The 116,591-nt window shown below is 39.7% G+C and overlaps 1 protein-coding gene across 1 annotated transcript; it reads right to left on the reverse strand.

Moving 5' to 3' along the window:
* Positions 1-357: 357 nt before the first annotated feature.
* Positions 358-112,013, reverse strand: GNAI2 (G protein subunit alpha i2). The gene is made up of 9 exons (XM_032210373.1): positions 111,628-112,013; positions 58,156-58,198; positions 55,012-55,153; positions 45,474-45,634; positions 28,920-29,048; positions 15,504-15,633; positions 8,977-9,130; positions 1,840-2,065; positions 358-936 (listed from the first exon to the last, which is right to left on the reverse strand). The coding sequence occupies exons 1-8, from the start codon at positions 111,743-111,745 to the stop codon at positions 1,875-1,877; spliced, it is 1,068 nt and encodes a 355-aa protein (XP_032066264.1). The 5' UTR covers positions 111,746-112,013; the 3' UTR covers positions 358-936; positions 1,840-1,874.
* Between the last annotated feature and the right edge of the window lie 4,578 nt (positions 112,014-116,591).

A 116,591-nucleotide genomic window follows, 5' to 3' on the forward strand; every position in this document is an offset into this window, starting at 1 on the left:
CCCTTAGGAGCCTAATTCTGTGGCCAGGAAGAAACACGTTTTAATGCACGGGCACTGCCCCCTCATAAAAAGCTTGCCCTGGTCCACAGCAAAAAAGGGAGAGAAGGGCTGGAAAACAGGGGAAAGAACCCACTGTTATTCTATTCTAAGCACAATGCACGTTGAAGCAAACTAAGGAACAGATGTAAACATACAGACACCCTCAAGGCACAAATTTACTAGAGAAGATGAGCTCATACTGGGCAACTCGACCATTTACTACTGGACATTTTAAATACGATTTTTTTTAAAAAGCGTTTCTTATAAAACAATAGACCAGCTTTTCCTGCACAAATTGATTCTTAAGGAATGTGTTTGGTTTTTGTTTTTTTGCTGGTCTGTGCAAATTACAGAGGTAGGAGCTAAAAAACTTGCTCCATGGCAAGAGCTCCACTTGATGGAAGGTTGAAAAAAAACCAAATGGACTGTAGAATGCTTTTTTGGCAGGGCCAGACAGAAAGTTGCTTGGACAAAAATAAAGCAAAAAGGGGGGGAAACGCCCCGAAAACCCACCTTGTCTCTTAAAAAAGAAGGTAAAGATCATGGCAAACATATCCAAAGCCCTCTCACTTGCTACCATCTGGTTTTCATTTAAAGAAAGAGAAGAAAGGGGCATATATGGAAATGTTACAACTATGGCAAGTAAACCAATCATTGGTACTTTAGTAAGGCTTTGTGGGCATAGGGAGAAGACAAACAGCCTGCAGGAGGCACCTAGACAGCACAGAGCAGGGGAAACAATGGGTCCTGTCCTTTGGACAGGAAGAATTGCCAAAGTCTCATCATTAGGAATATTTAAAGGAATGGAACAAAACTTAAGAAGCAAAAGTTGTTAAATGATGCAGTCCTCCCTTCATCAACACCAGCCTCTTCCTCATATGGAGCAGTTCAAGTATCCTGCAGTGGGAAGAGCAAAAGGAAGTTCATATACACTTACAGAAGACCCTGGAGTTACAAAACTCTGTATTTGGAGACAAGAGTGCATTCTGGGGATTCCAGAAAGTTCCATTTTGATTTGGATTAAGCCAATCCAGTTGTTCCATGACAGGCTCAACATTGTCCTGAAAACAAGCTTTCCAGAAAGGGAAGTATTTCAACTACACTTGGAAACTTCTAAAAAAAATTCCTGGAATAGCTTAGATCACTTTGGTTTCGAGGACTTCTTTTCTCCTGGAATTCTTGGTTCCTAAAATATAAGATTTGGATATTCCTAAGAGCATTCAAAGGAAGGCTCAGGCCTGAAGTGGTCTGCTATATACTACTTGTCTAAGCAAGAGAACAGGATATCTCTAAGGTACACACAAAAACACATCACATCCAGTATGGCATTCACTCTGCCCTGCATATATACTTATTTAGTCTCTGAAGTCTCTAATTTTTAGTCTCTAAAAATAGTTGCTAATGTAAGCTGGAATCTTGAATCATTAACCCCCGAATCATGGGTATTTTAGTAAGGCTTTGTGGTTCATAGTGGTTTAGACAAATCCAAATTAACATAACCACTACACAAATACGATCTACATTTTGACGATGGACTTTGTCAGATACGAAAACCCATCTTATATCCAGAAAGCCATGATCTCCACTGCATATTTTTATACTCAGTGAATATCAATGATGACATGGAAAGTATTAGTCCCCTGCATCCAATTAGACTTGTATATTCCCTGAGACACTTCAGATAAGTGCATCCAGTCTTGCTTTCCGGAAACTGGCACAGATATCTGTTTTAAAGTTTCCAAGTGTGATTATTCATCACAAGTAGCCTTAAACTGTCTCATTATTCTAACAATGCCTCACCTTTCTATCTTCCTCAGTAGATGCCATCTGAAGAGCTAAAAGAGCCCACAGTCCTTCAGGTTGTTTTTGATGATGACATCGGTGACAGCATCAAAGACAAACTGCACATTCTTGGTATCAGTGGCACAAGTGAAGTGGGGGTAGATCTCCTTGGTGTCCCTTCTCTTGTTCAACTCCTCAAACTTGCTCTGAATATAGCCTGCAGCTTCATCATATTTGTTGGCCCCTGAGGAGGAGAGAGAGAGAGAGAAAGAACAATGATTAGAAAGATTATTATACCATAACTAGGCGCATTGACTCCGTTTTCAGCTTGGATCCTTAAAGAAGCAGTGTGTTAGCTTAAAAAGTCAAAAACCATCCTCAATTGACATAAACAGTATCAGTGTTTATTTATTGAATTTAGATTGTCGCCTATTCGCCTGTGGCGACTCAACCAGGCTTACAGAATATAAAATCACATTTAAAACAGTAAAACTAATAAAAAGAATCAAATAAATTAAAATCACCCCACCCACCCACCCCCCACCCCAGCAACAGCTATGAAAAGCTTAGCAAGACACTCCAGCCACGAAAAAGCTCTGTTTTCCTCCTCTGCCAGATATTGATTTAGTGTGATAAGTATGGAACAAAATTAATTTGTGGAAGGGATGGAGGAAGGGAAGATGGCATTTTGCTGGCTCCTTTCCATGGAACCCTGAGTAACAAGGCTTAGTCACATCAAGGAAACTGATCCTTGATGTTTAAAATGACCCAATCGATCAGATCTGTAGTTAATACACAATCTGTCTGCACAGAAGGAAGTGGCTTCAAAAGAGAGATAATTTGCTACATTTTCCCTATATGGCTATTATATGGATTGAATTTTGGGAACTGGGGGGGGGGGGATCCATCCAAGACTTTTTTTTTTATGGAACTCATAATTAACTGATCACCTTGCACTAACTCCCTAACCTCCCAACCATTTGAAAAGAAGATACTCATCCACATAACATCCCAGTTTATCCTGTAAAATTTTATTCCAGTTGTAAAGGCAGAAATTAAGAGTACAGATTGGTTTGCCTTAGAAAACTGAGAATGCTAGAATGTATGCTAGAATGTATGCTAGAACATACACACTAAAACATGCAGACTACAGGCAGCCTTGAAAATTATAACAGTTCATTTAGTGATGTCCGAAGTTACAATGGTTCTGGAAAAAATGACTTATGAACATTTTCACACTTATGACCATTGCAGCATCCCCTTGGTGACGTGATTTACATTCGGATACATGACCACTAACCCACATTAATGACGGTTGAAGCATTCCAGGACCATGTGATCACCTTTTGACAAGCAAATTCAATGGAGAAGCCAGATTCCCCTAACAATTGTGCTACTTACTTAACAATTGCAATGATTCACTTAACAACTGTGGCAAGAAATGTCATAAAATAGAACAAAATTCACTTAGCAAAAGTCTTACGTAGCAACAGAAATTTGGGGATCAATTGTAGTCACAAGTCGACAGTTTCATAGTTAACCTCCAAAAACCACATTCTTCCTCTCTACCACAACTTTCCCAAGATGCAGACTTCACATAGCCATTGAAATGATATATCATAACTATAAGACAAATCTTAATACCTCATAAATTTACCCAAAAGTAAACTTGCATTATTTAAAATATTTATTGTATCAAAGGTTTACATGCTATAATCAGGAAGGTCTTACGGCAAAACTCTTTTCTCGTTTTTGGATTTACATTTGGATTTAAGAAATCTAATACAGTATGAATACAATCTCTACCTATGTCCACACAAGGTTGTCCTCCAGCAAACAGAAAGATATTTCATTGAAACTCAAAGCATATGCACAACTTGCACATGTAAATTACTATTGCTGCTGGGCCATCAGTGATAACAATCACAAGTCACAATCACTGCATAAGGAGAATGCAGTTAGAGATTTGGCAAAATAACACCTGCTATTTTACATACTTAGTATGTATAGTATCTCAAATATACTGAAAATAACAGGGAGATTCTTTTAGAAGCTCGTTTGTATTTGATTAATTCAACAGCCTCATTCTGACCTTTGTAGGTGATTTCAACAATAAATGAGAACGTTTCTCACTTCTGAAATAGTATGGAAAAGCCTTTTTTTCTATTTCTTTCTGCTTCCATGAAAAGAAGAAATGGCTATTTTAACTACTGTATTTTTCAGACTATAAAACGCACCGGTATATAAGATGCACCAAGATTTCGAAGAGGTAAGAAAAAAAGCTTTTGTCCTCCCCAGACCCCAGGAGCATCCTGCAGGCTTCAGCAGGGCTGGGCGAAGGCAAAAACATCCCCCATTTTTTTTTAAAAAAAAAAAAGGTCAGAAAACAGGTCGTTTTTTGCAAAAAGAGGCTTTTTGCCTTCCCCCAGCCCTGCTGGAGCCTGCAGGGTGCTCCTGGGGGAAGGCAAAAATGCCTGTTTTTGTGAAAAATGGCCTGTTGTTTGCAAAAATGGGATGTGAGGGTGGGGCTTCCGGACGCCAAAAATGGCTGAATTTGGTATATAAGACGCACCAACATTTCCACGCTTTTGGGGGAGGGGAGATACATCTTATACTCCAAAAATACGGTATACATGCCATAATTTGGTTTCAACTCAAGCCATGTCATTATGCATCATTTTGTTCCACTAAGTCTAGCTTTTCTAAGGAATATTCTCATTTTATGATTCAGAAGAAATGCTTTAAAAAAAATCAATATTGCTATAGTTACCTAAAGCCTAATCTAGATTTTGTACTACTTTGTTCCACTACTTTGTTCTGATGGATAATAGCTCCCCACGATGACAACTATCAATAACTCCTTTGAATTCTTGTAATCTCATCATCATGGTATCAGCAATACCATCCGGCCATCTTATCTTCTCTGGCTTTTATTTTCTACAAACTCTTTATTTTTCCATTGTGGCTCTCCAAAAGGTTTTGCTTCTGGCATTATGTGTCCCTAATATTTATATTTACCTTAATGCTTTTGTGTGTTTTCAATGAACAGTCTGTTCAGTTTTCCTTCAACCCATATTGAATGATTATTTTTCTTGTTGCTCAAGGTACTCTTAACAATGTTCTCCAGCACAAATTAAAAATGCATTTAATTTTAATTCATTCAGACTTTCTGACGGTTTCAGTTTTCACAGCCATGTGTTACAACTGGAGAGACCATGGGTTTGACGACATATACCTTTGTTGGTACTGTGATGTCTCTGTACTTTCCTTTTGGTCTATATTTGTCATATGATTTCTTCCAAGAAGCAGACATATATTTATTTCATCACTACAATCTCCAACTTTATGGATTTTTGAGTAAAAAAAAAAAGGTCTGTTTTATTACTTTCAGTATATCTTTAACTCCCTCTTTTAATTGGGTTGGTGTTAGAAGTTAACATAACCATGGTTCTTTTAATACTAACAGTATTACTACAATAGTTAGTAATACTAACATAACAGTATCATAGGTAAGTGCTGCTTTTAATTGCATTGAAATTGATTAGAGAGGATACCATTCAAAAGCCAGTTTAAGTTGGTGACATAGAAACATCTGCAATAAATAAATAAAAAGATCTGAAGAAAGATACTAATGTGGTCAGGAAAAGTTTTATGTCCACAAATGTACACACTAACAGAAAGGAAGTCGGCGTATTATGCAATTTTGTTCTGAGGCAGAAACAGTCCTTCCTGAAATTGTTCCTTGCGAAGTGTGTGAGCTATAATCTACAAGCATAATGGCTAAATGTCATGCATGGGTGGGAATTAAGGGTATTAAAGATATTGAAGTGCGCTCAATTCTGGAAGGATGATCCATATTGGACTGTTGCCACTAGTGGGGGATGAAAGTTTATTTAGAACTTGGTATTTGGGGTTTACACTTCTGTAAGCCATTCATAATCACCATGAGTTAATTTTGGCTGGCCAAACAAATTTTCTTAATAAATAAACAAAAATAAATATACAATATACAATAATATACAATATTCTTCTCAGGTATTCTAATCAAAATTTACAGTAAACAGTTCAATAACTTGAACTGTTCCCCACATTTATATATTCCTACGTATTGTAAATCTGCAGATGGCAAATGATTATTCTGCTTTCATTTGATGTCAATTTATTCATGTTTAGACTGATACATTCCTTCCATGGGTTCTTGCGTTTTAAAACATGCCATGCATCACTGCATTTCAGCTGAATGATTTTTCACCCAATACCATCTTGAAGGCAATTCAGAATTTTGCCTTAATTCACTTAAATGGTAGAACATATAATCTTCTATATATATGCAAAGTCTGCACATACTTGAAGTTCTCACACCATTGCAAAATAATTGGCCTTCTTCTGCAAAATTTCTTTTTAGAGTAATAGTTGCTGTTTTCTTTTGCAGTCGGAAATTTTGGAAATTTTGGAGGAAGTTTCATAATTATAATACCGTATATACTCGAGTATAGGCCGACCCGAATATAAGCCGAGGCACCTAATTTTACCACAAAAAACTGGAAAAGTTATTGACTCGAGTATAAGCCTAGGGTGGGAAATGCAGCAGCTACCGGTAAATTTCAAAAATAAAAATAGATACCAATAATGTTTTTGAATATTTATTTCAAAGAAAAAACAGTAAACTAGCGGTGTATTCAATGAAATACTTCACTCACCTCATGATGCTGATGTCCCGCTGTGATGATGATGTCCCGTGCAGCCGCGGGAGCGATGTCCCGCCTCCTATGACACACGGCACAGTGATTCCTATCATTGGATCACTGTACCAGAGGAGGTGGGACATCGCTATGTGGCTGCTTGCCATAACAAGGAGGAGGTGGGACATCGTTGCAGAGCGGCAGGAGGGGGAGGAAGGGGAATCGTAAGACAGCCCTGCATTACATTAGAACGTGAGGAGGGGGGATGGTGCGGTGCGTGCTGCGCGGCAAACTGACACAGAGGGAGGGGAAACTCACAGGGGCACTGGGCCATTCACGAGTGTCACCCAGCGGCATGGCCCCGCCCCTTTTTCTCCTCCATTTCGGGCAAATTTTTCACTGACTCGAGTATAAGCCGAGGTGGCTTTTTTCAGCCCAAAAAGTGGGCTGAAAAACTAGGCTTATACTCGAGTATATACAGTACCTCATGAATTGAGAGTAGATTCCACAGATAGTCTCCATACCTACCCTTTTCAAGTAATGTTTCTTTTACTACTTGCCCAGAATGAATTCATTAGTGCTGAGAAAAAAATCCCTTATATTTCTCACTATCACAATACAACATAAAGATTATTTGCAATTAAAAGTATATTTTAATAAGCATAGTTAACAATTTTTTGATTACTATTGATGAACAGTGTTGCTACTTGGCTTGGTTTGGCTTGGCTGAGGTCAATGCACTGTCATTCTAAACTGGTTTCTGGAAATATGTTTGCTCATTGTCTTCTCTCCATTAAACTCCTTTCTCCCATTCTCATCTTCCACCTCTGACACAATTTGCAGAAGATCTAGAGGAATTATCCCATGAAATTATTATTTAGCTGCATGTAGCATCTTGGCTGTCGGACCATAGGGCAAAATATCGATGAATCGTCCCTTAAATAGTTTTCCTTTTCTTTATAGAATTCTCAACATTATTGGATGCTTATCCTGTATCTGGATTGAAGCTTTTAGCAATGCATAAACTTTGCTACTGTTATGGTGGTGATATAGTAGTTAGAACAGTACTGCAGGCTATTTCTGCTAACTGCCGGCTGCCTGCAATTTGGCAGTTCAAATCTCACAAGGCTCAACATTGACTCAGCTTTCCATCCTTCCGAGGTGGGTAAAATGCGGACCCAGATTGTTGGGGGCAATATGCTGACTCTGTAAACCGCTTAGAAAGGGGTTTTAAAGCACCGTGAAGTGGTATATAAGTCTAAGTGCTATTGCTATCCTCTTTATCATTAATTGCATGAGGCTCTGGGGATTTCGGATTTGTCTGAAGTGTACTTTGAACATCTCTCTAGCCAAGATTTTTTCTGCAGTTTTAGTCTCTAAGATTACAGATGTAAATACAGCTGCCTCATAGTGTTTCAAAGGATAAAATGTACTTGAAAAGAAGTATCATGTAGGTAGAAGGCAGAGCTGTATACCAAGACACCATGTTTAAGATTCTAAAAATACATTGGAAAGCTCCATATACTGTGGTAAATACATGGTAAATTGTAATATAAAAAATTTATCCTGCTGTATTTCAAATAGTAAAAAAAAATTATTATGTTGATGGGAACATGAAAGATAAAAAAACAACTTTTTCAAAAGTCTTGAAAATCCACAAGGGAATCCAAATGAATTGAAATAGTGGAAAAGTTCAGTATTTTTGATAAATCTGGCTCATTTTCAAAATGAAATTATAGAAAGAAGGTGAAAGTTGCTGATTTACAATATGTTTGGAGAACGAAAGGAACAGCAAGGAGAGGTTCCTGTTCTGGGTTTACTCCCCCACCCCAATGGTTTATTTACTAATTGGTATTATGGATGATTGGTGAATGCAGGTAGTCCTTGTTTAACCACCATCCATTCAGCATTATTCAAAGTTATTATAGTCCTGAATCAATGGTACCTATGACCAGTCCTTGAAATTTTGGCCATGCCAGTTTCCCACAAGCAAAGTCAACAAGGAAGCCAACAGGGAAGCGTACAAGTTGCTTTGTGAGTTGCTTTCCCTACCTCCTCCACCTGGTAGCAGCTGCACCCCAGCTCCACCATATTCATGCACCTGTCTGTCAGCAGCTTGTGAGCCATCTGGGGTTTGCGTAAGAACCCACAATCCCTTGCTTAATGATGACAATGGGAAATGACAGGATTGCCATCGCTGAACAATGTGGTCACATTACATTGCACTTTATGACTGCATTGCTTAGTGCTGGAAATTCCAGTTCCATTTATCGTTATTAATTGAGGATTATCTGTATAAAGAACGTGATCCTCAGTGAACCCAAGAACAATGACAGGGTGTTGACCTAAAGAGGAATTCATTGTAATGCAGCTAAAAATAGTATTCTTAAGCTAAATTAAGCCTATCATTAATTCCATATAGGATATGGAGATAATACAGCAAACTTGAAAGGGGGAAAAAAGAAAATGTTACCTGTATACTCTGGGAAGCAGATAGTCAAAGGACTATGGATGATCTTCTCTTCAAAAAGATCCTTCTTGTTGAGGAAAAGAATGATGGAAGTATCTGTGAACCACTTATTGTTACAGATACTATCAAACAGCTTCATACTTTCATGCATCCGATTCTGTCAAGATAGAGAACATTCTTAGCCCAAAAGTGAACTTAGAGCAAGAATATTGTTTTTACAATGTTTAAATTAAATTAACAAAAATATATTTTCCTTATATTTATTGAACAATTCAGAAAATGTTCCAGACTGACTGATGTCAACTTCATTATGCTGAAAGCATACTTAGGCATATGGTAGAGGCTTCATCCACTATTATTTCATTTTGGTTTAAGATTGATGTCGGTGATTTGGGGATGATGAATATAGTTTTTAAAATGTAAAAAAAATATATTATGTAAAGAAGTATGGCTTTGAGAAGGACAGGGCAGAGTAAATAATACTAATTTTTATCATGGACCTACAATGCCACTCTGGATTTACAAGCATGGCCTGGTATAGGCATTTGCTCTTCGCTTATAAACTGGTTGTCCCTGTTGGTGAAATAGTAAGACTGAGCAATCTTACTCTGCATGTTCAAGGTACAATATAATGCTTGCATTAAAACATAACTTGTTTTCTGTATGATCCAGGTATTTTTGCCTTTTACCTTTTCTCCTTCTATTTGTTTTATCTTTTCTGCAATCTTTTTGTTAGTTTTATATATTAACAAAATGTGACAAGTATTATTTTACTTCTTTATTTATTTAAAAAAATATTTTCTTTATTTTAATTCTTGTTAGCTGCCTTGAATATTCATGTAAGTAAAAAGTCAGCATATAAACTGAACAAATCAGTAAATACTCAGAGAAAGTTAATACGTTTCCTATATTTCTTGTGCAGTACCTGAAATTTTAAAAACCCCATCTTCAACCAGTATCATGAAGATATATTACACATTGTTGTTTTATGATGTTATAATGCACAAAAGGAAATGTAATACTGCTCTACATGGTGCAGCCCTTGAAGACACATGGATATTATTACAGCTGCGGGAGTGTCCAACCCCACCCTGGGGTAATCTGGCAGAGTCATCTCTCCTGAAGACATAGTTCACCTTCTTATGACATCTTTCTGGACTCCACACCATCGTTTCTCAAACTGACCTTCAAAGGGAGCTGGAGGTGTGGCTACACTAAAGATTTAAACTCAATCCTTAGACAGCAAGCTGAAGTTAACCCATGCTTGGACACTCCCGCAGTGCCTAGAGAATGACCATTCAGGTAAGCCAACGGTCCTCCCTGACCGATAGGGCAGCCAATTCAGAGATTCTGCGAGCCAAAGTGATTGCAATTAAAATGGCAGTCTTAAATGACAAGTGGCGTAAGGTGATGGAATGAAGTGGTTCGAATAGAGCAGAGGCCAATGTCTGCAGAACAATTGCCAGATCTCAAGTCTGGTACTGGTGGACCGTCGGGGGACATAAGTTGGTAGCTTCCTTCAGGAAGCTGTGAACCCTGGGGTGTCTGCTGAGTGGTGTGGAGTCGTCTCAGGACAAGATAGTGGCCAAAGTGGCCATCTGCCTCTGAAGGGTGTTAGTGGCAAGACCTTTGTCCAATCTGTCCTGAAGGAAGTCAAGAATTTGTGGAATAGTTGCTGCAGTGGCGACAATTTGACGTGATAGGCACCAGGATGAAAAGGCAGACCAGGTCACGTCATAGATATGCACCGTGGAGGGATGTCTGGATGCCTGGATGGTGCAGATGATCTTGCCTGAGAAATTGTCTTGCCTCAGGAGGTCCTCCTCAAGTGCCAGACGGCCAACTGGAGCCATTGAGGGTCCAGGTGCTGAATGGCCCCCTGGCTGAGGGAGATCTGCTCCTGAGGAATGCGCCAGCATTTGGTCACTGACAGTTCAACAAGGTTGGCGAACCAGGATTGTCTCGGCCAATGGGGTGTAACCAGCAGCACCTCAGCACCTTCCAGTAAGATCTTCTTGATCACCTGGGGAATGAGGTTGAGGGGCGGGAAGGCATAAAAGAGATCTGGAAGCCAGCGGCATCGAAGGGCATCCGCCCCTTCTGCTCCGGGGTTCTGGAACCGCGAGAAGAACTGGGGGAGCTGAGTGTTCGATGGACTGGCGAACAGATCTATTACCGGAAGGCCGAATCTCTCGGACAGTTGGTGAAAAAGAGACAGATGAAGTCGCCATTCTGAGTTACTGATCGTCGATCTGCTCAGCCAGTCTGCAGTTATGTTCTCCTCCCACGAGATGTGATCCACCTTCAGTGACCTGAGATGGCGTTCAGCCCAATGCACAAGAGCCTAAACATCAGGGCCTTCGATTGAGTGTCGCCCTGATGGTTTATGTACGCCTTGGTGGCAATGTTGTCCATCAGTATTAGTACGTGTGAGCCCTCGACATGCTGGCAGAAGTGGCGAAGCACCAGCCTGGCAGCCTGAGCTCCAGCCAATTTATATTGTGGGCAAGCTCCTCTGGCGACCATCTGTCCTTTTCCCTGGGAGTCCGAAAATGGGTGCCCCAGCCGTACAGGCTGGCATCCATCGTTATGACCAGGCGCTCTGGATCCTTGAAGAGGGAGCCCCTCTGCAGAGCTGTTGACTGCCACCACTTGAGCGATATGATGACTCTTGGAGGGACGTTCACAATCCTCTTGGAATTGCTGTCTTGCGACATTGAATCGGAAGCAAGAACCACTGGAGCTCCTGTGCATGCATTCGAACCCAGGGAACTATCGCAATGCACGAGACTAGCTTCCCCAGAAGATGGGATAGTCACAATGGATGCTGACCTTGACGTTCTGATGCATTGTGCAAGGGAGGTTATGCTGTCCGCTCGTTGTTGCATGAGGAAGACTTTGCAAATGTTGGAGTCGATCACCGTGCCCAGATGTTGAATCCTGGAGGTTGGAGTCAGGTGACTTTTCTCCTGATTGACAGAAAAGCCCTGCTGTTTGAGGGTTCGAATGATGAGATTGAGGTCCCGATGTGCTTGTGGGACAGATGACGACAGTAGGAGTATGTCATCCAGTAGCAGACAAGTCGTACAGGTCGGGATCGGAGATTTGCTGGGACTGTGGCCAGGAGCTTTGTGAATGTCCTTGGGGCCGATGAGAGGCCAAAGGGAAGGGCCCTGTACTGGTAATGATCGTGTGAAAACTGGAACCTCAAGAACTGGAGATGCACTGGGTGAATGGGGACGTGCAGATATGTGTCCTTGAAGTTGATCGATGTCATGTGATCGCCCTGCCTGGTGCAACTCAAGATGGTGTGGAGCGATTGCATCTTGACGCACGTATACACTAGGTGGATGTTGCGCTTCTTGAGATCCAGTATTGCTCTCCCCCCCCCCCCAACGATGCTTTGGGGACCAGGAAGAGGATCAAGTAAAAACCCCTGCCTTCCTGACCCAGGGGTACCTGCTCAATGGCCGCTATCTCCACCAAATGTCTGATGTCCGCCTGTGTCAGCTGGCGTTTGAGGGACAATTTGGGAATGGGACAGCGGGTGAAGGTCTGCGGGGACATCGAAAAAAACTCTAAAGTCAGACCGTACCGAACCGTGTTCCGAACTCAAGCGTCCGTCATTGTTTCCTCCCATTGGTCAGCATACAACTGTAGACGACACCGGAGGGAGGGGACCGGTGATGGTCATTTAGTCCGTCGAAAGAAGTGGTTGGAATACCCCCCTTGGAAGGTCCTGCGGTTTCCCTGCTGCCTATTCTTGTCCCTGAATGAAAACCTGTTGTGGGAGCAGTCCTGCGACTAGGTGTAAGGCCTAGTGTATCCCCCAGAGGTAGAAGGGGCGTCTGCATTATGAAAGGGCTGCCTACGAAAAAACAGCTGCCCTTCCTGGTCCGGCTTTTTGGTAACAGCCGGCAAGACCTTGTGCTTATCCTTGGACTCAATTAAAACTAACGCCTCCCCAAAAAGCTTGCCTCCCTTGAATGGAGCGGAAGCAAGCTTCCACTTTGCCTTCATGTCCGCCTGCCAGTGACCAAGCCACAGCAGGCGATGCAAGGTCACATTGGAGGCAAGGGCACTAGCTGAGAATTTGGTGGCGTTAAGCAAAGCGTCGGCAGAGTACTCAACCGCTGCAATTATTTTGTTGACATCTTGGCGCAACCTGTTGCCAGGCGGGAGATTGGACAGCATTTTGCGCAGCCAAAATAGGGCCACCCTACCAAAGTAGTAGTAGGAGGAAGCCTTCATGGCCCAATGAGTCTTGTGACAGGCATTCTCCACCCTCTTATTTTCAGTTTTGAGTCCTTCCAGCAGGTGAGCTGGGAGGACTGAATTCGAGGTTAGGGCCACTATGGGGTCATCAACCTGGGGAACCTTCCGGAGATCCTCTATGCCAGCTTCCATAGAATAAAGCTTCTTGTCCACCCCACTGGGATTAGCCATGGAGCCCAGCTGGGCCCACTGACATTGTATAATGTCCAGGAATAACTGTGGAGCAGGGACCAACTCCTGAGGAGGGGTGGTTTCCTTGAACAGCCCTGCCCCTAGATCCTGAGACCCAGTGGTTGTCTTATTGTCCTGTTTGGCAGAATTCTTATCAGACTGTGCGGGAAGCCCCATCTGAATGGAGGAGCCTCCGACAAATCTGGGACATCCTGACTGCCTTCTCTGAGTCAGATGCTTCGCTAACGGCCGAGGAGGCAGGAGGGGAGACCCTACCCTCTTGCTGTGGGGGCTCAACAACCCTCACTTTGGCTTTGGTTCGGCCTGGGAGAGGCAAGGAAAGGCCCAATTGCTTGATGCCATCAGCAATCCCCTGAGAGACAGCCCTTGCAACCACCTCCTTCATGGCTGAGGTCAGCTCAGAAGTGGGATCTTGGTTCTGGGGCAAATCCCTGGCTACAGGCCCAGGAGGGGGAATTTCCTCTTACAACAGGGAACAAGCCTCCTCCATGTATTCCTCCTCTAGAGATGAAGCTAAGGACCTGGGAGATGCCCTAGAGGGGTTAGGGGAGAACTCAAAAACGCCCTCCTCCCGTACAGATGGAGATTCTTCTGGTGGAAGAGTCAAGGTGGGGGAATTAGCAGAAAGCTCACCATGTGGGGGAGATCCTTTTCAAGCCCCTGGTTGCTTTGAGCCTTTTGAAATTATTTTTATAGGGCTCTCTGACACCTCTCAGCCAGCCTCTCTTCTGCCTTGGACACCTTCCTTGTTTTGGGCTGTTTGCCTTTAGTGGGGCATGCTGCACTAACACCCTTGGCCGCAGGATTGGGCCTGCTGCGCTTACTGATGGTAGGCCCTGCCTGCTCTGTAACCTTTTCCACACTTTTGCTAGTCATGGTAGAACTTCCAGCCCCCAAACCTCGTTATCCAGAGAATATTGCTTGGAGAAATGGAGTCCCAAGTTGTGATGAACTCTTGAAGCAACGGCTCTAGCAGGTGAGGCAGCTACAAAATGGCACCACAAGGAAGCTCTTAGGGTTCTCGCATATCCGCGCTGGTAATATCAAGACAGGGAATGGCCAGAAAAGCCAATCAAGGTCTTCAGGGGAAGAGGAGGCCTGCCTGGAGACCCAGAGCAAGGCCACTTAACACCGCTCCAGTGGTGATCTGCTAAGTGACCAGGCTGCAGCACAGGAAAGGAGAAAAAACGGCTTGGATTTAAAGTGTGCGCTTTTTTTCTCTTCCAAAATGGCTGCCACAAGTTTGGATCGACACCGGGCTGCCGTCAGTGATCCAGAGTGTTCAGTAGAGCCTCCGGAGCTAAGAGGGGCCTTCCAATGGCTCGCAGGGGCACCTGACTTCCCTACTTGGCCCCTAAGCTCGCCAGTGGCTGCTGACGAGTCTCACGGCGCTGCCAGAACCGCGTGGAAGCGCAGTAGGCTGGAAACGCTCCAGCAGACTGGTCAGCACATGAGGAAGGCTATTTAGACAAATAGACTTCTTGCAATTAGAAAAAAAAACAAAAAACCTAGGTCTATGTAAGGCTACAACTGTGGTAGAAATTTTAAAAAAGGCTACACTAAACTAACTGGGAGAAATCCAGCTTGCTATCCAAGGACTGGAAATCTCAAATACATCCTTTTAGGGCAACTGAGTTTTTCAAACTGACCTCCAAAGGGAGCTGGAGGCATGGCTACACTAAAGATTTAAAGTCAGTCCTTGGGCAGCAAGCTGAAGTTAACCCAATGCTTGGACACTCCAAACAGCGCTTAGGAGAATGTCTCTGATTGTGTCTAGCCATCCTGTTCATTTCAACAGAGTCAGCTAAAAAATCATCTAGCAAGACCCAGGAAATTGTCCTTCTTTGTCATCACACCTGATTTTTGGAACAATACCTTTCTGGAGAGCCAAGTGATTCCTACCTTGCCCACCCCTATCTGCCTCTGAACACTAAACTAGTATAAAAAATGTGCACAATAGACTAATGAGTAACTGCAAAATCAATGTAGAAAATACTAAGCTGAAGGGAGTAGTGGTTTGATTTGTTATATGATAGCATCATTTATTATTATTGCATCCTTACCATTTCTTCATCTTCAGCCAGAACTAAGTCATAGGCACTAAGAGCGACACAGAAGATAATGGCTGTAACTCCTTCAAAGCAATGGATCCATTTTTTTCTCTCAGACCTCTGGCCCCCCACATCAAACATCCTGCAAGCAAAATTACAGAGTTACTGATCTCAAACTCTCCAGTAACTGCAGAAGCACCACATCACTGAAAAAAAAATTAAAGGCCATTTTATAAACATGGAAACAAAATGTAACTTTAAAGAAATCAATGAATTTTCATTTACTAATGACACAGCAAAAAACCTGAAAGTTAAATCTATAGCTGGTACAGTTTTCATATCTAACCCCACAAACATTTCAATAAAGATAAAGTTCTCTTTGAGTCAAGCTTGTCTCCTATTGACTTCATGGACTTGTCCATGGCTTTTCCATGGAAACCAGAATTGTCTTTTTCTGCCTGTATGACTTTTCAGTTGAAAAATCATCCTTCCAGTTTTCAGCTCAGGTATTCTCCCATCCAATTTACTAATTAGGCTTCAACTAGATTAGATTTGAGTCCAAAAAATTATAAATCAGGGGTTATTAGCTGAGGTAAATTATTTAGTAAAATTCTTGTAGAAGGTCCACTATACAGACTAATTGTTTAAACTGGGATAGAATTCTTGGATTTCTCTGTACTATGCAAGACATGAAATAAAAGGATGGAATGCCCAAAAGGACAGATGCATGAAAATATGGACAGGCAAAAAAGCTAAGCAGCATTTGAAGGGTAATCTATCTAAAAGACTATCTAATCAATTTAATACAAGGTAATATTTTTCCATATTCCAAGAAAGGGATACACTTCACCTGAAGCTGTTGTACTTGACAATATCTGCATTTTATGAAACATGCAACTCAGCCTTGAGGCATAGAAAGAAAAATAATTGACTGCTGCTTCTTGAATGCACATAATTCTAAGAAAAAAATATTTTGAAAGGTAACTGCACAAAATGGTCTTTCTTAAGATTTTTATATCAAATCAAAGGGATTGTTTAGATATTACTTAATGCACCCATTTAAAATTATATTTAAATGGCTGTCTTAACAAAATATCAAAATATAAATAAATCTAAACCAAATGTTCACAGCATGAGAAATACATATTAAATATACCCAGGTTCAGCAGAATTCGTAGAAGAAAAATAAATAATTTCTACAGAACATGAAGAACGACAAGAGCAACTAAGCTGAAACATCTGTTTAAGAGCCTCTCCTGGATCTGAAAGTCCCAAGTATAGTGGGGGCTCAGCAGCTTCCCTTGTGTGTAATTCCATTCATTCCTGGAAAGAATCTGCTTTAAAATGTCACCATCTGAAACTCGGTCATGACTGCCTATTAACACCTGCAGACATCTGTAATTAGTTGACATTTTTGTTTTAATATCAACAGTATCAATTGGAAACCTAGGCTGCTCCTCTCAAATTTCATATTCATATTTATAGAAGCTAATTTGAACACAATGTTTATTTACTCAGTAATGACAGTAAACTATTTGCCGAATCATTTCTGAATTCATGTTGCATCTTCCCACCTCAGTTTGTGGAGAAGAGGAAATTGTTCTGTGCTAAAACTGTGTGGGCTGCAACACAGTGGATACGACTATAAATCAAGGAATTATTTTCAACTTTTGTGTGGGGGGAAATCTTTAATCTCCCTAATGGATCAAGAAATCATATGATATGCCATGTTGCTTAATGAACAGTTGTCTAGTAAGAATTAAAAAAAGGTCCCTAATGGATTAGAAATTACCCTTCATAATGCTAGATGACTTCTCAATTAAGCTGTGCGTGATTATCTATCTTATCATGTTCCAAAGCTGAAATGTTTCGTCCAGAATTCCAATGACTGCAGGTAAAAAGCATGGCAACTGGCCCATTGATGTCACAAGAAAACATGTTCATTCTTTAAGATTCAAAAGAACAATAAGCTTTCAAAAATAACTCAAATAAAATATTTAAACAATGGAAATTAGCTAGATAGAAAGATAGACAGACAGATCCCCCCCCTCCCACACACACATCTTTTTCATTCATTGAACATAAATATAACCAGAACGTTTGATGTTAAGCTACTTAATGGTATAGAGAGGAAGAAAAAGAAAAGAAGCCATATGACCTAGGAAGTCATAACCAAAGACAAGAAGGAAGGAAGGAGCCAGTTTAGTCACTACTGAATAAGAGTATTGACCCAGCTATACTTGGAATCTTGCACAACTGGATGAAATTCTGATTTACTTCCCCACACTTGCAATTGCTCAAAGATCTGTAGTTGAAGGGAGTGGAACTGATTAGAACATTTTATTTAAGTACAGTAGTGTTTGTTGAAAATGGAGAGGAGAGATAGAAGAAAAGGTTCATATATGCATACTTACACAATATTTACCTCAGGATTGGCAGTCTAAGTGTCCTTAACTCTAGTATGTATTAACTTGACATAGCTAAGCAGAATATTAATCCAACTATATCTAAAGTGCCATAGGATATTTTATTCGGACTTATATGAAAATGGACTACAAGCTGTGAAAAGTAGTTTATTTATTAAAGTATCCTTGGTTTTTGGGAGAAGTTAATAGTAATAGCAATAGCACTTGGGCTTATATACTGCTTCGTAGTGCTTTACAGTCCTCTCTAAGAGGTTTACAAAGTCAGCCTTTTGCCCTCAACAATCTGGGTCCTCACTTCGGAAGGATGGAGGACTGAGTCAACCTTGATCCGGTGAGATTTGAACTGCTGAACTGCAGCTGGCACTCAGATGAAGTAGCATTCACTCTAACCACTGCGCCACCTCAGCTCTTAGTAACTATTAACTAGAACATAGTAACTATTTTTTCATGGTAATTAGTATGATTCAGTTTATATTACACTTTTCATTTTGGAAGAAACTGCAAATGAACTGGCCAAAACATCTAATACTAGAAAGGAGAAAGCAGTGTGTTAAGAAAAACTGACACCTTTAGGGTATTTGCATTAAATGCACTGAGACTTGTATGCCACTTAAGAAAGGTAAGTGTAATATGAAAGTGACATGCAACAATCTCAATACATTCAATATACAAATACCATAAAGTTCTTTTTTAATGCATTGATTTCTGCACTCTTCTAGCCGAGAAATATCAGTATCACCCATAGCTGGAGATACATTTTGTTTTCAGAAATGGGGGTGGTGAGCAGCAGAGGCCGAAAAGGGGGGGCACTGATTCTACTATGTTCTCCTTGAATGCTAGATATAATCTGACATCAACACTGCCAAATTTTAACTCAATATAAATTCAATACCCTACATCCTCCTTGAAACAGATTCTGATCTGTGATCGAATTTTTCCCTTAATTTGGAAAACAAAAAATTATATGTGAGAGGAGTGAGAGAGAACTGCAAACTGTCAGATTTCAATAAATATCTTAAAATACCTTCACCTTGGTCAAATTAAAATTATTTCTCCTCAAATCTGCAATAATTTTCAAGAAGGTCCACAATATACCAGACTTGACTGATTATGTGCCATCAAATTGTTTTTTTACTTCTCGTAACCAATAATACAATAGCAGAGTTGGAAGGGACCTTGGAGGTCTTCTAGTCCAGCCCCCTGCCTAGGCAGGACACCCTATACCGTTTCAGACAAATGGCTATCCAACATCTTCTTAAAGACTTCCAGTGTTGGATACACAGTGATATATCTTCTCCATGATGAATACTATCCACAGAATTCTCACTATAATATTTTGACTATGTGTGTGCAAAAACCACATTCACCTGACAGCCCTAACTTCCTGTAGAAAGGCTAAAGTAAAAAAAAAAATGCATAGCAAAACAACCCTGAAGCGTTATTAAACAGACTTTGTCTAGAAATTCTCAGTAATGGGGTGGGGGTGGGGGAGTGTGGAATCAGAAAGGCCCTGAGAATTGGCAAGGAAGTACTGCTGTGGGTGAGCTTCCTACCCTGCCAAAATTTTCTGTATGAATCCTCGCCACTTGAAACAGTGTTCTCAGAATAGCTTCCTGCCAGCCTTAACATGGCTGTTGAGACAGGCCACCGACACCAAGGAGCAAGCCAACCATTCAGTTGAACAATGAGAGGAAGCTGAGTGGGAATTCCATTTTTAGGCAATCAACCGACATGTAAGCAAACGCTACCCTTCCTCCTGACAAAATGACACACAGCAGGATTTCAATAAAGCCTTATCAGACTCTCTAAGGTTAAGTTTTCAACAGCTTTTCCATATGTCAGGGAGATGGGGAGGCAGAAGAATCTCTTCCACAACACTCTCTTTGTTACCATTATCACCCCAAAGTTCCTTTTGCCCACAAATATTGTTCTGAATACTCTTCAAATACTTCCTTACCAGTGGAAAAAATATACTAAAGCAACTTAACCAATCTAGAATTCTCAGGAAAAAATGTTTTCAGTGTTAATTCATTATATATGTCAATTGATTACGCTTGGCTTTTGGCTGGATAACCTTAAACTGACTCCCCTGAGAAGCATGATGTTTAAGATTCCCCTAATAGCATACTAATAACGACACTTAGTCATAATTTAATTATATTATTTCATACCCCCAAATACTTGTTGGGAACAACTCTTCTGTTTCCTGACCTGCATTCACATGATGTCCTGTTTTTCTTCCATCTACAAACTGTCTTGAATTTCTCCTGGGGTTTCTGAATTCAAAATCTTCAGGCTAACAGCTTGAAACATTAGCATAATTTATGAAGCACGCAACCTTTCTTTGAACTCTCCAAGTCTTTGTTACTCTCTCTTTAAATTACCAGCCCTTAGCTCTGCCTCAGCTACTGGGGAAAGATTTACAACATGCTAATCAAAGCTCCCAGACTTGTAAATTGCTTTACTTTCTCTTTGCACCAATTTGGGATACAACTTGGGGGGGAAACTATTCTGCTAGCTGACATGAATAGATAGCCTGGAACAAGTTAACAAGAGTACAAAAAAAGAAACTGGGCCACTAAGAGACTCAAGAATGAATAATGAACATCTGCTTTAAAAAAAAAGGTGTGTATTTCAACAATGCCTGAAGCAGAAGTTTTTTTTCATACATACCCACAGGGAAAAAATGAATACACATCTAAAGGCATTATTGATTTTATTTATAATATTTTAAACATTTATGAAGGATATAAGGATAGAAGAGGTTCTGAATATGAATATAGCCTACTTTTTTTTAATTGGAGTCAGAGTACAATTTGGAAAAAAGAAATGGGCATGAAAGAAAAGAAATCACTGTGAAAATAGTGACAGCAAGAATAGAAAGTATGAATCCTGCATGAGAAATCTTTAAAAGACCTAACAAAAATAATAAAAACTCAACATAAAGAAAAAGGATATGGAAATTTGGAACAGAATGAAAATAGAATTGCACTGCAGAATGACACTGAAGTGCTATAGTTATCGGAGCATACTAAATGTCGTTGAATGGAATAATGAAGGGAAATAGGCATGAATGAGAGTAGAAAACGTATCACAGAAACCTTCAAAAAGGAAGAGATATTTTGATATTTTATATATATATATCCGGGATGGCGAACCTATGGCATGCGTGCCACAGGTGGCATGAGAAGCCATTTGTCAGGGAGTGTGTGGCGTTGCTCTGTCAGGTGGCCAGAGTGCATGTGCGCTGGCCAGCTGATATCAGCCTTTTTAAAAGCCATTTTTTGCCCTCCCCAGACTCCAGAAGCTTTATAGGAGCCTGGGGAGGGTGAAAACAGCTTTCCCCCCCCCCCAGAGGCCTTTCAGAGACTTCAGGAGCGCAAAAAATGGCCCTATGGGCAAACCGGAAGTTCAGGAACAGATTTCTGGATTGCTCGTAGGGTCAGTGTACGCCCTCTAGAGGCTTCAGGAACCTTCAGGCTCCCCTGAAGGCTCCGGAGGAATAAAAACTGCCCTACAAGCAAACCAGAGGTCACTTGGTTGTTTGCTCATAGGGTTGTTTTTTGCTCTCCCTGAAGCCTGCATAGGGTCTCCGGCAGATGGGGGGGGCTCCCCAGCCTCCTATAAAGGAGCCTGTGGAGGGCAAAAAAGCATGCAAAAATGGGGGGAGTGCGTGTCATGCGTGCATGCACACTGGGGAGGTTGTGCATTGCATTATGAGTGCGGCACGACAAAAAAGGTTCTCCATCGCTGATATCTAGGAATAAAAAAAGATAATTGCAAATAACTTTGTCAAAGAAAGCTGGTAACAATTAAGATAAAAAGAAAGGTAGAATGATTTTTATAAGGAAGAAAAGTGGCTTTAGAAATAGGTGAAGAGAATTAAACAACTCTGCAGCAAATCAACAGAATTAAAAATAATAATAATAATGGGAATGAAGCTATAGTAAGGAAACATTGGAGACCTGTAGAGTACAGTGATGTCAGAAAAATAGAATTAAAATAAATGTTATAAGTAGTAATGTCCAAGAAGAAAACATAATTAAAGGAGATCATAAATGTTGTGAAATATTTAAAAATGATAAAGCTGCTGTTATAGATGACATAGTTCAAGAAGTCTTTAAATACAAATGAAGTTTACTTATGGAATGGCTGCATAACTCATTTACATGTGTTTGAAAACTGAATATATGAACAGTGAGTAAGCGTGACAGTATGCGGGGGGGGGGGAGAATCATAAATTAAACAACAATCAGGTTAAGACGCATGGTGAATGTCTCAGAAGGATTCATTCCTAGTTTCTTGCATTGTAAAAGTGAGGAAAAGATGTTCATTCAAAATTGTAAGATTCTGTTAATGTATTATGTAATTTAGTAACTACAATAAAACTTCTGTGTGTGCTTCTTTTATCAATTACTTGCAAACTAATAGTAAGGCTAATATGCTTCTCCTAATGCAAAATATACTGGTACCTATGCAATTTCAAAACCTAAAGAGAAATTAGCTAGTTAAGTATACTTGGGAAGGTGGCAGAAATCTAATTTATGTGATTACTGTAAGTGAAATTTCTGAAGCCTTACTCCAGATGAAAAATTTTCAGGTCAGATTTTTGCTCTTCAGCAATTTTACATGACTTTCAAATGTAATATCATAGATTAGTTGTAGCACAATTTTAAATTGTATCATTTTGCATTTCACCATAGACTTAAACCCCTAATATTTCCCATCTATGACAAATTTAAATCCACCCGCAGGGAACTGTATCTGTTCCCAGGTCTAGATAAAGGAAGAGGCTTGATTTCCTGTCGAGGGACCATAAAAACAGGCATAAACCTCGGAGAATGGGGAAAAAATGACAGACTTAAAATAATGCTAACACATTCAGACCTTTAGCAGATGTATCAGCATGGTTAGATGACTGAAGTCAGGGTGCTTGGGAAAAACATCCAAAAACATCCAATGCAAAACTATGAAGGCAAGAAAATATCTTAAATTTGCTACCAGAAATGTCTGAACTTGCCTCTAGATAATAATAGTGTATGAACCTAGTGTATGGTATAAAATTTAAATTGTGTCATTATCAGAACTGTGACTTCCTGGATCTGGAAATTTCCACATGATCATGTGCTGCTACTGCAGGCTAGGATAATGGAGAGTGTTGGCTTTGTTTGTAGACTGTACTTTTTAAAAATATCATGAGCCTCTAAACCAGTGAGGGCGAACCTTTGGCATGTGTGCCACAGATGGCACGCGGAGCCATTTGTCATGGCACGCGCGGCACTGCCCTGTCAGTTGGCCAGCGTGAATGCGCGCACTGGCCAGCTGAGTTCACCCTTTTTTAAAGCCATTTTTCGCCTCCCCAGGCTCCAGAGGCTTTATAGGATCCTGGGGAAGGTGAAAAGAGCCCCCCCCCATAGGTCCTCCGGAGGCTTCATGAGCTTACCTGAAGCCTCCGGAGCACAAAAAACTGGCCCTACGGGCAAACTGAAAGTTCGGGAACGGACTTCCGGTTTGCTCGGAGGGTCATTTTGACTGCTCCGGAAGCTTTAGGGAAGCCTCTTGAAGGTTTCTGAAGCCTTCGGAGCACTCAAAACGACCCTCCGAGAAAACCATAAGTGACTTCCGCTTTGCTCGGAGGGTTGTTTTCACTGCTCTGGAGGGCTTCCAGGGGGCGAGGGAGGCTGTTTTCACCCTCCCCAGGCTCCTATAAAATCTCTGGAGCTTGGGAAGGGCGAAAAAAGCATGATAAAAATGGGGGTCGCGCCTGTATTGCGCACATGTGCACTGGGGGGTTGCACATTGCATTATGGGTGCGGCACGCCCGCACACGACCCCCCCCCACGCTCCCTCCACTTATGGCACGTGAGCCAAAAAAGGTTCGCCATTGCTGCTCTAAATAGTCTCGAGTTGACTGCCAGTGTTGTCCCTTTCAGGAACAATAAAATCATATACAATTGCAACTTAGGCTTCTAGAGGAATAAGCAGAGATAAGACATAAGAACAATTCTATGCATAGTTACAAATTATTCTAAATTCATTACTTGAAATAAATTAATTTTATTGCCGGTGACTGGAATGCTCACACTGGCAGCAATCAAAAAGGCTGAGAATTACTGAGCAAAATTACTGGCCTATTCTGCTTATCATTTCCAGCAGCGAATGGACTAATAATTGGAAACAACTTATTTCAGAACCCACTGAAATATCAATTAAGATAGAGGTCACTCAGTGGAAAAGATACATCAGACCTTGACTGTCTTCTTAGCAACTGCTGGTTCTGAACATCGTTCATGGAAGTCTAATCAATGAGAGGCATTGATTGTAGGTCTAACTATAATCTTTTATGTACAGTACTACAACTGAAATGAACTGCTCCTAATGCAGCCACTCCCAAACTCTAGGAACAAGTGAAACTACAAGATCTTATTTCCAAACAATCGTTCCAAATAATGCTCACCAACCAATTTGCATCCCTGAATGTCTGGAACATGTAAGCAACTGAATGCTACAGTTCTCAAAAATAATTAGCAAAAGCACCAAAGAAATGTTTCTATATCGTAACAGTGAATATGAACATGGATGTCAGATGAATACCTAACATGGTAGACAAATAAAACAATGTAAATCCAAAGACATGATACAACATTGACAGCTTAATAAGGAGATCTACACCTTCCTGAAAGCAGTATGGTCTACCTACTGGGATAGCATTGCAAAAGAATTTCAAGGAACTACATGTTTCCATAAATATTGCACTGTTTAGACCAGGGGTGTCAAACACAAGGCCCGCAGGCCGGAACTGGTCCAAGGAGTGCTTATATCCAGCCCATGGGACCAGCCTGGAAATATCAAAGGATTGGCCTGCGATGCCTCTGGTGCCCAAAATGGGCCGTGGGGGGCAGCCTGTTTTCAGCCTCGCCAGTCTCCTACAGCACTCTGCAGAGGCCTCTTTGTGGGCTGTTTTTGGTCAGCAGACTGCTGCTGGAGGCCAGGGAGGCCAAAAATGAGCCACATGGGGGCCTCACAGGGCCTCCGCACGGCTTGCTTTTGCCTTGCAGGATGCTACAGGAATCATCTGTCCTGTCTCCCCACCCTGCTGGCCCTGGACGAGAACTACAATCTGATCCAGCCCTCAAAGAAATGCAAGTTTGACACCCCTGGTTTAGACTATATTAACCCCCACAGATAAATTTCAAGGCATGCATGACAACATCCAAAACACAAATGACACTTTTATATGGTTAGAATTGAATTGCTTGAGTCACTGGCATGAATACTCCCTGTTCTGGAAGAAACCACCACCACTTCTTAACTGTCCAGATGGAATCACTTAAGAATATGAGCTCAGGATTTCTGAAATAAAAGCTGTCACCTATTAATTTAAAAAGTTGGAAAACTGTTGGAGCAGATGAAATCACTATAGAATCACTAAAGATTGGTGGTGATACACTAAATTGTCCACTTATTCCTCCAAATGAACTGACATACTGAGAAAATAAAGGCAATACAAATTCACATTTTCAATAAAGAAGACAATCAGAGGTGCAACAATTACCATGAGGTTACTCTGGTATTAATTACAACTGAGCCATTTAAGAAAGTTATACAACAAAAGCTTCAGAAAAGAAATTGCCTTAGAAAAATAGTTTGGCTTCCGGTCTAGAAGAGGATTCTGTGACCAAATATTTGTATGTATCAGCAATCTGAGGAATGCATTTGGTGTGGAAAGAAATCATTCTGGGTTCATTGACTTTACAACAGCTGACAGCATGCATCAACCAGTGCCATGAAAAGAACTCATAACAGAAAGTATGCTGGCTAAAAACATCTCCTGCAGCAGATATAGGTAATCCTTAGTTAACAATGGTACAGTAATTTGAATCAAGATTTCGATTTGGTAAGTGACGTGGTCATAAACTGCAACATCATGTGACTGCATCACTTAGCGATGGCAATCCCAGCATTCCTTGTTGCCATCATTATACAAGGTCCATAGGTCATTAAGTAAGTCCCAGGCAGGTGCCATCAAACCAACAGCAAGTAAGTTGTGGGCAAGGCAAGGGTGGTGAGGCCGAGGGTGGCTGCTGTGAGTTGGGCAAGATATGTGAGTGCCCCATGAGGCACAGTATGAACACTGCTCGACAGGCTACCAGGTAGAGGTATGAGTGACTTAATGGAGCAACTAGCAATCTTCCCTGCCAGCTTCTCTAATGACTTTGCTTATGTGAGATGTAATTCCAAGATGTGATGACTATGTGGGAGAATAAATTAAACCTAAACAAATGGATTTACTGATTTCAGCAGTTGGATTTCATGATTTGGGTGACAAATATATTCTGTGCTGTCATCTTCATTAAGAAACAAACATGCATTTGCAGCCTGGGATCCTTCTGGATTTAGCAATGATGCTGGCAAAATGATTTTAATGTTGAAGGGAAGCTGTTTATCCACTTTGGCTGATAGCATAGGTATAACTCTATCTGAAGGAGAGAGATGTCATTTCATTTAATGAGGGCACTGTAGGGCATCCTTTGAAGAAACTGCAGTTAGACCAAGTAGTGAATGGTGTCTCTATGAAAAATTACATATTAATATTCAAACATTATCAGTAGTTGCTGGTTGTCTAATCTGAATGCAATTCAAAGTGCTCAAAATTTCTTCTGAATTACCTATTCCCATATAATTCATTTCTCACTCTCAGGTCTAATAAGTCTTACTATAGAAGCATTTGACTCCAATTCTATTTTTTTCATGATGAGATCTCTTTTAGGGAAGCATGCCACTGATATAGAAAGAAAACTCCTGGTTACACAATTTAGAAAGTTCCTCAATAGTTATGTGGTTGGACTTTGAATGCTAGTTTGGGTTTCATATTTTAATGTTGCTTTTACATATTTTATTATATATTTGTAAGCCACCCAAAGTCATTAATAAAATGAATCACACATAGATCTTTTAAATAATTCATAACCGTAATGTGAATTTTCAGTTTCCAAAAATGGGAATCTAACCCGAGTATCACTATTTAATGGCTCATCCCAAATTTAGTTTTTCAACTTCAAAAACAGTCATTCATCCATCTTGCTGCCAGCTGGCAATATAATTAAGAACAGGTACATTTCTTTAGATAATATGAAAATATGTATGTGAAACTATAGTTAAATGTGACTTTTAATAAATGCTATAATGATATTATAAGTATCCTGCAAAGAAGGGGAAATTCAAGCCTGTTTTCAATGGCTTGGTAATATCTATCAAAAGTAATTCCATAAAAAAGGGATATTACAGACAAGACAAAAATAAAATAGTTATTTTTGGAGTAATAAGGAATATAATAATATTCCTGAAACAAGGAACATTAATGGAGAGAAACCTGCCAAGTCTTGGTGGAAAATATAAATGTTACTTTTTAAAAGAAAATATTTCATAGCACTCTGTTCCTTATTCATTGCTTTTTATTGAAGAATTTAATTTCTATATTCCAATGATTGCAAATTTAAATGTAGCTCAGCATAAGGGCAAAAGACCAGAATAATTTCAAAACAATTTTCTTCTCTTGGCCTGTCTCACACAAAGTACCTAGTCAAATGAAGATAAGGGACATTTATTTATCTCCTTAACATCAAGAAATTTTCTTCAGTAAAATTACCTGTTTATTTCCTTCCTAGTGAGATATGGGAAAGAAGATGTTTTTGGGATAACTTTTAAAATACTTCTCCTAATAAAGGTTTAATACAGTCTCTAATGCAACTTTTACCTGTTTTTTTCTTCAGCATACTCTTTTAAAATGATGCTGCAAACACTCAACTCTTCTAAATTATTCGTGTAAAATAGTTATAAGGCAATGTTAGATAGTAAGGGCTCTGTATTTAATATGCTGACTAAAGGTTTTGTGTTGTTTTGCACTAAAATGCTAGCAACAATTCTATTTCCCTGTTCTTTAGAGAGGAAGCAAACTGAGGCAGGGTGGGGGTGGTCTTGGTGTTCTCTGAGCTTGGTTGTTTTCTTGCAGATGTTTCATTACCCAAACTAGGCAACATCATCAGTGCTAATCAAGGGTAAAGCAAAATTTTGGAACAGATTGTTTCCTTTGATATCTTTATCTGAAGAATGTTTTTCCCCTACATTGTCTTCCCCAGAGAGCTTTTAATTCTCACAAATTCAATTATTTTGCTATGGATGTTACTCATGTATACTACCTAAATCTCCATCTGAACTATCACAACTGTTCTTCCTACATGCACACACACTTTTTACAGTTCTTCCTAAAGCCTGCTCTGGTAACTTTTTTTAAAAAAAAGGTCATTTACTTTTCCTTCCTTCTTGCTGCATGGAGATAGACTGCAGCTAATTCTGTCAACCATCAAACTGGATTATGCCAGATGTACTGTTGCTAGCAAAGATGAGATCTGCCTAAAATCTGCTATTGCAGAGGAAAATACTGCACAGGCTTTGGGACGCATTTTGCTTTCATTTGCATATCAAACTAGGCTAACTGTTCCCTATCAAAAGAGCCTGAGTTCTGATCTTTTCATTACCAAGTATCATTCATAAAGGGGAAAACCTGAACAACCATCTTGTTTTTCATCCTTCCCAGAAGTCTTCATTCATTACTAAACAACTAAGATTGTCAAGGATATCTCAATTCGTAGCAGCCTGTTTAAAGCTGAAAGCAGAGGAAGAACGACATTTCCATATTCATCATTCATTGACATGCAAATATACCTAATGGTTTCAGAATAATTGTTGGGACATAAAAGTGATCTTTCCTTCTTTTGCACTCACTCTCTCACAAGCCTGCCTCCTCCTAATAGGTTTAAGTAACAATGTCCAGCAATTTAAATATTATATAGGTCTTGTAAAATACAACATTCCCTGCAAGATACATATAACATGGTACTTCTGCATTACATGCACAGAGAGCCAAAATCCAACTTTATCCTTTGGCTGTAATGAGTTCCTTTTTGTCAAAGAAAATAAAAGTACAATTTTATGAACTTACTTGAAATGCAAGTCCTTGAAGGTAAAATGAGTCTCTACAATGCCTGTAGTCTTCACTCTGGTTCTCAGCACATCTTGCTGGGTTGGAATATAATCCATTCTGCCTATCCTCTCCAAGTCATTCAGGTAGCTGCAGGAAAAAATGTTGGGGGTTAACAAACTATCTTACCTGAAGTTTCCAAGATGTACCAAATTTTATACCAGCAGTAAGCGCTATCATTCGCAGCCAGCATAGCTATTATCTCACACCCTGAGGAAGGCAGCTTTAGAAAAATGAAACCTCAGAAACCCGTTTCTATTGATCAACAAAGATAAAACATATTCAGGGGGGAGGGGAGAGAGAACAGAATAATTATCCTTATTCTGTGTGTCTTAATTTGCAGAGTACCTCATCCTAATCAGTTGTCCCAAAGGTGCTTTTTCGAAAAGGCAACTGGATTTTCTTGGGTTTTTTTTCTTTGAAAACATTTCAGGTCTCATCCAAGAAGCTTTACTTCAGTTCTAACTCCCTAATCTGTCATTTCCATATGAATGGGGACTAGCTTGTTCACTGTGTATAAAAATACCTTGAGTCAAAGATGAAAAACCTATAAGATCTATAAGATCTCATAGGTTAGGCCTCCTCCGCATTCCATCGGCCAGCCAATGTCGGCTGGCAACCACAAGGAGGAGGGCCTTCTCAGCAGCGGCCCCGACCCTTTGGAACGAGCTCCCCGTAGAGATTCGTACCCTCTCCACCGTCCAGGCCTTCCGCACAGCCTTGAAGAACTGGCTCACCCGTCAGGCCTGGGGATAAGGACCATTACCCCGCCCGAATGTTGTATGCATGTTGCTTATTATTTTATTATGTGTTGTCGTCTTAGTGCTGTATTCCCCCCTCCCCGGTTTTCTGTGAGCCGCCCTGAGTCCCCTCAGGGAAAAGGGCGGCCTACAAATAAAATCAATTCAATTCAATTCAATTCAATTCAAAAACACAAAGGGACAAATGATACAAGGAATGTTAAAGCTTACCATTACAAAGAACCCAGATTTTTTTTTAATTGGGACTAATGGATATTTAATTAGAAAATACTCATGGAAGTTTAATTTTGTATATAGTAATGGCAGATTATTACATGCACAAAGTTGGAAGAGATTTACTTTGTCCCATTCTAGTTTATGGAACTCTTCCTCCCCCCCCCCACCTCAAGCCCAGAGGTGTGAATGGTCCCAATGTTGTTTGTTAATATTCTATAAGGCAGCTGAGGCAATTAAGAGGCTCTCTGGCCCCTAACAGTTCTGAATCACAACAGTCATCTATATTTAATTTTGGAGTTTGCTATAGACTACTTAGAATCTTCCAGGATTGGACTATCAGTATTGAAAGAAGAGAGAGGAAAATAGAATCATACATTACCAGCTAAGATATATCACTCTCTCCAAAATCCTTCTAAAATGTTCCTACCTCAAACCTACACAAGAAATCAGTTCTCCGCCTCTCACTTGTAACCTCTGATAGTATTTTTAGAAAGAGACAAAAGCAAGTACAAGAGATGTAATTACTTTAATGCAAGAAAGCTATTACATGTAGTTTGACAAATGTCAACTGATATTCAGGCTACCATTTCGATACAGGTTCCATGTTGAGATAAATTTTAAAAGTTGTTTCTGAATTGTAAAATGGCTACCCTTGTCACTATCATTGCATATGTTATAGTTCAGACTTTGTACTTTATCGTAACAGTAGAGGAAGAAAAAGTCATTAAAGGGGAAGTTCAATTTTGGCAAAACTGAAGTAGTGTTACAACGAAAGATGCTGCTTTTGCACATTGTTATATTTCATTTTTCTGAGCTGTGCAACACTTGGAACTAGTAGCAGGTGCCTAATATTCTTGAGAAATATACTCAGGTCTGCAGTCCACTCACCCACCACCATCATTTTAAGTCAATTATGGCTGCATAATAACATACATTCAATAGAATTTTCTGGAAAGAGGAAAATATTCATCACTATGGCAACAAACCAGGGAAAATGTGCAAATGCAGAAACAATTTACGGCTACGTGCGTTTAAAATCAAAACACTACAGCTCTCCTTCCTAATAACAAAAGGGAAGTCTTTAGGGAGAAGAGAGGGGACAGTTAGTGGAGTGTTTCAGACAGAAAACAGCAGAGTAAGAGGGGAGGGGAGAAATAAACCTCTCTCAAAGACGGGGGGGGGGGGGAATCCAATTTGCCAGTGTCCATTGTTTCACTTGCAAAGCAGGAGGAAGAAAAACAAGGTAGTCAGCAGATCAGAATCCATATACTTGTTCCTTAAGATTTTATTTTGCTGCTTCATTTTTATATTTCACAGAAATATTGATTGTAATCAATGCATCTATGAAATGTGAAATGCAGCATGAAAATAAGATCAGGGAGCCTTGTCCAACAGGAAAAAATGATTTCTTTAACCAGTGGTGTTTCACTCAAATGGAAATAGGACCATTAAGCCATATATGAGGACCTCCGTGGGCTGCACATTGACTTGCATATCAAAACTACACTTGTTTATGTGTTTCTTTTTTAATACATCAATACATTAAGATAGGAAGCAAATAAAATACATTGTTTCCAATATATAGTTACACACACACACACACACACACACCTCTCTCTATGTATAGCAGTCCTTGACTTACAACTGTGATTGATCCTGGAATTACAGCCATAAGTTGTTGCTGAGGCATCATGTGATTGAGTTTTCTCATAGTTGTTAAGTGAACGCCATGGTTAAAGGAATCAATTTTCCCCAATTGGCATTTTTTTTACCAAAAAAATGGAAGTAAATGCCAGAAACTGGCAAAAAAACAATTATGTGACAGCAGGATGTGGCAAACAACCATAAAGATGATAATATAAACTCATTAGTCACTAATAACTACAATCAGCATTCTGTAAGAATTTAAATGCCCATTCTCCCTTCCTCTCCTTCTTTAATATTGTAATGACAGAAAAAGAAAAGAAAAAAAAAGTATTACACAAAGGCATTTAGATCACCACCTCTCCTTCATTTTGCTCTGATGATTCTATTTTAATTAATGAATGTTATGTTTGGAGGGAACCTTTTTGAAATAGGTAGAGAAATTAATTGAACCTGTTTTGGAGAAAGATGCCGCTTCATGTGCTGAAGGATCTGGAATCCAGAGCAGGTTGGCTACCAGTGCAAGGCCGCCTTGCCAAGGATTTAGGATAGTGTTAAAGGTATCATCCATTAAGCTGTCTTTTGCAATTGATTGCTGGTGATTTTGTCAATCCAAAGATGTTCAAGTGAGGCTCCAGATGTTTTGGGATTGGGATTGCATTGAAGGTGCCTAATACTATTGGTACTATCTTCGTTTTCTTTCACTACAGTCATTCTATTTTTATTTGCAGGTCTTTGTATTTTGTGATTTTTTTTTCCAGTTTTGCAACACCATTCCAGTACTGCAATGTTTACTATCAAAACTTTTTTGTCTTTCTTATCAACAATTGTTAAATCTGAGCTGTTATGCTTGTCTGTTTGAATTGTAAAGTCATGGAGCATTTTAGTGTCTTCATTTTCTTCATTTTTTATTACGTTCTCTGTTTTGTTCACCAGTTCTTGCTTGCAGTCATATACTATTTCTTGCAGATATTTCAATGCGCTATCATTGCTACTTTGCTACCAGTTAGCAATTTGAAAATTATTGGTAAGCAGGTAATTTACCTATAGTTGCCCCTTTTCTTGGCTCTTTCATTATCAGGTAGTTTTGCTATATGTTAACCAATTTTAATTTTCACCTCTTTGCAGCATGTAGTTGCAATACATGCTTGGCAAGGAATGGGTATAGACCAATCAGATGTTTCAACCAAAATCCATGCCATCTTCTCCTGGTGCTGTCCAAGTTTTGGTTTTCCTTGCTCTTTTTCCCACCATTTCTGCAGTTGTTACAAATTATTTAGATTCAGCTTTTTTATCCTAATCCACCTGCTTTATCCAAACTGTGTTCTTATTGTATTTCTTTGGATTGTTTCATACATGCACCCAGAACTGCATTTTTTTTCTTTGTCAGCTGATTCACTGCAGTCTCTCCAATGATGGAGATGTTTTTGATATTATTATCCCAATAAATTTATTTTCATTGCCTCAAAATTGAACACAAATTAAGCAACTTTAATGCTTTCTAGTTCCTATTATTGCCCAAATTATTTTAGTATATATTATCATTTTATAACAGAAGATTTCTGCTCACATGATGGATAATGTGATCCCAAGCCATTTATGATTAAAAGAAGATGGAAGAGTTGCAATAGAAAAAAATTTGACAGAAGAAAAATGAAATACTCTACCAAGTCTGTGCTCCAAATTCTTCCTCTACTAACAATGCATTTAAATGATACATTTGTAATTATTATTCTTTCTTGACTGTCCATCAGAAATTTTCAGTCTTCAGCAGAGATATATTAATGATCAACTTTTGAGACATTGATTACATTTTTGGTTATTGTTATTCTAGTTTATATAGTTATATAAAATGTGTTTATTACATTACTCTCTCCTATACTAATACTGAGAATCGTGGGAGCAGAAAGCCAGAAGTTGCAATACATCTGTATGATACCACATTGGGGAAGGTTATCATGTATAATGCAGAAGTAAGAGTTTAATAAAACATAAAACCATAATTTTTATGTTTTCAGTTTATTAATGCATTTGATTTTGGGTCAGGAATATAGATAAAATCTATTAAATGTAATAGGCATTTGAAGAGTTATAATCTTTCATAACTATTATTTATTGGGTACCATTATACCATCCATATTAAATAATCCTCTCTAATTACAGATGTTCTGTTTTCCTCAGCATGCTCTAAAAGCTTTGTATGTTTGTACACTCTGCACCATACTGTCCAAATTGGCTTTCTCTGGCAGGATCACTGTTGTACTCTGCAGCGAGTCATCTGCATACACAGCAGTACAGAAACCTAACATTCTTGGCTTGTAACCACTTTCTATTAAATGTTGGCATTCTATTTTCTTTTTGAGACCTCTTCAGTTCTAGCTTTTTTCCTCATTTTGAAAGCCTAGGCAACAATGGATTTAACAATCAAAACAAAACTCTGTATAAAGAAAACAGCACTGATCACTTACAAGAGAAATCAACAAGTCTTAGCATGAACAATGTCAATATTATTCTATTAATATATGCTGTGGCTCATTAATTGGCATATTATTAACAGTTATATTTTAAGCAGATTACAATGTGGCTATAATCCTGAAGAAACCATATCAGGGATGGCTAACCTTTTTCCTATCGCGTGCCAAAAGCGGGGGGCACGGGCGTGGCCACACCTATAATTCTATGTGCACAACACCCCCCCCCACTTTTGCCTTGTGATGGACATATTTTTCACCCTCCCCAGGCTCCAGAGCTTTCTGGGAGCCTGGGAAGGGCGAAAACATCCTCCCCTGCTACCCAGAGGTTCCCTGGAGGATGAAAAACAGCCCTTCGAGCAAACCAGAAGTCACTTCTGGTTTGCCTGTAGGGATTTTTATTTTGCCGTCCAGAGTCTTCAGGAGGCTTCCCTGAACCCTCCGGAGGGAGAAAAATGGCCCAACATGCAAACTGGAAGTCCATTCCCAAACGGCTGAAAAACGGCTGAAAATGAAGGCCAAAGTCAGCTGGCCAGCACGCACTGGAGCTGACAGGGCAACACCTCGTGTGCCCTAACAAATGGCTCTGTGTGCCACCTGTGGCACATGTGCCATAGGTTCACCATCACAGAACTATACTATCTTTCTTATATTGCTATTTAACATGGAGAGAACAAGCGAAAATGGATGAAAATTTCCACTTGCTTATCACGGTGGCTACTACAACTAAAATTATTAATATGGTCGTTCATGTTAAAAGAAAGGAGAGAAACTTCAATTAGCTCAAAGCATTTGATAGTCTCCCATCAGATTCTACTAGAAAAGCTTACAAAATGTCAATTGAACTATGCTACTACATAAATGCATTGCCGGTTGAACTATGTACCCAATGAGATGGAGGGAAATGTCAAAAAATATACCACAGATTCGGTCCTAGATCTTACATTGTACAAAGTACAAAGTACAAATACAAAGTATTTATGACTTGAATCTCAGTAAGAAAATATGAGTTTAAATTTTTTAGATTACCCACTGATAAGAGAGAGAGCAAATAGCTTAACAGACTATATCAAGAGTTCAGAAAGATCTTGACAAAATGTAATACTGAGCAAAATCCAGCAATAGCAGCTGGAGCGTCGTGGAGGCTCGCAGAGACGCTAAGACGCATGTGCGAGCTGCGCACGTGTGCACGTCTCCATGTGGAGGCTGCCGGGCCTGTTGCAACCGTACCAGTTGGAAGAGGATCCGGAACCCACCACTGATTTCGCTACATGTCATTGGAATGGAATGCAGCCACTAAACAAAAAGAGGGCATGTAGGATTTGTGGAAGGATCATATGGAGCAGCAGTGGATGCCTTGGTGGATCACAAAACATCTTACAGTTGCAAAAAAATGATAAATGTATTCATAAGCTGGAACAACAGCATATAGTGTTAAGATCAAATTACTATTCTTCTTTATTTTGCATCAGTCAGACCGACATCTAAAATACTGCATCTGATTCTGGGCATGGTATTTTAGGAAGAAAATCGGCAAACCAGAGACATCCAGAATATAGCAAGCAAAATGATAAGGGGCCAGAAGACATGAGGAACAAGGTAGGAGATTAGACTAGATGAAGACTAGACAATACTAGAAGACATGTTCCAACATTTACATTCCATTAGTTCTTCATGGCTAACAGCATACACTGAATATTTATTTGTTAAGAGTCACAAGACTGCTTGTATTAAATATTGCTTCGCATTACTTTGCAAATCATAAAATGTTTCAAACCAGCATGATAGGCAAAGATAAAAGACACTGAGTAATCTCTGAACAGCTTCTTCAAACTAGAAGCAAACAAGTCCAAAGGGGCTCGGTGGTTTTATTAGCTATATCTTTGCAGCTTACAGCCTTAGCGTAGCCCAAATGTACAAATAATTAAACTTACACAGACACATAGACACAGTTCTGCATATTTAATTACAAGTCCCATCTTCCCCACCAATGTTAATTGTGTTGGATGGGTGTGATGGAATAGTGTGGTGGAATTAAAAGTATTTGTGAGATGTAATCCAACACATCTACAGAGAATCAAAGTGGTGACTTAGACTGCAAACTTCTTAGAGCAGAAATGTTTGCAACACTCATTTCAGCACACAAGACCCCCAAAATATTAGTTAGTTTTATACTTAAGGATTGTGTTTTAAAAGATAACACCTGATCATCATCTGAGTGAAGGCAAAAAGAAAAAAAATCAAGCACACGATGTAGGCAGCAATATAGAGAGAGATGCAAATTGTAGCCATTTTCTAATGATTACAAAAAAACGTCATGCAAACAGAAATCATTTACAAGCGGGAGAATTGGAAAGCCACAACGAAAATGATCAGCATAGCATCAACCTTTTCAATAGGATTTTTTAAACCAAAGTTGTGCAGAGAATATCTCCACTTCATATTTGGGAACCCTGAAAATGTACACCCAAAAATCTCAGTGGGGCATTAAATCACATCGTATATGCTGCAGCCTGAATGTGGAAGCCAAACCATACATACTAAGAAAACTTGGATCCAATTACACAATATTGTTTGTCTTGCTTGGCCTAAAGGGGGTGAACAGTGTGATACTCTAACAGAATGCAGCAATAATAAGTGATGTATTTTCTTAAGCATTTTCATACTGTTTTTCAAAAATTAGAAAATAAACTTGAAAGACAATCAACAAGACTGAAACACTTCCTGACTTTATCCAAACATTCAAGTCATTTAATTAATGTTTTCAGAAAAAGTTTAAGAACATTTGTAGTGCTCTGATAAAGCTGCCCATGCCATTATATTCATTAAGCCATTTTTTCAAAACATACAAAACAGGAAAAGATTGTTTAGACCAATGGTGAAATCTAAAAAAAATTCCTACCAGTTCTGTAGCTTGGTGGGGGTCATGTGGGCATGGCTTGGTGGGGGTTATATGACTGGATGGGTGTGGCTATGTAGTCATGTGACTGGGGTGGGAGTCAAAAGACAGAAACTCACTTTAACAATGTCCTGCTGGAGCAGGGATTGGATGATCTCCAGGTCCCTTCCTGCCCTGGATTGCTATGCAATCAAGGTATCCTCTGAAGCTGCATCTAGTGCCAGATCTCTCCCTCTTTTGCAGCTCCTCCCACACACACACACACATACACCGCTTTTTAAGGCATTTTTCCCCTGCCTGTTCGCCCGAACCAGCAGGAAAAGAAGCTTCTGACGATCACGTAGCTCACAGCTGAGCTGAGTGACCCTCGGAAGCTTTTTTTGTTTTTTTACTACCAGTTCGCAAAACCAAGGACAATCGTCCCTACCAGTTTGGCTGAACCGGGAGGATTTCACTCCTGGTTTAGATGGAAAATTAAGACTTGTAGTGATGACACTACCACAATAAAGCTCTTCTAGAAACTGCTATAGTGTTCTGAAGCATGAAAGAAAGCTCAGATTGCATTTTTTAAAATATATGGTTTTGATCTAGTTTGAATGAATACTGTATGTCTACTGCAGCAATTTTTTAAAAAATGTTATTTTTTTTAAAACTAGATAATAAAAATGGGATTTTCTCTAATTAGTCTGTTGACCTTGAATTTCCTCCTTCGCCCCTCCCTCTCTATCTCTCTATCTATTTCTACATATACATATACACGCACATTACATACATACCTGTATACACAAATGTACAAAATGATTAAATAAAAATGCTGAATTGAAAAGGAGAATAATCCAATTATCCAAATTGAAATAGAAAAACATCTTTAAATCTTTACCTTTATTTCTTTCTCTAAAAGTGAAAAAAAAGTTAAGTAAGGGTTTTAGGGGAAGAAGAGTGGGCCTCCTGCCTCCCCTTCCCACTCCTGGAGGGCTTCAACTGGGTAGGCCCAGTGGCATGCTAGCTTCCTGCCTCCCCACTCCTGAGAAACCTGTACTTTTCTGTATCCCTCCCCAGGAGCATCCTGAACCTATGTGCCATTGGGTCTAGCCTTCTTTCTATGATTGGTGGAGGAAGGCCAGGTTTTTTGGGAATGATAGGGAGAGGCAGCTTTCCATGATTGAAGTTTTCTATGATTTGTGGGAGAAGGCCAGGCTTCTTGGAGTGATGGGGGAGGCAGGAAGATCGTGTACCATTGGACACAGCTGACCAAGGCCTTCCAGTGCACAACAGGTTTCCATTTACTGGTGGGCCTGGCCAGCTGAGATCTTTAGGAAATGAGGGGGAAGAGGCCCCTGTACTGTTGGGCCTATTTGGCTGCGCTTTCCAGCTCACGGCAGGTTTCCACATGCTGGTGGATGCTGGGCCTCCATAGCCCCTAGATGTGACCTGTGTGGTCATTTAACAATTACAATAGGAAGAGCTAAGATTATGGTTATTAAGCAAGGCAGTCATGCGAGTATCTTCTTTGTGGTTGTAAGTCAAGGACTATCAGTTTTTCTGCCTCTCTTCTTCCTAGAGCATCTTGCCAGACATTCAGTTTCCTGCAATATTACTGAAGTTTAGGGAAACAATTAAAATCTGATTATTTCAGCGGGCCTTTGTTTAAGAGGATTTTTTCTGTGTAAAAATATACATTTTATAAGTGTGTATAAAGTATCTGATTTTTCCACGCCTAATTACAATAATATCTCCTAATGACATGCAGAAGAATGCAAATACCTATTACAAAATTCATTTTTTCTCATATTCTACATACCTATCCTATTTTAATACATCAAATATTAGAGAAAATCAAAATGTTGCTTATTATTTCCTAGTAGCCTTTCCAATTGAAATAGTTACAATATATTCCCTAGAAATTCTAGCTGTACAAGTCTATCTTGATATAGGTTAACATATATAAATATAATCAGAATAAATATCAATAACTCTGGAATCATACAATATACTACTCAGAAGCCAGTTCCATTGAATTAAATGATTCTTTCTTCTAAGTAAGTACAAAAGTAAGCAGGTAGATATACGATTTAAGCATATTAACTGGTCCAAGTATCACGGGGAAAGATTTTTTATACATTATTCAATATATTACCTTTATCTTTATTGGTTTCTGATCAGGGATTCATAGTACTTAGAAGATGCTAGGGATAATCCCTACATGAAACTCATTATCTGTATGTGTTTCATCTGTATCTTTGTCTGTTTATTTTTATTCATTTGTCTTTTCTCCAGTATTGCCACTTCTGCAGCCAGAGTTGTGATATTATACAGAACCACATTATTTTTCCAAGCCTGTTTATTACTTCTGGCTTCATGTCTGACATTTCCTGTTCACACTAATTCTGCCTAATCATTGAATCCAGTTTAGCTGCATGGATACTTCAACCTAGGCAGCTTTCCCATTTTTAGACCATCTCATTAAGCAAACAGGCCTCCTGTTGCTCTGTCATTTGTCAGGTGAAATAAAAAGAGAAAAATGTGAAAGACCAGTCCAAGCACTATATAACATTTTACGAGCCATTTCTATAGAAATTGGACCTCTAAAAAAATCTGTCTCACTCTCACAATATTTATAGACGTATTTCAACAGTACAGAGGAAAGAATGATCATTAAATATATATTCGCATGTGTATGTGTGTAATCTTTGCATATTTTCTTTGTAAACATTCTATATCACATTCTTCAAATTTCACACATACAGATACACAAACACACACACACACACACACACACACACACCAGTTAAGCCTTGAAAATCCTTAAAAATCAAAGATAGCACATTATGATGTGACTTCTAGAATCAGATTGACCATTGGCTTACCTGAAGGGTCGTTTTCTGGGTGCTGCGAAGGAGAATCCAAGCATGGGTTAAATACAGACCATCTGCACAGGACCGAATTAAAATTTTAAGCCACGTCTCTGGTGCTGATTACTCCTCAGATTTTTCTCAATGAAGGTGTGGACATTGCGCACTGAGAAGTTCAGGAACAAAGCCATACAATGGTCTGCATAAGAGTCACATGTCCAGTTCAAAAGACTGCTACAAAAGGTGGAGACAGACCCCAGGGTGGGGTTGGACTCTCCTTCGCAGCACCCAGAAAATGAAACTTCAGGTAAGCCAATGGTCATTTTCCTGGGTGCAGCTTGGAGAGTCCAAGCATGGGACATACCCAAGCTAAATGTCACTAGGGCAGGAAGAAGAAGCCTCCAGGGTCTCTCCACTTGTATGGATGTCCTGAAGAACTCACCTCCCAAATGCCCCTTCAAAGCAAATTTGTCCAATTTGTAGTCCCGAACAAAAGGAGACAAGGAAGTCCAGGTCGCTGCACTGCAAATCTCCTCAATCGGTGCCTGGGTGGCCCAGGCCGCCGTGGTGGTGGCACTTCTGATGGAATGTGTGGTGATATGGTGTGGCACCAGTGTGGATTGTAGAACATGGGCAAAGGTAATACAGGCCTGCAACCAACGCCCAATGGTAGGAGAAGAGATCTTGCGGCCCTGAGAAGCAGGTTGAAAGGATGCAAAAAGCGACTCGAAACGTCAGAAAGTAGGTGTGTGTTTAATAATTTACATAATGTCCTGCGAACATCTAGCTTGTGCCATCTCTTTTCTCTAGGATGTTTGGGGTGCAGACAAAAATCTGGGAAGACGACCTCCTGGGCCTGGTGAAACCAGGAATTAATTTTAGGAATAAATGCCGGGTCCAAACGGAGAATCACCCTGTCAGGTTGGATTAGGCATAAGTCCTCTCGAATTGACAGGGCTGCCAATTCAGAAATTCATTGAGCAGATGTGATGGCGATCAAGAAGGCGGTTTTGAACGTCATATGTTTAAGACTGGCGGACCGGAGTGGTTCAAAGGGCCGCCCGTAACACTACATTGAGATCCCAGGATGGGTACCTGTGGACAACCAGGGGCCTCAAGTTGGTCATGCCCCGCAGGAAACTAGGGATGATAGGGTGACGGCCGAGGGACAAGTGTTCATCCACTGCTAGAATTGTGGACAAGGCCGCTACCTGTCGTCTGAGAGTATTAGGAGCCAGGCCTTGGTCAAGTCCATCCTATAAATAGTCCAAAATTTTTGGAACCATGGCCTCAGCAGCCTCAACGCCATGCGCTCTGCACCAGGTATTGAAGGATTTCCAAGGGGTGTCATATATTCTGGTCGTAGAATACTGCCTGGATGCCTGAATGGTATGAATAACCTTGGTGGAAAGATTACCCTGATTTAGGAGGTCCCTCTCAATTGCCATCACTGGCAATTGCAACCACTGGGGCTCTGGATGTTGAAGCACCCTCTAGCTAAGAGAGACCTCGTGTTAGGAAATCCGCCAAGGTGGGCTGACGGAGAGATTCACCAGGTCGGCGAACCAGGTTCTTCTGGTCAGGAGCCACAAGCAGGACCTCCGCTTCCTCTGACAGGATCTTCCGAATCACCCTGGGGAGAAGAGGTAATGGGGGGAACACATACAGCAGTCCTGATGGCCACGGATAGTGAAGAGTGTTGACCCCCTCGGCTTGCGGGGTGTGAAACCTTGCAAAAAGCCTGGGAAGGTGCATGTTCTCTGAGGTAGTGAACAGGTCGACTAGCGGACGGCTGAACCTCCAAGACAATTGGTGAAACGGGTCCAGATGCAGGCGCCACTCCGAGTGATCTACTGTGACCCTGCTCAGGCAATCTGCTTGAATGTTGTTGATCCTGGAGATGTGCTCCGCTTGGATCGAGCACAGGTGTCTTTCTGCCCACCTTCCCAGGCATTCGGTCTCCGCCATCAGGGACCTGGAGTGAGTGCCCCCCTGGCGGTTTATGTGCACCTTTGTAGCCATATTGTCCGTTAGGATTCTCACATGATGCCCCCTGATGCTGTTTTGGAAGTGAACGAGGACGAGACCCACTGCTCTCAACTCCAACCAGTTGATGCTGTGTGACGCTTCAGCCGTCGACCACCTCCCCTACGCAATCTGGTTGTAGAGTGAGTCCCCCAGCCGACGAGGCTGGTGTCCATCGTGATGGCAAGACGGTCCGGCTCTCTGAAAAGGGTGCCCTTTGCAAGAGCAAGGGACAGCCATCATTGAAAGGACTGGCGTACTTTCGGTGAGACCAGGACCAGCTGTTGAGAGTTGCTCTGATTGGCCCTCTGGAAGGGCAGGAGGAGCCATTGTAGGTATTGGGAATGAAGGCATCCCCAAGGCACTATCGACAGGCACGAAATCATTTTGCCCAGGAGCTGGGACAACTGTACGATCAATGCTTCCGATGACTGTTGCATCTGCAGCACCTGGTCTCTGATGCTTGCCAGCCATTCCGGAGACAGGGAGACCTGACAGCTCATGGTGTCGATGATGGCTCCAAGGTGCTGCAGCCTGGTGGTCGGTGTGAGATGACTCTTTTCTGTGTTGATGGAGAACACCCGTGTGTTGCAGGTCCTGCACCGCTTGTTGTCGTGATGACGACTGGATGAGAATGTCGTCCAGGTAACAATGTAGTCGCAATGGAATGAGATCTTAGGAAGGCCACCACTGCAGCTAGTATGTTCATGAAGGTCCGCGGAGCCGATGACAGGCTGAACGGCAGTGCCCTATACTGGTAGTGGCGGCCTGCATAAAAGAATCTCAGGAACCTGCGGTGAGCCTTGCGAATGGGAATGTGGAGGTAGGCCTCTTTGATATCTATAGATGTTAAGAGATCTCCAGGCCTGATGCAGCCCAGAATTGACTGAAGGGACTGCATCTTGAACCTCCTGTACTCTATGTGACGATTTAGCTTTTTTAGATCTAGTATCCCCCTCCACCCCCTGGAGTTCTTGGGAACAAGGAAGAGGATGGAGTAAAATTCTGTCCCTTCCTGGCCTGGTGGAACCGGTTCTATGGCCCCGATTTCCCTGCGATGAAGGATCTCCTGTTCCATGAGAGCCTTCTTGACTGGGGAAGTGAGGGTCGGGCATCAGATGAAGTGTCGAGGAGGTGTGTATAGGAACTCTAATGTCAGACCTATGTGTATGGTTTGAAGAACCCACTGGTCTGACATGATCTGCTCCCATTGGGCGTGGAACAGCTGTAGATGCCCTCCGATGGGAGCTGATAGCCACTTATATCGCCTGAAGGGTCTGGAGCCCCCCCTCCCCGCGATAGGGACGTTTAGAGATGGACTGCTGGTGGCCCCTGTCACGAAAGGGCTGCCAGTCCTGAGGCCTATTAGTACCCTGGGAAAAGGGACATTGAAAGGAACCAGAGGTAGATGGCTGTTCCGTGTTCTGAAAGGGCTCCGTGTTCCGAAAGGGTTCCGAAAGGGCTGCCTCCTGTAGGATTGGGAACTCTTGCGAGCAGACTTCTTATTAACCAAAGGCATGACCTTCTTCTTGTCCTTATTTTCAATGAGGACAGGATCAAGGGCCTCCCCAAATAGCTTGCCACACTTGAAAGGAGCAGAGGCAAGCTTCCACTTGGAGCGCATGTTTGCGTTCCAGTGTCTGAGCCATAAGAGGCATCGGATAGTGACATTAGAAGCCAGAGATCGAGGTGCAAATTTGGCAGCATTTAGGGTGGCGTCAGCAGTGTACTCTGTGGCCGCAATAATTTTGTTAACATCCTGCCTCAATTTGGTGTTCCCACCCGGAAGCTTAGCAAGAAGCTGCTTCAACCATAGTAGGGCCGCCCTGGAGAGGAAGGATGCAGAGACGGAAGTCTTGATGGCCCAAGCTGCTGCCTAATGAGTCTTGTGGCAGGCATTTTCAGCCCTCTTATCCTCCACCTTGAGCCCTTCTAATAGCTCGTGGGTGAGCACTGAGGAGGAAGTGAGTGTCGCCACTGGTGCAGGAAATAAAAGAGAGTCCAAGCAATCTGGAAGTACTGAAGAGAAACTTGAAGCGCGTCCACTGGGCTGAATTGAAAAAAATCTGAGGAATAATCAGCACCAGAGGCGTGGTTTAAAGTTTCAATTTAGTCCTGGGCAGATTGGCTGTATTTAACCCATGCTTGGACTCTCCAAGCAGCACCCAGGAAAATAATGAGTTTCACCAATTATGTGTCAGACTGCACACAGTGTGACTATTTTGAGACAACCAAGGAGCAGAATGCAATAAACAGGTTTGTCTTTCAAATAGTGGTTTATCTACAAGGAATATACGTACTAGGCAGGGAATCAATCATCAACTACAGCATGAAAACACACGGAGAGAGGGACACCCTCAATTTAAATTGTGCAACAACTGCAATCTATCTAAAAATAAGGTATTGTGTTTGTATTGATTACAACTAGACTAAAGATTAACATTAGTAGCTGCCCACTATTACCCTGTGATACAGCCAACACATTTAATAAACAAATAAAACATCTTCTTCATGTCATTCTTGAATCCCGGTGATAAAAGTTTCTTGGCAGCAATATGGAAGTGGCTTGCCATTATCTTCTTCCAGGATGGTTCTTTTTTTTACTTCCCATTCTAGCCTACAGCCCTGAAACTCCCCTTAGGTCTCCCATCCAAGTTCTAATTATGTCTGATTCTGTTTAGCATCTCAGCCCAAACTAAACTACTGAGCCACATCCAGACAAACTTCTGTAAATGCATTTTACTGGCAATGCTTTTGAAGATAATTTTAAAAACCACAGCTGTTACAAAAATAGCACTTTATTTATTTAAAACATTTCTGCCCCCCTCTATATTTGCAAGGAATCCCAGAATGACTTTGCAAAGACCAATCATATGCTCATAGGGCTTATAATCTAAAATATATGACATAATTTAATCAAATGAGGAAAGGCAACGGATGAAACAGCAAGCTCGGAAAGCTGCTCTCTCAGTTTTTATACCAAAAATAGTTCAGACAACATGACAGTATGACAGATGTTAGATCACAGTAGGGGAAGAAACAAAGATAAATTGTTGTCCTGTGTGAATCTATGGAATAGCCCAAATTCATGTCTGTCTTTTCATTCTGCATTTTATGAAGAACGTGTCTATTATAAAAATACTATAAAGTTATTTGGGCTGCATTTTTTTTACTATGAAATGATACTATTTGGTTGTATTGTTTATACATACAGTATAAACATCTCTTTAAGATGTTGTCCTAAAATGGTGGGCCAGAAATACTTGAAATAATCAACACATCCAAAATATAGTTATTGTGTTGTAGTATACTGCAAAATTAATGTAGATTTACAGGGTGAACAATTGCTACAAGAAACAGATTATTTGAGGAGGGTAGGATACTTGAAGAAAGTTCAGTAACCCAGGACAAACATACTATCTAAGTATAGACACTTTTCTTTTTTTTACTATTGGGGAAAACTGAACATGCAAAGCTCTTTAGTTTGGCGCTGATTGGTTGATACTTGAGTTACTAAAGGCTGTCAGCTTTTGATACCGTATCAGACAAATTTTCTGAATGTGTAGCCAGTTGGCATTACTCAAATATTATTTAAAGCTCAAAATATATTGCCATAAACAAAAAGTTTTCAAAGAAAAGCTACTCACTAAGCTGCAGAGTCATTCAGCTGATACTCCCGGGCACGATTAAAGCAGGCCTGGACTCCATTGTCTGACCACAGCCTCCGAATCACATTGGATAAGTCCTCTGGCATGATTCCCTGCTCCTCTGCAGTGCAAGAGAGTGCAAACAACTGACGAGCATCATCCTGCAAGGAAAGTAAAATTGAGACATTTAGGACCATGTGGAGCGGGGAGCGCAAATGTCACATTACACACACTCACAAAAAGGTCTTCCCAGAGTGAAGCATATTTTGCAAAGGAAATAAAACACCCTCTAGTTACAAAGCAGATGCCAGTTATAAATGCATATCATATTAAGTCTATGCTTAACAACTTATATGGGTAACTGCTGAATCCTGAAATTGAGCAAGGTCAGTCCTGAATAGTAATTGGGAGTATGTTACAGAAAGAATTTTAGTGACATGAAACCTGAGAAGTAGTTCAATCAGATTTAACCGTGTGAAAAATTTTATATACAGGTAGTCCTCAACTTGCAACAGTTCATTTAGTGACCTTTCAAAGTTACAACAGCATTGAAATAAGTGACCAATGGCCATTTTTCAAAGTTGCAACCTTTGTACCATCCCCATAGTCATATGATCAAAATTCAGATGCTTGGCAACTGGTTCATATTTATGACAGTTACTGTGACCTGGGGTAATGTGTTCCCCTTTTGTGACCTTCCGACAAGCAAACTCAATCGGGAAGCCAGATTCACTTAACAACTGGATTACTAACTTAACAACTGCAGTGATTCACTTAACAACTGTGGCAAGAAAGATCATAAAATGGGTCAAAACTCACTTAACAAATGTCTCACTTAACAATAGAAATTTTGGGCTCAATTGTAGTCATAAGTCAAAACTTCCAGTAGTAAGAGACTAAAGCCCAATGTAGGCATTATTGAACAGAATTGTCTTTGGAGGTTCTCAATCATCCAGGTCATGACTGTCCCTGAGCTGCTTTCCAAAAAGGCCACTGGACTTTGATTTTTCTTGAAGATGTTTCACTTCTCATCCAAGAACTTTCTTCAGTTATAAATAACTGATGAGGAATGGAAAGGATTTATTTATATATTAAGTCTTTTTCATTCCCCACCAGTTTATATTATACACAATTACTCTGAAATGTCTTTCCATAGTTGAAGTAAGGGTCATTAGATACATCTAAACTGTCTGTCTCCCCACCCCCTTTCTTAGGGAGTTCCAAAGCCTGGTAGCAACTGCAAAGTAGGCTTTCCATTTGGTATTACGTCAATATCAAATCAGCCTCTTCTGGTTCAGATAAATGTTAGACTTTTAAATTATGGTCTAGAACCGGGATGGCACGTGGAGCCACTGGCCAGCTGAGTTCAGCCTTTTTTAAAGCCATTTTTCACCCTCCCCAGGCTCCAGAGGCTTTATAGGAGCCTGGGGAGGGCAAAGAGCTCCCCCCCCCGAGGCCCTCCAGAGGCTTCAGCAGCTACCCTGAAGCCTCCAGGGTGCAAAAAAACGGCCCTATGGGCAAACCGGAAGTTCGATTTGCTTGTAGGATCGGTTTAGCCCCTCCAGAGGCTTCAGGGACCTTCAGAAGGCTTCCCTGAAGCCTCTGGAGGACTAAAAACAGCCCTAGAAGCAAACCGGAAGTCACTTCTGGTTTGCTCGTAGGGTCAGTTTAAACCCTCCAGAGGCCTCAGGGACACTCGTAGGGTCATTTTTTGCCCTCCAGAGGCTTCAGGGAAGCCTCCTGAAGGTCCCTGAAGCCTCCGGAGGGCCTCTGGGCGACGGGGGAGGCTGTTTTTGCCGTCCCCAGGCGCCTATAAAGCCTCTGGAGCCTGGGGAGGGTGAAAAAAGCATGCAAAAAATGGGGACAAAGCACCTCTTATGCGCGCATGCGCACTGGGGGGCGCACATTGCATTATGAGTGTGGCACACCCACACATGACCCCCCTGCGCTCCCCCCACTTAAGGCACGCAAGACAAAAAAGGTTCGCCATCGCTGGTCTTTTTCACTTGGACTTGCGGACAGACCTGTTAGAAGTACCGCCATGGTTGGACCTGCGGTAGTTGAATTGCTGCCTACCCCTGTCCCGAAAAGACTTCCTGTCCTGGGACCTATCTCCCGACTGACCAGTTGGTCTGTTCGAGGGAGCAGAAGAGGATCCTGCAGACTCACTAGAATGAAAGAACTGCCTCTTGAAATAAGGAGCGGATTTACAATCCTGTTTCTTGTACAAGGTGGGCAGAACTTTCCGTTTATCCTTAGATTCAATCAAGAAGGGGTCTAAGACCTCCCCAAATAATTTGGACCCCTTAAACAGACCAAAAGCCAATTTCCATTTGTTCATCTGGTCCGCCTGCCAGTGATGGAGCCAGACAAGGCAGCAGGAGGTCATGTTGGAAGCTAATGCCCTAGGCGAATTTGACCACGTTAAAGGAAGCATCAGCCCTGTACTGAGACGCTGCAATAATTTTGGTTATGTCCTGGGAAAGACGAGTGTCTCCTGCCGGCAGCTTAGTCTGAAGCTCATGCAGCCAAATGACAGAGGCTCTCTAAAAAGAAGGATGTGGATGAAGACGCCTTAATGGCCCAGGCCGCCGCCTGATGAGTCTTGTGGCAGGCCTTCTCCACTTTTTTGTCCCCCACCTTGAGGCCTTCCAACAGGTCAGCCGGGAGGACTGACTTAGAAGTGAGGGCCGCTATAGAGGGGTTCACAAATGGGAGGACCAGGATGTCTTCCAGCGCAGGGTCAACTGAGTACAGCTTCTTATCCCTGCCACTGGGCGTGGCCAGGGAGCCAGGCTTGGCCCATTGCCGTTGACTGACATTCATAAAGAAATCAGGAACTGGCACTAGCTCTTGCTGAGGTGCCTGAACGTTAAACATGCTAGCATTGGGGTTAACCCGGGCGGAATCCGAAGATCCCGAAGGTCTTAGGTTTAGTACCCACTTGGGTGGTGTTCTTAGCCTTGTGCAAGATGACTTAAATAGGCTAGGCTTAAAGAGCCCCAAGAAGGCAGGAGCGTCCAGAGAAAGGTCCTCGTCCTCCGAGAGCTCCTGTTCCTCCTGATCCGGGTCCTCCAAAACGGAAGCCTCGCTGAGCACCGAGGATTCCAGAGATGGGTGACGGACCCACCTGGCGGTGGAGGGAGCCTCTTGCCTGGGCTGGGAAGAGCTGGGAGTGATGGGTGCTTGGTCATGCCTCTACATCCCCTGGGCAATGCCCTGAGAGATGGCACGGGTGACCACTGCCTGGATGTGGATGGATAACTCAGGTTCCTGAGCTAAAGTAGTGTCTGATCCAACGGGATCCCTGGAAGGAGGAGGAAGTTGCCATGCAAGGATGGAATCAGCGAGCCCCCCAGGGTTAGGGTCCTCGGGGGTGGGCCTGACTCAGAAACACACAAAAAGGCAGGAGAGCCCGGTTCAGCTAGAGACCTATCTGGGGAAACTTCCTGGAAATCCATTCCTCATCAGTCACTGACAGGCAATCCCCTGGGAGTGGTGGAATGACTGGCCCAACTGGAGGGGTAGGCTGAGGGAACTCCCTCACAGCCTGGCATTGGGCTTTCTCGAATTGTTTATCGAGGGCCCGCTGCCGCCTCTCTGCATCCCTAGTTGCCGCCACAGAAGGTGCCTTGTAGGGATGACTATCTTGACTGGCCACCCTGCCCTTCCTTACGCCCTTGCTCCTGCCTGCAGAAGTTCCCTTGCTAGGGGCTTGAGAGGGGCCTGGTCTACCATCAGGAGAGTCAGATGGGCCAGGATGCTCCATGGCCTGTTGATACAGACTTCAGACAAGAGGCCAATACAGGTGGAGATCAGGAAATGAAGGAGACTCTGGTGGCTGATGCTGGATCAGACGACAAGCAGGTATTGTGGAAGAAGGAACAGTTCGTGGAAAAAAAAACACCAGAGGAGTAAACTGGGGCTCTGCAATGAGTCCAATGAATCCAGCCACTCGACAGGAGGTGAGAAGGTAGAAAAGGAGTCAAGGCTGCAAGACCAGGCAGATAAAGCAGGGAGAATCAGTAGATTAAAGAACAAAAAAAATTATTTAAAAATCCTACCTGTGCCAGTGTATGACCATCAGATGGCCAAGACGCTAGCGCCCTTTGGGGAAATGTTGTGAGTGGAAGTGACCCAGCCAGAGACCCGATCAAGGCCAGCTTACCATCCTACGGTTATCTGCTGAAGTGTGGCTGAACGGGAAAACCAATAGAAAAAAGGGCACAAATTCGGGTCCTCCCAATTGGCCACCGCTCCAGTGCGAGGGAGAAGAGGGAGATAAAGATGGTGGTGGCGCAACGTAAAGCAGCCACGCACCTCTCCGCATTAGGCTGCGCCCTCCGAAGGGCGAAGAAATTGGCAAAAAACAGAAGTCAACTAAAATGGGAATGCCAGCAGCCACCGGAAGCCTCACCATTCCTGCTGCGCTTTAAAGCAAATACAGCGGCTCTCCGCTGCCTCCAAAGGCGGCGCGGCAAGCAGAGCACCCCACCACCACCACGCCTACCTCCAAGTCTCTAGGAGAAGTCAAAACGACATGAAGCAAAAAAACAATTTAAACTGTGCTAGTTATGGGAAACAAATTAAGGAAAAAGAAAGGGAAAAAGCTAGAAGGAGAGTCCAAGCCTAGTTAAATTATGCTGGAGCTCACAAATACAAGTCCTGAATGGGCAGACTGAGGAAAAATTCAGGCGCCAAGTAACACCAGGAGGCGTGGCCAAGTAAAAAGATTCCCCAGTCCCAGGGCAACCAGACTGATTTAACCCGTTGCTTGGACTCTCCAAACGGTGTAAATATTCTTACAGATAACAGAATACCTGAATGTGCTTGTTTACAGATAAACAACTTCTTGGTTGTTTGAAATGGTTCAGAAGTAGTCGGTGTATTCATTTGCCTTACTAATTATGAAACAATATTAATTATGAAACAATAGACCTCACTGTTGCATCTTCATAAACTTCAAACAATTTGGGGAAGCATAATAAATTTTCTCATAATGGTTTGCTATCCTTGTGACCACAACTTTCTCAGCATCAAGGCATTCGTTTATATTGGAATGAATGAATGAATGGCCAGACTGCAAGTTGGGATACAAAAGGCATATTCCCATGAATTACTTCAATCTTTCTCTGAAGGAGAAAGGACGTTGGTCTTACCTGAACGTCTATTTTCTGATGGGAGGAGGGAATGGTCACACGTGGGTTTTATCACAACCTGATTGGTCCAAGGCTGAGAGGAAATCTATAAATACTGGTGCCTGTCCATTGCTAGCCCAGATTCTCGAACATGAACGGTACAACTGAAAAACAAGAAACAACACAACAAACCCCGGGAAACACCCCCCGGGCCCTCCCCTTGGCCCCAACAGACAGAACTCAGGGCGGGTTGTGACCATTCCCTCCTCCCATCAGAAAATAGACGTTCAGGTAAGACCAACGTCCTTTTTCCAGAATGGGAGGAGGGAATGGTCACACGTGGGACATACCCAAGCTAAAGTCCCAGGGAGGGAGAACAGGAATTCTAGGAATCAGACTGAATAGAACTCACCCAAAAGGAGAAAACAAACAGAACCTATCCAACTACTCTACAGCTTGGACCAGGCTGAGAGAATCTGGGCTAGCAATGGACAGGCACCAGTATTTATAGATTTCCTCTCAGCCTTGGACCAATCAGGTTGTGATAAAACCCACGTGTGACCATTCCCTCCTCCCATTCTGGAAAAAGAAAAGGCAGAGTCTTTTAAAATAAAGGGATTTGTTTCCCCACAGAGTCTGATTAAAATTTAAAATCTTTAAGTTGGAGAAATCCAGTGACATAAACTGGGAATCCTTATTCCAGGAAGCTTGTATTTTTATAGATTCAGGTAAAACATACAGCTGGAAATCTGCAATAAGATTTTGATTTATGGTTTCTGGTGGTGCTAAGTCTCACATTGTCATGCCTCTATGCCAGTTACAGAACGGGTTGCTTAAATGCTGCCTACATTTCTACTTCTTGCTATGTTCCAAAAGTTATACGTTCTTTCTTTAGAATTTCTTGGGGGGTCTGTAAAAGTAATATGAAATAAAAGTAAATTGAAAATATGCATTTGAAGGTTCTAACAGGAAGTACTGCCCTTGCACTTTATGTTATATTTTTTCTTGCCTACATTTTAGTATTTTTTTACATTGTAATTTTTTTAAAAAAAAATCTTCTGCAGAGGCAATGAGTGCCATCATTAAGTGATATGGTTATAAAGTGTGATATCACATGACTATATAGCCTAGTGATGGCAATCCCAACCATCCCAGTTGTTGTTGTAACTCCAGGACTATGTAGATCACTGTACTATTTAAAAAAGGAGACATATTCTGCATCAACTATAAACTCTCCAAAGTAAACATAATTACATAATTTTGATCTAAGTGGAGTAATGTTATAATAGAATGGCTCCTTCTCAGTGAAATACTTGAAAAAACCAATGTGGCGTATTTTATAGAAACAGATGCCATTTTTGCTTATAGAAATTAGTGTTTAGAAGCATTTTAGAATGTGCATAATCCTTGTTTTATCAAATTTGTCCAATATAAAAGAGATGTTTCAATCATTAAAAAAAACCAGGCAATATATTATTATTTTAAAAAAACAAACCCAAGTTAGCACAAAATGAAGTGAGCTTATAGAATTCAATGATGCATCTCTTTCCTAGGAAGCAATCCCTGTACTGTACTTGAGTTTCTGTAGTATTGTTAATTTTAAACATTTAATGAATGGAAAAGTCCCTAGCCATTTAAGATCAGATCTATTTTTAAAAAGGAAAACAGAATAACTGGAAAATGGCCATGAAAGTCTCTATCACAAGTTTATACCTTGTAAGGACAATACTCTCCAATATATTATTCCAGATTTATCCTAATGCATGGGGAAAGGCTTTTACTACGCATCTATTAGTGAAAGAAACATATACTCCCGATTTTGATCTTTCATTCTTCTCTGAATATTTTCCAGTAAGTCCTGTTTGTCTTTCAATTTCTACCTTGCATCATAATTCCACAGAACACGGGTGCTGTTGTCATATATTTTGGTTGCAAGATTATACTTGAAAAAATTTGCATCTAAGAAGAGTTGTGCTGAATTAACTCTGAGGTAATGACTTAGTTTCCCAGTTATACTGTATTTGTTAAAGAGAGAAGGTCCGTCATTCATTTTCATTCTGTCATCATATGGACTTTTTCTATGATCCTTCTAACCTTGTGATTGATAAAGTCTCTATAGATCATCAACCTTGGGAAAAGAAATGATTTCCCACTGGTGCCTAATATTTTGGGCTTTGCGCTGCAGGCACTCATTAAAGAGGAAGTAAGAGAAAAGCCAAATACATTTGCCTGCATCACAGGAAGCTAATAGATAGGAAACTTTATCCTCAGTTCAGAAATTAGCACTATATAGCTTGCAATATCCCAATTTGTACAAAATCTTGATTATAATTTAGTAAAAATGGAAACATTCTCACTGTTTTGAGATAATAATATTTGCTGCAAAAATTGTTCCTATATTGTGCTAATTTGTTACTATTGAGCAAAGGATAGGACGCACCAGGTTAGGTCGCAAATCAGACAGATGCCTATTTAAGAAAATGTTAAATTTTGAGGAAATAAATAAATATTTATATAACTACATATTAATCATATTTGTATGGTTGTCTATCTCGCAAAAAACAAGTCTAGGTGATGTACAACAACCTGATAAAGCAGGACATATATAAACAGTCATTATAAATAATAAAAGAATCAGTATTAAAAAATATATTATTAAAAGCAAAAGATAACAAACACTAGACAGAGAGAGCATAAGAAATATCCACCTCAATAGTAGAGCCATTTAGCCATTCCCAGGTTTGGTGACATAACCAGATCTTGAGAGACATCAAGAGGAATTGGGCTAATATAATTTTGGGGTAAAGAATGTTCCATAAGGTGGGACTGATCAAATGAACATTCCTAGCTGATGGTAACAAATGTATATTTTGGAATGGAAACATCAATTGCCTTGTTTCATTAGGACTGCCATTGGGTAGCAGAATGAAATAATTATAAAAATTCTTCGAGAATGGATTAAAGGTAAAGGTCAAAGATAGAGGGAAGGAAGAAAAATAAGATTCTATAAAAATAACCAGTCCTTAAACCATCCAGCTAGAAGCCAGTCATTAAATGTCTTACATTCTTTGAAGACAGAAGCTGGAAAACTCTAAAATGAGCAAATAACTAAACTATGTCAGTTTCTCTCCAGCTTCCATTTCTGAAGGCATCAAGACTGAACTACATGATAATCTGATTGCAAAGACCAGGACTGTGATCCAAGGACAGACCTGTCAAGTTTTTCTTCTCCTCTCCCCAAGGACGTATTTTAGAATGCTAAGAGAAGCCTAAAGGTTGACTCTAACAAAATTGTTTCACCCTTTTGATGGGTAGTTTCTTCCTTTCTATCCAGCTTTCAAAATGTTATCCAAATCACCATTTCACAACAGTTTGAATTTGTAATTGGTAAAATTGGAGGCACCAATATCACCTCAAATAAGTTTTCAAAAGTCCTGAATCAACTCATTCCACTGTGGCTTTAATGTTTGCAACAATGTGTTACACATGAACCTATTGCTTCTTTTAAAACCAGACATTAGATTGTAGCTTTTTACTCAAAGAGCAGCACAGAGAAACTTCCTTCCTCTATATAGTTTCATTTTGAGCACTGCGTTGGGAAAGAAAGAAAAAATTAAAAGCAGTAGTTTTCTGCATGACTAATTACTGTTATTAATCTACCTCTTAAGAGGCCACTTCCCTGCCACAAAACTTGAGCAAATACTGCACTAGATGTCCAAAAATGTTGGCTGATTTTCGTATTGTCGGTATCCATGGAATTGTTGGGTGAAAAACACTGTTTGATACAGTTGCTCTAAAGCCGCTTCACAATCACCAAGCAAACAGCAAAACTAACTTTGCACAACATGGTTTTTACTTAGTGCAACCCCAGCTGGGAAAGTACATTGAGCTACTTCCTGTAGGCTTAAAAGATTGAGCTTATATACAGAAGCATCCAAAGAAAGAAGGGTGGATGAGGGAGTAGTTGTTGCCACTTTGACACTGACTGACTAGGATTCTTGACACGTCCTTGCTATTGAATTGCTAAATAATTCCTTGCCTCCCCTCCCCAAAAAACTTAATCATATTTATGTCATCAAGCCTTAAGAAATATACCAAGCTGATTTTGTAGAAAAAGACTGGAGTCCATTGTTTTTAAACTGAAAAAGTGATCTGTGTAAAAATATATATTTAAAAGATACCAAATGTCACTAGTTTCCTCTTCTAAATTTCTGTTGTGCAAGGTAAGTTACAACTATTTAAAAAGTCTTCCGTATCCAGCAGACAATGTTTACAGAAAACAAGCACCATTTTTCAGAACTGGATGACTAAATACCTCCTCAAGATTCTAGACAAGAACAATGTGATGCCCACAGAGGAAGTTAATAAACAATAAGGTAAAAGTAAAAATGAAAACTAACTGCTCTAGAAGGATCCCCAAAGTCAATCTGCAGGTTGCCCATGGCTTTGATTATAGCCATGATGGATTGGATGGTGTTGCTGTAAACCACTGCTTTGTATTGTCGGCATTCGTCTTCTGAATATCCATCTTCATGGATAATCCTGCAAAGAAACAGAAGAGGAAAGATTTTAAAAATCAGCATATCACGTGTCTACAAAGGATTTAACATTATTTTATATAAAATACTTTGTTAAAGTCTCTTTTCTATAATATAATGTCACTAATATGAAATACGTTTGCCTTCTGCTTTCGCCCATTCCTGAGCTGACCTACAATTAGCAATAGCAATGTGCATGAGACTAGGGATAAGGAAGTATCAACAATATGCTGATGATACCCAGTTGAACATTTCTGCCAGCTGTTGAGGTGCTGTCCCAGTATGTGGAGGTTGTGAGGTGAGGATGGGGAAGAACAATCTAATAATTGGAACTCAACACTAAGCAGTTATAGGTTCTGCGTTGCGCATATCCAGAAACTGGAATGTTGTCACTGTTCTGAACAGTGTTGACACTTCCCCATTAAGACTTAGTGCAGAATCTGGGGGTTCACTTGTATTCACAGTTCTTACTCAAAGAGTACGGACAGCTGAGGTTGTTGGGGCTTTGCACAACTGTATGTTATATACCAATTGTGCCTATTCCTAGATTGGCAGGTCTTAGTCTCCTCCTCATTGGTCTGTTGCAACAAATTCTACAGATACCCCCTGACTTAGAAACACAGAATCACAAGAGTGCAGGATGATGTGACCAGTCATAAATGTGAGCTGGTTGCCAAGCACCTGAAATTCACTCACATGATCATGGGTGTATGTATTGTCACAGTTGTAAGTCTAAGTGTAGCTTATAAGTCACATTTCCATGGCCATCATAATTTCCAATGGTCATTACATGAATGGATGTAAGTTGAAGACTATCTATACATGGGGCTGCCTTTGAAAGACTATTTGGAAGTTTCAGGTTATCCAGATTGTAATAATGTGGGTATACAACATTTTACTATCATGTGACACTACTACTTAACCAGCACTGGCTCCCTATAAGTTTCTGAATGCAATACAATGTGCTTTAAAGCCCCACATGACACAATACTAGGCTACATGTGGGACCACTTCTTAAAAAGCATCTGCTTGCTCTACAGCTTCCATGGGGAGAGTATGGTCCAGATTCCCTCTTTCAAACCTTGTCATATCGTGCCACTTAGGAAGTATGTCTTTTAGGAAGCTGCCCGTTTTCTGGAATGGTCTTCCCACCCATTGCACCCAATATACAATAGGCCCCCAGGTTTGCTTGCCTTTAGAAAAGCCATTAAAATCCCTGGTATTTGGATCTCATTGAGTGGAGTCTCCTTTCTTCTCAGTCCCCTTCAGGGAAAAGGGCGGCATATAAATGTAATAAATCCAAATCCAATTGTCATGTTCAGTTGTCATGTGGTTATTTAAAGGGTCATTGTTTTATTTTACACACCTGTATTTTTTTGAATAGGGTGGCTCTATAAATTCAATCAATCAATGTCAGTATGTATGTTTCAGAAGATGGTAAATACTTGCTTCAGAACACTATTTTACTTTTGTTTCTAAATTCTAATGTATGGGTGCCAATAATCACTTTTCTCTGTAATATGATATAATAACAATATGGTGTAGTAAAAAACTGAAGTCAAACGAAGCTAACTGTGGAGAGAACTCCACTATTGTACAATAGCACAGTGAATATTCCACTTTAAAGCTGCCGTAGTTCACATCAGCCCTCAGTTATATTTTCTGCAGTCCCCAGAGGCCCTAAGGATCATGTTTGTGAAATTCAGTAACAACATCAAACATCAGCAATATAATTTCCCACTGGTTTCTGGCAGAAAACAGTACAGCGGCTTAATTTTTAAAATGTTTAGCATAGTTATAAAGCAAAAAAACCCGTAAAATCTCAAAAATGAAGGAAAAAGGATATTGATCATGGTATAACAACTGGACTACTTAATGGTTCGCAAGTGTTAAAAACAAGTTCTGATTTGTGTTTTGTTTGAATGTAAAGCCAGAGGAAAATTATTGTTTTAATTGCCTTTGATAAAGCACAATTACTCAAACTTGCAAAGAACACTAAACATTACAAGGATATTAACATTTTCCATTTAAACTTCCAAAGAACTAGAATAGCAAGGTATGTTATTAATGTGAATATTACCTAGCCCATCATGGATAACAGAAATTAAATTAATTATAACTAGCACTCCATTTTAGAGAACATTTATCTAATTTTCTAAAGTCATCCTAATTGGCAGCCATCTTCTGGCAGTGAATACCTAAGTGGAAAACTATTTCCTAGATCCCCCATCATTTAGCTTTGTTGGATCATCCTTTCTTTTACTTAAAGCACTCAAATACTGTAACCATTCCTAGCAATGTAAATGCTCTATCTCTATAAGGTAGTAACTAGCTAAATTGATAAGCAGCTGGAACACTGAGTGCAAGGTTTAAGTATGCCCAATGAATGCTACTAGGTTCAGAGAAAAAATAGAGTTGCTCCTGGAGCTCTGGTACATGGTTCAATTCAGGCTTTAGTCGCCATTGGAAATAAAAAGGTGACAATGGCCTCGAATAAGATCATGCCAATGTAGACAATCTATATGTAGGGATCTAAGAGGACCCCCTGGTTTTCAGTGGTCCTCCAGTTACGAAACAGCAAAGAAGATCTGTAAAGCACAACTGGAAGAAAATGAAGAGTGTCCCTGATCAAACAGAGGGAACAGGCTTTCTTAAGATTACCTTATGAGAAGGGAAGTAAAATATAGCTATTTTTCCATGAATGTCACCTACACAGAGAGACAACTGGTGTCCTATTTAGAGTAATCCAGTTTATATGTTAGAAGAGTTCTCATAATGCCTTCGGCACTATAAGTGAAATGATCATAAAATAATTTACTTAACTATACAAATCTGACAGCTCTCCTATTTTATCTCTATTCATTATGTGCACAATTACAATTAGTCCTCCTACAGATGAGTTTTTAATACAGTTTCATCATATATAGTTTAAGAAAAAACTTAGTAAAATATGTGTAACATGGCATAGAAGAGTACAATAATTTTTAATTTAAAAAAAAGACTTACTTCATCTGTTTTACAATTGTGCTCTTCCCAGATTCTCCTGCACCTATAAATAAAAAGATAATGTTAGAAATGGGCTTTAATACTAGTAGTTGTGCTATATAAATTAAGATGTTAAAAATATGAACAAGGGTAAGATTTAACAGTGTAATTTCCTTCATTGTAATAACCAACATCTTTCCATTGCAAAATTTTAGAAATCTAAGATTTGAATTATTTAATACCATTACCAAAAGAAAACTGAATTGGGAACATCTTGGATTATTTTCAAGGTATAAGTATATTTTGCAAATATAAATTGAGTATGTCTATAGACGTCTAGCATTCCCACATTTTTTTAAATTAAAGCTAATTCTAAAAAATATGATGATTGATCCAAACATTGATGCCATTAATGTCATTTACTTCCAGTGATTATTTTTCCCTTAACCAATATCTGTTCAATTATATCTGAAAAATCCATATTATGGCTTATCTTCATTTCTCATTATGAAATAAATGTCACTGATGATAAGACCAAAAAAAATCACAGAAAAGGACATTTCACAGGTCAGTTCAAGTGTCTAAAGAGAATTAATAGTTCTGGGTCTTGTCATATTTATTAGTAATTCTTACCAAATCAACCCTACCTAAAGGAGAAATGTGAGAAGTCATTATACAGGAATTAAATTCCTTCTGACACAAGAATTTCAGCCAACAATATTCAAGTTCTGATAGTTTTCTGAACAAACCTCTATTCCCACAAGGGGGGGGAGGAAGCTAGATAGCTTACATATGCAAAAAACTCAACTTACAACAGGTTGTTTAACAACTATTTGTGGTCATAATAGTTTCAGAACGGGTATTTTTTGGCACTTTCTGGCTTTTGTAAAACATGGCAGTGCTTTAGAACATATGACCACATTTCAGGCACTTGGAAATCTGTTTGCCAATGTCCTGGATCATGTAATTGCTACTTGTACTTTTTCTGCCAACTTCCCCAGCAAGACAATTGGGGAACCAGCAGAAGGTTGGAAGCCTTTCTCAGCCTTTCAAAAACGTGTGCTGGTGATTTTTCCCCTCTGAGGTGAGGAGAAAGCAATAGTGATCAAATGTCAGTTTTCAAAAAGCAGCAAAGATGGTGTTCGCTTGCTGATCAATGCCCTCGCCACTAGAGGGGCAGAATCACCTCCATTCACTAGCTCTTTTTTAGCTTTTTTCTGAAAAATACGTTTCTCAGAAAAAATACTTTTTCTAAGCTAGTGAAGAGAAACAACTCCATCCCTCTGGAGGGGAGGAAAAAGAGCTGGCGAGTAAAAGCCAGCAACTGAAGTAACATTCGCTTACTAGCACTTTCCCCTCCTCTCTGGAGGGCAGAATTAAAGCATTTACTAGCAATCTGAAAAGCTCAAAAAGCCTTCTAAACTTTCCAGAACACTACCAGGTACCATTGTTCTCCCAAGTGCAGTAGGGAGGGGGCCTGAGCCTCTCAGATATGGTGGGAGGTCAGTACCCGCTCCCCACTCTACCAAGCCCATGCCCTCTCCCTGGCACTTCGCTTAACAACTCCAAGTGGGATTGCAGTCATTGAATGAAAGTCACACGGTGTCTCGCTTAACAACTGCTCCCCTGAATCACCATGATTTGGGGCCCAATTCCGGTTGTAAATAGAGGATTACCTATATCTATATTTTTAACTGACTGATACTGTTAAGTGATGTAAAGTATATGAAGTATATCATTACTTTCAACAATGAGGTTCGTAATCATTGAAAAGAACATGAATGCATACCCATTCTAAAGCCCTTAATTATTATTATTTTTTTAAAATGACCCAAGTCCAAAGAAAAGGGCTCCTTTCCTGGAATTATTTATTCTGAATTAAGTGAAGTATTAGAAAATCACCAAAAGTAGATTGTGCACATTGACAACTCACAACACTGCAGAGAATTGGCCAAATTATATATATATTTTAAACAAATTAACAAGAAACTTTGGAGGATTTTCAAATACCACCATGGCACAAAGAACTTGAATGGCTTTCTATCCTCAGTTTCCTTATTGAATTGTTGAGAGTCAACTAGGCAGAGGAATTTCCTACATTGCTTCAAGATTCACGAAGGAAAAAATGATCCCAAAATAGTATAGAAATCCAAAACTTTTGAATAAAATTGTTTTTCTTATCTTTGACCAAGGAATTATGAAGAACCAGAAGCTTCATCTACAAACAAAAAAAATCCAATTTAAACTGTTCCTTTTTCTCAACCAGAAAACCTGGCTCTATTTACTAGTCTTAAAATAGACAGTTGAATAGAAGGTAGCTGGACTGATATCTCTCTATTAAGTGTATATTATTTTAAGATTTTACAAGGAGATCTATTTTTCTAGCACAGGAAATGCATGTGTATGTCTGGTGAAATTACAGCTTCCTTGGAAGAGAAGGGGCTTCATAGCAAAGATACATGGTACTAATCAGATTTTTTTTTAACTATGTGTCTTATTAACACATTCACTAACAAATTCAGATCCACAAGCTGTTATCTACAGATGACCAGCTGTTTGAAGCTTCACAACATATCACTCAGTTCCGGCCTCTCATATAGGAAAATTATCCAGCTAATCTAATCTAGTTGCTGTTAATTACTTCTGAATCTATTAGAAATGTTATATAAGGGGACTTGCAACAAATTGCCACAATTATTCCACTAGAATTAACATCTCCTATTTTGACACATGCAGTAGGGAAAAACTGACAAAAATTTACCTTCATATAAACCAGAATGACAAATTGGCAGAATTTAAATATTCTCAATTTCATTGGGAATTAATTTAATTCCAAATTCAAGTCAAGCTACTTCTTTTCAGTCAGTCATACTTGCTAATTAAAGCCCAAACACAATATAGTTGATTAAAGACAATTCGTTCCAGTACTCATTAGCACATGAAGTAACAAGGATCAGTGCACAACTATACTGTGTTCATTGTTTCTGGAAGTTAATACTGAGCCTTGAAAACAGGCTTAGAGTTGGACGTTCTTAAACCCAAGAAAAATCATTCAGGCAACTTAAGAGGCTGCAGCCTAGCTAGAAAACATAAGAGAAAACAAAAGCGGGGAGTTTATGGTTCAGATTAGCTTTGGGTTCACTGAAACAAAATGAGAGATTACACCAAAAAAAATTGCAGTGGAAGCAGATTTTAAAACCTTCTTCAAGTGAACTTTATTTTCCCAACATTAGTGTTGTTTCTGAAAAGTATAAAATAACACTCTTAGTGTGTTATGTATACATAAGAACTGTAATGAGGTAACAGAATTTTTTGAAAATATGAATATATGCAGGCTCTCTCAATAGCACCCTTGGCTCTCTTAATTTTAAACATTAAGACAAAATCTGTGCTGTGTGCCAGATCTGTGGTTTCTACAAGAGATTCAAAATAAATACTAATTATCAGGTATTGCTATCTAATTCTGAATTTGTATCTGTCATAGAGAGTAGCTATGTTAAGATGAGGCTATTCTGCCTAATGCCAGCTGGAAAGATCCCTTCCTAGTTATCCATAGCAATCATCTGATAAAGATGTTATCCATTCAAGTCGTGTCTGACTCTTGGTGATTCTAAGGGCCATCTCCCTATCCTCCGATTTTGCAATGCTTGAGCTGTTATATGCTCTGGCTGGTGTCAGCTTTGATGGTGTTCTTGTTTTCTTTGGCAGCGTGGTTTCCTTTTACCAGTAACTCTTCCCAGCATAATTGCTTTCTCCAGTGAATTCCCCTGCATGACATGGCCAAAATAAGTGAGACATAGTTTTGTAATTTTTCCTTCTAGTGACATCTGGTGTTATGCGCTCCAGTACTTGCTTGTTGGTCAACTTTGCTATCCAAGGAATACACAGGAACCTTCTCCAGCAACACAGCTCAAGTGAATCCATTTTCTTCTTGTCTTGCTTTCACAATCATAGGTAGCTATGGGGAACACAATAGAGCAGACTAACCTATATTTGGTTGCCAAGCTGATGTCCTTGCTTTTCCATATTCGGCTCATTTTCATCATTGCTGTGTGACCCATCTGGTAACATAGTTATTTTCTAAAGTAGTATTACCAGATGAACTGTGATAAGAAAATATACATATTCCATTATGTCTTCCTCAAGGACTGTTATGACTCCCACCAAATTAATATTTTACATTTGAAAATGGCTGAAACACATAGTATTCTGATCATTCTGATTATTTTATAAATGTGACATAAGGCCATCCATCTCTACCTATGACAAAAGTCTTTTATAAAGTTTGATAAGAAGAAATTGAGTTGTCTTTGTTTTTGATTTAATAATTATCCAAGAAAAATCTTAATATACTTCCATGTTGAAGAAGCTGGCAGACTATTCTTTAGACAAGCTTTTTAACAATCTGAATAACTTTGCAGTATTAGAACCTACCCTGTATTCCTGAAAATAAGACCTTGCTGGATAATAAGCCCAATCGGGCTTTTGAGCCCATGCACTAAAATAAGCTCTCCACCGAAACCAAAAATAAGCCCTCCCAAAAATATTGCAACAGAGCAGCAGTCATGATGTGAGCACACACACCGCCTCCTGCTCCTCAAAAATAATAAGACCTCCCCGAAAACAAGGCCAAGTGCTTATCTCGGGGGTCAAAAGAAAATAAGACTTCGGGGGAAAACAGTAGTTACAGGTAGTCCTCAACTTACAACTGGCTCTAAATCTTCTTAAAGAGAAAGACTCCAAGCTAGAGGCATGCTTGTATTTCCAAGCAGGCATGGAGGCAAAAGTCCCCCTCTCCTCATTCCCACAGAGCTCTCACAGAGACAGAGAGAGAAGGACCCCAAGCTCCATGCCTGTCTGAACTTCAGCAGCCAAAAGCCAAGCACAGACTGAGCCTAAAATCATTCTCTCACTGCATCCTTGTTGAACTATTCCTTGTTCTGTTTCCATCCCTGTTGTTCTTGAAAGGCTGTCCATCAAGAAGGACTCTCAAGTGTATGCAGAGCTGAGATTTCATCCTGGAAGGCAGACATTTCACTCGCCAAGGGTTGCCTGCCAGGAGGGAATCTCAGCTGAGAGATCTCAGTTCACAAAGGGCAGCCCTTTCACTCTGTCTGCTCAAGGACTGCAATTAAATTGCAATCAGTGAGTGAATCACCCACATGGGCATCTCACTTAACTAACACTTAGCTCAACGACCAAGATTTCAATCCCAGTTGTGGTCATAATTGGGATTGAAATCTTGGAAACTACCTCTAAATGGACTCATGGTTGTATGTTTTTAAACTACACCAATAACTTTCATAACATTATAATAAACAGAGGCCACAGATTATTTAAGCTAAACAAATCATGCAAAACTAGCACTATACCATTAATCTCTCCTCTGACAACCTAAAGAGCATTAACAATATGTATGCAAAATCAAAGGATATTTGCGTGAAAGCAGACAGATCATTTGCATGAAAAGTCTCAATTGTGGCAAGCCTGATCCCTGTAAGTGTAATTTTCACAACAACAATGCAAAGCTTTCTTCTGCAGTTTTTAAAACAAACCCTTCCAAGTCTAATATTGTTGATAAGTAATCTATATGCACAGAATGTGTTTATTTATTTAGCCAAACCACCCATCTCTTAACAATGATTTTTGGGTTGGCACAGCATCTGTTAAGCTCTGTATTTCAAGCCTTTAGGAAGAAAGATCTTTTTTTTTAATCATTTTGCTGAAAGGTTACCCAACTGGTCAAAGCAGGAGTTAACAGAAGTTTAATCTAAGTGGAAGAAAATCTATCATAATTTTACCCCAATCTCTTTCAAAGAAGGGTTCTCCCAGAGAAATTTTAAATTACCAATTTCTTCATTTGTGACAACTGATTATGGCACATCTTGAACATCAATAACTACTTCCTATTCCAGATGTTTTCCCTGTAAATTGCTGGACATCCTTAAAAGTTTTGCAATTGGCCAATAGAAATTTTCTCAATGTGAAGATTTTTTAAGTGCCCAAGATTTTTTGGTATAGCACTCAGTGTGCTGATAATTACTGGGACTTCAAGGGCTGGTTTATGCCATAATCTTTCAACTTCAATTTTCAGATCTTGATTTTTTGTGATCTTCTCAGTTCTTTCTTTTAGTCTTTTTGGATCAGAACCCCACTGGGGGGAGGTGAAGAAGAGACAGCGTCTCATCAGACCCAGAGGGAATGCAACAGGTCCCTCGTAGGTTGGAGATTTGCTCTCTGAATCGGAGTCAGGGCGGCAGCATGGCAACATGGCTGCACAAGAAGCTGCCTTCCAGACAAAGCTACTGAGCAGGAACAGGACAAGATGAAAGTCTGGTAAGAAGATCTAATTAATCCACAGTTATAAATCAGAACTTGGAAAAGGCAAAGAACCTTGAGAGTATAAATAATATTAATGGACAGATCTAGTTTTTGGCAAAAAGAACTAATTCTGCATTGTTGTCCTCAAAAATATATGGATGCCAAAATTCAACTCAAAGAGATTATCTTTAATGCAAAGGGTTAAGGCAGTGTTTTTCAACCACTGTGCCGCGGCACACTAGTGTGCCGTGACATAGTGTAAGGTGTGCCGTGGGAGAATTACTTTATATATAGTCAATATAGGCACAGAGTTAAAAAATTTTAACATTTTCTAATGGTGGTGTGCCTTGTGATTTTTTTCATGGAAAAAGTGTGCCTTTGCACAAAAAAGGTTGAAAAACACTGGGTTAAGGTATACAGCACCTTAACCCTTTGCATTAAACAGCATTTAATGCATCTGTGTTACTAATATGCAAAAGCCCTGTAAATGCAAATTATACAATGTTCTTTCGGACTAGTTTTATGAACTCTGGTGTGTGTGTTCATTCACAGAAAAAGTGAACTATACTGGGCTTGTTCATGCAAAAGCTAGACAGTTATCTGTCAAGGATTAGTGATTTGGATTTTTGCCCTGAGAAGGGGTTGAATATGAAACACCAAGTCCCTTCCAACTCTTTGATTCATTCTTGTCCTGTATTGGCAAAGACTTGGAAGTTGCAAGACATTCAACACTAAAAAAATAAAGAACCTTTTAACTGTACCCAACACTAGCATTCCAAGTCTCTTGACTTACACATAGTTATAAATAAAAATGTATGTCCAAATTAGAAATATACTTCTTAAATAATATTTACTGTTATTAGAACATAATGTTTTAAGAATATTCTTATTAAAATTACTACAATAAATTGAACCACATAATTTGTAATCAGAGAAAACTATTTTAGTATTTTTATGCAGAAAAATGTGCAGTGTAGAAAAATCAATTACAGTTTACATCACTGATTTAAACAGACGATTTAAGTTTCCCTATTATGGTATATGTTGCAACAGTCGTTAAATGAAATATTTTAACAACCCCCCCCCCATATCCCAGCTCTTCCCAATATAATTGTTAAGCGAACATGCAGATTGAAAGTGGAGCATGGGGTGTCTCGGGGTGGGGGAGGCTCTTGGAGGTCCACCTGTTGTCCATCACCCTGGTGCCTACTCTCTGCCCCATCCCCAAGACTCGGACTGCTCCCAAACCAGTTACGTAGTCATGCGAGAAAGCCTAAAGCAGAAGTGATTGGCACAAATAAGAAGTTACAGCCTGTAGGTCAAAGCCTACTTCACATCTGGCCCCCAAAGGACCTCCACCCGACCTTCAGAATTTCCCCAAGCCATGACCTGCTCCCAAGCCAGCTACTCAGACACGCAAGAAAGCCTAAATCCCGAGAGGCCGAGGAGGCCTTGGAAGGAACTTGGAATGGCCAGAGAGGTACAAGCTGAGGCTTGGGGGTAGAAGAAGGATAAGTGGGGGTGATAAATTGGGTGTGTGTATGTGTGTGTGCTACAGAATCCCTGCAGTCATTCATAAGGGGAAACAATGGCGAGGGCAATGCCATGACTATAACTTTGAAACCAGGTCATAAATACCTTTTGGAGATATCTGTCATAACCTATGAGTGGTTTAAGTCAAAGATGGCATTTAATTTTTTTTTATGCAAGGTGCAATGACAATAAAGTACAGTATAGTACAGCACAGTAAAAGTAAAACTAAAGACTACCTGTATAAAATTTCATGAAAAACAAACCATATTTTTCGGAGTATAAGACGTACCCTTTTCTCTCAAAAAAGAGGCTGAAAATCTGGATGCATCTTATACACTGAATACAGCATTTTTTGCCTCCCCAAACCCCGCCCCCTTCACCAAAATGGCTGTGCATAGCCCCTAGGAAGCTTTTAGAGAGCGCCTGTGGGCTGGGGAGGGCAGAAATGAGCACAAAACAACCTATTTTTTGCTCAACCCCCCCACCTCGGGTCCCCAGGAGCACTCTATAAACTTCCTAAAGGCTATCCATGCCCCCCTTTTTTACGAAAAATGGGGCAATTTTCGCGAAAAAGGGGCCGCTTTTTTGCTTGTTTTTGCCCCCCTCAAGAGCACTCTGCAAGCCCCCTAAATGCTATTGATGCCTTGGGGGGGGGGAGAATAGAGCCATTTTTGCGAAAAACAGGCCATTTTTGGGATGTTTGCAGAGTTCAAAAACTTTTTTTTTATTTGTCTCTTCAAAGGCTTGGTGCATCTTATACTCCAGTGTGTCTTACACTCCGAAAAATATGGTAGGTAACCAGTGTTTTACCTAGCATATCCCACATCCAGCGCAGGTAATTTTTTTAACATCCTCCTAATCATGTTGCACTGCATTATTGATTGGCAAACAGCAAGTGATCTTAATGCCTACTGACTCTCCCGATACAATAGTTACAGGTACATCATCATGGCCTTTGTATTATACACGTGGGGGTATCGAAAGCTTAAATGTATTTATTACTGGATTTACAACCTGGTTCTTAAAACATCTGATTACAACAAAAATCAGATAAAAATACAATATTAAAGAAAAACCTGTGCAAAATATTTATTTTACCAACAACATGAAAATCAATTACTGTCTTGACATTTTGTATTCCACAACGTCTGAGCAACATAAGAAAATTCCCTTTACTACAATAGGCAAGCTTCTGTCAATAAGGAAATATTCAGAAATATCTCTTCCATTAATCCAAGTAGCAGAGTTGAGAGATTTGTTTACTGCCGATTCCATAAATATGACTAATAGGCAACTGGCATCCAGTATAGAACTTTCAGTACAAACCCTGTGTTTCTACTGATCAGCAGCTGAAATTCCCAAATATTAGGGAATCTCTATTATCTATAATAGAGATTTCAGCTCTTTCTTTGCCAATACCTGTTCTTGTATTAATTTTAGCTTAAAATTAAATTCAGTCGTGTTCATAATCAAGGTGACACAACAATGAAGAATACCGATTCATTCCTCAAAATTTTAAGAAAAAAAAACAATAAACCTTGTATCATCTCGACATTAATGATCCCTTAGCAGTTTTTCACACGTTACCAATTAAGAGACAAGACAGAATTCCGAAGAACGCTATGTTAAAAAACAGTCTTTAACATACCGTATATACTCGAGTATAGGCCGACCCGAATATAAGCCGAGGCACCTAATTTTACCACAAAAAACTGGAAAAGTTATTGACTCGAGTATAAGCCTAGGGTGGGAAATGCAGCAGCTACCGGTAAATTTCAAAAATAAAAATAGATACCAATAATGTTTTTGAATATTTATTTCAAAGAAAAACAGTAAACTAGCGGTGTATTCAATGAAATACTTCACTCACCTCATGATGCTGATGTCCCGCTGTGATGATGATGTCCCGTGCAGCCGCGGGAGCGATGTCCCGCCTCCTATGACACACGGCACAGTGATTCCTATCATTGGATCACTGTACCAGAGGAGGTGGGACATCGCTATGTGGCTGCTTGCCATAACAAGGAGGAGGTGGGACATCGTTGCAGAGCGGCAGGAGGGGGAGGAAGGGGAATCGTAAGACAGCCCTGCATTACATTAGAACGTGAGGAGGGGGGATGGTGCGGTGCGCGCTGCGCGGCAAACTGACACAGAGGGAGGGGAAACTCACAGGGGCACTGGGCCATTCACGAGTGTCACCCAGCGGCATGGCCCCGCCCCCTTTTCTCCTCCATTTCGGGCAAATTTTTCACTGACTCGAGTATAAGCCGAGGCGGCTTTTTTCAGCCCAAAAAGTGGGCTGAAAAACTAGGCTTATACTCGAGTATATACAGTAGTCTGCAAAATAGTTCCTTCAAGACACAAATGTCCAAAGCTGCTATGAAGTACTAGAGTTCTAGTAGAGTCATACTCCCCATATCTAGTTTTTAGATAGGTGGTTTACCAAAGTAATCAAACCTGTTTTTTTTTTCATACAATGCACTGTGGTGTTGCAGTGGTGACTGCTTGCAATTTGGCTGCCTGAATTTTGGCAGTTCAAATCTCACCAAGCTCAAAGTTGACTCAGCCTTCCGTACTTCCAAGGTTGGTAAAATGGGAACCCAAATTGTTGGGGGCAATATGCTGACTCTGAAAACTGCTTAGAAAGAGCTGTAAAACACTGTGAAATGGGATATATGTAAGTCTAAGTGCTATTATATCTGAGAGTGATCCCCTTCTTAATTGCCCTTAATCTAATGAAACAGTTACAACTGGCTATGAGACTGGATTTTGGGCCATGTGGTGGACTTCTGTTGCATAATTGTTTTCTAAAGATAGTTAGAAATATGTACTCAAGAAGGAAATGTTCACAGGGCCAGGCCAGTCCGAATCTGATTTTATCCCAGAAATGTCAAAGGTCAAGTAAACAAGTAGCAGCTCATTTATTTGCATGCTCAGTAAGATTTTTAAAAATCCATAGGAATCAGACAGGCGATTTTCAAATGGTGCTTCCCAATATCAAAGATAACACTGAAGTGAATCAGATCAAACTTATTTGACAAAGAATAATGAGAAATGCTCTCTGTGACTTTTTTCAAGGCTGACTCATCCCAATATCTTGATGGAGAAAGCATAAACAACATCAGAGGCCAATTTGAGGAAGATACAATGGCAGAAAAGAATGATTTCTTCATTGCATCAATCTCAGAAAGAACTGAAAGACCCCCATTCTATATTCCAAATAATGTTCATGAAAATATCTAACCCATTGCCCATCTTCTGGTAAACTAAACAATGAGTACTGAACTCCGTTATTTGAAATGAGGCACTTAGGTGTAATAGTATCAACCGTTTCAACAATTTCCAAATTTTACGTAGATAAAATGGGACTGTTTCTAAATAAATTCAGAAGACTATCCAGTTCCATTAAGGCACCTAGGTTGGACCATTTTTATCAATCTATCATCTCAACAGAAGTATCAGAAGTTACCAGTCAAAATCTGACCAATGATTTGCTTGTGACAATGAAGTTGCAGAAAGTTCCTGCACTCTTAAGATCACAAGCACCAACCAAACTGAATACCAAATGTAAAGTTTCCTGCTTCCTGTACCAGATATCAGTTGAGACAAGTCCATGCGTAGCATCACAGGTATGCAATCCTCAGCCATTCCTGATTGTGCAACTTTGGTAGGAAACTAAGTCCCTAAGGCAAGAAGTCTGGAATAATGAAGTGCCACATTAGAAACTACCACAGCTAACTCATGGTTTTCAGTAATAACAGTTTTCCCACACAATCCTGGTCATCCAAACACATCAGCAAGAACTGGTAAATTGGCAGACTGTCAGCTGGACTGTGCAGGAAGAAAGGTGTGGTTGCTATCTGTAGTTTGGAAATGCAGCTGCAGCCAGGCAAAAATGCTCCCTACCCCCATTTCTCCAAACATAGGCTCTCCTCTCAAAAGGCAGTAAACATTTACAGCCCCAGAAACTTGAGAGGAAATGGACTCATTCACTCATTTCCCTGTCTCACAATTTATTCACCCTGGTGTTGCAGGTGTCTACCTGCCTGAACCACATTCTGGTGTTTTTAGAAAGATGTTGACCTCCACAGGTAGCCTTATCTATCCCTGGCCTTTAGCCTACAAAGGTTTGGGTATATAAAAGAGAAAGAAGACAACAAACAGAGGAAGTAGGAAGCAACATCTGGAATGTACAACTATTACAAGCAAGGGAGCTATGGGTGAACTGTCAGTAAGCAGCCTACCATGGTGTGAATCCTGCCTACAGAATTTGGCCTGGTGACAGCCAGAAGAAGAGCAGTCACGATGCAGCAGTACCTAATCCCAACTAGTGGAAACTAGTGAAAGAACCTTTGGAGAGAGGCAAAGGTTGCTTGCTTTACAAACTGTAAAAATTGTATTTGTTATAAAGACTAACCATCAAAGACTTATTTATGTGACTACATCAATTTGCAAGGCTTAGGAAGATGATGTTAACTCGGCAACAACAAAGGTGTGTGCTACAATAAAGTATTTTGTATGCTTCTTTATTACACTGTGGCAGTCCTTGGAAAATAAGAGAACCCTCAACAAGGTTCTTCAAGTCAATGTGATAAAGAGTTTTTATATACCTCAACTATGTCATTTCCTTGCCTACAAGTTCTGCCCTGCTGCAATATGGAGTGACCCTAAGACAGAACTAGTAGGCCCCACCTGTTTAAAGCAACAATATGTGCTTTACTTTTAGACTTTTATTATTAATGTAGTGTGTTGTAATATTAATTTGAGCTGGGGAGGTACTGGAAACAGATGGATGGCAAAATCTTCCTGAATACTTCCTGAAATAAAATTTAGGATACATGCAACAGAGGTTTGTGATGGTTACAAGTGATTTTGAAGAGCAACAGCTGCTCTAGTAGTATAAGTTAATCAGGCCACGGCATTTATTGTGCATTGTTTTTCTCTACTGGCATTGTATGATTTCAAGCTTGTAATTTCCCTTGAGGACCCTTCATTATTAATGAATTTTAGAGTAGAGTCTTGGAACAGGGATTTGCATTAGCATACCTTTTTTGCAGCTTACGTGGATTTTTGCTGTTTTACAGCAATAATATTGGTAAAAAGAGAAGGGCTACTGGGGCACATGCTTCAGAACGATCCATTTTAAAGGTTCTATGTTCCAGAAGGTTAGGTCTTCTATGGTTTAATAAAGCAAAATAATTGTTCAACATAATGCTGCCTATAATCCATGATGAAGAAACAATGTTACTACGATAGCCATCACACCTATAATTAAGTCTATCAATCAGCAGTAAATGCCATATCTTCCTTAGAAAACTAGGCTTCACTTAGATAGCTGCTAGTTAGCTTCAAACATCACAAATCATATTGTGATGAGTTATACTGAGGGACAAAAATAAGAGACAGATAAGCAGCACCTAGGGCTGAATTTAGTCAAACTCTGTAAGCTAATATTGATGTAACCTGATAAAAAAGAGTGTCTATAGAGTAAGCCTGTGTACAAGAATATTGCATGACTCAAACTCATTCTCTAAAAATCTTGCTGCAGAAATAAATAACTTTAAGAAAACTCCTGATCAGTCTCATAGCAGATTAAATTCCCTCACATCTTAAATTATGACTAAATCTATTGGAGCATTCTCAGGTCCTTCTTTGACCTTTGAGGGAAGCTACCATATAGTATATACAGAACACAACATTTTGTGTGTTACAGTTTGTAGAAACAGAATACCAACTCCGTTATATATCAGCTTTAACCTATTAGTTGTGGTTAAGCAGCAAGTTAACATTCAGCATTTAAAAATTATCTTGTATTGCTCTAAAATAGATTCCAAATGTTTAATAGCAGGGCTTCTTGCAATATAGCAAGAGAATTACAAAGGAGAAAAGATACACTGAAATTACACTAACAAAATACAGGCAGTTGTTTAAAATGGAAAAAAGAAAAAGTACAATGACATTTTAGAAATACTGAATATTACTTTTTAAACAACTGACTACACATATGTATTGTTTGCAATCCTATAATAATTAGTAACTAGTATGTGACACTAGCATGACAAGAGGAGAGTTTTAACCATTCTTGTAAATGTATATATTGCAAAAAGATTCACACGTGCATTATAGTTAGAAAAAGAAAAAAACATGTAATGGTATTGTACAATTATTTATTTTACATACCTATCTGCACAAACAGATTCTAGGAAGTCTGCAGCATATATTATAATAAAAATAATACAATACCATAATATAATATTTAAAATGTAAATGTTTAAAATGTAATGTTAAAATTTAATATGTCTATATCCCTTCCCTAGTTGTTTATCGAGCAAAAAATGTAGGAATCTAGGCCACAAGTCACAAAGCTAAAGTCATAGAAAACATTGTTCACAAGGTCTGTTCTGGTCCTTGAGAAACAAGGTCTATTCCTCAAGGTTTGTTCCTCAAGATCAAAAGGGACCAAAACCTACCAAATAATACCATGAAGTTAACCTGTATCATTTCAAGATATTTTGTCCACTTGACTTCAGACTATAAGCAAATAAAAGTATTCAAAATATGTTTAGCCAGGCAATCATAGCTTATATTAATTTGTTCTAGCTTTCTAAAAGGATCTGGAATACTTTAAATAGCCAACACAGGTAGTCCTCAACTAATCACCACAACTAAGCCTAGTTTCTGTTGTTAAGCAAGACAGTCATTAAGTGAGTTTCCCCCCATTTTATGACCTCGCGGCTGTTAAGTGAATCACAGTAGTTGTTAAGTTAGTAACATGGTTGTTAAGTGAATCTGGCTTCCCCACTGATTTTGCTTTTCAGAAGGTCACAAAAGGTGATCACATTCACAAACCCAGGATGCTACAACCATCATACATAAGCCAGTTGCCAGGAGTTCAAATTTTGATCGCATTAGCGTAAGGATGCTGCACTGGCTGCATGAGTGAAAAAGTGATCATGTCACATTTTCAGTGCCATTGTAATTTCGATCAGTCACTAAATGAATGATTGCAAGTAAAAACTACCTGTATCTGGGTGAAGTTCCACAGAGAGAATAAGAACGCAGAAGTGATTTTGCTTTTCTGTCCTTATTGCCACAGAGAACTCTCGATCTTGAGCTTGCATCCAAGTCCAATCATATTCACCTCTGGTTTTCCACCAATAATACTTCAGGGTTGGTAAACCTGCATCAGGGTTGTGTTTGACCTCAGGGGCCCCGGGTTGGCATGGCCAGGGTGGGCGTGGCCAGTTAGATGTAACTCGTGTCACGGTTGCCTGTGGCGGCCCCAGCACTCTGCCAGAGAAAATGGACTCTCAAGCTCCATTTTCACTCTTAGAGGCCAGGGCAGCCCCATGGGCCAGATCTAAGCACCCCACCAGTCCCGTGAGCCTTGAGTTTGACATCCCTGATCTACACAGACCTCTTTAGAATACAGAGTTCCAAAGACTAACCAGATTTTTAACAGAACTACTTTCCGTTAAAAAAAAAGTATTGTTGTGTACCCCACCAAACCCCAAACACCACCAAGAATATTCTAGATGCACCAGATGGGGCAGACCTTCTTAATCAGATCTTCATCCTTGAGGATAGTTGTCAGTGGTTCTATTTAAGCCCAACACCCTGAGAATGTGATCTGTCTATGACAAGGGACTAATGAAATATCCCCCAGAATGGTCTCTCAGCTGCTAAATCCTATTACAGTAACTGCACTTAGACTGATATACCTCAGTGCTTTACAGCCCTCTCTAGGTGGTTTATAGCCTATTGCCCCCAATAATCTGGATCCTCATTTTACCCACCTCGGAAGGATGGAAGGTTGAGTCAACCTTGAGCCAGTTGTGATAAATTCACTCATATTTTTAGTACTAGGTGATCTTAACTTCCAATCTTGGGATCAAAGCTGATTTGGGAATTTATGTTTGCCATGACAAGCGAGGTTTTTTCCCCAGGCTCACTGCTGCACTCTCACGTAGTTGACCATGAGCAGAGAAGACATGATTTGTTTCCAGGGGGAGCCTTGGCTTAAAAGGTTCCAGATAATCTGCTTCCTCCAAAGAAGAGTTTTCCTAACCATCCTCCGAAAGGGAAGACTGGATACTGACTGAGACTTCTTTTCAGGAATGGGCATGCTATCTCTTTAAGACAAGTGGTTTTAACCTTCCTCTAAAAAAGCATTACTAGTCTCCATGATTTAATCAACAGACACATATCAGGCTTCGGAAAGGAGCAGATAGTGCATACATTCAATTCCAAGTAGGAAAACATATAAGATTGGAACAAATTTCAGCAATATTATCAATTAAATGTTACCCCAATCTCCCACAATGCTCTTTTGGCAGTCCTTGTCAATTCTCACCTCTTATGTTTAAATAAAATTTCTGATAGCTACAATGCTATCTACCAGCAAAATATTTGGACTGTAAGCCATATAATTCTACAAGTAGTCCTTGACGTAAGAACATAATGATTATTATATGATAATTATGCTCCTAAATTGTGCTAGCCATTAAGCAAGACACCATATGACCATGCATGATTTCATTACCTTTTTTGCAATGGCCATTAAACAATGAAGTGGTAACTAGGTGGTAACTAAGCAAATCCATTATCGTTAAATAACTGGTTGTAGATCAAGGACATTCCATATTGAAATTCCTGACAGCAAGATCTGTACAATAGTAGAAAGTATATATAAAGCTTTTCCAGCCCTGGAGATTTTTAAGAAAAGAACTTCCCTTTTTGTGCCTTGAATATAAACTATATTTAAAATATTCTGATTTTTTTTAAAAAAACAGTAGATTTCTATAAGCATTTACTGTAACTGCCCAATACTTTTAAACTACCTACATCCTTCTTATATCCTTAAAAGCTTTAAATTTATAGAATATCAGTATATGTACCATCTAAATATAGTATTAACTGAGAAATCACATGAAAGTGCAGGATGATGAGGAACAAAGGAATTAAGATATAATAACGGTAATAATTGAAATTATTACAGCGAATGACCAGAAAATCGCAATAAAAAGGGCATTGTTTTTTATACATAAGCATTTTCATCTAATCATTAGCAAACTAAGAATTGCTCCTGCCCTGCCACAAAACTCTTGCAAACAGGAAAAGAGATTATTATTTCTTCAACCAATGATATATTACAAATTATTAGCTGATACAACTGCACAAACGGATTGGTATTTTATACAGATACACATAAAAATATTAACTTTCTGGCGAGAGAATATGTATATATGGTGTTCTCTGGCTATTTCAGATTTTTAAAAAGGGGGCCAAGCTGTTTTCTTTTAGCAGTCAGAACAGAATGCAGATTTGCTAAGAGTTTAAATTATTGGTAACTTTTCAGAATGTATTGTCATACCACCTTTAACTATTATCTCATTGATACATTAGTATGACTGAGTCTTCTTCCATACGTTGCAGAATTAATGCATTTCTTCAGATTGCAGAAATTATTCTGGATATTCCAACACCATTATATCAATGCATCTCTTACAGAACACTTTATCCTGTATACTGTCATGATAGTTAATTATATTTTATTGGATAACGGGCAAAATCAGTCTTCAGAAGACAAGGTTCTATTTTTGTCATTTATATGTGAACATAGTTTTCCAAGTGCTATAGTTTCTTTATCACCACTGTTCTACAGATTAAACTTGCTTATCTCTGTAATGAAAACACCTCATAGAGATAATATTAACAGCAAAAGGACTCTTAAGTCATGTGCTTACTTGGTGAACAAATGTCAGTACTAGAGCTTCCTTTCCACAACTCCACAAAGAGAAGGGTGGAAGAGTTCCCCAGAGAACTGAAGATTAACTGAAGATAGTTCACCTATCACAAAATAAGTTCATCAATGCAAATTTGTACATTTGTACATTTATTAAATACTTACAAATATAAAAGCCAAATGGTAGGAGCTAATCCTGGATTAGTTTTGAAACAAGAATAGAGAAGGAGGGAGATAATGGAAGAGAAGAATAGAGAAGATAGGACCCTTAATTATGCAAAGAAACTACTGTGTGTTTCCTATACCTACTTCAGATGCAAGAGCATTGGAACTAACTGACATATTGCTATGCTTCTGGAATTAAAGAAAGCCACATAGGAATTGAAAAGTACAACCAGGTGAAGTTACCAGGGAGGGAGGGAGGGAGGGAGGGAGAGAGGGAGAGAGGGAGAGAGGGAGGGAGGGAGGAAGGAAGGGAGGGAGGGAGGAAGGAAGGGAGAAAGGAAGGGAGAAAGGAAGGAAGGAAGTTCTATCCACAGTTTCCATGTTTACATCTGTTATGCTCCATCCAATCATATAAGTAACCACAACTGGGAGCAGCAACTCCATCACTAAGCACTGCAATAGCTAAGTGGCAAATCATGTGACAGTAACAGTATCATAACTTTGAACAGTCATTTAAAAAGGCAGTTGGTAAGTGACAACTATTTGTATCCAGGTTTATTTTATACAGATCACAAGTTTCTATGTTTTCATTTTTAAAGCATTTATACCGAATTGCTAATGTAAGATTTATAGTCATAAAAAGAAAGTTTGCAAAAGAAATTCAATTAAATGTTATTGCATTAAATATGTAACTAAAAAAATACTATTTAATCTAGTAGGCAGCTATAAGAAGATGGAATAGTATGTGCAAATATTCATGTCCTAGAAAAGTAATGTATGTGAAACACACTAGCCCTTCAGGCATTCATCCAATTCAATCACAGTTACTGATTGTGCTGACATATGTTCTTACATTCACAAGCTATCACAACCTCAGCTCCCCTTCATCCTTTCCATATCAATGTCTGGGAGTTGGAGGAAAGCAGGAATCGGTTATACGTGCGTGGGATTATCATCACACTTTGAGGTCCTGAAGTTAAAGGATTTCATTGGGACTGGTGGTGACTCAGGACAAGTTTATCTACTATAAGCAGTCCCTAAATTGTTTAAAAATAGTTCTTACACTTAGAGACAAATATTTAAAAGGGACCATGGAAGTATCCCTACAAAATCAAGTCAGCAACATTAAAATCATTTAACTGTAAGTATGTTATTGTTAGGCAGGGAGGGAAAGAGGGAGTTTTGGGCCAAAGTTTTCATATTTATCCTACAACATTGAGAGAGTCACAAGTAAACTGCCCAGCTGCCCTTCAAAGTGTAAAAAAATAATTTTATTTTCTACAGGGCAATGCTTATCTTTCAGTGAATTGTATTATATGCCAATGGCCTGTGTTTTACTCTAAACAGAAACATCTGGAATTCAACGATGCTGCATTTATTCATTGCTAAATCTAGCATCAGAGCAAAAATTGTTAAAACAGCCTTCCTCAATGTTGAAACACAGCTCTCTGTTCTTTATCCGTTGTTTTTCCATAAGGAGAAAGCTCCCATAGCCTGTTTCCTCTCATTTTTGGAACTAATGTACTCCACACCATGATGCAAAAACTGAGACCGTTTAACTCAAAAGCTGGAAGCTCAACATTCCAAAGCCATTAAGTCAGTCACATCCTAATCAGGGCAACGGGCCTGGGTAGGAGCCCTTGGGAGAAAAATAAAACAAAAACAAATCTGAAATGGATGAGGGAGATTTTTTTTAATCAGGTATCAGCAGATTAGAAAAACACCAGCAGAATATTCCTGTGCGTTTCATGAGGATTGAGTCTCACACAGTTGCCCTTTGTTGTGTTCAATAAGCATGGTCTATTTCTTTCCTTTGTGATAAAGCATCTATGCTAATCATCCATGAAGACTAAAATAAAACGTATCTGGTACATCTTGCTACTGAAAACAGTACAGCACATTCTTTTTTGTCAAGCAATTACAGAGGAGACTGCCTCTGTAAGACAGCACTCCTCACATGCTGCTTAACAGTCATGTGCTCAAAATTGCTGATGTTCCACAACTCAGATTTCGAAGAATTCACTCTGAATAGTTTAGCAAAAGCAATAGTCACAAATCTGTATTGTATTAGAAATTGGCGACATGAGATATCAAAAGTAGCTCTAAAGCCATTTTCAATTTCAATTTCAATTAAGAACTCAAAGACTCTGATTTGATTCCGATTCAAATTTTCCTCAGCCATTCCTCCTTTTAAAATTGTCCTGTGTGTGTTAATGGAGACAGTTATAGCCATAGCAGCATGTGTTCTTTCCTTTAGCTGACACCAAATTCTAAGACCACACATCTCCACCAATGAAACGCCATTTGAAGGCCATGGGACATAAGCAGTATCTTGCCGTTTAGTTCAACAAAGCTTTCTTGTGATTTCTAAACTCAAATGTTAACGTTTTAATTTTCTTTCTAAGCAACTGGCTGTATGGTTTCAAATGTGTACCTAAAATTGGTATCAACTGGTCCAATGGCAAATAACAGTGGTGAAGAAGAAATTCAATTGTGGACTGAATTAGGTCTATTAACATTACAAAGAAGTTTAAATATATAGTTGCCAAGCATGTTTTATCTATAACAGAAATACAGCTGCATTTAGCTATTAGAATCTTCAAACCAGCCATAAACTAAGGGAGCAATTACAAAAGGGGAGAAGGAGAAGCACAGAACTACACAAAGGGATGCTGAATGACACTGTACAAATTGGTTCACGATGCATGCAAAGGTAAATAGAAAGGCACAAACGTAACTACACAAGGTATATAAAATAACAGAATGCAGCAACTGCTTGATTTCTTAGCTACATCCAGTATTTATTGCATTTTGATTAGCCATTTAAAAATGTAAGCAAGCATAACTAATCAAGGATTCTGTTCTAAATAGCTGAGTATTATACAGTGACATTATTTATCCCTCATGCCTATATTTCATCATTTTTCAAGAAGCGTGAGACAGCATATATTTGGTGAGCTTGATTTCCTTACAGCCATCTTGCAAAGCAAGGTATTCATTTATTTTTAATTTAGACTTATAAGGGATATGTCATGGACCAGCCAAAACTGCCCAGGAATATAATGGCTAAACATATTTTTAAACCTAATTTTGCACGATTCAATTCACTATGTTGTCCCTAATACTATACTGATTCCTAGTATGTCTGCCACATTTATTTATTTATTTATTTGTCTTGTATGCTGCCCACTCCCGGAGGACTCAGGGCGGCTCACAAAAGACAAGGGAAAGGGGGGAACAAGACAAAGACAACATATTAAAAACAAAACCAACATTCACAATTTCTATGGAGGTAGATGCTTCTCAGCTCCCCCCAGCCTGCTGGAACAGCCAGGACTTGGTGGCTTTGCGGAAGGCCGAGAGGGTAGTAAGGATCCGGATCTCAACAGGGAGCTCGTTCCAGAGGGCCGGAGCTGCAACAGAGAAGGCTCTCCCCCGGGGAATCGCCAGCCGACATTGGCTGGCAGATGGAATCCGGAGGAGACCCAACCTGTGCGATCTAATTGGTCTGAGAGAGGTAATCGGCAGGAGGCGGTCTCTCAGGTACCCAGGTCCAATGCCATGTAGGGCTTTATAGGTAGCGACCAGCACCTTGAAGCGGATTCGGAGACTAATAGGTAGCCAGTGCAGCTCGCGGAGGATAGGTGTAACGTGGGTGTACCTTGGTGCACCCACAATCGCTCGCGCGGCTGCATTCTGGACTAATTGGAGTCTTCGAACACTCTTCAAGGGCAGCCCCATGTAGAGCGCATTACAATAATCCAGTCTTGAGGTCACAAAGGCGTGAGTGACTGTCTGAAGGGCCTCCCGATCCAGGTAGGGTCGCAATTGGTGCACCAGGCGAACCTGGGCAAAGGTCCCCCTGGTCATAGCCGACAGATGGTGTTCTAGAGTCAGCTGTGGGTCCAGGAGGACTCCCAAATTGCGAACCCTCTCTGAGGGGTGTATAATTTCGCCTCCCAGCCTGAGAGATGGAACAGTTGGACAATCTTTGGGAGGGAACATCAGAAGCCGCTCGGTCTTGTCTGGATTGAGTGCCAACTTGTTTGCTCCCATCCAGACTCTAACAGCCTCCAGGCACTGGCACATCACTTCTACTGCTTCGCTGAGTTGGCACGGGGCAGACAGATACAGCTGCGTATCGTCTGCATATTGGTGATACTTAATCCCGTGCCGGCGTATGATCTCACCCAGCGGCTTCATGTAGATGTTAAATAGGAGGGGGGACAGGACCAAACCCTGCGGCACCCCATACTTGAGGGGCCTTGAGGTCGATCTCTGCCCTCCGACCAACACCGACTGCGACCTGTCTGAGAGGTAGGAGGAGAACCACCGCAAAACGGTGTCTCCCACCCCCACCTCTCTCAACCGTCGCAGAAGGATACCATGGTCGATGGTATCGAAGGCCGCTGAGAGGTCAAGAAGCACAAGGATAGAGGGGTGACCCCTATCCCTGGCCCGCCAGAGATCATCGATCAGCGCAACCAAAGCAGTTTCCGTGCTGTAACCAGGCCTGAAACCCGACTGAAAAGAGTCTAGATAATCGGCTTCATCCAAGGACCTTCAGAGTTGCGAGGCCACCACTTTCTCAACAACCTTCCCTACAAAGGGAAGGTTGGAGACTGGATGATAGTTGCTCAAGGTGGCTGGGTCCAAAGACGATTTCTTCAGGAGGGGTCTCACCACCGCATCCTTTGGGAGGGGTGGGAAGATTCCCTCCCGGAGAGAGGTGTTCACAATCGTCTGGATCCAGCCCCGTGTCACCTGGCGAGACCAGCCAGGAGGGACACGGGTCCAGTATACAAGTGGAGGCACTCACCGCTCCCATGGCCTTGTCCACTTCATCAGGAGAAGCACATGACTACTGTATTCTGTTATGAATATATTGCCAATGGTTTTTTTGGATTAGATTATGGTGTTCAAATATGACTACCAATTCTAGGACAATTATTACTGAGTGTTATAACATCTGATCTGTGTTTAACATTACTAAATTGGTTCTAGCTATAGAATATAGCGACAGTCCAAAAGTTTTTTGCATTTTTTTCCAGCATTACATAGAGCAATTACAAATTCTAGCTGATCACTGTCCAAATCTCTGGAAAGTAATAAATAGTATCTATTTTTTTTTAATGTAACAATAACCTGGAAGCTAGCCATACAGCGCGGAAGGGAGAGCCCTTCCTGATTTTTTATTCTCTTGTGTAGTTTAAAATAAAGGGGAAAATCTAAAGGTTTTTAACTGCAGTTGGGAGGGCAAGATTGCATTAATTATTTCATACATACATACATACGTATACATTATATACATCAAATGCATAACATAGATAGATTGAGAAGTGGAAGATAAAGTCGCAAAAAGGAAATTATTAAATGTATTATAAAATAGGTTGCAGTATTAGGCAAGCGGGTATTCCAAGCAAATCTTGCAAGCAGCACAGGCATCTGCAGCCATTTATACCTCTACCAAATTGTTTTTATATGAAAAAAAAAACTATGTGTGTTTCTATCTAGTAGACATATAACCCAAAAAGCAGAACTTGCAAAATAAATCATTTCTGGAGAGTTAAAGGGCAATCTAATTCTGCAGAAACATTTTAACAGTATTTGAAATGCCATTATTAGGATTTCATTTCGCAATTGTGGCTACAAACAGCTTAGTAGCAGTTATCAGATTAATACTTAACTCCTACAGTACGCAACACAGAAATTTCCATTACCAGAATGTCCGAGTACAAGTATACTCTGTAACCAACATTAATTATCTAGTTAGAGCATATATTTTTTTAATTATGTGTCATCAGGTTGTTGTTTATTCTTAGCAGTCACATACAGTAGGTAGTTTTTCTCTATGACAATCCGTCCCTAACTAGGTCTTTCAGGTATTCCAATGAGGTGCTCATCACCACTGTTAATTGAGTTCATCTACCTTGCTGCTGGCCAACAATGTTCAAAATAACTTTATGCCTTAAAATTTAATCTAACACACAATTAAGCTATAAGTCTTACTGACAATTTTAAGATCATAGTTTAAAGTACAGATTAGTACCACAGTCAAAATTTAGATTTATCTATTCCCAGATTATACAGGTTTTATATTTAAATTAGAACAGATACTGATAAAATACACTGAATATAAATAATCATAACAGATTACAGATTACTTTATTTACAATTGATATTGTGCTCTTGATAGTCAATTCTAGTTAAAGTTTAATAGCAATGCTTAAGTTTTTTCAGCATATACAATATAATCAATTATTTACTATTAATGATACATTAGAAGCTATACTTCCACAATAATTTAAAGTCCTTGGGTTATACATTTATATTACTTGAATATTCTTTAATGTCTTTTAAAGTTGCTTCTTGCATTTGTTTATATATTTTAATGCGTTCAATAAAAATGAATTCTGTCAAAACATATTGATCCATCAGTTGAAATACAAGTACATTTTTCAAAGTACCAATACCATGTTTCCCTGAAAATAAGACAGGGTGCCCAAAATAAGCACTTGGCCTTATTTTCGGGGAGGTCTCATTATTTTTGAGGTGCAGGAGGCAATGGGTGCGGTCACCTCATGGCTGATGCTGTGTTTCAATATTTTGGGGGAGGTCTTATTTTTGGGAAAACAGGGTAATATAATATATAAGGATTTGCAATTTCGCTCTTCTGCATACAATACTTTTCACACTCAAAACACATGACTTGGAAAGGACCTTGAAAGTCATTCAGTCAAGCCTCTTGTTCAGTGCTTTGCTTCCAACCATATTCAACAAGCAGTATAAGCATCAGAAAACATTTTGAAAAGAGAACTGAGTGTCAGAACAGTCACTAACTGTATCAATAAAAGTTGCTTAAAATGAGGAAATGAAATGGGCATAAACAGTGTTTACAAAAAATTATAAGAGCAACCCTGCTATTGATAAGTATAGAAAAGGAAGTGGGGAAAACTGAGCCATGAAGAGTATGAGCATGTAAATAAAGGCTACATTATTTGAGCACTGAAATAACAATAAATATTTGCCTAAAAATCAAAATCAAAAAGGTTACAAGCAAAAAAAATTTTTTATAGAAAATTGGCTGAAAAAATTAAACTATATGTTAGATTACACAGCTACAAAATGTTTTCGCAGCCTGCCCTAGACTACTGTAGTCCACTAAATACATTTAGTATAGCCAATTCCTGTTATGTACTTCAATGTTGACTTGGATAACATAAATTATTGAAATAATAATAATAAAATGAGCACAACAACTATTAACTGATGTGAAAGACTATTTTTTTTGGACTGCTTTATAGACTGCAGGCATGTTTTCCCTGGCATGATACCACTCTATCAATCAAGGAGTTATCAGTGATTGCTATGATACAAAGTTGAAAAATACCTTGATCAACAATCATTTTTATAATACAATGCACAAACTCCACATTACAAATCTCACATAACTTCAAATCAGATTTTATCTCTTTCTGATTTCAATACCTCTGCCTTTCAGGCATAAATTGCTAATAAGGTTTTTATTTCAGGGTCACCAAAATACATCATTTCTTAAGTCATCTGTTTCCATTTACTGAAATGAGAAAAACAGCAGAGAACCAAAGAACTCTTTAAATCCTCTTTGGATTTAAAAGGAAGACTGGAATTTAACTAGCTAACAAGCTTTAGATATTTTCTCCAGCAGAGTTTTGCCCTTTGTACAAAATTACATGCACTTAAATAACCCAGTGTGTTTAAAAAAAACATGGGCATGGAAGAACAACATTTATTTGTTTATCAAATAACTCAGATACAGTTCTGACCAGAACAAGGGCACTCCTCTGTAGCCAGGAGTAACTTTTTTTGGTCTTGGATGAAGTTGCCCTACTCCAGAAAGAATGGGGTCTGTGGGTAACCTGGGGGTCTTCTTGGACTCATGGGTCCTGCTCAAACAGCAGGCATAGCCATGGCTAGGAGGGGCTTTAGTCAACTTCATGTTTTATACCAGTTATGCCCTTTCCTGGATAGGGAAGTTCTCCACTTGGTTATTTGTGCCCTGGCCATCTCCCATTGGATTATTGTATGTATTCTGCATGGAACTACCCTAGAATAGTATTGGAAGATTCAGCTGGTGCAGAATGCAACCACACAAGCAATGTTGGGTGGCTAAAGAAGCACAGTTGTGGGTCTGGCTGGTTCCCAAAAGTCCACCCTTTTAAGTCTTTTAATTAATTTTAACAGCATTCAATTATCTTTGCTTCCTTTTAATTTTTATATACTATTTTTTTTATTGCATTTTTAAAATATTTTAATGTTTCGTTGTACACTGCCTAGAGTCGCTCTCCAAGGGAAATTGACAGTTCAAAATGGGAAATATAAATAAATAAATAAAATAAAAGGAATGAAATTGACAGTTCAAAATGGGAAATATAAATAAATAAATAAAATAAAAGGAATGAAATTGACAGTTCAAAATAGGAAATATAAATAAATAAATAAAATAAAAGGAATGAAACCACATTCAGCTTTCCTTCTCTTTTGTCTGTCTCCTTGGAATTATTTGATGTAGTACTTATTGACTGCTTATCTTTTAATCTCTTGCTCTTATTCTTGTGGAATTCAACAAGTACATTCAAACCAGTAAAGCCTTACGTGCTTGGTGATCCCCCAACCTCTCTTTCTTTAAAAATACAGAAGTGGACAATATCAATCTACCTGTGAAAATTTGTAGGGGAAAATGAGAGACGTGATTTCATGTCTAAAAAGTCAAGTACAAAGAAGGGAAGGGGAAGAGCAATTGAGTGTGCTTTCTGAAATCTAGCTAGAAAAAACCTTGAAAATTGAAAACAAACTGCAAGCTTTCAGGTCAAAAAAGCATTTTTAATCTTATCATCTTACCATTTCTATTGTACACATAAGCCTGCAGCAACATATTATATATGTGTTATAAAATTTATATCCAGACTCTAGCTAGCTTTCAATATGTAAAATCATCTATTTAAAGTTAAAACAATTACCTTTTAAAGTAAATATTAAAAGTAACATTAAAACTATAACTAGTGTAAAAATAACAGCAATCCATCACTGTAGCATACACACAGTAAAACTGCACTTTCTTCCCTTCTTACACACAGTATTCTAAAACTGTCTCGGTGGTCACAGAAACTTTTGCAATATATACTTGAAATAGAGGGAATTTTTAAATATGTAAATGCTTGTTCGCATTTTCTTCTAATAAAAGTGTCAAACACCAATTTTATTTTTAGAGTTCAGAATAGGAAAAGTACTCAATCTCATTTGAACACTCAATAGGCCTACAAACTCTAAAGCCACTTCTAAGTATATGTGGGGCAGAACATGTAGCTTGATGTATTAATATATGAACCTGGTGGTATTCTTCTAATAAGCTTGCCTGTTTTCTTCCAGGCATTGAAGATGGTTGAAGGTTTTTTTTGCAGCAGACAGTCAAATATGATGGCATGCAAGTGTTTTGAATCAAAACAAGATATTATATTTATATTCAGCTGCATGTTAAATATTAATGAATCGTACTGCAGTGCTATAGCAATTTATAGTTAGGTGTACATGTATACCTATCTTTTAAGTTCAGACAGATATGGATACTCTATATGCTATAGTGTTTAAAGCACATTAAGCTGATACTTTCAACTTTATTTTATTTATACATACATTTACAAGTTGTCTTCTCCAAAGATTCTAGGCAGCTCCCAGTAAAAGATTAAAATATGTTGCACATTAAAACTATACTTGCATAATATGAAATGTGTTATGTGATCTCTGAATAAAAATAAGTAATGTATCTTCAGTACAGTTGCTTCCAATTATATTGCAACTATATCAATTATATCAGCTAATCAATTCAGAGTATAAAATATTACAGCAATCATCATCAAATTACTTTTATGTTGTCAGCATACTGTTACAGAGAGGAAATAATATGCAAAGTTACCTAACACTAGCAAAAAGGGTTGGCTGTTCTATTTCCACCACCACCACCCCAAAATATATATCTTTTGAACCCTAATAAATAAGGGAATCCAAAAGGATCTTAATTTTGATTCACAACACTTAACTGAACCAAAGTGTCATTGCTGTTCATTTACATGCTTCTCATTTACATGCTATATGCTTTTCATGTAATTATGGGCACCTCTAGTTTTGAGGAGGGCAATGATGGAACATACTTTGCAATATGAATAATTCTTCTACAGATTTTCATGCAGTGTCACAACATTGTACAGATACAAAAGGGTGGAGTTGGCAACCTGTTATCATGATGCATATTTTGTGATTTTGATATGAGCATGGCTAGTTACAGTTCCCTGTTTGTGTAGCTTTGGATCCTTATTTGTGTAATCCTATTTTCAACAATCTAACGAATAAAGATGAAAATATACATCTTATTCAGTTGACTTCAAATGAAATGTTGGTCCTACCTGAGATGTTGCTTCTCAGTGGGTTGCAGAGGGTCCAGGAATGAGATTATCATGTCCTGATCTGCCCAGAGACTGAGTCATAAATTGAAACCACGCCTCCTTGACTCTCTCCTTGGATCCAGTTTCGATGAGGTCGCAGCTCTGTAGAAATGACCTGGTAGAAGAAAAGCCACCCCCCTTCGGGTCCTAACTATGGACCTACTATATATAGGGTGGGTTTGGACCCTTCTGCAATCCACTGAGAAGCAACATCTCAGGTAGGACCAACGTTTCCTCTCCAGTGTTGGTTGCAGGAGGATCCAGGAATGGGACATACCAAAGCGGGTCTCCTAAGAGTGAGTAACTGACTGATCCAGAGTTCCCGATGACGTGTGCACTCTTTGGAGGACCCATCAGCTGAAGGATGCCTAGGCAGATGCGAACGCGTCCAGCCTATAGTGCCTTATGAAGGGCAATGGTGAAACCGAGGTACACTGCACTGACAATCCTGGGATAGGTACACCTCCCCTACTTTGGTGTCTATCATCGCGCCTAAGTGTAGAAGTAGAGTCGTGGGGACCAGGTGACTCTTCTCATAGTTGACTGAGAAGCCATGGTCCTGCAGCGTTTGTATTGTCAGTATCAGATCGTGTTGTGTCTGTGAGAAAGAGGTTGCGTAGATGAGGATATCATCCAGGTAGCACTGGAGTCTTACCAGAAGGGAACGGAGGTAAGCGGCTAGAGCTGCCAGAACCTTGGTACAGGCTCTGGGGATAGATGCCAGGTCACAAAGAGCAGGGCCCTATATTGGTAATGAACCCCTGCATAAGAGAAGCGGAGGAACCTCCTGTGTTTCAGAAGAATCATGATGTGTAGATATGCCTCTGTCAAGTCTATGGAGGCCAGTTGATCCCCCTCCCTGATGCCTTCCAGGGTTGATCACAGAAGACATCTTGAACCTCTTGTAGATCAAATGGGTATTTAGGTTTTTCAGATCTAGAATTGCTCTCTATCCCCCACGAACTCTTCGGAACCACAAAGAGGTTGGAATAGAACCCCTGCCTCCTCCAGAACTACTTCGATGGGCTGTATCTCCAACAGATGTTGGATTGCAGTGCACATGAGCCCACATTTTACTCTGTTCTTGGAGGCAGGGAAGGTCCTGAAGTGGTTTGGGGCTGTGGTAAGAAATTCTAGTCTGAGGTCAAATCTTACTGTATTGAGGACCCATGTGTCCGAGGTGATGCTTTCCCATAGGTCTGCAAATAAGGCCAGGCAACCACTTAGAGGAGAACTTGCTGTCGAGTCATAAAGAGAAAGTCAAGGAGGCACGGGTAGAATTTATGACTCAGTCTCTGGGCAGATCAGCACATAATAATCCCATTCCTCCACCCTCCTGCAACCAACACTGGAGAATCCAATATTTCATAAGACATTTTTATTAAATTATATAGCTCCTAGAGTCAATAATGGTCCACCCGATTCTTGAATAAATTGAAGAATATACATAATATTTGACCCAAACGTTTGGGACAACCATAACCTGCATGACTCAGAATCTCCATAGACATAATATTTGACATAACGTATCACTCATGTCAAGAGGCATATAGTAAACCTTTGCTTCCACAGGTTGCTAAGGAAACATTTATTTTCTTTAATATGTTGCTCATGTTGCTTGTAATCTATGCTGATTTGGACTATTACTTAATCTATAGTATTTAATTGGTAAAACTTGTTATTCTACATCCATGAAAGCATATAATTCTAGAGTCATCATTCAGAAGCAGTATCAGAAATGTAGTCTATAGGATGATTACCAGAATGGGAGAAGAAATATACTAGCACATTGCAAGGGTGTTTTTTCAAGAGGCAACTGCACTTTTTCATTTTTCTTTGAAGACATTTCACTTCTCATCCAAGAAGCTTCTTCAGCTATCAGAGCTGAAGAAAAAAGCACCTTTGGGACAACTATGACCTAGATGACTGAGACATGACATACATACATACATACATACATACATACATACATACATACATACATACCATATTAGCACATGATCATCCACATATTAGCAGCACTACTTGTACAATAGCCAATGGTCAGGCAGTCTTTTTCAGGAAACTTATGCTTGACAATTCTTTTTATAAATTACAATCCAATTTTATTGCATTTTGTATTTGCTAAACTATTATTTACAGCAAAATCCTGATGAAGGATATATTCAAACAAATGCTGCACTTAAAACTTTCATAGAAGCTTTATACAAAGCTAGGACATATGTCTACTCCAGTGGTGAGTTCCAGATCCTGTTGCAACTGGTACAGTGCAATGGGATCGGGCGTCCCCACACAGTGCGTGTGCACACATACTTACCGCCTGTGGCACTGTTATTCAGCAGTCAAGTAATTTAAAGGAAATATAAAGCACGTAAGAGAGATATACCCAGTAAACAGATCCATTGCTCAACCATCAAGAGGCAACAAAATAGGTTCCAAATATTTCCCCTTTCTGCTACAGGAAACCCTGCCCCTTTCAGAAATTCTCTTTCCTATCAAAGCTGATGTAATCTATACTGCGTCCTATGTAATCTGTTTCAACCCAGTATCTTAACTAATTACACTATGAAAATATCTTCCATATTAATACAAATAACTCTTTTAATTTTCATCCTTTGCATTAGTAGCTGAGAATTATGGAAAAAGTAATCCAAAAGATTACTTAAAACAGTCATTATCTGTTTTATCTTTTCTATTAGTTTGTTCTTATTAGAAAGAAACTTGCCTTCTGTAAAGAGACAATAAATATTTACACATCTCATCCTTCCCACCAAGTTGTAAGCCAACTTGACAATGGAAAGCAATCATCTTTTCTTCAAGTATACATTAGAATACTGTTTGTCTGTACTTGTGCTTACAAATAAGAGAATCATTATGCTCCAATTCTATATCGAAGTAGAGCTGGAGAACAGCAGAACTCTCATGTACTGAATATTCAATATGACTTCAGTTAATTTTACCTATTCAACTGTGTTTTTGTTAATGTGGTATAGTAAATAAATTGTCTCCTCATCCAATCCTTCCTACTACTGCTCTAATGTCCACTGTTTTTCATCTGTCAATTGACTCAACTTTGTAACTCATACATACCTGCTATTCCAAATATATTTACTCAGATAAACATTTATAAGCTAAAGCTGCATAACTGTATATAGATGGGTCTATGTAGTTAGTTTACTCCATATAAGGTGCAGTAAAAAGAAAGTACTGAATTGTTTTCTTTGTGAAAAAAGAAAGAAAATGGCTGCAAGCACAAAGAAACATATGCATGCTTACTCTGTATTAAATCCCACTGAATCAATAGGTCTAATAGATATGTATGCATCAGGTGTGGGTTGCTGCCGGTTTTACTACCAGTTTACAACCTGCGTGCAATGCACACGTGTGCTGTTCAATGTAAATTGTTCTTCACACATACGCACGTGCAATCACTAAAAACCAAAATGGCAGTGGCCCAGTGGCGGTGAGGGATCCAGTTCGGGGGAGTGGCGGGCTTGGATCGCTGCAGGTTCTGTGACCCAGGCCTGAATTCCACTACCAGTTTGGCTGAACTAGGCTGAACCGGGAGCAACCCACCTCCAGTATGCATAGAAGTTGTGGTTCTATTCAGTCCATGTACTAACTACATTCTTCTCTCATTTTCTTTCATGGATAGGTGGGCAGCTGCAATCAGAATCTTGATTTTCCTAAATCTTCCATCAAATGAAAATTCTCCATAGAGAAGGCTCTTCACTGCATATATTCATCCTCTAGAGCAGGACTAATAAATTCACACACCCCCATCTCCCATTGAACCATTTGTAGCAATTTTCTTTTTTTTTTCCTTAAATCTACAGCTATTACCGTAACTCTCTTTCAACAATGCAGTTTTATTGTGGTTAGACCACACCCCAGTAGGGAGCATTAAGTTTCTTTGTTCCTCTATTGCCCAGTGAAATAGAACTGATTTCTTCTCCTTATATAAACGTCATCGTTTTTCTTTATTTTCATTTTGGATCAATTTAGTATGTAATTACAAATATTACAAAAAGAAACTAAGCAAAACTATATGTTTGAGTTTGCAGAGCAGTTAAAAGATTTCCTGTTTGCATTTAAGATCTTTGTTCATCACTTCCTGACTTCTTTTTTTTAAAAATTCAATTTAGCCACTGTTCATTTTGAAGAAGCAAATTTGTTACAATTGTATATCCTTTAGTGGACTGAGGCTCCTGTGAAACTATACTGTGTTATTAAATTTGGCCCTTAAAACTCTGTAGCATGTTACCAGAAGCACTGACCTCCTATGAAAAAGTCTGATAAGCACAATTGAACAGAGTTCCCTTTATGAATGCACCATGCAGGACTGAACTGTCCATCCTCAGTACTGAGCAGCACGTTCAATAAAGAACCAAATGAAAGAGTTTAATTAACAATAGCACCACAAAATGAAACAGTAGGCTGCAAGGATTACAATCATCCTTGTAGAGTTTTTTTTTCCCCTCTGAAAAACAGAAAGCTTACTGGAAGCTTGGCACAGCTTGAATTTGAAAGGGGGGGGGGGGTGAGAAAAAAAAACTTGCCCCACTCAGCCTTCCTGCATCAATTATTTCCTGTGCAATCAGTGAAAAAACACCCATGCCTAATAGCTTTTTTCTACAGATATTCTTCCATCTTTGTGGCAAGCCTGTGAAAATACCTAATATATCATCACATATTAATGAATTTGAATCATCCCAACAACTAAAAACTAGGAAAACTGAAGGTCAAAAAAAACCAAAATTGTTTTCCTCTTATAATATTATACTTACAAAGTTTAAGAGGAGGATTAATTGCACATTTCTATGCATCTTAGTTCAAATTAAGTCCAAAACATTTGATAGGACTTCTAACCCATAAGAAAATGGTATGATTTCAATAAGTTAGATATAACCACACATACACAAATATTCAAATGATTTTTTCCCTAAAAAATTGAAATTAAATTAGTTAAATTAAGCACATACAGCGATTGTCGTAGAGAACATGATAGCTCTTCACACATTTTCTCTCAATACAGTACTCTAAAATCCAAACATATTTTTTCAACATCAGAGTAGTTTCACAAATGCTTTCAAAAAATATGACTAGGCATCTGTAAAATCTAAAAAGTTAGTGGTTGGAACACTTAGGTATTATGACTACTGCAAGTCCATAAACTGTTTCCTGCTACTTTGCATCAAAAATAAAGATTAACTGTCAGCAACAGGCCAGAGAAGTCCTTCCTTTCTTTTTTCTATCATAAAATGTCTTTCCCATAGTCGTAAAAGTTTTAAATCTTCCTTTGGGGTTAATAGAAAAGAGTCTGCAAAAGAGAAAAGCTGACTTATGACAAAGCAAAATTATATTCCATAAAGAAATTCGCTCCAAGATAAGCCAATTCAAATGAACGAGTTTCAACAAAAAATCTTATGATCCAACATAACTCCAATGGAAGGTAGTTTCGCAATTATGAGCAGCCGCTGAAATAGTTCTCCATTTGCTGCATTCACTACAGAAAGTTAACATTTTCATGTTGGTTTACAACATAAAATAGAAATACTGGAGGTGGAATGCTGTTTTTCTGCTCTTATAACTTGGAATATAAAAGATTGTACCTTAACTAGCAGTATTTTCATGAATGAATGACTATAAATTGCATCACCAGCTGTCTAGAAATATTCTCACATCTCGTATTACATCTACCCTTCAATGAGACTACACTGCTTTAATTTTGTAATATTTACAAGATACAACTTAATTTAAGATTAAATAAGCTTTCCAAAATATTATGATGTATTCTCTGGAACAAAGTATGTCCTTTTTAAACAAATCCCTGCAAACCATTAGCTTGCTGAACAGTTTTGAAATTAGAGTATCCTGAATGTATGTCAAGGAACTCCTCAACTCCTATCTGATGTAATGTGGCAACAATAATTTTTATTATGGCTGCAGACCAGCATTAGAATGTGTCAACATTACGCTTGTTTAAAAGGTGGCCTTTAGAGTTCCTAACTTGCATAGAAGACAATCAGCAAGCTTTGACTTCAGTTAGGTTGTGACGTAGTAGCAAAACATCCTAAATTGATTCATATTGTTTTTGTCTTTTACAAGGAACACTGCATATGGCATAGGTGTGATAAAGTTGATAGCCTGGTTTACATCTTCACTATTTGTTAATTTGTTCAGACAAATATTTGTTTGCTGTCTTCCAAGATTCAAGCTGGTTTACAAGATATGCACTTTTCAAAAATACCGTAATGCAACACAAAAAAATGTAAAACAAATCCTTCTATCTTAATAAAATTTATTTTAAAAAACATTATGACAAAGCACGATTGACTAAAGCCATGATAATGAAATTCAATTTCTATAGTTCAACTGAAGATGGCCACAGTTCATGGAAGATAATGTGGTGAAGGAAAAATATGAAATGATGAAAAAGCATGGATTAATGGATGAGAGCCATTTTGGTCTTGTAGTTAGGGCACTGTGCTAGAAGGAAGGCGGCCATGAGTTCTACTTCTGCCTTGGCCATGAAAGCCAGTTCGCGCCAGTCACTCCTTCTCTGCCCAGCTCACTTCACAGGGTTGCTGCTGTGGGGAAAACAGGAGGAAGGTGTGTTGATATGTTTCCCTCCTTGAGTTATTTGTAAAAATAATAAAGGTGGAGAATCTATGGAGATTTTCAATCATCCAGGTCATGGTTGTCCCAAAGGTGCGTTTCCAAAAGGCAACTGGACTTTCTTATTTGTTTTCCTTTGAAATGTTTCACTTCTTATCCAAGGAGTTTCTTCAGCTGTTTAATTCTGAAGAAGCTTCCTAGATGAGAAGTGAAATGTTTTTGAAAGAAGAAAAAAACCAAGAAAGTCCCGTTGCCTTTTTGAAAAGCATATTCGAGACAATAAAAGTCAGATAAAGGATGGATGGATGGATGGATGGATGGATGGATGGATGGATGGATGGAAGGAAGGAAGGAAGGAAGGAAGGAAGGAAGGAAAATCAGAAAAATAATGTCTGACTGAAATAAGAGAAAGAGGAAGAAACCAATAACAGAACTGATACAATTGAAGGGCTAAGATGTGTATCAAGAAAGCATGGACTGAAATAATACAGATTGCTAGGGGTGAATCTGAAGTAAGAATCCATAGTGTAGTGATAAGTTTATGTTACACTGCCCTTATGGTAATGAGGAAATAGATTAAAAGCTGTGGAAAAATGTGCTATATTCCAAATCAATGCAATCCATGAAAAAAAAATACATTGTAGGAAAACAAATGGGATGATTTAGAATAAGCCAAAAGAGTACAGAAAAAATTAATAGATCATCTGGATTACCTAAGAATGAATAATGATAGTGATTGTTGAGTGTGTTTCAAATGTTGAAGTAAAAATATTATTCGTATGTGAACCTCACAAAGGAGGTTCACATACTATTAACAACTATTATTTAGTTGTTTATGATCAATGAAGGATACAAAGTGATGTGAGAATTTGAACATGGGACAGATTAGGTAGTGTCAAGAATAATTCTTATGGAAAAACTGGACGTAGAAGAAAAAGGGGAAAAGTGATAGTAAATAAGAGTAAAAATAGAAAAATTGGAAGTACCATGCCTGTCTAGGTCTGAATTGTTACTGCAAGTACAACCTCTGTATAAAATGTTTCCAAAGACAAATTTCTCTCCCAAGGGAATAAAGATAATGAAGGGATATGGGATAGAAAATATGGAAACCATTTGGAGCAGAACGGAAAAAAACTGCTATAGAGCAGTGAAATATGAAAAGGGATGCTTGGTAAAATGGAAAAGGTTATGAATGAGGAAATGTTTTTAAGGTAAGGCATGCTACATAAAATGAGGATATGAAGAAGGCACTGTGTAACATTTAGAAAGAGAAAAAAGAATATAAATAGCAAGGGAGAGTATTGTACACATTTTTAAAAGGCAGAGAAAAAGATTATAAAAAATTATGCTAGTGAAGTGTGCCTCTTCAAGGCGGTTCCTTTATCCATCCTCCTTTCTCACTACTCCAACATCATCCTCAGTCTCTTGCACATTTCTTCTAGGAAAAACAGTAGGCAATGGGAGAGTTTCCAAGTCTATCTTCAAAACAGATTCAATAGGAAGATGTGCGCATTGGCATTACTTGATTGCATTAGCACTGATGACCTTAACTAGGTTGGGTAATGAAATGTCTGCAAGAAAACAACCAAGCTCAGAAAGCACCAACCACCCCACATTACTTGATTGTTTTGTTTCTTAAAAATCCCTCTAGGGTCTTTCATTCTCTTAAAATTCATTTTCACCCAAATGCCTAAATAATCATTAAACTGTTGTAAATCGAGGACTACCTGCTATGAAAGTACCATTGGGGTTTTCTCCCAGGTACAGTACTTCCTTTTATTTATTTATTTTAAATACAAAAGAAGACCAGAAGAGTCTTTACGTATACTGCAAACCTAGAAGTTACTAAACAAAAATGTTACAATGTAATAACAAGAATTATACCAAGTACTTTACTTACGGCAATACCCATATCTGCAGGCATTGCCCGCAGTACTATTTAATTGCACTGTTCTGATAAGATCACTATGGTTACCAGGCTGCCAGCTGCAGCCTTCTCTAGCTTTATTTCGACTGAGCCAAAACACCAAACAATCTACTAGAAACAAGCAGGTCAATGGTCATCTACACAACAAGTTGCAATTACTCCAGATAGGTAAAACTACAAGTTGAGATCAATGCCAGCCTATGCATCTTCTTAGTTTTGAACAAACACTGTGACTGGATTTACACACTGTACTTAGTGATAATGTAATCTGTATAGTTTATCATGATGCATGAGAAAACATCCAATTATGCCAATTCAATTTATTAAGTAAGCCACTAGCTTAGCATGATATGAAAAACAAGCCTATATGTTTTTCTCACGTCAATGTTGGAAAACTCAAATCAACCTCACATCTCTAGAAGCACGACATAGGCAAATGTACTACAGACCGGATTGCAGTTGGATCTGAATACTTTGATGGACTAATCACTTTTTCTGCGTAGTTATGATTTGTACAATCGACTACAATATGGTTGTCTGTAGCTTAAAGCTCTGTTCTTAGCATTCAGCCTCAGCTCAGCTCTAATTCTGCAAAGAGCACTAGAAAAGAGAAACTAGTTATCACTGTAAGTCTATGAAAGAAAATGGGAAGAGTTGGTTTAACAATTTTGTTTTAAATCTCTGAAATAACACAGAGCGCCTCAATAAACTGGTTTGTACAAGTGGACATATATAAAAACAATAAGCCATGCCCTAAACATTTATGAAGAGAGCCCTGCTGTCCACTAATACCAGTTTTATATTCTGACAGAAATACGTGTATATTTGCAGTCTGGTTTATGTGTGCATGGTTCTATGTGTGTGTGTGTGTGTGTGTGTGTGTGTGTGTGTGTGTTGTATTTGTGCTGATCTACAAATGTAACAAAGGCAACAGTAAAAATATTGGGTTTCTGTCGTGATGGTCTCTTGTGACGAGCCAATAGACAGAGAATGGAAGCAGTTTGCTTCCTCCCATATTTGGGCGTACCAGGGGTTGTGACACTAAATACACACACACACACACACACACACACACACACACACACACTCCTTTCAAAAGTTAAAACAGTTATTACAGAAACATGGGAATTCAACATATGTTATTCTCCTCAGCATCAGGTATGCTCAGAAAGAAATAGTGCATGCAAATTTAATAAATGAACCAAGCAACAGAAGAAACAAAGAAACAGAAGCTTTGAGTCTATAACCAAGACGTAACACAAACCAGGCCTGATCTAATCCAGAGATTAGATTAAAAAAAATTAGTATCCCTATAACAATATTTCTCCAAATTAGATTCTACTGGGTAGAGTCTCTTGTCACACCCGCTGGGTGAGGCTAGGGAACCAGATTGGATCCACTGGCATTGCACCACGTCCATAAAAAGATCAGGCACAGGAACCAGATCCTGAGACGGAGCCTGTGCCTTGAACATGCTATCCCTGAGGCTGGGAGTAGCCGCCTTGGAACCCCCTGGGCCTACCTGGGATGAAGTACCCAGCTGGGTGATTGAGTTAGCTTTATGTAGGATAGACTTAAAGATAGTAGGCCGAAATGGGCCTGAAAAGGCTGGGGTGTTGGGAGGAAGATCCTCATCTCAGACAACTCCTACTCATCATGTTCCTGTTCTTCCCCCACTGATCGCTGATCACCGAGGATTCCAGGGATGGATGTCTCACTCTACGCCTACTGACTTTAGCCCCATCCTTCCTGGGCCTGCTGTCTGGGTAAGTTTCCCAACGTTGAAGGCCCTCAGCTATGCCCTGAGAAATGGCTCAGATATTACCTCTTGCATCTCTGATGATAACTGGGGGCCCTGATCTTGTCTGAATGGTGGAAGGCTCTGGCCCTGAAAGCATGGGGGGAGATTAGGTGGGGAATCAGGTTCCGAGGGCATAGACTGGACTGGGGAACCAGGGCTAACTACCAAGTTTTCCGGGAACAATTCTAATGGCTCCCCTTCCTCCTCAACGACCTGCATAGGATCTGGTCGTGGATCGGGGGAATGGTCTCTCTCCCCCAGTGGCCCAGCCTGTTGTTCCATTGCCCTACTCTGACGCTGGGCCTTCTCGAACTCTCTCTCTAGGGCCCGCAGGCGGCATTTGGTATCCTTGTCTGCTGCCTTGGAAGGCCTGCTCTTCTTTGCTGCCTTGCCCTTTCCTGCAACCTTGGCTTTCCCCTTGGCTTTGCCTGCGGCCTTGGCCCCAGCAGGGCCTGATCTACCATGGCTGTCGCCGTCTCCGGAAGAGCCAGGTTGCTCTGATGCGCCATGCAACTGGGTGTCAGCCATTTGGCAGGCGAGAGAGATTGGGTTGCCTTTCGCTCACTTCCCAGCCTCCAGAGGCTTGAAGGAAAGATTACACACATGCGGACAATCACCTCCTGGAGCGCTGGCCACGATGGAAGTTGGCCAGAAAGGAACGGCGGCAAGCAGATCCGCTGCGCCGCAGATCAATTAGCATTGGTATAAGAACTCTGTAATGCACTGATAGCAGGGGAAGAATCTGGATGCGGAGGATGACCACCTGGTGGCCAAAGCTCCGAAACTGCCTTGTGCAAAAAAAGGGAGGATGGCGGCGACCCAGCTGGCAACCCGGACACATCCCACACCACCCGGAAGCAGTCCTCTTGGAGTCAGGCAAGCATGGCAATAAGGCTTCAAATAAAAGCATGTGAAGCAGAGGCTTAAAAAGGCCACTGCGCGCATTGGAGAACTGGTCGGAAAATGGCAGCCATCAAAATCTCAGCAATGCAGAGTCCTGTGAAAACAGCTCTTTCAGCTAACGGCCGATAAATGCTCCCCGGCACACCAACAACCAGGGCAAATAGACAGCCTTGCCTCTGATCTAAATGGCACAAAAGCATGATGGCCCCAGCAGCCCACTCCTTCCACCACAGGGATTCAAACGAAAAAGGGAATATTTTAAGTAAATGAATAAAAAGGAAAAAAATAAACTAAAACAATAAACCTGTGCAAAATTTGGAGAGTCCAAGCTGAAATACTGAAATAGTTGGAACCCACTCAACTGTGTCCTTTTGGGCCAGACTGAGTTGAAAAACTGGCCTTAAGGAGGAACAGGAGGCGTGGCTAAAGAAAAATTGAACTCAGTCCTAGGGCAATCAGACTAATTTAACACATGCTTGGACTCTCCAAGCAGCGCACAGGAGAACAATATTTCTACTCAGCTAAATTAGATTAGAACATTAAAAAAAACAAATATATTTGAATAAATATGAATGAAAGGATGTAAAGTAAAAGTATTCCGCTGAAAAACAGATGGTAAAAGCTATCACCAAACCTGAAAACCAAGGCAACAGGTGAAACTAAGGCATGGTAATCTAGAGAGCTTCAGAAAGAGAAAGTTTAAAACTACAGTTTTTAATCTAGCAGGTTCAACCTTGCTGCTGAACAATTAAAGTAGAGGTAGGCAATGTGAGAGTATCCAGATGGTGAACAACAACTGGCAGATACAAGCCGTCAGAGTGTTTTTGAAATATATGCTTAGCACCCATATATTACATCTATTTCTCTCCTGGATTTCCCAGGAAGTAACACACAGTCAGGTCCTTGTGGTGATAAATTATTTTTTGAGTCAGAAGAGTGGTCCTCCAGATTTGAAGGAGGTAGTAGTTTGCCATCTCAAGAAGCCGTTGCTGGATTGAATATTTTAGGACAATTTTTGTTATATCGTCAATCTTCCTTTTTGGAAGTTAAGTTTCTGAGAAGGCAATGCTGCTGCAATTTTGGAGAATTCTGAAGGAATTTAGTTAGGTATCTGGATCCCTTTCAGCCTGGTTCCAGGCCTTGGCAAACTTGAATTGATTATACTTGGGGATGATTTCTGGCAGGAAGAGAGGTGTGGTCATGATCATTCTTCTTGATTTCTCAGCAACTTCTCATACTGCCATGCTATTTGTCTGTATGAACTTTAGGGATTAGGAGCAAGAATCACAGTGCCACATTGTATTCCTCCTTCTGGGGCCAGTTCTAGCCAATTTTTTGGGAGGAAAAAGGTCTAGCCCATTGCACCTCTTTGCAGGGTACCTTATGGCTCAACATTCCCTCTACTCCCATTTAACTACATAAAACTGCTGGAGGAAACCATTCACTGGCATGGGGTGAGTGATCATTAGGATGTTGATGGTATCCAGTTTTAAATTTCATCCTTGACTAACCAGGTGATGTAGTGGAGTTTCTGTCTCAGTATTTCAAGACAATGGGGGTCTGAATGGGAAAGACTTCAGTTCAACCAGAACAAAGTTGAATGGCTTTGGATTTTAAGGTTTTCTGAAACAGTGAGTTTCCATCTCTTTTTCAGGATAAAGTTGCACTATACCAAAACAGAATTGCTATGCATGTTTGCAGTTCTCCTGGCAGGTGATCAGGAGGGCTTTTGCACATCTTCACCTTGTGACCAATGTAGTCCTTTAACTTACACACTAGTTACTCTTGAGTGAATTAATAATGCACTTTCGGTGGAATTGCACTTGAGGAGCATCCAGATGTTACAGCTGGTACAGTCATTCATTTATTCATTCATCTATTTATTTAAAAAATATTATTCACTCTCAGTGATTTAAGGAGGCTTTACTAGAATGAAACCCCACTACAAAACCCAATAATCCCCACCTTTTCATACAGCAGCACAAGTACTTATGACTGACCTTGATGCAAAAATGTTTTCATCTTGTTCTGCAAGTTGGATTGGCTTCCAGTTTACTTCGAAGTGCAATTCAAATTGCTTGTTGTCATTTATAAACCCCTTAATAGCATAGGATAAGGTTAATTTCAGGATTGCCTCTTCCTCTCTCCAACTTTCTACCTGTTCTTCTTGATCCAGCAGGAGAGGTTGTTGTAGGTTCAGTCAAAGAATGGAATCTTGTAGAAACCAGAAAACATACCTTTTTTATTGCTTTCTCTGCCCTCTGGGAAAACCTTTCCATCCGAGATCAAGTTGGTCTGAACCACACCAACTTTTCAAAAGGCTTTTAAGACATGAATGCGTTCCCAGGCATGTGGGTCAAGTTGTTAGTTAGAGGCCATCATTTAATTCTATATTCTAAGGCTGTTATCTGTTATATATTATGTTGCTTGCATTGCTTTTAACCGTTGAAAGCCACCCAGGGAAGTTATTATGGAATTGGAGGCTATTTAAATCAAATAACCAAATTGACAATTCATCACAGAATGCAAAAAGGAAGGACTTCCTTACATGTTCAATATTATGCCATATGCTTAAGACTAGCAATAAGTGTTTACTATGTACATTCACACAAGTTGGAAATAGGAAGTTTATCTTTCACTGAACCATATATAGGTGAAACTCGAGAAATTAGAATATCGTGCAAAAGTTTATTTATTTCAGTAATGCAACTTAAATGGTGAAACTAATATATAAGATAGACACATTACATGCAAAGCAAGATAGTTCAAGCCATGATTTGTCATAATTGTGATGATTATGGCTTACAGCTCATGAAAACCCCAAATCCACAATCTCAGAAAATTAGAACATTACATGCAATCAATAAAACATGGATTGTACATAGAACAATATCGGGCCTCTGAAAAGTATAAGCATGCATATGTACTCAGTACTTGGTTTGGGCCCCTTTTGCAGCAATTACTGCCTCAATGCGGCGTGTCATGGAAGCTATCAGCCTGTGGCACTGCTGAGGTGTTATGGAAGACCAGGATGCTTCAATAGCGGCCTTCAGCTCTTCTACATTGTTCGGTCTCATGTCTCCCATCTTTCTCTTGGCAATGCCCCATAGATTCTCTATGGGTTCAGGTCAGGCAAGTTTGCTGGCCAATCAAGCACAGTAATCCCACCGTCATTGAACCAGGTTTTGGTACTTTTGGCAGTGTGGACAGGTGCCAAATCCTGCTGGAAAATGAAGTCAGCATCCCCATAAAACTCGTCCTATGGCTTCTGGGATACAACTTTTACATAAAATAGACGAGTACGGTAGGATAGCGGGGCTACGTATAAACAAAGAGAAGACAAAACTGTTAATTAAGAATATGACTCTGAACCAGAAAAGGGAACTACAAAGCCTGTTAGGGATTAACATGGCCCATAAAATACAATACTTGGGAATTTGGCTCACGGAGAGATGTTCCTCTATCAAGGTAAATAACTATATGAAATTGCTACAGCAGGTATCTAAAGATATGACTAATTGGAGTGGTAAACAACTGTCTTTGATGGGCAGGATTGCGACAGTTAAGACATATGTATTACCAAAATTTTTGTTTCTGTTTCAAACGGCACCAACTAAATTGGACAATTTTTTAAAAAAATCTTTGGAGACAATAGTGGCTCGATTTATATGGCAAGGCAAGAAAGCACAAATTAAAGCCCAAATATTGCAAAAACGTAGAGAACTGGGAGGCTTCGGAGTACCCAACTGGGAAGCATATTATAATGCAGCAATTATGACATGGGTGAAGGATTGGGTGATGTTGAGTAGAAGGCGCCTATTGGCTATAGAGAGACATGACCTCCCTCAGGGATGGCATGCCTCCCTCTGGCAAGAAAGAGACACCCCCCCATAAGTACTTCATGGGACATTATATTCGGAAGATTTTGATGGGGGTCTGGGAAAAGATGAGGAAAAAATACTATCTTAGGGTTCCATGCTGGTTGACACCGTTAGAGGCCTTAACGCATCCCAGTGTATTTAACTGGACAAGAAACATAACATATAAAGACATCATGACAGAAGATGGCAACATGAAAACAAAGATGGAATTAGAGCAGCAGGGCAGGAATCTGGAATGGTGGGAATATTTACAGGTTAGAAACAGGTTTAAAAGCGATAAGGTACGGTTTGGGATCTACCCAAACCCTCAGGGGCTAGATAAGATTTTGTTTGGCGGAGACAAGAAAATGTTAGCGAAGATTTATCAATTTTTGACCTGCCAAGATGCTAATGAAGAGATGGATAAAAGCCTTCTAATAGCATGGGAGAGAAACTTTGGCTATGAGATTGAAATGGGCAAATGGTGGGATCTATGGAGTAAGACCATTAAACTTACAATATCTACAGCATTCAAAGAAAACATATACAAGATGGTTTATAGGTGGCACTTCCCCCCAACGAGGTTAGCCAAAATGTTTCCTGGGTTATCTCCATTGTGTTGGAAATGTGGAAGAAAGGATGGCACATTCTACCATATTTGGTGGTCCTGTACTGAGGCCACGAAATACTGGAAAAGGATTAAAAAATGGCTAAAAGTGGTTACCGGGGCAAGCATGGAATGGAGACCCGAGAACCTTCTACTAAGCATTAAACCAGAAAACATGAGCAATTCAATATGGCATTTGAGCCTACATATAATTGTGGCCACAAGAATAACTTATGCACAATTTTGGAAATACACTACCATACCGTCGGAAGATGCTATAATTAAAAAGATCTATGAATGTGCAGAAATGGACAGAATGACGGGTTGGCTGAGGGACAAAGGAGAAACGGAACATTACCTTAGCTGGAACTTATGGTATATGTGGGCGACAAAGAGAACAGCAGGGACTTAAAACGGGGAAAGTTAAAAGTGAACATGGGTATTGTAATAGATCCCTGAATTTTGTAATGAGAAGATGTGGCTTAGAGACCTAACAATGAGGAAGGAAAAAAAAAAGTTGGGCTGTGAATGACTGTCACCGCGGGGGGGGAGGGGGGTTGTATGTTTAAAATTGTATTTGCATTTGTATGTTTTACTCTTTAAAAAATGTATAACTAATAAAGATTACTTTAAAAAAAAAGAGTGGGACACTTTGAGCCTAGAATATTGCACCTTTCCACAATATTCTAATTTTCTGAGATTGTGGATTTGGGGTTTTCATGAGCTGTAAGCCATAATCATCACAATTATGACAAATCATGGACTATCTTGAACTATCTTGGACTATCTTGAACTATCTTGCTTTGCATGTAATGAGTCTATCTCATATATTAGTTTCACCTTTTAAGTTGCATTACTGGAATAAATGAACTTTTGCATGATATTCTAATTTTTCAAGTTTCACCTGTAAATGCACAATGAAACCCCAACACACCAGCATTACTAGCACGTCTTTTGAATGCAGTACAGAGAAAAATTCAAACAAAAATCCCTCCAGAGGAAACAATAATTTTTAAGTTCTTCAAAAAATATCACCTTGCTCAAACAAGAAAAAAGGATACAAAAATGCAGGCTCAAAATACAGGTCAATATCACTTGAGAATGATTGTAAGGCTTGTATACTTTCACAATAATGGCTGCTGGATACATTAATAAATGAATCATTTGATTTCTGTTAATAACCTCAGTTGTCATTTATATGATAAATAGAGGCTCTTATGGGAAGAGTTTCCATCAACCAAAATTTCTAGATTCAATCTGATAAGCACTAAATAAGACACTAGGTTGAAGACTCTTATAGTCCATGGTTAAAAGCAGACATCCTAACTTAGTGGAGTCCATCTGCTTAGGAAAAAAAATGAGCATACTTTCTGAAACTTTTTCCAACAATTCAATAATAGCTCTACTCTGGGTCATGTGACCAGAGTGGACCATTTAAAGGAGCTGCCTATCTGTCTCTTTAATAAGGATGCACTAGGGCAGTGATGGCGAATCTTTTTGGCACCGAGTGCTGAAAAGGTTGCGCAGAAACATCATGTGAGGCCGTGCTCTGGAAAACCCAAGCTTCTGGGTTCTAGCGCACACGGGTGCCCAATAATCAGCTGGCCAGCGAGCATGCACAGGCCAGTTTTCAGCAGTGCCGCCCACATGAAGGGATCATGCTCTGGAAAAACCGAATTTCTGGGTTCTGGCATGCATGTGCACCCGACAATCAGCTGGCTGGCACGCACGTGCACACGTTTTCGTGTAACTTTTAACAGGTTAAAAGAACATACTCAGAAGTATAACAGTGGGCCAAATATAGCTGAGGAATAAACCAGTTTCTATATAATTTAGGTCTTTCTAAAATAACAAATCATCAAGCTTCCTTTTCAAGTGCATCCTTATCTCTTCAAGAAATAACACATATATTGAAAATCTCCCTATCTGGATAATAAGAGTATATTAAATACTTTGTCTCTGCTGATTTGATTTGATCCTGCTGACTTTTTAACTATCATTTGATATCCATATTAAATGTTGATGCAGAAATATTGCCAAGGACTTTTGACTCAGAGATAACAAATGATATTCCCTTTGTGTATTCATCTTGCACATAAAATGTCACAAGTATATTAATTGACTGACATTGTGCATATATATTTATTGTAGTAGTCTCACAGTGCAATAAAATGTTTACACTATTGTATACTCAAAATTTGGGGAACTGTTTTTTTTAAGCAACTAGTTTAATGAGCGGTATTTTCTTGCCAGCAGAATTCTATCTTTAGCTATCAAGATATTTTACAGAATTCATCAAAGATGTCCTTAATCTCCTCAAAGTATGAAAGGGCAATTAAAGCATCTCTTTATAATTGGGTAAGGATAGATTAGTAGCATATAAAACTCCCAAAATATTGTCAATATATGCCTTGAATTATTCTGTTTATTGTATTTTTTATAAACAATTAAAGAGTATGGCACCATGTAACGAAAAACAAATAGGCAGAAAATCATTTGAATTTTCCTTTTAATTGCTTTCTTATTCAGTAAAGTTCAAAACATTTTTGAAAGGCAGAACTGCCTTTCCCTGTTTTTACGCAAAAAGAAAATACAGCCCAACCAACCAATAACATAACCGTAAAAGACAGAATAGGAATACAAATCGAAGTAAGCAAGAAAATAGTAAGAGAAAACCTAGACAAGGTCAGATCCCCTTGACCTGACACATTACATCTCAGAGTTCTGAAGGAGCTGACAGATGAGATCTCATAACCATTTGTATCATATCTTTCAAAGATCCTGGAGTACCAGGAAACTACCAAAGGATTGGAAAAAAGCTGATGTGGTCACATCTTCAAAAAAAGGGGGGGGGAATAGATCCAGGAAACAACAGATTAATCAGCCTGACATCAATATCTGGCAAGATCCTGGAAAAGATAATCAAACAACTTATCTGTGAACACCTAGAAACAAGCAAACTGCATAGGTACATGCTAGGTGAAATGTGGCTTAATGTCAGTAACTACGAGAGGGATCTTAAACTGCATTAATAGAGGGATAGAATCAAGGTGAAGATTATGTGTTTTCACTTTGTCATTATGGGGAACTGAGTGTAGATTAATGAGAGAAAAAAAACAAATTCAACAACTGTAGAACCAGGCTGCAATGTAACAAAATTGACAGTTGAAGGGGGTCTGAATATTTTCTAAATGTACTGTATATTTTAGAACATAGAATATAGAATAATAAGAGTTTGAAGGGACCCAAAGTACCTAATGTGATGACCTTAAGGGAATTCTGGAGGAATTATAACTTGTATGATGCCATCAAAATATTGCTGATTCTTGTGATGAAGTAAAGCAATCAAATATGAAGGGATGTGGAATAAATTGTGCTCCAATTCATGGAAGTATGTAGGAGTTTTCTGTGGTTGATATTGGTAATCAACCAAACCACAGTTAAACAGTGAAAATTATGTACGACTACCTGACCAAAGAACTGACCAATGAAGACCTTATGGAACTAGAGCAACAAACGGGTATTTGTGGAAAAAGACTGGGGCCTAAAAACTACAGAACTGAAGTTTTTGACAAAAGAGCTGAAGCCTTTTGTCTTATTGAAGGAGGAGTTGCAAAGTTAGAGGAGCAAGATCTTAACACAAAAGTTTACTGTATAGTTAGCAAGGGCCTCCGCTACTACAAGGCCATTTATGATGAGAAAAAGAAAGGTTCTGTACAAACCTTCAGAATAACAGAGTTGGAAGGGACTTCGGAGGTCTCCTGGTTCAACAACAGGAAGCCCCATATTATTTCAGACAAGTGGTTGTCCAGTCTCTTCTTTAAAACCTCCACAATTTCTGAAGGCAAATCATTCCAATGATCAATTGTTTTAACCCTTACTGTCTCATAATTTAACAAATTGACAACCAAACATAGAAATAGTAACTAATGGTTACTTCACTTGGGTTTAATCATGCCTCAAATATAGATAAATATGTGATGAGATATGTAAGTACTTACTAATATTCTTTTGGATAACTTTTTTTTAATAGTGTAAAAGAACTCCCCATTTCATTAATTCTTGTAAAAGCCATTGGCAAAGCACTTAACACTGAAAGTCTTACTTGATTAAACATATCCTTTACTCAATTCAATTTGCATCAGAAAACATGTATCTAAGAGAAAGGACTTTTTAGTTTTAGATTATGCACTATGAACTGTGTTTTTTAGGAGAGAACAAAATTATTACTTGCAATTTTTATAATATTTACTAATAGTGTCTTTTAGCTGACAAATGCTTAAACAGATTGATTCGATGCTAAGACCCTAGTATTTCTACAGAAACCAGAGAAATTATCTTTTCAAAAAGAAATATATTTCACCAAGTTCTCTGATTTAAATAATATCCAGCTGCAAATGACTTGTGAATACAGTTCCATTTGCACATAATGATAAACCATGGTTTAATTTTATGAAAATAATCCACTCTCAAGCCTACCTGTTCCCACCATCAGCTACACTCAAAAAGAAAACGTGGAAGTAGCTGACTTCTCCTTTTATATTAACCTCAACTTGTTGTAATATTTCAAACAGATCAGTTCTAGCCTTAACTACTGTTGGCAAACAAGCTAATTTCAAAATATAATTTGCAAACCTGGCTGGCTTCAAAAAACCACAAATAAAATTTATTACACTTAAGTGAAGATGTAAGGCTGAAATGCAGTTAATCAAAACCAGCAGCAGAATTATTTCATTTCATCTCATGCCATGTTAGAGAGCCGAAATAGGATATACAAGCTCAGGAATATTGCTGTTTTTGCTTTGAAAACAAACCATGTATTTGTATTACATGCAAGCACAACTTGTAAAAAACAGAATGTGTGCATTTATATGTATTTAATTATACCTATAATTCAATAATTGCTTTTCTTAACTATTTGCTTTGTTAAAGTCCACCTGAATAATATTTACATTTTTGACAATACACTGGGAAATAATGTTATCATTAACATTATTATTTTTGCATTGCAAGCAAGCCCATACAATTCAGACGTTCTTGTATCTTGTCATTTCAATTCCACATGTAAACTGGCTTTAATATTTAAAAGGTCTAAATAATATTAATATATATTTTACAAGGGATAATTTAATGTCTTAGGATTTGTGTAAACTTTCACTGTATTTCTGATCAGTTAGCCTAAGGAGGGGCAACAGATAAGTATTTTAAAATAAACAAATTATATTTTGCAACACTCTTCCTTTTTCACTGTCTGAGAAAAGTCCATGAATATCAACTCAACTCAAATGGATTCAAAACATTTCCTTTTTATACTGTCAGCATTTTATTATTTAAGCTGAGGCTACTAAGTGGAATTCATCATTCTCATTTCAATGACAGAAGCATCTGTGTACATCAAAAATTGCTAAACCAATTATTTAAAAAGCTGTTAATTCATTCCCAAAGGACACTTTAGGTTAAAAGACATAAAAGCAACAGTCCCATGGGAAAAACTACAAGTTTAAGGTCACAGATTTTTGAAAGACAAACGGATTCCACATTCTACTAAAAAGTTCACAAAAATCTTTCTGCCTGCATCCATCGTAGACAATTTCTATAAAAACAAACATCTATTTATGTATTAGGCAGGGAGGGATTTATAGTGTGGTTGAAAAAAAATTCTCAGTAAAAGCTATGATAACTCTTAAATATATGGTTTAATACTTACGCATTTCCACTTTCTTTACACTATCAAAACAGAAGTGGAAATTTTCTCATTATTGCACTTCTTCTTTAAAAGGTCAAACTTTGCATTGAAATGTTTTTAAATTTATGAAGTTTTTCAATAAACTTTAATAACTAAAAGTGCAGACAGCCACTGATCAGCCATTAATTAAAAATGGTGGAAGGATTCCTGCACTGGGCAGGGGAAAAAACTAGAAGATTCCCAATGTCCCCTTCAATCCTATGATTCTATGAATTCTACTCAAATAATATGTGATTAAAAGCTTGAGGCTGTTAATATATAGCACCACTAAAATTAACTACTCTATCGTAATGCATGTTTAATTTTAAATGTTTAAATAATAAAAATATAGCTAATAACCAAAATCAGCATTGTTTCTTTTTCATAGATTCATGCCTATTAAGAAAAAAAAACCTAGCCTGAAATTACAATTCAATATAGTTACACATAATTATTTAACTTTATGAGACTCTTGCCATGCCTAATTGAAGAAAGCAAAATCTGTATATAGATTCAAAAGTAAAAAATATAATTTAAAGTACTAGAACTATTTGTAATTTAAAAGGGTATATTATGACCTCTGAAAATATACATACCTTTATTAATGAAAGTTATAGACATAATGATAAAGCATTGAACCCGATTATAGTCAAGATATCTCCTATTTTAGAACTGTATTACTGGTATTATTGGGGTATAGACTTACTTCTTGGGTTTTGCTATAGGCTGCATCATTCAAGATAGGTCTCTTTGTTATATTATTTGTCTTTTCAGAATGTGAATAGCTAATTTATTTGTATTCCATGTTTGCAAGCTGAGCACTCCAACCACATTTTTAAAGTAAACACAGAATTAGCAGAGTAGTCACATGGTGATCCACTTAACAACCATGACTTATGATCATAATTCCGGACTCAATTATCACCATAAATCAAGGACTCCTTATACTTAGGTTTCAATGATTTCACTTCAAAACAAACTTTTTACAATGTATTCACCATCAACATCTCTAATGAGATACACTATTCATGCTTGTCATGATTTTTTAATGTCTGTTTGATTATGTAGAAGTGTGGGAAGAAAAAGATGCCTTTGAGAAGTCAACCAATAGAGTAGGACCACAACCCCCCCCCCCCTTCCAAGAGCTGGCATTAAAAGACATTCTGCTTTGGATAGCTGGGCCATGATTAGCAACAGCCATATATTTGTCTAATTTAGTCCCTCGGAAAGCTGGGGGTCACCACTACATCTTGTAGTTTAATTATTAACAATGTGATTTCCACTTGATAAAACATCACAAAAATCTGTCGTTATGCATGTCAACTCCACATAGTTTCTGATGAGTCAATCATGCCTTCCTAGTCAAGAAACAGCTAGGTCTTTCTTTTATAAGTTTCCCTGTTACCATAACAGAAAAAATAATAATCTTGTGTCACATATTAAATCAATCCACTCATTGTCCTTTTTCAAGAATTCCTGTCTCTAACCTACACACTCCTGTTCAATGACAACTATTTTCATGCATGGAAATGAAGTTCACTCAACTATTCAAATGAAGAACTATTCAAAAGTACAAAGAAAGTACAGATGTTTGGCTAAACTTCCTTTAGCTTGTGCAATGAGGTTTCTTTTTTTTTTCAAACAAAAGGGGAAGGAAATATAAAACAGCAAACTTTTATAAAAGCAACAGCACCAAACCCCACTGAGAGCTAAAAGTCAAAAAAGTTTAAATTATTTTAACCCAGCACAGAACATGTTTGAAATTGGATACAGGGAAGCAAAATCACAAGCAAGAATTACAGCTTTCAGAAAGAAATATTCCTTAATATAATGTGTTGGGGGAAACAGAAATGTGATTCTTAACATTAATAAGCAACCTGGTGCTACCCATGTATATATACCTATGTATGTATGCATGTATGTATGTGTGTGTATGTATGTATGTGTGTGTGTGTATGTATGTATGTATGTATAGATTGATAGATAGAGATAGAGAGATAGAGAGATAGAGAGATAGAGAGATAGAGAGATAGAGAGATAGAGAGATAGAGAGATAGATAGATAGATAGATAGATAGATAGATAGATAGATAGATAGATAGATAGATAGATAGATAGATAGATATATGCTGGTCTTGTATTCGGGTCTTTTCCCATGTACGATTGAGATTGTCTTGGCAACATTTCGGTGAGGTCTCACCATCCTCAGGCTGGTGTTTTTGGCTTAAAGTGTGGCTGGAGCTGCTGTCTTTCTATAAATCTTAAGGGGTGTGTGTGTAGCGCTGGCTTTGTTTCAGTAAGTGGGTGGATTGATTGGATGTGTAGCTGTATCATGATTGGTAGATTGGTGCTGATTGGTGCTGGCTGTGGGTCCGTTGCTGTTTTGTGTTGTAACGGCCTGGGTGGTGGGTGGGGCTCGTTTGTTTACCAGGGCTGGTTTCCAGATGTCTGGTAGGCGGGAGGTATCGTTGCGTTTATTCATGTTGTGGGGGAGGGGGTTCTCTATTTCGATAGCTTCCATAATTATTCTCTTGTTGAAGTGTTCAGTTTTGGAGATTAATCTGGTTCCTTCAAAATTAATTTCATGTCCTATAGCTTTAAGGTGCTGGAAAAGGGAGGAATTTTTTTCTTTTTTTTCTATGTGTGTGTGTGTGTGCACAAGAATGTGTCCGAGCCTTCGACCAAAATATTCAGAGGGCACGAAATTATTTTTCTTTGCTGGGAAAACTTCTTTCCAATCTGCTGTACTTTAACTACAACTCCCATCCTCTGCAGAGGGACACTGAGGGAATAGGCTAGGTGGAAATGATACAGCAATAATCTTTTGGAGACCAGAAGGGTTTGCTTTCTAGAACAATTGTGGCTAACTTGCAGTTGAAATTATTCTTCCTCAAGACTACCACAGGTGGCAGAAAGTAGCAAATACGGAGCCACCATCAATGGCTATCCACTGATAATGGAAACAAAAACTGTAAGGCCTGTGGGAGGAATGAAAAACATACGGGGCAGGGGAGGGATTCAGGGCTCAGGCATATTTTAAGGTTGTGGCCTCGGTAGGTTTTCAGAAGGATCACCCACTATAAAGGAAAAGCAGCTGAGGACTGGACGTGCCAAGCCAAATTTAGAAACCGAGTAGGCTAAAGAGGGGAAGGGAAAAAAACGTCTCCGTGGGGATGTATTTTACAGACTGATTTGGGAGCATGGCCATGTCAGCTCTCCTGAGAAGCAAAAGAGCCCACGACGAAGGAAGGGGGGGGGGGTGGAACCAAACTGTGGCCATGAGGAGTCGAGTTGTTTAGCTTGGGAAAACAAAATGGGATGCTCGGATAGGGCGGGTTTGCCTACACACACACACACATACCCGCAACCCGGGCTTTGTAACTCTTTGGACGCCGCATAAAACTAAACAACCCCGGCTGCCTTACTAAGGGAGTCTTGGAGGTGGGGGGAACGGGACGACGCGGGGATCCTTCACCCGCTGCGCCCAGGGTAGGGATATGGCGGCCGCCAAAAGCCCGAGGCAACGATTCAGCAGCCGGCCGATCGCAGAAGCGGAAAGTCCCTCGAGTGCAGGGGGGGCGCAGTCAGGGAGGTGGCGGAAAGCAGACGTCGGGCACGGAAGCCAGGCGGCCAGGGCGTGGGCGCGCTTGTCCCTCCCGGTCCGTTTGTTGGGCAGCAAGCCCGACCTGCCTTTCCTCCCAAGGAAGCGGATCCCAGGGAGGCGAGCCCCACCGACCAAGCGCTGGGGCTGGGCGGGTGAGGGTGGGGTGGGGGTCTGGGGAAGGGCGCTTTCGCGGAAAGGAGACCTTACCGAGGAGGAGCAGCTTCACCTCCCGCGCCGCCTTCTCGCCGTCCTCCCGCAGGTTCTTATCGATCATCTTGGAACGCTCGGCGGCCGCTTTGTCTTCGGCGCTCACCGTGCAGCCCATGGCGCCGCTTGGCTCCTGCCGGCCGGCCGAGAAACCGAGTTGGCGAGCTAAAAGGGAGGCGAGCCCGGGCTGCCTCGGCACCACCACCGCTCGAGCGGAGCTGGCCGAAGGGGTGGGGCGGGGTCGTCGCTGCCCCCCACACGGGCGGCTAGGCTGCTTTCCCTCGTCCCCTTCGGTGCCGGCGCGGCTAGTCTGAGCGGCCGCTGGCTCGGATGTGGGAAGGGCGGGGACCCGGAGGCGGGACCGTTCCGCTCAGCTCCTCTCTCTCTCTCTCTGAGGGAGGAAAGAAGGAGGGGGGAGGAAGACGGAGGGCAGTTTGGGCGGGCTTGTCGTCAGCAAGTGGAGAGAGAAGAGGCGGCCCCCAGATACGCAACGGTGGGGAGGGGGGTGAATGGTGTGAGAGAGGCGAAGGAAGGGGGACGCCCTGCAAGACTAGCGACGTGGAGGGAGAAGCTGAGGGGCGGGGGAGGGCTCGGCGCCTGGCGCTAAAGCAAAGCGAACCACCGCTGCGGAGCCGTCTGAGGACCGGCCGGAACGTCTCGGACGGGGCGGACCAACGCTGTAAGATTCAAAGTCAAAAACCCGACGGATCGCGACGAGGGGATTCGGGCAACTAAAGTTTCGGCTGCGGGAGAGACTCCGCTTAAGCCATGGCCGAAACACAAGAGACGAGATGGGCCTGCCGCTGAATGCAGTTCCCCCATCTCCTGGGGTGGGAGGGGGGTATTATCTGTCAGAAGTACAAGGGCCGGCCGGAGACGTCCATTGCTTTATTTTTCTGCATTGGCTTGCGCACATCTGCCAGGAATGTAAACGGGGAATATTGAGACGAGTCCCTCCACAGACGAATAGAAGGTGGGGATATTGCTTCTCTTTAGGACGGGATGCTGGGAGCGTGATCGTAAACGACCGCGATGGTGGTTCCCTGCTTTGTTGTGCTGCGTATCACGTGTTGGCAAGCCTAACGGTGAGGTAGACGAGTTGTAATGATCACCGTGGTGATTTAAGTGTCCTCATGGTGAATTTCCTAACCGGAAGGCATCTATTCGTATTAATAACCATCATAAAGTATAGTAAATTTCTTGTATTAAAATTACTATCAGTGACATTCGCTATCGAAGAATGTACTGCATCAAGTGTACTAATTATTTTTGAGATAGTTTGGACTCCCAGAATTCTCAACCACCATGACTTTACTAAACAGTGTCTCTGATCCAAATCACTTGCTTTGCTGAACTATGTGATTCATGTGATACAATCATGTGCCAATAAAGTTTAGGTCAAACATTATATGCAATCATCTTCCTCTTTTTCAATATTTATACAGTAATTCCTTCTCAGCCATGTAAAAATCTGGAAAAACAATGTGACGTGCATTCACATGCACTGAGTTACAACTTATGATGATCTGTCAGATCAGACTGAAATAATTTTGCTAAAGAAATGCTGTTCTATCTGTCCTGTAATTCTGAGTATGACAATCCAATCAAACTGTAACTTGCCAGAAATTAGAAGCGATCGTAGTTTCCCTGGCCTTAATAAAAATATGATTAAACTGCTGTATCTTTGAACATAGCTATCCTTCCCACAAAACCTTCCACAAGATAGCTGGCCATGTACACTTGATCAATAAATAAAAATAAATGAATACTAAGTTTTTAAAATGATCTAAATTGACCTGTTTGGCTTAACTTCACATTAGAAGAAGGCAACTCCTGGAAGTAGTCCTCAGCTGTTCCATTCTTTCTCTTGAACTTTTCACAAGAAAAAAAAATCCTGAACAAACAGCTAATGCAAAAAAGTGTTTTTGTTGCAAAGTCATGTCCGGCTCATCACGACCCCATGGGCAACACTGTCCATAGGGTTTTCATGGCTATTTCTTTCTCCACTGGATCATGTTTTGTCAGAGCCCTCTGCTATGACCTGTCCATCATAGGTGGCCCTGCACAGCATAGCTCCTAGCTTCATTGAGCTATGCAAGCCCTTTTGCCACAACAAGGCAGTAATCCATGAAGGGGAAAGAGGTGTTATTTTCCTGCAAAGAGAACTGGAATTCCAAAAAGGAAATTCTTTGTGTCCCAGGAACCCCTTTTGTAGAGCCGAGGTGGCGCAGTGGTTAAATGCAGCACTGCAGGCTACTTCAGCTGACTGCAGTTCTGCAGTTCAGCTGTTCAAATCTCACCAGCTCAGGGTTGACAGCCTTCCATCCTTCCGAGGTGGGTAAAATGAGGACCCAGATTGTTGGGGGCGATATGCTGACTCTGTAAACCGCTTAGAGAGGGCTGAAAGCCCTAGGAAGCGGTATATAAGTCTAACTGCTATTGCTATTGTTTGCAAATCTCAAGGCCTACTCTAGGAATTGAGTGGTAAAACTCTACCAATACAGGTAGTCCTGGATGTAGGACCACAACTAATGCCGGAATTTCTGTTGCTAAGCAAAGCAGTTGTTAAGAGAGTCATACCAGATTGTATGGTCTTTTTTGTCATGGTTGTTAAGCACTTCACTGCAGTAAAATAAACCATGTGGTTGTTAAGTGAATCCATGTTTCCTCGTTGAGTTTGCTGAATGGGAGCCAGAAAGGTCACAAACAGGCAATCACATGACCCCAGGACCAGGCAATCTGTCGTAAATACATGCCGGATGCCAAGCACTTGGATTTTGATCACATGACAGTGGGGATTCTGCAATGACTGAAAGTATGAAGATTTGTTGTCACTTTTTTCAGTGCCGTAACTTCAAACAATCACTAAATGAATGGTTATAACTCAAGGACTACCATTATATTCAAAATTGTAAAGATACCCTTTTGGACTACTAAGCAAACATACATAAGACTCTTGTTTTACCGCTGGGCACACTTGAAAGCTTGAGAAAATATGAAGGCTGATAGGTGAGATATGGGAGAATGAGGGCTTCCCCATGCAGAAAATGTGTAAAGCCAGATATTGTGCATTGTATACCACAACTTACAATTTAGTATCTTGTTTGAGCCAAACCAATTATTCCTTAATCAACAAATTATGATTAAACAAACAATATCCTAGCCATGTCTACTTTTCTTAAAAAGTAGACATGGTGAACACTGGAAATAAAATGGCTATATATGAGTTACAGGGAAGCTTCCTTTAGAATAGTGGTTCTCAGCCTGTGGGTCAGGACCCCTCGGGTTGCCTAAGACCATTGGAAAGCACATATTTTTGAAAAAATACAGAAAACATAAAATAATTTTATGGTTGGGGGTCACCACAACATGAGGAACTGTATTAAAGGGTCGTGGCATTAGGAAGGTTGATACTCACTGCCTTAGAACATTGAACAAATGAGTCTATGGAACTAAACACTGGATTTTTTTTAGACTGCTGTGTGTAGTTTTTCTTAAAATTTACTTCAAGAATTAATTGTCTTTTTCTACTAATACATAATCTATTATTTTACTGTAGCTGTATTAATGATAAATCTATCTGATTTTTGTTTAACCTTTAACTGTTTTTGGAGATTAAGAAAAGTATCTACAATAGAAAGATAAAGAGTCTTTCTAGATCAGATATATGTCCAAATTAATTGTATAAATAAATTAAGCCATAAAAACATTCTCAGCCCTTCAAGGAAGACCAGAAATCAAAATCGTGAGTAATAATGCTGCTTTTATTGTAACATTACAGTGACAGAATCTCACAAGTCAGTTCCCCCTTCCTACCTTTACATCCAGAAAACTAGAAGGGGTCTCTCCTGAAATCCTTTCTCCACTCCCAGCCCTCCTTTGACTCACTTTTCTCTTATCAGACCATTGTCTAAGCCAGTGATGGCGAACCTATGACACGCGTGTCAGTGCTGACACGCGTAGCCATTTGGCGTGACACGCACAGGATTTCATGCGATTCATCCTCGGCTCCTGCACGGCCGCCGAGGATGAAAGAATCTGTGCTGGAGGAACGGGGGGGCGGGACGTGTGATCTCCCCCGCCCACACTCACTTACTGTATCGCCGCCGCCCCTTTCTGAGCGCAGGGGCTGCTGGTAAGGCGTGCGTGCCGTGCGCACACGTCATCAGCGCGGCGAGGGAGGACCCACAGGAGAGGAGCGTGGGAACAGTGCGCGCCTCTCTCCAGTCAGGCGGGCACAGAGAGTCTACTCCTGGGACTGTCAGTTACAACCGCACCACACTTATCTCAGTTCACGGCAGGGCTGTGGAGTCTGCTGCTTCCAGCTCCACGTCCTCATCAACATGCCGCTCCGGCCCGCCCCCGCTATGAATATTCATATTCTTCGCCCTCGCGTCCCTAGGAATATTCATAGCAGGGGCGGGCTGGAGCGGCATGTTGATGAGGACGTGGAGCTGGAAGCAGCCGACTCCACAGCCCTGGTTCACGGCACCCCAAACAAGTTCAATAATATCAAAAGCAACATACGAAATCGACTGATGAACAAAGAAGTTACTAAGCAGGTATGTTAAATAATTTGTTTTTGGTTTATTAAATACAATTATATATTGCAATTATACATTTTTGTAGTTTAAACTATAAATTGCGCAAAATTATGTTTTTGTCGAAGTGACACACAACGCGAGTTATGCTTGATTTTTTGCCAATTTTTGACACACCACGCCAAAAAGGTTGCCCATCACTGGTCTAAGCTGAGGCTCTTCCTCCTATCTCCTAATGTATTCTTACAGCCCATTATATACATTCAGTTGTGAAGGCAATAGATGAAGGAAATTGCTAAGAGTTAAGATGTTAAGATTTCATTCTAGGTATACATGGTTGCTTGAATACATAACATATCCACATGCTGACAAGTATTGTTATGTTCAATTACTATTTAGATGTAATGAGGTAAGAACAGGGCA

Source organism: Thamnophis elegans, chromosome 2 (genome assembly GCF_009769535.1).
Source record: "Thamnophis elegans isolate rThaEle1 chromosome 2, rThaEle1.pri, whole genome shotgun sequence".
Classification (NCBI taxonomy): Eukaryota; Metazoa; Chordata; class Lepidosauria; order Squamata; family Colubridae; genus Thamnophis; species Thamnophis elegans.

What these genes read in the sequence shown, in the direction of transcription:
- GNAI2 (XM_032210373.1), bottom strand. Translation starts at nt 111,745, where the DNA reads ATGGGCTGCACGGTGAGCGCCGAAGACAAAGCGGCCGCCGAGCGTTCC. An exon ending in TTGGGGATCCTTCTAGAGCA is followed by an intron (nt 45,635 to 55,011) that starts GTTAGTTTTCAT and finishes CTTTCCTTGCAG; the next exon opens with GATGATGCTCGTCAGTTGTT. An exon ending in TGGCTGAAGATGAAGAAATG is followed by an intron (nt 9,131 to 15,503) that starts GTAAGGATGCAA and finishes CTATCTTGACAG; the next exon opens with AATCGGATGCATGAAAGTAT.